Raw genomic sequence first — 121,896 nt, forward strand, 5'->3', positions numbered from 1 at the left:
GTGTGCAGACAGAAGGGGGGGTGAAGGGGAGAAACATGAGCAGCAATTGGGGGAATATTGGGACTGGGCAAACTGGGAGGGGAGGGAGGAGTTTGGGATGAAATGTGAGGGGATGGAAATTGGTAATGGGGCAGGGCATTGGCAGGTGGTCTGGAATTTTTGATGTTGCTGAGCAAGCTCTTTTTGTTGTGCAGAAGAGGACAAAATAGGTAGTGCTAACACAGTAACTTTGCCGGTCCAAGCAGCCCATTGGATTTGGCTGTTGTGCTCCTCTAAGAACAGGGCATCCACTAGTGGAATGGCTGTTGTGATCTGTGGCTACCACAAGTGGATCTCCTCCTATGTGTGTCCAAACTCTCTGATACTTGTAAGCCACTTTGGTTATGTTTTGAGAAGGGATGGATCATGGAAATGACTGAAATAAATGACAATACAAATGTTGCTTCTGAAAACATAACCTGTTCTTGTCTCTTACAGCCAGCAGAACAGCATCCCAACATGTCTCTGCTCCCTTGCATTGCCCTGATGGATCAGAGTTAGCAGAAGGTGTCTTGGATGAGGTAGGTTCATGCGTTAGCTGTCCTGCTGTCTCCCCTCCTCCTGCGGGCTCCTGAATCTTTCTTTGCATCAAAAAGTCTGGTTTTTTTAATTGGGCAGCTTTTTTCTGTCACCTTGCTGCCAAATTCAGAAGGTGCCATCTTTTTCATTTTAGTTTTTTCCTATTGTTGACTGATTTGCCCAAAATGACCATGGAGGTCTGTCCAGCCTAATGAAGCCCATGGGCTATGATTTGCCAATGCTGCACTAACCCATAGGTTGTTCCACTGGCGGAGGCAGAGAGGGGTGGGGGGAGCACGGCTGCCCATCACGGCTGCCCCCCACCTGCGTTGGGCCCCTGGGACGCACACCAGCCACGCCCCTGCCTACTCTCTGCCCCCCAGTGCCGGAGCATGAAGTTCCTCCACTGGGTTGTTCAACAAACCATTGGTTGTCCTGCAAACAACTGGACAAGCAACAGTTTGTTTCTCCAAACTGTGTTTTAAAGTACTGGTGCCACTTCACTAAAAACCTTAGTTTCTATAGGAAGCAGATGCATATGTGATAGTGAGGGACCTAAGGGGCTAGATTTAAGGGATTTAAGTGGCAGGAAGGGAGATTTTGTTTGGACATGAGGAGAAACATTTTGATGGTAAGAATTGCTGGAGATCTTCAATCCGAATCTGGAGAACTCTAGCTCTGAATCTCCTGCACCAAGCAGGAAATTAGACTGGTTGGCTAAGAAGGTATTTTCCAGGTCACATCCATGCCATATATAATGTTCTCTGGCAATCAAGCAGCCTAATAAGCAGCAATGAGTCCCCATCAGTTTTATGTAAGTTTATTTAAAAGAAGAAACATATCCAGAGCCCAGTCTTCCCGCTTGCTCTCATTAACAGTAGTTGCTCAGTCTGTCTCATTGTCCCTTCCCCAACAGGAAGAACCCCAAAATCGAGCTGTTCTTCTCCTTCCCTTCCGTTGTTCTCTGAGCTTCTCCCATCTTCTAGTACGGGGACTGAACGGCTGGCCTGTCTCCTCCCCACTCCCAGAAGACACAGACTCAGACTTTGGCTTATCTGATGGTTGCCTGCCAACGCTCTGGCTGACTTCCAACTCTTCCTCTCCTTGGGAGCTAACAGCTTCTTCCTTGGGAAGGAGTGGGGCTGGGCTGTCCTCTCTAAACTCTGACAAACAGCTGTCACCTGCAGTCGGCCCCTTGTTCCTTTAGTTCAGTTTCTGAGGCTGACTCTTCTGCTGTGCTCGGGGCGGGGGACACATTCCTGACACCATACATTTAAAAGCACCTGCCAAGGAATCCTTGGAACTGCTGCTTATTCCTCATACAGTTACAATTCCCAGCACCCATAACAAACAACAGTGCATCCAGGTTTCTTTGGAGGGAAGGAATTAGCTTTAAATGTATGGCATGAATGTGACCTGTCTACAGTTCTGTATTCAGAGCAGGAAACCCTCTTGCAGTTTCAGGGGACAGTTGATTTGAAGGGTGCAACTGTCTTGTCGGATACAACAGAGAAGGCTGTGCTCAGTCCCATTCAGAGCCCTGTGTACTGGAAAGTTTTGGTGGAGGAGGATGAGACCGTTGCTTTCTCAGGTAAATACCTCAAGCATATGTACACTGCTGTCACACCCCAAAAGCATTGGATATGTCTGGCATCCATATTTCTCCCAGTTGTAAGACAAACTCCTCTTTTCTCCTCATACATCAATTGTGTCTCCAACCTGTAGGAGGACCAGTGGTCTTCCCCAGCCTGGTTGGACAAGAAAAATTAGTATTTCTTCCAAACTCTGAGCATAAAGATACATTCCCAGGTAAGACTCTCTCAGGTAAGGGTAATCACAGAGACTCCATGGTTACATCCTGGTGGTGATGAGTACATAGGCAACAGCCTGAAACCACATCTGTGTCTTGCCCCATCTAATCCAATGCTACCTGCTCTGACTTGCAGCAGCAATTTAGAGTCTAAAACACAGAGAAGGTCCTTTCCCATCCCCCTGCTTCTCGAGATCCTTTATTAGGTTAGAGAGAGCAGAGACTGAGATGGAGATATTGGCTGTGTTTGTACTTCCAGTAATCTTGTTAGGAGGATAGTGGTCCCTATTATTCCCATATCACAAGAGAAGAATGTAAGAAAGAGAGCCCTGCATGATCAAATCCTGCACCCTAGCCCAGCACCTTATTTCCCCCGCTAAGTCCCTTGGAAACCTACAAGCAGGACCATGAGAAGAGCAAACCAGCTCATATGATTCCCAGCAACTGATACCCAGATGCAACACTCCGGCTGATATTGACATTACCATCATGACCAGTTCTGCTAGATTAGGCCTAAGAACCATCTAGTCCAGTATATTTTTCTGGCAGCAGCCAAGCAGATGCCCATGGGAATCCCATGAGCAGGACCTGAGCAACTGATTATCACTGGCATATTTTCTCTGGACAGCAGATATTGAGGCCGGGTGTTCAGGGTTTGCTCAAAGCTCAGTTCTCTTTACAATGCAGAATTGGCTCTTGTATAAAATAGCAATGATCCCCCCTGTGTTTTCTCACCTTCACGACAGGCAGGAGCATGAACAGGAAGGAAACTGAAAATTCTCAGCAAGGAATCCCTGAGCGACAAAGCCCAACTGTGATACGATCAGGAGAACCCCAGGACACTGTTCCCTTGAGTCCTGGTGTTTCCCTGAGTCCTGGACTGATGTGGCCTCAAATGAGTGACCGAGGGATGAAGCAGGGAGAGCCGACTCTGCATGGTATGAGCCAGGAGTTTGCAGAAGGAATCGCAGATCCACCACAAGAGAAAAAACTCCGTCGCGGGTCCAGAACTTGCTCCTCAAACCTCGCTCAGCACAGGCAGATTCACACGCGGGAAGGACTTTACCAGTGCTTTGAGTGCGAGAAAACCTTCCGTGGGATACATGCCCTTTCTGGCCACCTGAGAATCCACAAGACCAAGATGGAACCCAGAGGCAAGAAGCAACTGCTTGCCACGGCATCTGTCACTAAAGGTCAGAGATTACTTTGAGGCTGCAGATATGATCAGACAAATAGACTTGGGGAAACCTGCTTTGTTGGGGGGTTTTGTCCAGCAACTGGAGCTGAGGGCAAAACAGTGCTTCCTCAGAACAGCTGCTGGGGACTTAATTGCAACTTTGATTTCAGATTTGACCACTACTGAGGCAAATCCAGTTGTCCAGTCTTCCTTGTATTATATACATTCATTAAGTTACTCTTTAATTTTATGGAACAGTACACGGAACAGTAAAATGTTTCCCCTATTATGCCCTTTCAGAAGTGGCTCGGTAGGTGGGGCAGAGTTGCTATGCCAGCTTCCCAGCAGGTGGGTTACTGCTGCTTACCAGGCGATAGATGGGTGAGGAGGTTGGCATGGTGCAAACACACCAGCAGAGAGAGCCAGACCAGTGCTCCTGCCAGTGCCTTTGCACCACACTGGCCTTTCCCCTCTCCCTCCTGGTAAGCAACAGCAACCCACCTGCCAGGAAGTTATAATAATCGATTTGCCCCACCCAGCGCAACACCTCTATTTAAGTTTCATTCTCTGTGTTGAAGAATTAATCAAACTGATTGGTTGATTAAACATTGTGTCTCATATCCAGATGGATTAATTCAACTTTCTCTCCATCCCTGTAGGAAATGAGGGGCTAAGTAAGTTCAGGGTGGAGACTCCTCAGCAGGAAAGGAATGAGAGAGAGGGTGTATCTAATGGAAGGATAGCAGAATTTCCTCAAAGTAAGATGACACTGGCTCAAGAACCAGAATGGGAACCTGAAGGGCAGCAGAGAAAGAAGACGGTGAAGACACAAAAGGAGCCCATCAAGCTCTTAGAAGGCCGCAAGTCCCAAAAGGAAACTGTGGAGCACCTGTGGGTGAAAAAATTGTCGTACTCCTCCCAGCCTGGGAATGTGTGCCCCAGCACACCAGGATTTGTAATCCAGGAAACTCCTCCTACAGAGAAGGCACCCTATCAATGTCCCTCGTGTGGCAAAACCTTAATGAACAATGTTTGTCTTGAAGATCATCATAGGCTCCATATAGGAGATGCCTTATGGATGCCCACAGTGTGGGGGAACGTTTCGCTGGAGAAACTGTGTGTTCAAACATTTGTGGATCCAAACGTTCACATGTACTGAGTGTGGCAGAAGCTTTCGTTGGAAAACCGGGTTGAGAACACACCGGGAGACTCATACAAGGAATTGTTCTAAACTAAACTTGATTTAGTTTGAAATTGCACCATGCAGGCAAAGGTACAGGGCTGTGCAAGCACTGACTATCTTTGGTGATGCCTGTGACATTTTTCCTGCCCCAGTGTCTGACCTGATATCATGCATGGTATCGGGTGTAGGGCCTATGGGCATGGCTGTGCCAAAATGGCCCTGTGAGCCAAATTAGGGAGGTCTGATGGGCCTAAATTGGCCCGTGGCCTGGTGGCTCCCTACTCCTGCTTTAGAGAGTGTTTCATTGACCATCAGAGAATCCACACAGGAAAGAAAGCCTATGGATGCTTTGAGTGAGTAAAAAGCTTATAGTGAGAAGTTGTAGATATTAAACCTCTGACTGTAAAATTTGATGGGCGCAGGAGAGATAGAGAGCACCACTTGTTTCCCCAACACCACTCTGTCATTTCCCCCCTACCCGAATCTGACTTCACTTGTTGCAATGGTGAGAGTGATGGGTTGCTTGAGTGTGGAGGCTTGTAATCTGTAAAGCCCGATCTGTACTTCTATATGAAGACACATTGCTTTTCGCCCGTTTTCTCTTTCTTCCTGGTTGTTTCCTTGAAGAATGTTTTGTAGAACCTTCCTGGAACTGTTGATGCACAAATCCAGAGGAACAGTCATGTGAATCACCAGAGAGCAAGGGAGAATGTTGCTTGTTCTGATGTAAAAAGAAGCTTCATGCTATATGATTGCATCTTGTACAAGGGCTACATTCTGGGGGTGGTGCATGTATACGAAAACACGCATACGCAAACCACCCTCTTGAAACTGCCCCTGTGAGACCATCCTTACCTTCCAAGGAAGGGCAGAGAGCTTTTAAGCTCTCCAGCTTGCTTACCAGCCCAGTGAGTAAGCTTGGGGATCCCATGGGTGTGTCTGAGTAGACAACGCTTAAAAGTTTCTTCATGCCAGGAAAGCATGGCACAAAACAAGCTTTTAAGCTCTTCTCTTCACATGCAATCAATTTGTTCAATTTCAACTGGATGGATTTCAACTGCACAAGGCTGAAATCCTCCAATTTAATGGTGAGCAAGATGCATATGGTACTGTAATTGACATTTGAATCTATGCATAGTCAACCTGGCATAATTCAAATAGTGTGGGACTCCAACTCTCATCAGCCACAGCCAACCGACATGGCCAATGGGCAGGGATGATGGAAGTTGTAGTTCAACAAAAAGTGGAAGGCACCACTTTGGCTATCCCTGCTCTAACCAAGTAGGAAATTAGACCTTGTTACACACCCAGAAGAGTCAATAGAGAAACCCTATATACCCTGTTCTGATACATGTGCAGATAGATATGCAAAGTTATGTGTGCCCTGTTAAAATGTGGCAGCTGGGGGGCAAGGAGGAATTGTTGAATTACTTTTTGTCCATTAAAAATGGCTTTGAAGTTTCAAAATCAGTGGAGTGACTTCTTTTACTTAACCTCTTGTACTTACAAGCTAATTCTTAAGCCCCACTGATCTTAATGTGACTTATTTTTCGGTAAATACATGCTTAGGTTTGCAATCCAAGGTCTGGTTTTTACTAGTTAAGCCTTAAAACGTTCTAGCTCTTAGTTAGGATGCCCATGTGAAACTGCCAAATCAATCCCTACAAAACAACAAGTGAGACCAACTTCTATAAGTCAGACTGGTCTCAGCAACAAGCAGGAACTTTTCTGTTTTGGCCCCCAGGATCTGTGGTGCTCTTTGAAAGTTGCTCTGTTTATTCCCCAAAGATTTTGGCAAATTGACTCACCCCCCCCCAACCCAGTTGCACTGCCTTTCTGTTGCTGCTGAAATAGTTTTAAAGCTGCGGTTATCAATTTTTCTACCTGCGGGCCCCTTTTGAGATGGCTGGAAATTACTGAGGGTCACAAGTCGCATTTCCCTGAGAGTATTTCTTCCAAATATTATCATTGATTGATCCTGAAGCAAGCACCTTGCCCAGCTTTCCAAACTCTGGGGATCCTTAGATGTTTGTTGGAGGAGCTGGGATTCTCAGTGACAGAATCAGTCGTGACTTTTTTGACAACTACATATGTACGTCAGAGCCTGGGAGCCTGGAGAGAAGTAGAAGTTGGCAACTCAGGTAGACAGGAAGAAGCCAACCCTGTTTTCCCTTTTGTGTCTCTGGTTAGCCATGCCTCTGCTTCTCCTAAGCTGCCTCTTCTTGGGGTTCTTCCCTCCTTCCCACTAATAACTGCCTCTTTCCCCTCAGCCATTTTCATTCATTTTATGTATTGTATACCTATGCCACTTTTCACTCACACGAGTCACAAAGTGACTCACAAGCAAGAACATAATAAGGTAAAGGGACCCCTGACCATTAGGTCCAGTCATGGCCAACTCTGGGGTTGCGGCGCTCATCTCGCTTTACTGGCCGAGGGAGCCGGTGTACAGCTTCTGGGTCATGTGGCCAGCATGACTAAGCTGCTTCTGGCGAACCAGAGCAGCGCACGGAAATGCCGTTTACCTTCCCGCCGGAGCGGTACCTATTTATCTACTTGCACTTTGACGTGCTTTCAAACTGCTAGGTTGGCAGGAGCTGGGACCAAGCAACTGGAGCTCACCCCGTCCCAGGGATTCGAACCGCCGACCTTCTGATCAGCAAGTCCTAGGCCAGGGGTCTGCAACCTTTAAGACAAAAAGAGCCACTTGGACCCGTTTCAGAAGAAAAAAAAACTGGGAGCCGCAAAACTCGTCATTATAAAAATAACTTTTTTGTCACTTTTTTATTATTTCTTTGTTTAACCCCTCAGAATTAGTCCTCCTCATAGAAATAAACGTTAAATTAACAAGTTACCTTTTTTGTGTGTGTGTTCTTCACTCCCCTTCAAAACAGTGACCAGCGTACATGCCCCCTTTCAATGCAGTGACCAGCGTACATGCCCCTTACAATGTAGCGGGCGGACGGGCAGGTGACTAACGCATGCACCACCCCCATGAGACATCACAGCCAGTACAGCGCCCGCCACAGTGGGGAGTGTCGGGGCGCACAATGCGCCTCCTCCCCTCCCCGGAGCCGCAGCAAAGGTGTAAAAGAGCCACATGCGGCTCCGGAGCTGCAGGTTGCAGACCCCTGTCCTAGGCTCTGTGGTTTAACCTACAGCGCCACCCGCATCCCTAATAACATAATAGAAAATCACAATTATATAATAATTATGAAATCTGTAAAACAACCACCTTATATAAAGCACTATTGTTGGAAGAATTCTACGGTCTCAAATATAGAATAAATATTCATAAATGCACATATTATAATAATGTTTAGGTCTTATATGTATATAAGAAATGTACATAAATGTACCAAGCAAAGGTAAAGGTAAAGGTACCCCTGCCCGTACGGGCCAGTCTTGACAGACTCTGGGGTTGTGCGCCCATCTCACTTAAGAGGCCAGGGGCCAGCGCTGTCCGGAGACACTTCCGGGTCACGTGGCCAGCGTGACATCGCTGCTCTGGCGAGCCAGAGCCGCACACGGAAACGCCGTTTACCTTCCCGCTGGTAAGCGGTCCCTATTTATCTACTTGCACCTGGAGGTGCTTTCGAACTGCTAGGTTGGCAGGCGCTGGGACCGAGCAGCGGGAGCGCACCCCGCCGCAGGGATTCGAACCGCCGACCTTTCGATCGGCAAGCCCTAGGCGCTGAGGCTTTAACCCACAGTGCCACCTGCGTCCCTTCTTACCAAGCAAAGACATATTTAAATATTTAAACCACATGTCTAAAACCCACAGGAAAAGTCCTAAAGCCATTTTGACTCTCAGTAACCTCAAATATTTCTCAACAAGGTTGAAGGAAATGCAGAAACCTCCCCATTGTCTCTGTCCTCACAATTGTGCCTTAAGGGGCACATTTAAGGTGTGAATAGGGTGAGCTGTGACCTGGCTCAGGAAATAAGTATTATCATTACAAAAGAATACCGAGGCTCCCCAGGTAATCCAGTCAAGTGACCATTAACAGGTAACTTGGCGGACAGGGTAAAAACAATGCACTCAGATTTCTGTTGTAGACTGCCTTTTCTGTGATGTATGTATGATGTTTCTGGGGGTGGTCTTGGACTGCATGGCAGGCAATTTAAAATGGATGGGGTCCTCCTCTCTCCTGCGTGTGGGGGAGCACCCTGTTGCAACCGTTAATAAAGATCAGGCTTACTTTGCTTTGCTTTGCTTCTCAATATTCTCTGGTTGGTCTTTGTGATTTTCTCCTACCGACAGAGAACCTACAAAAGAACTCTATATGGTCTCTTGGGTACCCCATAAGGGAAAAGGAGCAGGTTTTTTTTACTTATATCACACACATATCTAAATATATAAACTATGTGTCTAAAATAGTAGAGAACAACCCTGAAGCCAGATGCAGTTTCTCCAGCTGGCCCTGATCCACCTTCTCCTCAGCCTCCTTGTCTTCCCCTTTCTACGGCTTTCTAGGCTATGCATTTAAAGCACAATGTGCCACTTTAAACCCCACAAAATTTTGGGAACTGTAGTTTTGTAAGGCTGCTGAGGGTTGTTAGGAGACCCTACCCCCCTCACAGGGCTACAGTTTCCAGAGTGGCTTAAAAGTCTGTCTTTCTTCCTGGGGAACTGGGAACTGTAGCTCTAGCAGTGAATGGGGAAGGCTCTGCTAACAATTCTCAGCACACTTGAGCTACAGTTCCCAGGATCCTTTGGGGGAAGCCATGACTGTTTAAAGTGGTACGATTCTGCTTTTGATGTACAGCGCAGATGGGGCCTCGGTTACAGAATTCTTACCAGGACCACCTGAAGAGAAAAGAAATTATGCAAACGCGTAGAATAAAAAAGGAGTCAAGAACTGTTTGTTTTTTCTTGTTTTTCTGAAGGCGCAAGACATTATTACTGCAGGATCTGGTGAGGATGAAAATGGAGGTGTGAAAGCTTCGACGGGATGTATGTCTGGGCCATAGGCAAGACCCTCATGTCCTCCAGGCTGGGAGTATTAGGCTGGGAGTATTGGAGAGTGCTTCCAAGAATGCAGCTGGTCAAACAGGAGCCATGCAAGGGTCTGCTTCAGCACTGGGAAACGCAGTGGTAGGAGTTCCTGAGGACGGTGGAATCGCCTCTGTCACACCGGGCAATGGCATAGTTGCTGGAAGAGCCCAGAATAAAGGCCTTCCTGGTGTCCTTCAAGCAAGCGGCTGAAGCCTACTGGTAGCCCAAGCCTTCAAATTCTACAATTCTATCATTCTAAGACAAGCTAGAGGCATTATCAGAGTTCAAGGACACTTGCGAGGGGCAGCAAGACCAGGGAGGGGCCACACACAGAGGGTTTGAGAGATGCATTTTGCCACTGAGACTAAGATTCCACCTATGCAGAGGGAGCTATCTACAAGCAATTTAAGACTGGATTACTCAATGCAGGATTTCCGCTGCACTCGATCCAGAAGCTGCAGTTAGTGCACAATTGCTGACAGAAGCGAGGCCTTGTCAGCATATAGCACCTGCATTTGGAGATCTGCACTGGTTGGGAATTTGCTACTGGGCCAAGTTGAATGTGTCACCGTTAATATATAAAGCCCTTACCTTGGGACTGGTTAACCTACAAGATCGCCTTACCCAATATACACCCACTCTTACCACTTCAATCGGCGGAACGGGCACTTCCAGGTGCCACAAAATACCTGTTCCATCTACACTTTGGAATTCCCTGCCTGTTGAGACCAAGCAGGCATCTTCACTCTGCTCCTTTCAGTGTTTGTTTGTTTTACAATCAAGCAGTATATGAATTTTATGAAATACAGTGGTACCTTGGGTTAAGTACTTAATTAGTTCCGGAGGTCCGTTCTTAACCTGAAACTGTTCTTAACCTGAAGCACTACTTTAGCTAATGGGGCCTCCCGCTGCCGCGCCGCCTCCGGAGCACGATTTCTGTTCTCATCTTGAAGCAAAGTACTTAACCCGAGGTACTATTTCTGGGTTAGCGGAGTCTGTAACCTGAAGCATATGTAACCTGAAGCGTATGTAATCTGAGGTACCACTGTAAATAAGAAAATACTGGTGGAACAGCGGGAAACTCTTAACTTGACTTCCCTTGCCTGCAAGCCTAAAATTGCAAAAACATCTGAGGGGTATTCCAGACTTTACCAGACTCTGATGAAGCAAGAGCAGACAGCAATGGGTCTTGTGGAACCGTTAGGGTGTAACAGCTTAATAATAATAATAATTATAATAATTCATTTTAAGGGCAGAAGCTTCTGTAGACCACATCTTCAAACGCAAATTGCTATTTGCGATGGGGCTGTGTTGTTCAGTGGTCAGAGCATCTGCTTTGCATGCAGAAGGTCTCAGTTTCTGTTCCTGGCATCTCCAGGAGAGGGAGGTCGAGGAGACTCTAGCCTGAAATTCTGGAGAACCTCTGCTGCCGGTCAGTGCGTGCAATAGAGGGCTGGATGGGTCCAATGGATGAAGGCACCTTCCCATCCTGCAATTTAATCAAAAAGACACAGAGAGACATTTGATCAGCTTCATCTGAATCGGCGGTGGGAACGCGATTCCCCCCACTCCCTCCGTTCAAAAGGGGACCGGAAATAGAGCAAGAGGCGCGTGTGTGTTGCAGCCTCCTTCCTCCTTAAAAAGCGTGGCAGCCCGATCCGGCCTTAAATGCACCTTTCCTGGGAATGTAAAGCTTGCAAACGCCAGCCACCCCCCGCTGAGGTTTGGCCTGATCCGGATTGCAACCTCCTCCTGTCCCAGAGTGATGGAGGGAAAGAGAAAGTATTGCTGGAAAGGGTTAAACTCAGATTCCTGAAGGAACTGGGAAATTTGAGAAGGGGGGTGGAACTGGAAGTGGTGTAATAATTCTCTCTCTCTTTCTCTCTTGCTCCCTCCCCTTCTCTTTCCTGCTTTGTTGAGAGGGTCGGATGCCTGCTTTTGAATGGCTGCGAGAGAAAGGTGAGTTTTAAAGGGGCAGATTTGGCCGAAATGTGGTGGGAGCTGGGGCAGATCAGAGAAAATGCAGGAAGGAAGAGGTGCAAAAACGTGTTGCTTGCGGAGCGACTGGGAAAGTTGGGCTTCCAACTAGGTTCGGGGGTGGGTGGGTAGGAAGCCCCCGCTGCAACCCCGCACCTTTTGAGCTTGTGGCAATGGTCGATTTGCAGGTTTGGAAACAACAGCATGCGCCGAGTGGCTGGCCAGGTCTGCTGTGCGAACCCCGTCTTCTGATCTAAGCTGTTACCCCCAAATCATCCTTGAAGTGGGGGCTCTTCTCTCTGCGCTTCAAAAGGCCACACCAGCATTTCTGTCCCACCTTTTCCTGGTGCTGCACATGGTTCTTCCCTCTTCATTTCATCCCCACAGCAACCTTGTGAGGTAGGTTAGGAAGAGAGATTGGCCCAGTGAGCTTCATGACTGAGTGGGGATTCGAACCCTGATCTCCCCAGTCGGACACTCTAAACACTGCTATTCCTAGGGGAAGAGTGTGCAGCTGGAGTGGGGAACCTTTTCCCAGCCCGAGGGCCGCATTCCCATCCAGGCAGCCTTCGGAGGGCCATATGCCAGTTGTAGGAGATGGGAGCAAGGCAAAAACAGGCACTGTTTGAGGGAAAAGGTGGTTGGAATAACCAATGTAAATTGATGGGAGTTGTAGTCCATCAACATCAGGGAGGGGGGATTTGAGTCTGAGACTGGGCAGGCTTCTGTTTCCCCAGCTTCTGGGACTTGAGCGCATGTTGTAAATGGCACTATACATTCAAAGCAGTATGATAATCACTTTAAACTGTCATGGCTTCCCTCCCAGGGAATCATGGGAGCTGTAGTTCGTTGAAGGTACTGGGAGCGGTTCAGAGAGACCCCAATTCCCCTCACAGACCTACAATTCTTAGAGTTCCCTGGAAATAGGGATTGATAGTTCAACCACTATGCCAATTGTGGTGTTTTAAATTTTATAGTGCCACACTTTGCCAAAATGGCTCCTCCTTTATGCCCTTTGGCGTTGTGTTCTTTTTCTTCTCTGCAGGGACCGGTCCCACTTGCCTTTCAGAAAGACACTGTCAGAGAAAGTCTCGGCAAAATGCTGTAGGGTCTCCTCCTTGAACTGAACCTGCTGTATAGCCACAGACCCGAAAGAAAAATTTGACATTACGAGTGTGGGATATTCGTCCCAATCCCTCCCACCCTGAAGCAGAGAGAGGACACCAAGGATCCAAGATGGAGGAGAGGTTAGAACCCGCAGGCCAAGCCCCACCGCATGGCGTCACGATGGCATGCCTGAAGGAGTTACCGGGTGGCCAGGCAGCGCTGCAAAATGGCAAGCAGCAGCTTGAGGATGAGCTGCCCCAGGAATGGGCAACCCAGTGCCAGGAGTTCCTGAAGGCCCTGGACTCCCGTCGCCTAAGATGGGGAAGCCCACCACGGTCCAAGCTTGGGCCGTGGGACGATGCCAAGGCCTTTCTGGCTTCCTTTGAGCAAGTGGCTGAAGCCTGCCAATGGCCTCGAGAAGAGTGGGCGGCGCGTCTCCTGCCGGCTCTCAGCGGAGAAGCCCAGCAGGCCTTTAGCGGCCTTGCAGCTGCCGAGAGGGAGGACTACAGGAAGGTGAAGGCGGCCATCTTGCGAGGGGAAGCCAGCAGAATGGAGGCGCTGCGGCAGCACTTCAGGCAGTTCCGCTACCAAGAAGTCGAGGACCCACGAAGGGTCTATGGGCAGCTCCAGGAGCTCTGCCATCAGTGGCTGAAGCCGGAGAGGCGCAGCAAGGAGCAGATCCTGGAGCTGCTGATCCTGGAGCAGTTCCTGGCCATCTTGCCCCAGGAAATGCAGAGCAGGATCAGGGCCTGGGACCCGGAGACCAGCACCCAGATGGCGGCAGAAGAATTCCTGATGAGTCCCCAAGAGGCCAAGGCTTGGAAATGGCAGGTGAGGTTTTAATGCATGTCGCCGTTTAATTCAGGTGTGGGGAAACTGTTAGCCTTCTAGATGCTTCTGAAGTGCAACTCCCATTGTCCCCGGCCATTGGCCATGATGGAGTCCAATGGCAGCTGAAGGACCGCAGGCTCCCCACCCCTGCGCTACTTGGTTTTAAGATAATTGAATGAGGCCCCATCTGCCCTGTACTTTTAAAGCAGCCTTGTATCACTTTAAGCCGTCATGGCTTCTTCCCCCAGTGAACCTTGGGAACTGTTTATTGAAGGTGCTGACCCTATTCCCCTCATGGAGCCACAATTCCCAGCACTCCATGGGACTGTTAAAGTCACCTGGAAATTGTAGCTGCGTGAGGGGAATAGCGGGTCTTCTCACAACTTTTCCTGCTTCAGTAACATTCAATTGCTAGTCTTCAGCTAAAATTCAAGGGCTAGTCAGGGCCTGCTTTGGCATACAGAAGTCTCTTCTAGTCTTTCACCTCAGGCAGCAAAATACCTTGAGCCTGCACATGGGGCATCCATGACAGGAGAGGGGGAAGTAGCAGGGAGGAGAACAGCCACTTCCACCCCCCAAAACAAACCATAATTCCCAGCTTTCAACTAAAAAGAACAGAGAAAGTTTTTGGCATTTTTGAAAGCTGTGCTATCTATCTATCTATCTATCATCTATCTATCTATCATCTATCTATCTATCTATCTATCTATCTATCTATCTATCTAAATTTTTTATTAAATTTTCTCTTTCACAATTTTGAATACTCATTTAAACATCCATAAATTATCAACGACTTCCCTTCTTCTCTTTCCATGGTTCATTTTGCATACTCTAAATCCCTGCATATTTTATATAAACTAAACCATTCAGTATTCCATTATTACATCCATCACAGCTTATTTACACTGTTGAATTTATCTTAATGCTGCCAACATTTTCAAGTGAACACAATTTCCCCCCATATGTTCAATTAACCTTTTCCAATCTTCTCTAAACATATGCTTGTCTTGCTCTCTTATTTAGGGAGGCTTTTAATGTTTGATGTAGTACAGTATTTTAATATTTTTTTTTTGGAAGCTGCCCAGAGTGGCTGGGGAAGCCCAGCCAGATGGGCGGGGTATAAATAATAAATTATTATTATTATTATTCTGTATGCTAAGTCTGCAAGCTGCACATAATCTGTCAACTTAAGTTGCCATTTTTCTTTGGTTAGGACCTAGCTTGTTTTCAATTTTTGGGCTAACAAAACACGGACCGCAGTAGTGGCATACATAAATAATCTTTTTTGACACCTGGGGATTTCTGTCTAAATTATCCCCAACAAAAAGGACTCTGTTGTTTTTTGGGGAAAGAACTTTTTAAAAAAAAATTCAATTCATTTTGGATTATTTCCCAATGTTCTTTTACCCTTTTACAAGTCCACCACATATGAAGGAACGTTCTCTCAACCTCCTTGCATCTCCAGCACTTATGTGATTCAGTCTTAGACATCTTAACTAGCGTGCTCAGAGTTAAATACCATCTGTAAATCATTTGCGTGTAGTTCTGCTTCAAAGAATAACATGCTGTGAACTTCAAATCGCTTTTCCAATTACAGATAGGTAGCCGTGTTGGTCTGCCATAGTCAAAACAAAATAAAAAAATTCCTTCCAGTAGCACCTTAAAGACCAACTAAGTTCTGAAGAAGTGTGCATGCACACGGAAGCTCATACCAAGAACTAACTTAGTTGGTCTTTAAGGTGCTACTGGAAGGAATTTTTTTATTTTGTTTTCGCTTTTCCAAGGTTTTCCCAGTGATTAAAATCTATATTATGTCCTACAGTATATCTATAACCCAGTGTGTCATAGAGGCTTTGGCAAGCTCATCTTTTGCTTTTTTAATGCCATTTATGAATTGCTTTCCCAAAAAATACCTCAACGATAAAAGTAACTTTAAAACAATTCCACGTGTGAAAGCAATTATGAACAATTCCACACTCCAGTAAGGTGCTGTAACTCTCCATCAGTTTGACTTCACCTACCAAGGCACACTCTTCCATCGTCTTCCAGCAGCAGGAATAAAAAAACTATTTCAAATCCAGTATGGATATAGGCTGAGGTAAAAATCTGCACTTGAAAGGATGGTTGAACAAGGAAGGCCTTCAATATGCGCCAAGCAGACGATAGAGGTGACACAAAATGCCCAGGTGCTTTTCTTACTTGATCCCACCCCTTTTGTAAGAAGCTCCCCTGCTTCGCTTTGTCCACCTCCTGCCCTCCTGCGTCTTCCCCATCCTGAGTGGGACCTGTGTTGTTCTTTTTCAGATGCCGGTGGAGGAAGTGCCCACGAGCCCCTCAGAAGCCAAGGGGGCACCTCGGAGGCAAATCTACATAGAGGCTGATGAGAAAGCAGAAAAAGACCTCTGTTTGCTGGGTGAGGATTCATTGGGCTAGCGCAGCATTTATTCAAACTGGATTCCTGGGATCGCTCCGCGGCTTTTCAGAGGGTCTCGCAATGAGAAAACTAGCAATGGCTTCCCCCAAATATTGAAGGACTACAAGTCCCATTATCCCTCACTGCTGGCCATACTGGCTGTGGATGATGGGAGTTAAGAGTCCAGCAACTTCTGGAGGCCCACCATGTTGGAGAAAGCTGTTTTAGGGGACAAACAAAAATGGCTGGGGTTCCATTTGGCACTCCTATGACATCTGTGCTTGTTATTTCTGGGCTCAGAGTGCAGCAAAGAGGGGCTAGCTTCCATGTGGCCTCCACACCAAGGAACAAAATGTCTGGGGCTGACATAGTTGTTTCTTCCAAGCCCTGGGTATTGTGTGGCATCCTGCCTTGTAAAACAGACGCACTGGTTGCCAGTTTGTTTCAAGGAGCTTGCTCACATGTCACATTAGTGTTTAAAGTCCTACATGACTTAGGCCTCAAATATCTGAGATGACCTCTGTGGCGATCACACAGGGCCCCCAGACGTTTGACGGTCTGTGACCCTGTGCCACCACTGTGATAGCTTTCTTCGCTGCCACCACCCCGTTTCTCACGGGGACACACGGAGTCCAGACAGTTGTTAACATTAACAAATAATCAAGTTTATTTTTAAATGCAGGAACAAGCTTACGGTTCCAGTTAATTTTTCTTGTCAGTTTCTTAATCTTAGTTCTGAACAACTTCAAACTGATTATCCCCAACTATCTATCTGACTCCACCCAACAATTCCTCTCACTCTCTCACGGTACAACTCGACCAACCCGCACCTAATCCTCCCTCTTCCTTCTTCAACTCCCAAACCTCAACGCCTCTCAAAACTTCCCACTCTAACTTTTACTCCCCCCTTGCATTCTCACTGGCCAATCACATCACACTCATTTTAACCCTTTCCTTATGACCCACCTAGGAGGCAAATGCCACAGACCCTCCCGGGTGTTAAGATAAGCAGAGGGGGCCCTCTTGGTAGTTCTGCTCACCCCAGAAGTTCAGGGTGGGGTAGCCCAAGAGAGAGCATTCTCTGGCATCCCCAAGACTGTGGAACTCCTTACTCTCAGAGCTGTTTCTGGCTCCTGCATTATATAGCTTCTGACTGTGATTTATTTTAAACTCAGTGCTGATTTTCTAGAAGAATAGGTGTTGGAACTCACCATGAACGCCTCCCTCGTTCTCTTATAATGGCAATTAATGTTCCGGTGAGTTTCAGCCAAAAAAAGCCCTGTTGAAATTTATTTTCCTAGTGGGTTTTAAATCGCTGCAACCTGCCCAGGACCTTATCGGGAAGGGCGGATAAGAAATGGACTCAATCACTATTATTGGTATCTGAAAGATTCCCCTCATTTACAGCCAGCGGAATAATGTCACCAAGTCATCCCAGTCCGGTGCTTCCTCCCGAAGAACAAGAAATAGTCAACACTGAGCTTTCTGAGGTATGTGAGGTTCTGGGGTGGGAAATAAGTTTTGACCAGAGGGCGACATTTCCTTCTGGGCAACTTTCCAGGAGCCACACAGCAGTAGGGCCAGAGGCAAAAGTGAATGGAGTAACAAGTGTGAATTTTACCACTTGGAGAGTAGGACTATATCTGTACGTTCACACATGCTTATGTGCATGCGTGTGCACCCCCCCCCCCACACACACACCGTTTTTCATCCAGGCAAGCAAGAGTTCAAGGGCACATTCCAAGAAACCAAAAACACTTGAGGAAGGCATGAAGCAGGGCTGGTGAGGGGAAACATCCGAGGGCCAGATAATGTCCTGGGAGCTGCATTTGGCCCTTGAGCTTGACGTTTTGCAGCCATGATCTAATTTGAGGCAGAACAAGGCAAACCAGCTGGGCCTCTATCTCAATGAGCCTACAGTGTTGACAGTGGGGAGAGATAATGGAGAGGAGGAAAGGGCCAGTCTCCAAAATTATACAGCTATTAGAATCATAGAGTGGTAGAGTTGGAAGGGACACTAAGCATTATCTGGTCCAACCCAAGACAATGCAGGAATGAAGGGGATACTTTTATCGTTCCAGGGAAGTGTGAATTTAAACGAGGTGACTGTGGCTTTGGGCAGTGCTGAGTGGGCAGTGCTGAACACCAGTCAAGGAACCATGCATTGGGAAGTCATGCAGGAGGACTCTGAGGACATCAGCTCTCTAGGTAAGGAAGTCCTCGCCCTGTATTAATGGAACGTGGCAGAAGAGAGAATCTGAGTTTTTGGTTTTTTTAATGCATCAAAATATAATAATGAAAAAGAAGGTGGGGGGAGAAGAAATACGTTTTATTTCTTTTCAATTCTTTACGGACCAATTTTCACCATAGATGGTCACTAAGCAGTTTCCACAGCAATCAATAAAACGATCCCTCCATGAAAAGAACAGGGTGTTGTCTTGAACCCCGCAAGGCTGTTGGAAACTGGGCTTGGGTTGGCAGACTCTGACCATAGTTGTCAACCTTCCCTTTTTTTGCGGGAAATTCCCTTATTCCAGCGCTGTTTCCTGCTGCTATCCCGGATTGTTAGATATCCTGTAGACTGGCCCTGGGACAGGTGAGGCTGCTGATCCCTTATTTTCGAGGCTGTTGATCCCTTATTTTCAAATCTGAAAGTTGATAGCTATGACTCTGATGCACCCTCCTCCCTGCCCTCATCCTATATCCTAAAGGCAAGCTCATTGTTTGAGTTGGGATCCTAATGCAACTGAAACAGCCCCATCCATTGCAGAAGAGAGAAGCATCAGTAAACTTGGGGTAACGCCCCAAGATTTGCAAAGCACGAAACTTCTTTGTGGGTGGGGGAGCCCCTCAGAAGAGACCCCCCCCCAAGCCAATCTAATGAAGATTGACCATGTTCATTGGTCATGGAATGCTGGGTGGCTGTTTGTGAGGGAGGAAAACTGGAGGATGAATGAAATGGAGTACAGTGGAGCAGGGTTTGGCTGAGGATCTCATTCTGCGACTGCTTCTGCTTAATCCCCAACCAGCAGGCTAAGTAGAAAGTGTTCTGTGCTTATTTTAAAACTGTATTTTGTTGAATCTCCAAAAATATTCCAAACCATTTATCATCATATACAAAAAAATATTTTTCAACATAAATTTCTTCTTGACTTCCCACTGCTCCTTTCCTGATGTTTGTTTTTTCTTCTTTTTATTAGCTGTTTTGCAATACATCTGTTTTTATTATCTAAACTTCACTACTATTAGTTATTTCAGTAACCCACTGCTTACGTTTCAAATCCTGCCCGCGACTTCCTGCGTAGGTGATATTTTGATAGATAATCCATCAATGGCCTCCATTCTTCTTTAAACACTTCGTCATTATGGCCTCTTGGTCCAGCAGTTAATTTCGCCATTTCATCAGAGTCCCATCAGTTTCATAAACCAGCTTATTTTGAAACTTTTTAGGTTGGAATCCACAAATATTCTTTGCCCCGCAAAACATTCAGTCAATGACTATTTCTCTCAGTGTTCCTTTTCTCTCTGTTTCTCTCCCTATTCTAAGGAGGGTTTGTGATTCCCAAACCAGAGGCTGTATCCCAAATGGAAAAAGGAGACATGGGTTTCATCCAGGACTCTGAGGATGGCGAGGTATTTGCAGAAAGCACCTCAGGTAAAGGGGAGGGATATTAAAGGCAGGGCGGGGCTTAGTTGGGAGGCGGTGGTTACAGAGGGGTGCATCACACACCCTGGGATTGCTTTCATTGTGCCTGTTTTTCCATGTGCCACTTCCTGCTTTTCTTCTCCTGGATGCTGATTGGCTGGGAAAGTTCCACACGGTTGACCACACCCACATGGCTTATTCAGCCAATCCACATGTCAGAATGAGGTGGGAGAATTCTGAGGTGGTTGAACAGACTGTACCACTTCAGACTGCGTGGGGAAATGTCATTTTTGAAACGTCCCATGTAGTAGTAGTAGTAATTATTATTATTGTTGTTGTTGTTATTTATACCCCGCACACCTGGCTGTGTTTCCCCAGCCACTCTGGCCGGTTCCTAGCAGAATAGTAAAAGCACGATAAAACACCAAACCGCTAAAAACTTCCCTGTATAAAATGAGTGAGCCAGCACCTCCCTGCAGGAAGAAATCTAGCACATCAAAGAGGAAAAAACCTCCTTTGCCTGCTGTGCTGGTTTACTATTTGCAAGGATCCTAAACTTACATTTACTATATGTATAGGCAACCCCCCCCCCCGGCTTCCTACCACTTTCTCATTTAATTCTTATGACAACCCTGTGAGGTAGCTTAGACCAAGAGATGTTGGCCGGCCCAAGGTCACCCAGTGAGCTTCATGGCTGAGTAGCGATTCAAACCCTGCTCTCCCAAGTCCTAGTCCAGCATTATGCCATCCTGGCTCATGATGCAAACTGGGGGGAAAGAGGAGTTGCATCCGTTGCCAATAAGTTGATTGGGGACATCTGAAAAGCCCTGTTCACAACAGTTTGCAAGCGGAGACAGTGAGCTGATCGTTGGGATTTCTGCACATCATGCTTGGAAAAAACAGGTTACCTGTGACATCATGCATGAATCTACTGTCTCTGCTCCCTTGTGTGTGGATGGTGGCATTTTAGCTGCATAAGGAATGGCATTCACACTCTGAACGTTGGTAATGACTGGAATTCTGGATTCTTTTTTATATATAATTTTTATTAAATCTCCAAAAATATTCAAAAATATTGTACAAACCCCCCCCATAAAGTTTCCAATTGACTTCCCACCCACCCTTTCCTGATGCTTGTTTTTGACTCCCATTTTCTGAGCTGTTTACAGCACACGTGTTTTTACTATCTAAATTCTAGTTCTTTCATTAATCCACTGCTTATATTTCAAATCCTGCCAGAGATTATGTATGGGTGACACTCTGATAGATCCTATCCTCCTTAAACACTTCATCATTATGTCCTCCTAATTTGGCAGTTAATTTTGCCATTTCAGCATAGTCCTATCAGTTTTGTAAACCATTCCTTCTTCGTTGGTAATCTTTCTTCTTTCCACCCCTGTGCATATGAAATTCTACCTGCTGTTGTCACGTACATAAATTAGTCAGCTTTCTCAGAATCTCCATCCCCATTATTCCTAGCAAAAAGGCACTGGGTTTTTTTTTTAAGGACTCAGTTTGAACAGAATTATTGTCTGCGTTATCTCTCTTTGCAGACGACGAAGAACTTCAAATCAAGAAGGAGAGTCCTCCGCAAGGAGGCAGAGAGCCGGATGAAACATACAGCATGTCGCTGGAAATATCCCAAGGGAAGGCTTCTCTGGTGGCTGAGATTCACGAACAAGGATGCGAATCTGACGAGCGATGGGGGAGAAAGCCGGCGGAGGGATGGGGTGAATTAAACGAGGTGGTAGAAAGTCACGGGGCAGTGAAGGAAACCTCGAGACATGCAAGGGTGAATAAATTTCTGTACTCGAAGGGTGGGAAATGGTACCGATGCAAATCAGTTGCAAACCAGAGTGTCCACTCCGCAGCCCTGCCTTACGAGTGCCTCGCGTGCGGGAAGCGTTTCCAGAAGAAGAATTACCTGGCCAAACACCAGAGGATCCACGCGAGGCCCAAAGTGTACCAGTGCTCCGAGTGCGGGCAGAGCTTCAATGGGCGAGAAGGGTTCGTCCGGCACCGAGGGACGCACACAGGGGAGAAGCCTCACGAGTGCCCTCAGTGCGGGAAGTGCTTCAGCCAGAGGGAGAGCCTGATCAGGCACGAGAAGATCCACACGGGGAAGAAGCCGTACGAGTGTCCCGAGTGTGAGAAGAAGTTCTGCCGGAGGGACTCGCTGGTAAGGCACCAGAAGATCCACACAGGGGAGAAGCCGTACGAGTGTCCCGAGTGCGGGAAGAGCTTCAACCAGAAAGAGGTGCTCCTCAGGCACCAGAGGATCCACACGGGAGAGAAGCCATACGGGTGCCACGCCTGCGGGGAAAGCTTCACCCAGAGAGCCATACTGAACAGACACGAGAAAACCCATCTGGGGGAAAAGGCCTTGTTAATACTCTGAGAATTAATGTGGCTCTCAAAGATGCGCTGGCCATTTGTGTATTTTGTGTGTGTGTGTGTGTGTGTGTGTGTTTTGACAGACACAGACCTTTTTGTAAGCTGCAGATAATGCCTATGTTTTCAGAGCTTTTCGGAGCAATAGCTCAAGAGCTGTGAGCCTGGCGCTGGTTCCTGAATTCTGGATATCCTCAGACAAGAGCCGCCTCATTGGGTACTAGAAGAGGTGGGCAGGGCCAACTGGGAATTCTCTTGCTGGCCACGCCCCTTTTGGGAGAAGCTATTAATGATAGAATCTTAGAATTGTAGACTTGGAAGTAATGCAAAGGGTCACTTAGTCCAGCTTCCTGCAATGCAGGAATCTCAACTGAATCATATGATTCTACAAAGAACTCAACTGAATCATACATGACTCTCCAAGGAAGGAGAGTCCACCACCTCCCAAGGGAGTCCGTTCCACTGTCAATCAGCTCTTACTGCCAGAAAGTTCTTCCTGATCTTTAATTGGAACCTCTTTCTTGTAACTTGAAGCCATTTGTTTGGGTCTTACCCTCTGGAGCAGGAGAAAGCAAGCTTGCTCCATCTTTCATGTGGCAGCCCTTTGCTTTTTCCTGCTTTGGAGGGAAGGACCAGAACCAATGCTTTGGAGGGAAGGACCAGAAGGGACGCAGGTGGCGCTGTGGGTAAAAGCCTCAGCGCCTAGGGCTTGCCGATCGAAAGGTCGGCGGTTCGAATCCCTGCGGCGGGGTGCGCTCCCGCTGCTCGGTCCCAGCGCCTGCCAACCTAGCAGTTCGAAAGCACCTCCGGGTGCAAGTAGATAAATAGGGACCGCTTACCAGCGGGAAGGTAAACGGCGTTTCCGTGTGCGGCTCTGGCTCGCCAGAGCAGCGATGTCACACTGGCCACGTGACCCGGAAGTGTCTCCGGACAGTGCTGGCCCCTGGCCTCTTAAGTGAGATGGGCGCACAACCCCAGAGTCTGTCAAGACTGGCCCGTATGGGCAGGGGTACCTTTACCTTCCAGAACCAATGGCTTCACAAGAAAGGAGATTCTGACTAAACATCAAGAAGAACTTTCTGACAGTAAGAGCTGTTGGACAGTGGAAAGGCCTCCCTTGGGAGGTGGTGGACTCTCCTTCCTTGGAGGTTTTTAAGCAGAGGTTGGACGGCCATCTGTCATGGATGCTTCAGCTGAGATTCTTGCAGTGCAGGGGGTTGGATTAAGTGACCCTTTGTATCCCTTCCAAGTCTACAATTCTAAGAAGATCAATTATTATTATTACTGGGGTTCTCGTAAGCACCTGTTTTCACAAACACGGCTCATCATACTGCCCTTTCTCCAGCAGATGACAACTTTTAATTCATGAAGGCTGCAGTTTTTCTCTCTCTCTCCCTCTCCCCCCCCACCTCTCTCTCACACACAGCAGCACTGTTGAAATCATGAAGTCACACCCTTCGACAGCAATACCACACCATTTCATAGGAAAACATTCTAAAGGCTGCTTCACGTTTGATCAGTTTCTTTCCCGTTTTTGGCAATTTACTAATATTATCGTGCGAGAGTGCGTGTGTATGTTTTCCTTCTTTGGCTTTTCACTTAAAAGGTTTTTAAATTGTTCCTGGTTTTTACACTATTTTCTACGCAACTTGGAGCGGTTTTGAAAACGAAATAAAACAAGAGCTGCCTAAGATTTATATATGTATATTTAAAATATAAATAAATAAGCAAGCATTACTGGCCTGGCTTCTAACCCTTTCTAGGATTGATTAGGGTGCTTTGGATTGTGCTGGCACCACTCTTGACATTCAGAGGACCATCTGGCCTCGCATTTGCAGAAGTATCATGAAATTGGTTACATATTAAAAGTATTAGCCTGTGATGTTACCAGAAGCCAAATCCCATTAGCCCCAGCTTAACAAGCTGTCAACTTAATAATAATAATAATTAATAATTTATTATTTATACCCTGCCCGCCTGGCTAGGTTTCCCCAGCCACTCTGGGTGGCTCCCAACAGAATATTAAAAACACGATAAAACACTAAAAACTTCCCTAAACAGGGCTGCCTTCAGATGTCTTACATGGGGGTGGCTGCTATTGTTATGGAGCAGTTTTTGCAAAAGTTCACAAGCCCTTCTCAACAGGTGGTGCTGGTTGATAGGTTATTTGTTGTGACATGAGTCAAGAGCATGGGTAGGGACATGGCCAGATATTTATCTGAGAGAAACAGGTTTCCCAACTTGCTTCTAGATGTTGCTGATGCGGTTTTGCTCAGAGGCTCCATGAGGTAATCACTGGCTTTCCCCATCGCCAGGGGACCTCGCTTTTCCTCACCAGGTCATCCAGGCTGCCTGATTCCTGGCCTTCACTTGCAACTGTGGTCACTGACCATGCAATACATCTTCACCCTGATCTTTAAATCCCGCTGGGCAGCAACTGGGTTTTAAATGTTGAAACATCCTTACAACTAGTGAGTGGGCCCTGCAACAAAATGTTGCAATGAGTGGTGCTTCTCTGGCGATCCAGACACACTCCTCATTCCCATCACTCCTCCAGATTGTAGTCTAGCTAGCTAAAATTCTATGAACAGCTCACAGATCTGTCCACAGGAACATTTCATAATGGCTTTGCAGTGTGAAACTTGAGTTGATCCATCCAGCAGAGGGCATGGTTTTTATGCCGACACGTTTTTATATCTGTATCTTCCTCTGCCTTGCTTCCCCAAGGTTGCCAAGTTGCCAAGGTTTTCTCTCTCAGTCAAAATGCTACGACCACCGAGTCCTTTCTGGATTGGGTTGGACGGGGTGCACCTTTTATTTAAAAAATTACCTCTGTGAATTTCGGCATTATGTTGAATCTCCATAACATTGTAAGATCACACACGTGAGTGCTATTTTTATAGAAACAGAGATGCCAGAACTCACCATGAAGACGTCCCTTGTTCTCTTATAATGGCAATGGTGCCCATCTGAGAGGTGCCAGAACTTAGTTCTGGCTGAAAAAAACTGTTGGTGTAACCAACAATGTAACACAGAAGAGCAACACAGCAGAACATCTGGAATATTTAAATTACATCAAGATCCCTTCATGTAATTAGGGTGGGTCCTTAAAACCCACATCTCAGGAGCGTGCTGGTCAGTAATCACACAGTTCAAAGTTGAACTCTTTATTAGCAAAAACATGACAAACTTGGTTGAGTGTTAGGCCTAATGAACAGAGTAGCATATTCCCGGTGGCGTTACTCCATAAAAATCAGTTGCCGAGACTGAAAATCCTCGCCTCTGCATAGCCATCTAGGTCCCCTCCTTTCTAGGGCTTTTACCAATCAAGAGGTTGTGTAGCCAACCTCTCCTCCAGCCTTTTCATCTTCTTCTGGTTCGGAGAGACATGGGTGGCAGGGCAGCTTGTCCCAGCCAGACGGGGTGACAACAGCCGGACGCCTCCCTACCTCCTCCTCTACTTCAGCTTCTGTTCAATTCTGGACTCCTCTCTGCCACTCTCTCCCAGCTCACGAAGTCCTGTTACCTCTTCAAGCTTCCGACCCCTTCTCTTCCCAGTCTTCTCCCTCTGACCTCTCGTCGTCGTCCCACCACAAAGGGTTCTATCCAGCTGGTTCCTCCCACCATTCATCTGCATCCAACAAGTCCACTGCAGGTAGAGGCACATCTCAGCACTTACCAACAGCTGTATAGTGAAGGTGTCGGACTTGTCTCTACTGGCAAGGCATTCCACTACTTACGAGATTACCCTCTCCCGGACTGCCACCCCACCCTTCCTTAACTTCTGAGGGATGCAGAACCACCAAGAGTGGCTCCACTGCTGATCATAAAACCCAGGAGGAGGCGGCGGACTTTCTGATGTCCTTAGAGACTACTGTGAGCACCTTAAATTGAGCTCAGAAACTACTGGCAGCCATCAGCCATGGGACATATGCGCATGGCTGGGGGGGGAGGCCTTGTGAGTCTAATTTCATCTGTGGGTCAGAGATGAAGCACACCAAAGTGGCAGGACATATGCCTTGCAGGCATAAGGTCCCAGTTTCAATCTCTGGCATCTCCAGGGACAGGTAGGTACAGGCGTGGGGAAGCTTTGCTGCTCAGAGGCAGTGTGGTGTAGTGGTTAGGAGCGATAGACTCATAATCTGGGGAACTGGGTGTTAGAATTCAGGCTCGGTCAGAGGTATGTGCCTATCTCTCCAGGCACCGGCTGAATTCTTTTGACCTCCCTCCGGCGACTCCCGGCAGGAAATACACACGAGGTCCATTCCTGCGATTTTCCTCAGGCTGTGAGGAAAACACACCAACTGCTTCTCCTCCTCCCTGCTCCCTGCATATCCCCAGGGAGGGGAATCAGACTCAGACAGAAATGTATCTACATTGCTTTTATTCCTGTCTTCAGCAGTCATACAGTAAAAGATGTCTGCTCTCTTCAACAAACAGAGAGAAACTCCAAACTCCACCCATGTACATCCTGTACAGGTCATATGACACACACTGAGCTCACATCCTGTGCTCAATAAGGAGAATGGACTGCCCCTTTGTTTCCATGGCAACAGTCACATACATCCTGTCTGGCTTTGCAGCCACAAGCAGCTGACTGAGCTGCTAGAGCCTTTGCTTGCTGCAGCATTGCTGCTTTAGAATAACACTGGGTTTGCGTCTCTGCTCCTCCACATGCAGCTGCTGGGTGACCTTGGGCCAGTCACACTTCTTTGAAGTCTCTCAGCCCCACTCACCTCACAGAGTGTTTGTTGTGGGGGAGGAAGGGAAAGGAGAATGTTAGCCGCTTTGATAAAGCGGGATATCAAATCCAAACTCTTCTTCTTCAAGGGTTACATTTCTCTCAGGATAACATCCAGGGGCCACCTGTTGGGAATATTTGGTGAGATACCCACACAGCATAAGTTGCCCCCAGCTCCAGTTGAGATCCAAAATGGTTTACTCCTGTAGATTAGGCTTCAGTAATAAAGTTCCAGATGTTTATATATACACAGTTTGTAAGCTTTGTAGATACAGATACAAATAGAAAGTTATGCATCTACACCATGAAGCTCCAACAGGAATAATTCCTTACAACAACTGTTCCAACAGCAGCCCGGTTGTGAGACTCTGCACCATCATCCGCCTCCCTGGAATATGTCAAGGAAAATTTATTGCTTCAACTCGTCTCCTCCACTTGTGTTATCCAGGTTTACTGCCTTCTGACCACTGGTAGCTGGAGAACTGGACCCATAACCTGTTGGGAATCTGAAGTGAGATGCCCACATAGAAGTTGCCCCCAGTTCCAGTCACCAACAGAAGCAGCTTAAGGTCCAAAATAGTTTACTGCCGCGGAAGGTCAGGCTTCAGTAATACTCTTCCAGATGTTGATATATAAATAAAGCTTGTAGACTTTGCAGATACAGACACAAGTAGAAATAATTTGTTATTCCAGCAATTCAAGATGTAACATGGACTGCACTTTCACCTACTGATGAACTGTCATATCCTAATCACTTCTATAATAAGGTTACCAGACGTCCCTGTTTCCCGGGGACAGTTCCCGGATTTACAGCTCAGTTCCCTGACAAAATCCATCTATTTAGTAGAAAGTTGAAAAGTGCCCCCAGATTCATTGAAGAAAATCTGGTAACCTTATTCTGTAAATGACACTGGGCTGTTGCCATAGCAACTGGCTTGGCTGATCTTGCACCTGTTTTTGGTTTTTGTTTTAAATAATATTTATTACTTTTAAACACTACAAAAAAGGAAAGAAAAAAGAAAAAAGGCAAAAAGAAAAAAGACAATACAATACAATATAAAAACATTACACAACACTAACACAATAAGCTAAACAAAACAAAAACAATTTAACAGACATCATACAATTTCAATGTCATATCTTTCATTTACTTGTTTCAACGACCTCCTCACACCTCCCTTTTTGTATTCCACTTCTGTTAATTGTTTCAGCAATTCCTTTCCATCTTTCTCTGTTTTCTGTCCTATATTTATCTTAACATATTCTAACCTTATTTTTCCCCTGATACTCTAATAATCGATCTATACTTAATTCCTTATAACATTTCTACTAAAGCCATATAACTTCATTCCAACATTTTTCCAACATTCGTCAATTTTACAATATTTCTATAAATAGTCTTTAAACTTTTTCCAATCTTCTTCCCTGGTCTCGGATTCTGCCAGTCATTTCCGCCAATTCCATATAGTTCATCAACCTGGTAATCTTCTGTCCGATGCTCTTAACTCTTTTCCAAGTCCCTTCTGCAAGTCTTTGTATTTATACATGCACTTTACTTTGTCTTCTACTGATCTTATTTTTATTTTCCTTCCTTTGAGGCTGAAGAGTAGATCTCGGGGAAATTCCCACCTAGAGATGATTTTGTTCCTTCTCAACAGGGCAACCAAATCTCCATAGTTAAACCCAAAATCCAAAAGATATTTCGGGACGTCTTTCAAAATTTCCACTATTGACTGTTGTTCTTCTAGGTTCTTCTGGTAGTTCCAACAGTCTCTTATTTTTTTCTTCTCTTTTTTCCCTCCTCTTCCAAGTCTGAAGGCCCTCACAATTTTAATCTCTTCTTGACCCAAGTCCAAGTCCCAAAAATCAGCAAATTCCTGCGTGATGAAATCCATCAAACTCTCCTTCTCCAGTTCAAGTAGGGCTCTAATCCTCAAAATCTGATTTTCTTTAAGTTCAGTCGTAGATGGCATCGACTTATGGTCATCAAATTGCATCTGTAAGGCTGGGACTCTCTCTCTCTCCAACTGTGTTACTTTAGGTTCAACGGCAACAACTTTTTCCCTAGCCTTCTCCGCAGTTTGCCATGTCAAAGTAGATTCCTGTATCAATTTCTGAATAGTTTCTGTATTGATGTTCACTTTTTGTCCCAAATTATCAATTTTGGTGGTTACCACATCCACCTTCTTGTTAAGCTGTTCCAGTGTTACTTATCTTACTTAATGCGACCGCTAAGGCCTCTTCTATCGACATTCTTAACCGATTCAAGGTCAGTCCCAGAGTCTCACAGCTTTTTATCTTGCAGCTGGAAATTCCCCCAGATCAGCTCTTGTAACAGTTTCAAAAGCTTCCTCTAGAGGGAAACAGTTTCTATTTGTAATAGTCCTTTTAGACACAGTTCAAAAAATAAAGTTAGTTTCAATTTTCAGTTACTTTTACTCCTTTTTAAACGCAGACGGAGACATTGGAAACAATGTATTTCTCTTATTTAACTAACTGTCAGTGAACGTTCTAGTCACAGTCAATGAGCATCCCAAAAGACTGTTGGTTTCTGCTCTCTTCACTGTGCAGCGAAGTGCTTGTCACAAGACAGGTGTTTACATTCCACAGTCTGTGCTGTTGGGTTTTCTCACGGGAAAGGAGACTGGATGTGACGTACACTGGTTTCCTGTTTTTCACTGCTCACACAGTGTTTCTCTCTGTGCTCCAGAGGAGAGGATGCTTTCTCTGCTCCGGCAGAGGCAAGATGTTTTTCTGTAATCTACCAGCTTTGAAATGTAAATAAAGCAATATAGAGTATGTGCACGTATTCCTCATCATTCCGCTGTGCACGGGACACTGCAAATACAACATTTTTGGTTCCGGGCCCAGAAGAATGCAATCAATCTTGGGAATGGGCTCCAGTAATCGGAACAGCGGCAGAGGGACAGATCGGACGATATCTCTGCGCGTCAAGATGATTGATGAGGTATGTGCTACTGCTCCGGGCAGCCTGCCAGCATCTAATTAATGGCTTTATGGCTGGACTTTGCAATTTTATGTCCGTTTGCCGGGCACAGGCAAAGGATCAAGTTCCTATGCTGGGGAAATCGAAAGTAACTTTTAAAAGTGCTTTTGGGCTAAAGCAGCTGCAGCAGTAACGCAGCATGATTTAAAGCAGCAGAGATGACGCAGAAGGCTAATGCCAGAGTCATGATGGCCCTTCAGGATGCTTGTGGGATTCCTAAGCTCAATAAGAAAAACTATGCGGACTGGGTTCTCTATGCAGAGGCTATTCTGCGGAAAGAGGGTCTGTTTGAAGTTATTACAGACACCCCCCCAGCTCCAATTACAGATGCATGGGAAGCTAAAGATTCCAAAGCAAGGGGAACTCTTACATTGATAGTATCCCCAGAAGAGCTCTGTCTATTGCGTGATAAGACCTCAGCCAGAGAAATTTGGGACGCTTTGAGAGAGGCTCACTTGAGGACAGAAGCCGGATCTACTATGTTTTACTTTAACAAGCTGCATAATATGGCTCTTGCTGAAGGTGGAGATGTGCGTACACATCTGATGGAGATGCAGAATCTGAGACATGAGCTGCAACAGAGAGGACTCAACTTTCCAGAGGCTGTGTATTCCTTCATGATACTACAATCTTTGGGTTCAGGTTGGGGGTCTGTTGCGACTCAGATTGCTGTACAGCCTACTGCTCAGCTGACAGTGGATTATGTTACTGCCGTGATTCTGAATGAAGCAGATCGCCGGGGTGCTGGCTGCATGGGAAAGGGGGAGTCTTCACAGACGTCATCCCAGAGTGCAGTGGAACCACCAGATGGCGCCAAAGCTTTGAAGGCAGTGAAATGCTACTCGTGTGGACGTCTAGGCCATATGAAGAGGGAATGCAAATATCCCAGGGCCAAAACAGAGCAGCGCAGCGAAAGCTCATCGCATGGAAAAGGCCGAGGCAAAGGCAGAGGTCCAGTGTCCAGGACAACGCAGCCCAAAGCAATGGTCTCACGCTTCACTCCAAAAGTTGCAGAGGTCCAGAAGACGTCTAGATCTTTCTTCGTTGTTGATTCGGCTGCAACCCATCACATGTGCAACGATAAGCGACTGTTCGTGTCTTTTACACCGCAGGAAGGTGCGATTCACCAGGCGGATGACCACACAATCCCCAGTAAAGGCTACGGAACTGTTGTTCTTCACAGTTTGGACTTATCGATACAGAATGTACTTTATGTGCCAGATGCCAAACATAATCTGCTCAGCGTTGGACAGCTGAATGAGCGGAAAATTGACGTTTCCTTTAAGAACAAAAGGTGCATCATCTAAAAGAAAAATGATTATGTATTGTATGCTGAATATGTTGATTGTTTATATGTTTTGTATTATGATGATGTTGTGCAGGATGACACTTGTTGCATTGCAGGTTCTAACAAAAGTTTGCATGCAAAATGTATTCACGATTTTCATTGAAAATTTGGTCATTTGAATTTTGAGGCAGTATCTAAAATGCCTGCCTTGGTTGAAGGTATGACTATTAAACCCTGCAGGTACCACATGAAGTGCAAGGCATGCGCAGCAAACAAGGTGAAAATGGCTGCGAAAGGTAAGGTGTCTAGTAGGCAAGCTACAGAACCACACCAAATTGTTCATGCTGATTTGGTTGGACCACTAGCGCCCTCTTTGGGTGGAAATAGGTACTTCATGGTTCTCATTGATGCATTTTCCAGGTATATTTATGTGTACAATCTCAAGCAGAAATCAGAGGCTTTTCCAAGGTTCAAGGAATTCTGTGCTTGGTTGGAAAATGTGCATGGTAAGAAGATAAAAATTCTTTTCACTGATCACGGGGGGGAATTCACTTCTCAGCAGTTTGAAGCTTTTCTGTCTGAGAAAGGAATTCAACACGATTTGTCTAGTCCTCGCTCGCCATGGCAGAATGGACTTTGCGAGAGGGCAAATCAAACATTGCTTCAAGGGTTAAAAACCTTGCTGCATGATGCCAATCTTCCAGAGAGTTATTGGACCGAATCTCTCTCGTGTTTTGTTTACAGTTATAATCGCAGGTTATCTTCAGCGATTGGTTGTACCCCCTATGAGAAGATGTTTGGCAAAAAGCCATACATCAAACACATGAAAATTTTTGGTTCTGACATGTGGGTTCACTCACCACAAAACTCAAGTTAGACAAGTGTGGTTTGCATGGTATCTTTCTAGGTTATGAAAAAGGTTCTTACAGAATAAGGATGACTGACTCTAAGACCATTAAGCTCACAAGAAGTGTTGAGTACAATGCCAAGTGGGGGGAGAATGTGGGAATTTTCCAATGTTACCCTGATGACAGTGATGAGACTGAGGATAGTCAAAAGCAACCACAGCAACCCACACCCACTTTTGAAAGTTCTGATTCTGAGTCTGAAACTGAATCAGGTGATTCAGAGGATTTCAAGAGTGCGAAAGCCTCTATGCGACCCTCTGAAAGCTCTGATCAAGAATTGGAAGAACCATTGTTCACAATAGGTCACTTTTCTCCTAAGAAGGAAGAGGAGAGTGTTGAGGACTTAAGGCTAATTCGCAGGTCACAAAGAGCCACAAAAGTTAGACCTCCAAAGAGATTTGCTGATGAGTTTGCCAAGATAGCAGTAACAGCTGTTAAAAGCTCCAAGAAGGTATTTGAAGCTTCAAGTTTCCAAGAAATCCAGGATTTGGATTCAAAGGAAGCTGAGCCATGGTTAAATGCCATGAAGGCTGAGCTTGATTCCTTGGAAAGGAACAAAACATGGGAACTTGTTTCAGTAGTTCCAGGAATGAAACTGCTTGGAAGCAAATGGGTCTTCAAAGCGAAGACTGATCAAAATGACAAGGTAGTCAGACACAAAGCCAGATTGGTAGCCAGAGGTTTTGCACAGGTACCAGGTGAAGACTATCACGAGACCTATTCACCCACAGTGAGGTATGAGAGCATTAGGCTTATGCTCAAGCTAGCTGCAGAGGAGAATCTACACATTAGTCACCACGATGTGAATACAGCTTTTCTGTACGGATCTCTAGGTGAATCACTTTATATGCTTCCACCTGATGGCGTACAGGTAAAACAGGGATTTGTTTGTGCTCTGAAGAAGTCTCAAACAAAGTGCACGGTGTTGGCACACAAAACTCACTGAAGTATTGTTTTCTCTAGGTTTTCAGCAAGGGAAAGCTGATCCATGTGTATTTGTCAAAGAGGAGGGGCAAAAGAAACTGTATTGTTTGTTTTATGTTGATGATTTATTATTCTTTTGGAAAGATGTCACAATGTACATTAACGCCCTAGCTCAACTGAAAGAGCACCTTGACATGAAAGATCTTGGTGAGGTAAACAACTACCTATCTCTGGAAATAGAAAGAGATCAAGATGGTAACATTCTAGTACACCAGTCACGGAAAATTGCTGATGTGTTAAGCAAACTAAACCTGATGGATGCTAACCCTGTAGACACACCAATGACAACAGGTTATCAGGTAGATGACACTGAAGAAGCATTTTCTGACACTACACTGTACAGAAGTGTGCTAGGCAAGCTAAACTTCATTGCCAGATGTTCAAGACCTGACATTGCTGTTAGCTGTAATTTGCTAAGCAGACAAGTCAACAATCCTACTGTTAAGGATTGGAAAGCTCTGAAACGCGTAGCGCGCTATTTGAAAGGCACTATGCATTACAGAGATTTAACAATCAGAAGCCTGGTGGTCTTGAGATATTTGCAGATGCAAGTTTTGGAAGTGACACAACAGACAGGAAAAGTACGTCTGGAGTTTGCTATATGTACAATCAGGGTCTATTTGATTGGTCATGCAAGAAGCAAACAACAGTTAGCTTAAGTACTTGTGAAGCTGAACTGAATGCACTGTCTTATTCACTTAAGGATTGTGAATGGTTGTTACAATTGTGCAAAGACATGAAAATTCCTGTCAAATGTCCAATCCAGGTTTACCAGGACAACAAAGCATGTTTGGCTTTGCTGAATTCTGAAGGTTGTAAGCAAAGCACGAAGCACTTGCAATTGAAGTTGCAACATGCTAGGGTACGTATTCAGAAGGGACTCGTAACGGTGTCCTATATGCCAGGTAATGAAATTCCTGCTGATGTATTGTCCAAGATTGTATCAAGGGATCAACACTGTACCTATGTGCAGAAGTTGGGTTTGTACTGATATTGTACGAACACGCTGCTCAGTGATGTTCACAGAAAGGGGGAGGATGTTGGTTTCTGCTCTCTTCACTGTGCAGCGAAGTGCTTGTCACAAGACAGGTGTTTACATTCCACAGTCTGTGCTGTTGGGTTTTCTCACGGGAAAGGAGACTGGATGTGACGTACACTGGTTTCCTGTTTTTCACTGTTCACACAGTGTTTCTCTCTGTGCTCCAGAGGAGAGGATGCTTTCTCTGCTCCGGCAGAGGCAAGATGTTTTTCTGTAATCTACCAGCTTTGAAATGTAAATAAAGCAATATAGAGTATGTGCACGTATTCCTCATCATCCCGCTGTGCACGGGACACTGCAAATACAACCAAGACGTCAGTCTTACTAGCAGCCCGTTTCCAGGTTCGGAGCGGTGGTATTTTAACTTCCTTCACTCTTTCCTGCAAGCATATACAATCCAAAACTTCCCCCCTCTTCTCCTGCTTCCAAGGGGGATTTAATATTTTTTACTGATGGAAATTTAGTCCTTCACAGTAGGCTTTCCAAGACTTTAGCTTGCAGCCTCTTTGCTTCAGTCTATTTACAAAAGGGGAAGGCGGACTTCCTGTTTTGAACTTCCCCGTTTCAGTGCCAAATTAAGACGTTTAAAAATCCAATTCTTCACTCTACTCACGGGTAGTTGCTTTAAGATCAAATTGTCCACAGGAAAAAATCAGCGCTCTCCGGCAACAGCTATGTGGCTTCCCTCTGTGGAAAAAGCAATCAATTCAAAGCACCGCGCCGCTCACCCCACGTCACTCCGGATCCCCGAAACCGGGTTTCCCTGCGAGTAGGGGAGGCGCAAAAGGTGCCAGCCGAATCCCACGTTCACAGGCTTCACCCGCCTGTGATTTTTGGTGGGTCTCCGCCTTCGCCGTGGCGGCCAGACCCGGATTTCCATGAAGCAAATTCCTCCCAATCAGAGGAATTCCGCCATTACCAGAGGCGCCAACCCAGAAGTCCTGATCTTGCACCTGTTGACTTATCTCCTACTTAGGGTGATTTGTCCCCATGAAATAAATTAACTCCTTCCTACAAAGGCTAGGTAGGCACATATTCTGACACTTTCAAAAATTCAGCTTCATGTATCTGAAAGACCATCTTCTCTCATGCAATATCTGCACTGATATAATCAATTTGGATGCTTTCACCTCCTAGGAGATAGGAAACGTGGAATCCCAACTGTTGCTGATCTACAGCTGCAACCGCTCCCACCTACTGTGTTGGGGTGTGTGTTCACTCGTTTCCAGAAGTTCCTAAAGACTCCAGAAGCAGCTAAGTGCCGGATGTTTATTCCTACTTAAGGACATTTCTGTGGGAACTGTTCTTTACTCCTCCGCAGTTCCTACAGTGACTGTGAACTGTGTTTAGTCTGTGCCCATCTCCCATGCTGAGAAGATTGAGAGGGGAGAGGCGGCTTTACAGAGAGCAAGGCCTGGAAACTCTTAAGAGAAAACCGTTAAACTGTTGGAACTTGTGTTCAACCGAGCTACTTCTCCGGTCGAGTCCTCCAACGGTGATTAATGACCTGAGCCTTTGATGAGACTCCAGGCATGTTCCCATTACGCAGAGTATCCAAGCAGCAGCAGCAGATGAGAAATATGAGCTACACGCTAAGTGTTTTATTTCTAACTATGCAGACAGAAAAGAAAATATACATCCTCTCTCTGTGAAAGCAGAGAGGCAACTGGTACAAAGAAACAGGAAACCAGTAAACAGGAAACTGTTGGAACAAGCTCCCATGTTTTGTTCCTCTCTAAGGAATCAAGCTCAGCCTTCATGACAGTTAACCATGGCTCAACATCTTTCGAGTCCAAAGCCTGGATCTCTTGGAAGTTTGAAGGTTCAAATACCTTCTTGGAGCTATTAACAGCAGTTACAGCTTTAGCTACTTTAGCAAATTCATCAGCAAATCTCTTTGGGGGTTTACCTCTTGTGGCTCTTTCAGACCTGTGAATTAGACGTAAGTCTTCAATGCTCTCCTCTTCTTTCTTAGGAGAAAAGTGGCCTATAGTGAACAGTGGTTGCTCCAATTCTTGATCAGAGCCTTCTGAGGGTCACAAAGAGGCCTTAGAACTCTTGAAATCTTCTGAATCATCTGAGTCAGTTTCAGATTCAGAATCAGAACCTTCATCAGTGGGTGTGGGGTTTTGCTGCCATTCATCCTCAGTCTCTTCACTGTCATCAGGATAACACTGGAAAATTCCCACATTCTCCCCCCACTTGGCATTGTACTCAACACTTCTAGTGAGTCTTGGTGTCAGTCATCATTACTCTGTAAGAACCTTTCTGATATCCTAGAAAGATACCATGCAAACCACGTTTGCCTAACTTGGAGCTTTGTGGTGTGTGAACCCACATGTCAGAACCAAAAATTCTCAGGTGCTTGATGTATGGTTTCTTGACAAACATCTTTTCATAGGGGGTACAACCAATCAGTGATGACAATATGCGATTATAAGTATAAACAAAACACCTGAGCACTTCTGCCCAATAACTCTCTGGAAGATTGGCATCATGCAGCAAGGTTTTCAAGCCTTGAAGCAATGTCTGATTTACCCATTCACAAAGTCCATTCATCAAAGGAGATCGTGGACTTGAAAGGTCATGTTGAATTCCTTAGGAAAGCTTCAAACTGCCGAGAAGTGAATTCTCCCCCTCGATCTGTAAACAAACATTTCACCTGTTTATCATGCACATTTTGCAACCAAGCACAGAATTCCTTGAACCTAGGAAACGCTTCTGATTTCTGCTTGAGATTGAACACATGAATATATCTGGAAAATGAATCAATGAGAACCATAAAGTACCTGGCTTTAACTCTCTTGCAGGTTTTGTGCATTGGTTTCCCCTCCCCCATTTTTATGACTCCACTTTGATGAACCTAACACTTTTAAAATTCATTCATACCATTGCAGCCGTAAGCCTTTATAAAGGTAAACTGCCAAAATATTCCAACACTGACAGTGGAGGGAAGATTCTGTAAGGCTTTAAAATTGAAAAATTCTTTATTGATTATGAGAATTCATGTCCACAAACTCCTCTGCAGCTGCCACAAATTTATACAAACAACATGACACCACAGCTCTAAAATTTTTTACAACTTTTACTTTGTATTCCCTAATAGATATTACTTTTGTCAGGTAAGTTATACTTCTAAAGTTGTTACTTTCTCATCTCCAGTGCACTTTTGCTTCCCAACAGCACCAAGACAAAATTATACAAAACTTCCCCTTCCCAATCATCACTTATTTCCCAACCACCACTCAATATTTATAAGATACCCTTATTCAGGACTGCCAGCAAGGCAAGTGAAACAGAACCTCAGGAAACCTCTGGATAACAGATGCTAGCAGGGAAATCGCCCTGCTTAAGGGCTTTCTGAAAACAGTGGGTTGGTGCAGGAAACAGAATGCTAAGCTAAAAGGACGCTGATGTTTTCATGTCTAAAGGCTACTGAATTATAGTATCCAAACTAGCCAGGGCTCTTGCCTAATTTTTAAAAATAATTAATTAAAAGATAATAATAAAAAGTCATGAGGCAAGATTCGGAAACTCTGAAAGCGGTAGGAAGAGATGGAGGTATATTACATTACAAGGGCAGAAGTCTGAGTTCAGGTTACAAACAGGTCAAAACATACCCAGCCTGGCTTGATCTTGGGCCGTTAAGCCATCACCATGTGCCAAAAAACAACAACAACCCAGCAGCATGGAAGAGGTCAGATCTGTAACCTGAGAATATCGACAGACATTGAAGGCAGAGGAGCAGGGGCCAGTAAAAAGTTAGTGGTCTCCTTTGAATGCTCAATCACCACCACGCCTGTTCCGCAAAGGGGTGGGGTTGCTGTATAAAGTTGTTGACACCTTCCGTTTCCTGTGCCACTGCCTTTTCAGACTTTGAAAGAGTAACAACTGCAAAACAGACTTCAATGCTTGCAACGGTGTGACCAAGAGATAAGCCCAGTGCAGTACAACGTGAACCATGCACAGGGCTGCACCCTAAGTACACACTTACCAACGGAGACCAGCTCCCAGCGGAACGTGCTTCCGAGTTAAGCCTTCTTTAAGACAGGATAGTTCACAAGTGGGGGACCTGTGTGGCCCTCCAGGTGTTGCTGAACTCCATTTCTCATCAGTCCATGCAGCTGACATGGTCAATGGCAAGGGGTTTGGGAAATCCCTCAACATCTGGAAGGCCACTGCCCCAAACTTGCTGCAACAGTCAGTGGGACAACTCAGGGCAAGTCTATATAACTGTCTGAACTGGGCTGGAGATGGGTCCTAAGTCTTTCCTTTGCGGCTGTGCCGCTATTTCCCATCTCCTCTCCTCAGCTAACAATTCAGCATCATCCTTGATAACCAATCCTGCCCTATGAGGCTTCCTCAAAGCGCTTGCTGCACTCAAAGCCGTGAGTCTTCTCGTGGGCTTCCAAGGAATCTTTCCGAATGAAATCCTGCCCGCACATGGAGCAGAGGTACGGTTTTGCCTCCGTGTGCGTGGCCCGGTGGCAGAGCAGCTTATCCATCGACATGAAGCGCTCCCCACAATCCTCGCACTCATGGGGCCCGTCCCCTGTGTCGGTACTCTGTTGGTCAGCTAAGGCGGCAGGCTCACCCTCAGAGGATTTCTCACTTGCAGAACTTTCAGGAGGCGGTGGCGGTGGCTTCTCTTCCACCGGGGCAGTCTGGTTGGTGTCTGGCTCTGGCGGGCAGGGATTGGTCTCCCCGCCTTTGGAATACGCAAACCTTTCCAGCCTCGCACGGACTTTCGCTTTAATCTCTGCTAGCTCAAGTTCTGCAGCCTCAGCCTCAGCGTCCTTGACCGGGTCACTCTTTGCATCCTCAGCGGAGGCATCCTCAGCGGAATCACCCTCGGCAGTGGAAGCACCTTCAGCGGAAGCACCCTCGGCAGTGGCAACAGGCCCTTCTGTTTGTTCTCCCCTTTCCTGTTTACAAAGGCCCCATCGTCCCCGGAGCTCAGCCAGCTTGGCATCGTCCATGTGGCTCAGTACCGGCACTTTCAGAGGTTTCAGTTCCACTGTCACCATGTTGCCTGCAGGGACAGAGGGAGAAACAATCCAGGCATGAGACCAGCCCATTTCAAGGGAAGAAGGGGAGCGGTGGAGGAGGAGGAGGAGGAGGAGGAAAAAAGAGCCCTCCCAGGCATCAATGCTTGTCAATTATAGCCCTGTTGCACTGAGCTTCAGCAAATGGGGACGTAAGGAAGAGCATGGCCTTGATGACAGCAGTCCCTCCATCCTTTTCATATAAGAATTAAGAGACCCCAGGTGTATATTTTCATTATTTTAATGATGTTTCAATGCTTCAGTTTAATTGCATTTAACCTTTTAGAATGTAGTAGGTGTGATTTTCGTGTGTTCTGCCTTTGTGGAATTCTCTTACGCTGCATTCCATCTCTCCTTATCTATTTTATTTATTGAATTTTATGCCACCCTATACCCAGAGGTCTCAGGGCGGTTCACAGAACAAAATCAAAATATAAAACCACAAAATAAAAACAACAACCGTCTGCCCCAACCTGAAAGTGGTGCAAACGGCAAGATGTTTTACCACCAGAGTGTAAATCAACTATCCTCAAAGCGATCTGAGACCCAGGAAGAGGATTTTATAATGCTCTTCCCTCACTGTAGTTGCCAGGGTAACGTTGGGCATTTGAGACCTAAAATGGTCAAATGGTCTGGGCACATCAGGACCGCTCCAAGGCGATTGTAGGGGTGAAGATACCAGTATGGAGTCATGAGTGTTGTTACAGCCTTTGCAATGAGCAAATGTAAAAGGTGGGATAATAATGAAGTGCAGAGAAAAGAAAGGAGGGAATAATTTGGGCAATGGACCTAGGCAAAAATATTCAATTACAGTGGTGCCCCGCAAGACGAACGCCTCGCAAGACGGAAAACCCGCTAGACGAAAGGGTTTTCCGTTTTGGAGGCGCTTCGCAAAACGAATTTCCCTATGGGCTTGCTTCGCAAGATGAAAATGTCTTGCGAGTTCCTGCGGGTTTTTTTCCTCCCCCCCTTTTCCTAAGCCGCTAAGCCGCTTATCAGCTGATCCGCTGATAAGCCGCTTAACAGCTGATCGCTAAAAGCCGCTAAACCGCTAATAGTGCTAATCCGCTAAGCCGTCAATGGGCTTGCTTCGCAAGACAAAAAAACCGCTAGACGAAGAGAATCGCGGAACGGATTCTTTTCGTCTTGCGAGGCACCACTGTATTTGCGACTCAATAAAGGAAAAATTTCTCAAGATGTTTTTATATGTGGTATATAGCACCTAAAATAACCAAAATGTATAAAACAAAATGTGCTGGAGGTGTAATCAATCAGAGTGGACGCTACTTCATATGTGGTGGAACTGTAATAAAATTAAGAGCTTCTGGGACACGGCGTATGAGGAATTGAAAAAAATATTTAAACAAACTTTTGTAAAAAAAGAAGCAGCATTTCTATTGGGCATAGTAGATTCAGATATCGCAAATGAAAATAAGATAATGTTCCTTTACGCAAGATCCGCAACAAGAATACTAACTGCAAAAAACTGGAAAAGTGAAACAATACCAACAAAAAAAGAGGAGCAAGAAATATTATTTGATTACACTGAGTTGGCAAAAATGATGGATGCAGTTAGGGGACAGTCTAAACAAAAATTTCAAAAAGGGTGGGGGAAGTACAGAGATGATTAAAAAAAAAGTGCCCTCAAATTAAAATCTGAACTTACTTCAAATAATTTTTGCAAAACAAAATACAGTCATACCTCTTGTTGCGTTCGCTTCACATTGCGGCTTTTTGGGTTGCGAACGTGGTAAACCTGGAAGTATATACTTCCAGGTTTTGTTCTGCATGCATGTACAGAAGCGCTCTGCGCGCTCCACACATGTGAAGAAGCGCCGCTCTAGTTGCATACTTTTTGGGGTGCAAATGGCACCCCGGAATGGATTGTGTCCGCAACTAGAGCTACCACTGTTCAAACAGAACATATGGAGAACGGTAGAAATGTCGAAATGAAAAAGAAACAGTTTATCAAGTTTTTAAAAAGACCCACGGTGAGAAGGGAGTCAATTAGAAGAGAATAAGAACTAAAGATTGGATAACATAAGTCTTTTGTAGTTTGTTTTCTAAATGTCATGTTTGTATGTGCTGTAATAGTAACTTAATAAAAAGCATTTACCAAAAAAAAGGGGGGGGGGGATAATTTAACGCAGCACTGAGGCCGTTGTTCTGTGAGTGCAAACATTATTGGACAGATGGAACCATTTGCCCTCTCATCCCCTGGTATGCTGTCATTGAATTTTCCACTGAGCCAATTTTGGGAGCAAAGGAGAAAGGCCCTGTTGCGCTAGCAGGAATGCTTTTGCGATCGTAACTTAGAAGGGCACATTACTTGAATCCCATTACAATGGTACCTTGGTTCCCGAACGGCTTGGCTCCTGAACACCGCAAACCCAGAATTAAGTGTTCCCGTTTGCGAATGTTTTTCGGAAGCCGAACATCCAACATGGCTTCCACTTGACTGCAGGAAGCTCCTGCAGCCAATCAGAAGCCACACCTTGGTTTTCAAACAGTTTCAAGAGTCGAATGGACTTCTGGAATGGATTAAGTTCGAGAACCAAGGTACCACTGTAATACTATCTCCAGGGTGCTTTTACAGACATTGCCATATTTGCAAAAACTAACATGCCACACAGAAACACTGGTTCTCTGGGCAGCTTGCAACAGAACTACTGACAAAGGGACTACTCGTACGCTGGTCCTCCTGAGAAAAGCATCGTTTTACAATTCCCATCAAATTTCCATTTTACTATGAAAAAACATATTGGTACCCATACATGGCAGAACTTGCACATTTGGTTATATCTTCAGGGATGGCAGAGAGCATACAAAGAGAACCAGAATATTCATTTTAAGATGAGGTTTGTTGAATTTTGTCAGGCTACCATTAACCAAACTAGCCACATGAATCGTGCATTGTACACAATGTTAGTCCTACTCAGAGAAGACCCACTGAAGTCAACAGACATTAATATGTTGAGGTTCGTTAATTTTAATCAGTTTAATCTGATAAGAACTTAGTTGGTAATATCCCCATACTCTGGTTTTGAGACTGAAGAGTAAAGATGATATGGGTGGGCAGGGGATGGGATGGGAACAGATTTTATGAGATTCCTTTTTCTTAGGGTACTTTCTTCTGTTAAGCCCACTAAAACATAAACAGAGATAATTAGCAGTTTGTGTTTTTTAAATTAATTTTTAAAAACCCTTCCTGATTCAAATCATACGGCGCTCACCTGTAGCAACTTGCTGGTGTACAGAGACAGAGCTCTTTCTGGCATTGGAGAGATCTTCCTCGTGGGACTTCTTGTGCCGGGAAAGATTCGATTTGTAAGTGAAGTTTAGCCCGCACTTGTCACAGGGAAAAGGTCCGTCACCCACGTGGCTTTTCATATGGATAAGATGGGTTGACAATTTGTAGGTTTCATGCCCACATTTGCCGCACATGTGCTTCTTCTCCTTTTGAAGGCTCCGTGCTCTGTTGACGGGATTCTTCCTGCCGCCAGAACGACTGTTAGGATGGTGGACTGTCTTGTAGTGTTTGCTGCAGGCAGAAGGGTCAGAGAAAGCTCTCCAGCATTCAGGGCACTTGTAGGGCTTCTCGCCTCCATGGCTTTTCTGGTGTCTCATCAGGTCGGAGATATAGTAGGATTTGTGTCCACATTCAGGACACTGGATGTTCTTTTCCATCCATAGATACCTGCTCCTCTTGGCAGCCCTGGTTTCTCGGTTGCGAGTCGATTCTTGCTGACCTCGAGCCTGAGATCCGCCACCCGAAGGTTTTCTGGGGAGTTCCTGCACTTTCACTCCTTTTTTCTGAACTTTCTTCGCCAGGATGTTAATTAACTCCTCCTCATCTGTCAGGATACAGAGATAATTGAGATATAGGGCTGTTGCCGCAAGGGTCGGGGGAGAGGCTATATAACCCCTGGCCCCCTTATTTCGAAAGCCAAGAGCTACAAACATGCTACACTCTCCATGGTTTTTTGTGAAGGACAGTCCCATGGACAAGCAAAGTAACTGGAGCATCTTTCGAGAAACGGCTGCTTTTGTTTTCTACCTGCTCTTACCTCACACTGCTGTAGCCAGGCAAGCCTCTGGGGTGAGGCATGAAAACAAACCAGGAATGAGCTAGGGTTGTGGCTTTGGGGTGCAACATAAAACCACTGTCAGTGTAAGCAGAGTTTAGAACTCCAGCTTTGAAAACATGGTTTCATACTCTGGTTGTTTGGCTGAACATCCGATATCGCTATCGTTGTGCCTGCGCAACCGGAAGCCACGCCTTGGTTTCTGAACGTTTCGGAAGTCGAACACACTTCCGGAACAAATTCTGTTCAAAAACCAAGGTTTGACTGTATGGGTCCTTTTCTCCCTGCCCCATGGAAGTAAACTAGAGAGCTTAATCCCATTTAGGTGCTGGAGTGTATGCAGACACCAATCAATCAATCAATCAATCAAGTTTTTAACATAATAGCACTTTTGATTGCACCTAAAATATTAATCTGCTTTTAAAAATCCATTTGTAAAGAAGGGTGTAAATCAGTGTTTCCCAAAGTGGGCAATACCACACCGTGGGGGACTCTGGAATCATCCAGGGTGGGGGAAGGGAGTAGGCTTGGGTACAATTGGGGCTGTTGGATAAAAACAAGGTGGCAACATAAAGTGGAAACATAAAGAAGGCCCAGAAAGCGGATCATAGCTTGGCTGCTTATTTGTCCAACGGCAGGTGGGCTGCAGTGCCAACTCTGCCCATGGGGCGTACTGAACTGAGCTGACAGGCTTCACTCCAGTCCACCCCATGTTGTTTTTTTTAAATCACGGGGCCTAGTTCACCTCCTTGTCCAGTTTTGAAAAACTGTTCATACCTATTTCATCTGTTGTATAATGATGCTTACTGATGTAATGGGGGGGGTGCCTATTATCATTATTTTCCCGAAAAGGGGGCAGTAGGCCAAATAAGTTTGGGAACCTCTGGTGTACAGGAAAGTGCTCAAAAACATGATCCTGGTACAGGCCTCATGACACCCTACAAGGGGAGGTGATCAATATTCCCATGTTGCTGATGGGAAGCAGAGAAAGGACAAGGACACACACAAACTGTATCTTGCCTAAAAGGGCTGCTTAACAAGTTCATGGCAGAGGCAAGATACTTAGCAAACCAGTATGAGGCAAAAAAATGAGCTTACTTAGAATAGTAAAGTATTCTGCTCCTTGGGGCAGGGGCTTGTTCTCTTATTTATCTGATTTGGTTTATGTCATAAAATTTATACACAGATCGGTTGCCAAAAAAGAAAGAAGTATAACCTCAAAGCCATATTCCCAGCAACTGTTAGGAAAAGAATCTGCACAATCCTCTAATATCTAATGATTCACCGGAGACGAGCACTCACCGCCAAGTGTTACGTCACATTCCGCCACAGGAATCTGGGGAACCCAAGGGGTATTGGAAACAGAGGTGTCAGGAACAGGCTTCTTTGCTGAGCAGGAAATATATGCCATGTGTTTCCTAAGGCTCGTTTTCCATGCAAAGCTTTTTCCACACCGAGGGCACATGTAGGGCTTTTCTCCAGTATGTTTCCTCATATGGGAAACAAGGTCTGTTAAGCTCCTAGCCTTGTATCCACATTGTGGGCAAGTGTGTTGCTTTTTCCGAAAGTTAGCTGAACTTGCCATGGCAGCTAACGCGGACAAACTGCCCTCTCCCTGGTGTTCACTCAAAGCAGGTTCGTGACTCAATGTAAGACCTTCTGGGGATATCTCAAACTCTTCTTCCTCTGTTTTAATTGTGGGCAGAGGGTCCTCAACACCTGCAGGGAAGGCAAATGAATACAAGACAGGGCATATCGGTCTGATTAAGGCGTTAGAGAAATGTGCCCCTACGAGGATGGGTTACAACAACCCATCAGAGACGACATGGTATAGGTGTATATAAAGGCAAATATGCTGTAGAAATATAAAAGTCCCCCCTCCGACCCAATTGTAGTTTGAATTATAAAACGTTGATAGGTCATACTTGCATCCCTTGCACATAAAATATCATACAATTATATCCTTTCTCCTACAGTGGTACCTCGGTTTTCCAACGTCTCTGTTGACGAACATTTTGGTTTTCATACGGGCCTCAGAAGTTAAACATGCCACGCAGCTTCCGTACTGAGTTTTCCATATTGAGTTTTCAGGGTTTGAACGTTTCAGAACTCAAATGGTTTTACATTCAAAAACAGAGGTACTACTGTATTTCAAAAAGATTCCATTTAATAGAATATGCATCAGTTTAAAGCAGAGCTGTCAAAACGTTTCATGTTGATGACATACTTTTTAGACATACATATACATCATTTTGCGACACACTAATTCAGTTTTACTAGCAAACTGGAGGCTAAACTAACCCCTTTCCAGCCCTGGGAGGAGCTCAGGGAGCATTTGTGCAACATACCTACACACTGCAGCCAACATTGTGACAGTTTGGAAAGCTCTGCTTTAAATGGTGTTTTCCACATAGTAGTTCCTTTTCTCCAAAGTGAGTATCTTCTGTGTAATCAGAAGAAACAGCTTCTCCAGCAAGATTTCTCTATTTATTTACAAACTACAATGTGTTTCCTGCCCCTTCTCAACCCTGCCTGTGAGAGAAGCATCTATTTAAATGTGTGCACGAGCATCTTTGCAGTTCATTTAGCACTTCAAAAGGCTACCTGGGGAGCAGGCAGAAAGGGAATGCCCTCAGCTCTCCTGCACAATCAGAGATCAAGGTCACACGGCTTCTGGTTCCACTACCTTAATGGAGACAGCTCCCAGGACTGCGGGAGATTGTCAACAAAGGAAAAACCAAGGATGATCAAGGGTAATTATCCTTGCAAGTTCCCCTGGGGGGGGGGCAGGTGTCTTGGTGACCATATTCCCACATCTTGGCATCTGGCTCTCACTTCAACATGGAATGCAAGAGGCAGAGACACTGAGCGCAAAAGTGCTTCATCTGCCGATAACCCTCCTACATCGCCATTAAGAAGCAGAGGTTCTCCTGTTAATTAGAGTTTAATTGGGACTAATGTACAGGCACATGCTGGAAATGTTGAGATAATAAACTGCATAACGGAAGCAGCTGCAAGGTTGCTAAGGTTTGAACTTGAAAGAAGACTTTATTCGGTGTAAAAGATGGTGTGGGGGAGCCTTCAGTTTCTTGAAATAAAGCTTTTTCCTTTATATTTATGATTTGGCAACCTTCTCTAGAAAGATAAAGCAATTTTTAATGAGCAAGTGAAAAATAAGGAACTGGATTGCAGAGATGCAGATCTGGAATACAATATAAAATAGAACTGTGTGAACAAAAAAAAAGGGGGGGTGACTGCTAATTATCACAGTGGTGTATGGAACCGAGAAGCCTTCTTATCTTCTGTGAAATAGAGGAATTAACGAAGCCTGGAAGCTTGCCAAATGCACTGGCAGGATAATAGACCACTTTTCTTATGTTGGGAGGAAAGATGGTGGAAAAGGGTATTGATGGAGATCGAGTGACTTATGCAGCTATTGTTAAAGATGCATAACAAAGAAGCACAGGACTAAGCATGGGAGAAATCTAATTGGATTGCGTTGAATACCACTTTGCAAGAATGGTATTTGGAAGGCATGCGGAATTTGAGTTAATTGGACTATGCAATTTATCACACCGGAAGTATGTAACCTGGAAGGCTAGTTTATTTTTGGTGTAAAGGGGGGGATGAACGGAATCTGGAAGCTTGCCAAGTACACTAGCAAAATGCCAGATCACTCTCCTCCCGGGGCTGGAAAAAACCCAGCTAAAAACCAGCTACACAGATAGAGTGAATTTTGTAGCCCAGTAATGTTAAAATGATAAAAACAGAGTACAGTGGTTACCTTGGTTCTTGAACTTAATCCATTCCAGAAGTCTGTTTGACTCCCAAAACCGTTTGAAAACCAAGGTGCAGGGAGCTTCCTGCACTCAAGTGGAAGCCGCATCAGATGTTCGGCTTCTAAAAAACATTCAAAAACTGGAACACCTACTCCTGGGTTTTCACCGTTCAGCAGCAGTTTTATTCAACAACTGAGCTGTTTGAGAACCAAGGTACCACTGTATGGGACTGACTGAGGGAGAAATTGTTGGAACAACATTGGGATATCAGCTCTGCTCAAGGCATGACAACTTCCAGCAAAAATCCGGGGGGCGGGCAAGAGACAGACAAGGAAAAGGACTTCCGGTTTGTCACGGATCACCATGGAGCACAGATCTAGCCCTCCGGGAAAGATCTGAGCTTTGCGGGGGGGGGGTATGAGGCCACACAAAGGCACTGTGGACCTCAAAAAACCCCAAAAGGATTTATTTTGGGTGCATGTGATCTGGCTGCACTCTGGGTGATCTCTCCCATCTCCCGGATTGCTCTGTAAGGAGTGGAGAAGAAAAGACGGGATTGAGGTGTGAGTGCTGGGATCCATCGCTATCTCCGCAAAGTGAAGCTTCTGGCTCAGAGTGGACTGAGTGGCAGACTCTTCAGGACAGAAAAAGCCGAAATTTAAACAGAAGATTTAAATTTGGAACAATTTGGACTGATTTGGAAACCATTCGGTGTGAGACGGGATGAAAAAAGGAAGCCCCTCCCGGCTGTGGTGAGACGCAATTTGCACGGTGCTTTTCTATAAGTCCTAAAGTTGCTTTCAAACCTTCCCCGCTAAGTGTAAGTTAATTCCACCCATCCCTGATATAATGGGGGCGGGGGGGCACAGTGGTTTTTTATATTAAGTTTCTCTTTTTACTTTTTGCATAGAAGTGGACTGCCTGATTGGCTGGGGAAGGAAAGCCCCTGCAAGCTTGGCGCGCATTATTACAACGTACTGACATTTTGATAAAACTTGTTCTGGTTTTCGGCCGCTTTTTGGAAGCCGAATGTCCAACACGACTTCTGCTTGACTGCAGTCAATCGGAAGCCTCGCCTTGGTTTTCGAACGTTTTAGGAATTGAACAGACTTCAAGAACAGATTAAGTTCGAGAGCCAAGGTACCACTGTATATGGGACCTCTCCCCACACAACGGATATTTTGCTCGCAAGTATACAAAAGCAGAAAGTGCACATGCAACGATGCTTCCATGAAGGCTTGCAGTTCTGTCTGCTCTTGTGAAACTGACCTCACACCACACCACTTAAACACATTCCACTTATCTAGGCACGTATCATTAACCGAGGATTTAAACCAGAAAAAGGCACCAAAACAGCACGAAAAGAGGAGAACGCTGGAGAGCGGGGGACAGCTTGCACAGCTGTTCCAAGTGTCTTGCCACCCCCACTCACACCCCCTCCTTCACTTTCTTCTTCCTGGCCAGCAGAGCTGTGCTTTGGGGGTGCTTCGTGCCTTGGCTCACCCCTTCCTCGCTTGCACGTGCCAATTTTATTCCTTAGGCAGGATCTGAGTCCCTCTGCTCTCCCTCATCGCCCCACAAGTAGGCAAAGGGGGTGGAGGGAGAGACTAGATAAAAAGAAAACTGTCTCCAGAAACATCCAAGACTAACAGAGCACCAAGAAGCCCCACAGCAGCATAGCTACCCACCCTGCCACGAACCCCCAAGCTCAACTTGCCAATCCCTGGAGGCAGGGAGGCAGGCAGGTGGGATGGATGGCCAGGCTCTCTCAAGAGCGCCCTCCCCACTTTATGCAATTTCAAATACATGTGTGGAGCCAGGGGACATCACAGCAAGTGGAGGGATGCCTATATTTTGCACATTATTGGGGACCAACCAAATTATGCTCACCTTCGTATGACACCTGGCCGTCTTCGAGAGGGACATCTGGAGCAAGGCTGTTTTGCTGGCATGTATTTCTGCTGCAGTGTTTATCGAGGTATGACGATGATTTGAAGCATTTCCCACATTTGTTGCATTTGTGGGGCACCTCCTCCGTGTGGACTCTCCTGTGTTGAATGATGCCCGCTAAGCTTTCAGAGACAAACCCACATTCAGGGCAGGTGTGCTTCCTCCCATTGCAGAGCTTGGCAAACTTGGTCAGCACCACCTTCACTGTTTTTGTCCCATAGCGAGAAAGAGGCACTCCTTCTCCTTCGGATTGGCTCAAGAGCAGCTTTGAAGGGGAGCTAGCGCCATAGGTCTTGGCGCTCGTCAAAGCAGTAGACAGGGGCTGCAGCAGCAGAGGAGAGTTTTCAGCCGTGCTCGGCCCAGGGGTGGCTGCAAAAAGAGAGAGAGGGGACCTCTTACCCCTGGAAGATGTGAACGGAGGTGGCGGCGAGAGGAGACAAACGGTATCACAACACGGAAGACTGTATAACCACAGGGAGCACTGCACACACAAGGCCAAAGGATGAACTACATTAGAAAGTCGGCCCCGCTAGCAGCCCAACTTTCTGTATCACAGGGTGAGAAACTTAGGCCCTTATAGCTGTTTCAAAAGCCCTTTTGCAGGCAATCAACTTGTGTCTCTGGAAAGCGCAATCTGCCCCCACCCTGGGAATCTGCTAGGCAAGGAGGAAGAGAGAGGGAAAAGGTTGGCAGAAAAAGGGTGCTGGCACGCTCCGTCTGACAGGCTTCCCTCAGAGATACTTCAGCCCCTGTTACAAAGCTTCCCCGCTTTTGCTGTAGAACAGCGCTTTCCAAACTTTTCATGCTAGTTGTTACGATATGGATGCAATGCAGCTGCAAAGTGCTAGCTTGAAAAGTAAACATGATGGGAATGTTGGGACTGCCCGTGGGAATCAGAGGGACAGTCAATTCACAGTGCGAAGCACCGGAATTAGCTCAGAGTGTAATATGAGCTCTTCCGTTTGTTCCTGTCCAGGAAGTTTTTGTTACTAGACTGCTGGAGTTCGAAGAGAGCAGTCATGTTTTTTGTAATGCTGCAAAGACAGAAATAAAGGCATGTAAATACGTTTCTGTCTATCTCTTTCCCCTGCCCAGGGGGCAGGAAAGAGGGGTGTGTTCTTCTCACGCTGAGAAGGATCGCCTATTGCGACCTAGCCTGGATCTTGCTGGGAAATGCAGCCAGGGAGGTCAACAGGAGATCAAGCCGGGTGCCTGGGAGAGTTGCCAGTTTCTCATGATATGGGCTTGATTTCCGACATCTGGTAGCACGGAGCCGATGGCATCAATCCATGAAAACAGCTAAAGAGGTTGATGGATCGTATTCATCCTCTGCAAGGAGATAAAGGAGTTTGTGGTAGCGTGCGGATGGAGGCTACAACGAACGGCTGAACACCGAAGCAGACGTTTTTGCTGATAAGCAAGGAGCAACGGAACCCCAAGGTATGCTGATTTATGGGCTAAAAGAGTGAACGCAGATTGAGTCTTCTCTGGTTTACAAAAGCTTTTTTTTTGATAGAAAAACAGCACTGAGAGAGAGTCACATTCTTCGCATTCTTGGGACTGATAACGGTTTGCTGCTCAAACCGGGAATGTCCAGTTGCTAAGCAACGAGTCTTCAGTCTTTTCAGCTACTTCGGAGATAGTTAGCTTGAAAAGAAAGTGGAAAGTTACTAGCCAACACGAAAGTGAGGCTGGGACTGTAAGAGGCTAGAAAAACAACATTTGTTTTGTTTGTTATCTCACTGCTCTTGGAGGGACTTCCAAAGCAGCCTGCGTTTAGCTGCCAGGTGCAAGGCAGTAAACAACCCAATAGACTATTGGATTTTAGAGGCTCAAGAGTGAGAGCTGAGGCTTGGATTCAAAATGGATACCAAGAAGGGGGGAGGCTTACCTTACCCACCTCCACTGACTAATGACAATTATGCCTCATGGTCTGTAAAGATGAAAGCCCCGCTTCAGAATCAGAGGATTTTTGGGGTGATTGATAACCCCATCCCTCCTGCACCAACACCAAGTTGGAATTCACAGAATGTGAGAGCCAGGACGGCCATAATTCTGTGTATCTCAGATGATCAACTTGTGCACATTCAGGATTTGGAATATGCGCGTGAGATTTGGCAAACTCTGCGTAGAATACATCAAAGAGAAGCTGGTTCTTCAGCGTTGCTGCATTTTGAAAAACTGACCAATCTAAGGCTAGTGCCTGATTTGTGATGTACAAGCGCATCTGACAGAGATGAAATTCTTACGCCAGCAGATGGCGCAACGCAACTTTCCTCTATAGGAAGAGATATTCTGCTTCATGATTATTAACAGCCTTAATCGGACTTATAAAACGGTTGCAAGTCAGCTGGGTTCTCTACCTGCCAGAGATCTTACGGCGGAGAGAATTTGTGCCGTGATTCTCAATGAGAGACCGCCTTGCTGCAATAGATGTCAAAGACAGGGGGAGAGAAGCTCGGACTTCTGACACCCCCACTACTACTGCAAGTGAAGAACAGGCTGTTGCTTTGAACGTTGTCTGTTGTTTCAATTGTGGACAGACTGGGCATCTTCAGCTGAATTGTAAGAAGCCATGTCAACAGAAAGGAGCAAAGGGGAGCTCTGCAAAGCCTGAGGCGTCAGGCAAAAGTCATACCAAGTCCCAGATAAAACCTGCAAAGGGATTGCTGTCAACAAAAGCCGCATTTTCAATGGAGAACGCTTTTGCTTTGGACACTGGAGCGACGCAACACATGACGTCGCGCAGACAACTGTTTTCTACATTTAAGAAGCAAAGCTTCGCTGTGAAACAGACCAATGGCCAGGAGCTGGAAGCGACCGGGTTTGGAACTGTGTATCTTGAAAGTCTGAACTTGACTATTAACAATGTGTATTTGGTTCCTGATTTAAAGTTCAATCTGCTGAGTGTTTCGCAGATTGGACTGACTTTGTCCTATGATAGAGAAAGCTGCAAAATCTTCAAAGATGGAGAGCTGTATCTTTCCGCCAGAGAGAAAGATGGACTGTATTTGTTGACTTTTGATCAAAGTGATTGCATAAATTGTAATGCATCTGAATCTGACATGATTTCTCTTGCAGGTATGGCGAAGGACGTCCAGAAGGCGACCAAAATTAACAAAGCATTTCAGCGACTGTATGCTGATGTGATTGGTCCTCTAGCACTATCTAGAGGCAATGCAAGATATTATCTTGTGTGTGTGCATTATTTCACTCATTATGTGTGGATATACATATTGCAGAAACCACAAGAAGCCTTAGAAAGGTTTAAAGAGTTTTGTGACAAGGTTGAAACTGTTCATGATGCTAACATTGATTGTCTTTTCACAGATGAAAAGCCAGTTTTTCTTTTACAGGATTTTCTGGATTTCCTGGATAAGAAAGGGATAAGGCACAAGACTGCCGTTTCTGCAAGAGCATGGAACAAAAGTGTCTGTGTGCAAGTGAACAAAGAATTGCAAAATGGGATGAAGGCGCAATTGCTGAGTTCACATTTGCCACATGAGTATTGCGTGGAATCGTTAATGTGTTTTTGTTACTCTTGGTTGAGAAAGGTTTCAAAAGGTTTGGGATGTTCTCCTTTTGAAAAGCTATTTCATAGAAAACCTTCTGTTGCCCATTTTAAGGTTTTTGGGTCTCATGTCTTGACTGAAGCTCCAGGTGGAGTAAAGAATGCCAGAGGCATTTTTGTGGGTTATGAAAAGGGTCTCTACAGAGTAATTTTGTCTGAATCTGGTCAGGTGATTCTCACAAAATTTCTAGAGTGTGCTCCTGAACAGGAGAGAGTAATTGTTCACCTATTTCCCACTGAGGACAATTCAGATGATGATGATGATTTTACTGATTACAGTGGTACTGAGAGTGACAGTGATAGCTCAAAGAGCTCAGTTGACACAGTCATTGAGAAGAAATCTCACACAATGGCTAGACCTTCACAGCTGAAGGATGAACCACTGTTTACTATTGGAACTGGTTCTCCAAAGAGTCCTGACACTGAACCAGTGAGCAGAGAGGATCAGCACCTCATACGAAGGTCTGAGAGAGTTACAAAGGGCGTACCACCCAAGAGGTATTCAAAAGAGTTTGCTAACTCAGCTGTTGCATGTATTACTATTGTTGACAACTCAAGACAGGTTGAAGCTGTGTCTAAGTCAGAGACAAAGACACAACAGGGAGTTGCTAAGCATAACACTACATTCCCTAGCCAAGGTAATGCAGATGCACTCGTTCCTTGGAAGTCAGACAACCAGAGAGGTACACTGGGGAAACCAGTGGCGGGTAGTTCCAAGGGTGGAACTGAAACAACAGGGGATTGTTATATGTATAACAACTGTTTGTTTTCTTCTCTGGATTAAGCTATGTTCGCAGCACACACTGATTCATATGGGGGAGTATGTTACGATATGGATGCAATGCAGCTGCAAAGTGCTAGCTTGAAAAGTAAACATGATGGGAATGTTGGGACTGCCCGTGGGAATCAGAGGGACAGTCAATTCACAGTGCGAAGCACCGGAATTAGCTCAGAGTGTAATATGAGCTCTTCCGTTTGTTCCTGTCCAGGAAGTTTTTGTTACTAGACTGCTGGAGTTCGAAGAGAGCAGTCATGTTTTTTGTAATGCTGCAAAGACAGAAATAAAGGCATGTAAATACGTTTCTGTCTATCTCTTTCCCCTGCCCAGGGGGGCAGGAAAGAGGGGTGTGTTCATCTCACGCTGAGAAGGATCGCCTATTGCGACCTAGCCTGGATTTTGCTGGGGAATGCAGCCAGGGAGGTCAACAGGAGATCAAGCCGGGTGCCTGGGAGAGTTGCCAGTTTCTCCTGATATGGGCTTGAGACGTAGTTTTAGCATGCACAGTAATTTAGTTTTACTAGCAAACTAGAGGTTCAACTAACCCCTTTCCAGCCCCCTGGGAGGAGTGCAGGTAGCATTCACGACATACCTACACACTGTAGCCAACATATGTGTCACAACACCGTTCGGAAAGCTCTGCTGTAAAGCAATGAAAATGCAGAGGAAAAGCAGCAGCAGAATACTTACAGGATTAAGCAACATCAAAACAGGCACAGGAAGCCTCAGATTGAAATAACAGACCTACCTCTGGGCATCCTGCGGTAATCCGTAACATTTTTTTGCTGAGAGTGTAGCACCTCCTGGTGAAGAGCAAGATGCGACTTATACCGGAAGGTTTTTTCACATTCTGGACACTTGAAAGGCCTTGCCTCCAGGTGGGCTATCATATGCTCAAAGAGACACTCTGGTGTAGCTTCGACCTGTCCACACGTGGGGCACATGTGCTCTTTATGCATCGGGGCACTTGAGGTCATTGCCCCATAACTTTGGCTGCTGCTGGCATCACCTTGGGCCATGTGGACTTGCTGGTGAGCCTCCAGAGATGATTTCTCTTTGTAGGTCATCCCACACTCTAGGCACTTGTAGGCCCCTTTCGTCAAGTGGGTTTTTATGTGTCTAACCATATCCGAAAGGTAATAGGCCATGTGCCCACACTCAGGACAAATGTGCTTTTTCTCCCTGGGGTAATATCTGCCTTTCCTCCTCACACATTTCCTCTTCCGTTTACCGCCTTTCCCCGTCTGCTCATCTTCTTTCCCCTCAGGACTCGGGTCAGAAACCTCGGTATTCGAATCACCCTCTGCAGGTTCATCTGGTAAGCCCTCAAAACTGAATTCCGTCTCCAAATCATCATCAGAATTCTCCATTTTGATCTTGGTCCGAAGTCTATCACCTGGACAGAAAATGAGAAAATATACAGTCACGCCTTGGTTGTCAAACGCCTTGGTACTCGTACGTTTTGGCTCCCGAACGATCGAAACCTGGAAGTGAGTGTTCTGGTTTTCGAATGTTTTTTTGGAATCCGAACATTTGATGCTGTTTCCTCTATTGTTTCCGGCGTGCCTTTGCAACTGGAAGCCAATTGGAAGCCGCGCCTTGGTTTCCAAACATTTCGAAAGTTGAACATTCTGTTTGAAAACCAAGGCATGACTATACAAAGGATCACCTTCTGGTATGAAACAGTGTAGGAGTTCAGTTCGGTTTGAACAAGAAATTGAATTAGATCTGGGAAGTAACCTAATTTGATGGCCCCAGGCAAGCTGATACTCCTTCAGCCTCATGGCACCCAGAGGGTCTGATAAAACCAAGCCAAATGGGTGGAGTATAAATAGTAAAATTATTGTTATTGTTATTGTTATCCTTATTGTAATTATTACCCCAATCTGTACAACGGGAAGAATGGGGGGGCCTCCTTCAAACATACTTCAACCAGGGAACGTTATGAATGAATGTGATATAAATGAAGCTTTTTAAAAATTTGTTTATAAAAGTACTTATACACCCACCCTCTCACAAAATATCAGGGTAGTGTGCAATGGGTTAACTTTTAAACAGATTAAAGCAGCATAAAGCAATTGACAAAATGACTGGCTACTCAAGAACATTTTAACCACCTGAGCAAGCCTGTTGGCATAAAAGTCCTTAAGACTTCAAGGTCAGCAACTGCAGTGGATTCAAAGTGAACCAAATCTAAGCTATAATTAGATCTGGTTCTAATTTCCTCCAATTCAGTTGACTATCAACAAGGTAGCAAACTAGGTATGGTAGCAGAATTCTTCAAACAACACAAAAAAATAGTGTATTTTAACAGTTGTTTTCAGTGCCTCACCTCCCCCATCAATCTTAAAATAATTAAAGGGAAATCTATGTCCTCAGGTTATGTCTGAATCTGCTTGAACATTTAAACCACTGTACCTGCAGGTTATCTGAATCTGCACCCTCCAAATATTTCAGCTATTTTTAGCTATTGGAAAAAAGTTTCAGGTGTATACAACATGTAAAATTAACATGTCAATTAACATACCCCCCCCTTTAAATAGTCATATAAACTTGCTAAATCAGATGTGCGTTGGTTTAGTGGAGAGGGAAATTTTCCAACTGAAAGTTTTTTTCCAGAATTCCCACAACAATGGCACGTCCAACAGGGTAGTGTCTACTCAGACACATGTTGACCTTCCAGAATCTAGGGAGGTGTTCCTAGCCTGCCGCCCTATAGCCTTTTAGAACAGACATGGGGAACATGCAGTCTTGCAAGTAGTTGTTTGATTCACTTCTCTGAGGTGATGCATGAGGGAGGGTTAAATCCTGCTGCCTTGGTTGCTTTGCTGGGAACAGTCAAGCACAGCTAAAGCAGAACTGAATGATTCCTCAGGAAGGGGAAATCTATCATGGGACTACAGTGCCCGTTAGCCCTGTTGCATTGACTTATCTTCACTTCCCATTCTATAGTTCTTTCTCACTTACTCAAGAGACTGCCCAGAATAGTGGCCCCATAGTCCATTTGCTGGGGGAAAATGGATTCCTGATGTTGAGGTAGAGGGTTCATCTCAGGTGCGGGAAACAGGCCTTCTTGGATAAGGAGAGAGAGAGAGAGAGAGAGAGAAAGAAAGAGAACACATAAAGAAAATCAGCATATGGAATCAGGAGCGCTTGGGCTTTTCTAACTCATCTGCATGGCATTCGCTGACTTCTGCTTTCAGAACTTGAGAATTCAAGAAACAGATAACAAGACCACGCCCAAACTGAACCTCTAGGTTTTTCTGTGACACAGCAGTGATGAGCTTGTGGTTTACTCAATATGGAGATAAAAGGAATTTTGTCCTGATACACAGCTCAAAAGGAGGGCCTGTGGAAGTGGTTTGATGCACGTTTGATACCAAAGGACGTCAAAAACGCCAGTGTGATCAGTTCTCATGCTTCATTAAAAGAAAACGTAGGGTTTCTGACCACACCCATGATTCATGGTGCTAGCTCTACTCTGCCCTCCGGGGCGAAGGAGAGGTTCAAGCAGGGGAAAGCCAGGACTTATGAGGTAAAATTCCTGGCAATACTCCACCCTCGGGGGGTTCGGGGGAGTTCACTATATCCTGCTGTGCTGCTTATGCCCACGTCTGCCAAACTGAAAGGCAGAGCAGGCACGACCTGGGAGTTTGTGTCTCCACCGTTGATGAGCCTGTCGGCAACATGATTTGTGCAGGGTTCGTCAATAATTTGGAATATTGGCATTAATTATGGGGAGCTCCTGCAAAATGAAAGAACCATGTGCTGGCATTATGATGTTATCTGATATCGAGGGAGAGAGGGGAGTCAATTATTTATGCTCTGTAAATATATATATATATATATATTCATTCATTCATTCATTCATTCATTCATTCCTCTGGTCTGCACCAGGAGTGGAAAAGAGAGCAATCCCCTGCTGGGATTAGGACTAGCCAGAGTTTGTATATAAATTGTATAAAATTTAATAATTTGGATCAATTTGTTAAAATTTGGAAACTTAATAAAAATTAAATTTTAAAAAAATACAGTTGAACCTTGGTTGCCAAATGCCTTGGAAATCGTATGTTTCGACTCCTAAATTGAAAACCGGAAGTGAGTGTTCCGGTTTCTGAACTATTTCCCAAAGCCGCGCTTTGCTTTCCAAACGTTTTGTAAGTTGAATGGACTTTCGGAACGGATTCCATTCAACTTCCAAGGTACATCTATGGTGGTACCTCTGGATGCAAACGGGATCCGCTCCGGAGCCCCGTTCGCATCCTGAGTAGAAAGTAACACGCGACTGCGTGTCTGTGCGGGTCACATTTTGTTGTTTCCGTGCATGCACGTGACGTCATTTTGAGTGTCTGCGCATGCGACAAAACCCGGAAGTAATGCGCTCCATTACTTCTGGGTTGCCGCAGAGCGTAACCTGAAAACGCTCAACCTGAAGCACATTTATCCTGAGGTATGACTGTACTGCGGATGGTCCTGGGCAGTGTTAGAAACTAGGATAGAAAAGCTATTCACCACATGGCTGCTGGAACTTGGGTTACGGGTACAAAAACAGAAAATCTATTTGCCATTTTGTCCTTTTCACAGGTGATTCGTGCTGCGGTGGAGGAAGTGGCACATCCCCCGACCTGCAGCAATCAAACTTGGCTGCTGGGTGAGGAAGCATTTTTCCTCCCACACCCTCAGAGCCAGCCCAGGGACTCGCGCTGCATCTTTCTGCTGCTGCGCTGCTGCATGAATCGGTTGGCTCACACAGCACCAAAAGAGGCGTTCACTTGGTGCAGCGCTGCCCCGTAGATCAGCTGACCATTGTGGCATCGCAGTAGAGCCAGATGGAGATGTTAGTTGCCAGCCTGGCAACCAGACATCTTCACTTCCTCGCAAAAGGCTGGTTGCCTGTTGCAAAACATGCCTGGCACCCGGCTAATTTCAAATGGTGGTCCTGAAGCTCCTTTTCTGGCTGCACCTATACCTGTGCCTATATGTTTCTATACCTCACATGAACTTGGGGCTTGACTCGTCGTCAGTTCCCACTGGGGGCAGTGAAAATTTGTACCTAGACCGGGCCCTTCATTTCGCAGCAAACACTGACTTTTACAATTGCTGGATCTGCATGCAGATGTCAGTGCACGGAGATGGAGGCGTTCCAGTATTCTGTTCGTTGAATAACATTTTTTATTGTGTTGTGCAAGAGTATTTGAATGCCAAGTTTCATAGACATGTCATAGCATATGCTTGCTTTTCTGGTGTTGATCACGAGTCTGTAAAGGCAACAAGGCTCTGCATGCTGTATTGTAAGTTATGCTTTCTTCTAATAAAGCAGTATAATTGACGACTCTGGCACTTTCAGCTCTTTGGGCTGGGGTGGAGCGCAAATTTCAGTCCTGAGGATAGAGCCCTAGTTAATTCATGAAGGCCTGAAGGCCTATAACCCTTAACCAGAGCCTTAACCCACTCTGCAGATCACCCCATACCCCAAAAGAGTAGAGGGGTCCTCAAACTACGGCCCAAGGGCCGGATCCGGCCCACAAGGTTCCTAAACCCGGCCTGCCGTTTTGCTCAGAGTGGTGCTTACTCCCAAGGAAGCCGGCTTGAGACCAGGTCCTTAAGCGCGCCTGTGGGAGGAAGTAGTGCCAGGGCTGCCTGCTGACCAGGGCTTCGTGGCTCCGGCTTCCTTGCTCGCTGAGGGGAGAAGAGGCAGGTGCGACCTGGCAGGGAGACAAGGCCGACCGCTGGAGAAGCGCCCACTTTCTCCCTGCTCCAGGTCTTTACCTCACAGAGACAAAGTGAGGGCCGCTGGCCTCAATAAGGCGGCAGTGGCAGCAGTACTTGTCAGGCAGAGAAGGGTTAATTGCCACTGCTCTCTTCGCAGCGCTGCTGCTGAGGTTGCTGTTGCCATTGCCGCCGAGCGCGGAGAGATACACAGCAGGAACCTTGAACATGGCGGTGCTGAGGCCCCCGAAGCCCAAAAATGTCTGCCTGGGGGGGAATGCCTCGTAAGTTCCATTGAGACGGGGGTGGGGAGCAAGAAAGGCAGGCCAGCAGGCGGGCATGGGAAGGAGAAGGAAAGGGAGGACATGGGCGACAGAGCGGCTGAGCTCGAAGAGGAGAGGAAGAAGGAAGGAAAAGGAAGGATGGGCTGAGGGAGAGAGTGGCATTCTCGCCCCTCTGCTCCATCCTCCTCCGCTGCTGCTGCTGAAGCTGCTGCTTCTCTCCTGGCTGACTCCGGGGCAGTGGCGATGCTGCTCCTGCCACTGCCGCCTTAGAAGCAGAAAAGCCACTTGGACCCGGGCAGCAGGGCCAGGAAGCGGGTAAAGGCAGGTAGGCATCACGGAGGGAGGGAGGGAAAGGGAGAAGCAGGCAGGGGTGGGTACCGAGGGGAAGAGAGGCCAGCGGCCGGAGGGGGTTTCTTCCCCGCTCGGGAGGAAGGAGGAGTGGGGACACGCATGGCCATCTCCACCGGGGGGGGGGGGGCATGCATGGGTAATATCAAGCCTAGTGCTGAGTGTCTCCAGCACCCTTTTTGGGAGGTGGCCGGGGTCATGGGATGGACGGTCAGGAGAGGGGGCAGGGCTGGTCCTTTCACTCTTTCATGAAGGACGGCGGGATTGAGACTTCCGGGTTGGCGCCTCCGGCGAAGGCGGAGTTCCAATCGGGAGGAATTTGCTCCGTGGAAATCAGGGTCTGACCGCCACGGCGAAGGCGGAGACCCACTAAAATCGCAGGCGGGAGAAGCTTGTGAACGTGGGATTCGGCTGGCACCGAGCAGAAGGGCGGAGAGGTGGGTAAGAGATGTTGATTAAAATCATTCTTCATTTTAAATACTGTATTGTTTTTCCTGGGTTTTTTCTTTTTTTTTTTTTTGGACTACAAAAAAATTTGTGGTGTGCATAGGAATTCGTTCGTATTTTTTCCAAACTATAGTCCGGCCCCCAACAGTGTATAAGGGATGGTGAAAGGGCTCCGTTTAAAAAAATTGAGGACCCCTGGAGTAGAGACTCACCAGAAACACTGGCGTTACTGCCGTTCTCCTGCATTGCTGCTAAGTGCAGAGGATTCTGGAGAGGTAGCACATTCTTCACATCCTCAGGCTCCTGAAACAGGAAAGCAAACTTTTCTCAGATCTCCCGCAGGCCTCAGGCCCAGTCTCAAGAAGTACATATTTATTAGTTGGCGATGGGCCCTCAGTTGCACACAAAACACGAAAGCACTGAAAGAATGAAAAAACTTCTCTTCCAAACTCCTGCAATACTAACAGAAAACACCAGTTATCAAAGGGAAGTGTACTGCCACATATACTTGGAGTTTGGCTTTTTACCAGACGGCAGAATGAACAAGACAGCTGCAGTGTTAGAAAATGTTGGTTCCTTTCCCACTAGATCTACAAAGTAATTTTGTTTTAAAATGCCTGAGAAAATAGAAGCGTCTTAACCTGGCGCCTTAAAAGACAGTAACAATGCAAGTGTCAGAAAAACTTCCCTGGGAATAGAGTCTGTATCTCAGAAGCCACCAAGTAAAAAAGCCCTTTGCCTTGAGTTGCCAGATCTCTGCAGTGACCTCCAGCCTCAAATGAAGACTACAGCTCTGCCTCTAGCCAATGAAACCAATGGTTTTCTCGGCGGGTGGGGTGTTAGAATTCCTGCTCCATGCTTGCAGTCATAGGATTATTATCTTTCACATGACGGTATTTGTTTTGACTCCACAGAGTGGGAAGTGACAGAAACTGGATGTTTGTGTTACTGTGTTCCGTGAAGTGGGACTATTGTCCTTTGTTCTTTTTCTCTTTGCTGTCTGATGCTAGAGAGAGCCATGTTGCAGTGCTCTGTGTGTGTTTATATGTAAATAAAGTAGATTAGCCAAAATGCTGAGTTGCTGAGGTCTGTCACGCAAGATGCGCAAACTCTGCGGATCCCTAAGTGTGCCGGTGTTGGTTGGCATCGGTCGCTGTGATGTTCAGGCTGAAGAAAACTTTTGAAGCTCCCAAAAGACCAGGAGGGAGGGAACATGCCAGTCGGGCATTTGTCTCTGCCAGGGTCCTACTCAAGTGTAGGCTGAACTCCTGACAACGGTTACGGGCCCAGGGATCGGGGCAACAGACCCAGTGCCAGCAGAGGAAGAACCGGAGGCTGTTTATGTCCCAGTTGGGGTCTCCTGGAACCGGCAGCATGAAGCAAGCCTGTGCCTGAAAACAAAAGTAATGTAGGCAGGCTGGAATGTTTTGTGCAGCTGCCAAAGTAGCTCGCACACGAAGAAGGCTTGATTTATAGCCGTCTGATAAGGACAGTAAAGGTTGTTTCAGCTTGGACTAAGCTGCGAAATGGACCTTTTGGAAGGGTAGAATCCCAAGTCCCTGAGTTACATTGCCTGATGCGGCAGGTCTTTGCCGAGAATGTAGCCCTGATTTATGTGCTACGAAGGGAGGAAATACCCCGATGCTTATGAAGCAGATTTGCGCAGCAGCAAACTTTGTCAAAACAATAGCTGGATGTGAAGCATCAGCTATGGGGGAGCGGGAAATTTCCTCGGTGCTGCGTTGAAGTAGCAGGCATGAACTTTGAGAAGATAGAATCTTCTGATGCATTCCCTGTGTTGTTTTGGGAATGTGGAGGAGCAGTGGTTTTGTTCCCGAAGCTGCAAAAGCAGTTTGATGTTGTGTCTGATGCCAACAGCCAGAGTGTGTGCTCGGCAAGAATTTCATCTGCGACACACTTGGACGTTCCAAGATGGCGATGGACTATTGAAGATGCCGGCTGGACTTTGCTGTCTCAGATGCCCACGTGATCTGGGAAGCATTGTTTCCTGAGGCCAAAAGTGTTGGGATTTCAGTTCCCACCAGCTGCGAGCAAGCAGCTACATTGTTGACATCATGTGATGTCCCTGAGTGTGAGACAGGAAGTCTCAGCCAGTTCTCAGTGTTCGCTGTGTAACCGGGTGGTTACTGGGAGTTGGTCTTCCGCTTCTGGATAGAAGCAGTCGAGTCGTAGACTCTTATGCTGTACTGCTCAGGCAAGCAGACATGATTTGTACAGTCTTAATAAAGTAGCAGTCGACTACGGACTGTTTTCTTTCTTCTGTGATGCGGTGCCAGGAGAAAGTGAGTGTGCTTCTCTCACAAGGGAGGAGTCGCTTATTAACAGTCTCTCTGGACTGAGGGAGAATTCCAGCCAGAGAGTGACCACGGGAGAATGGCCTCAGAGTGCGTGGGAAGCTGGCAACCCTCCCGGGTGGGAGTTTTTCCTCCAGTCGTGTTTGGAGGCGTATTGGAGGGAAGTTGCATTGTTTCCTGTTAGGGAGGAGGACTCTCCAGAATGGAAGGAGGACAAGGGGAACTGACTGTGACATCATCCCAACCATCACTGCAACCAGTAGGTGGCGCTGCTGTGGTCGAAGCAGCGGAAAGTTTGTACTGTGAGAAATCTAGACGAGATTCCAAAAGCCCGGGCAGTCTGCAGCATTTGCAGCATGAAACAAGGCCAGAGATGCAGAGCTTCAGGGCAGAGATGGTGACTAGCTGTTCCAGAGCAGAGGTGCAAGAATCTTTTGTGCTAGATTCTGAGGTGGAGGCACACCTTTGTGGAAGATGGAACTGGTTCACCACGTGTACAGAAAGATTTGATCCACCAGTCGAGTGGAGATTCCTTGAAGGCGCATAGCACCTTGACTGTGGAAATGAAAAGCTGTAATGTTGTGATGTCTAACGTGTTTTTCATTCCAGGTCGAGAAGTCCAGCTGATGCAACGCGGCTGATCTTTTTCAGACTGTTTCGCCACCGCACTCACCTGATCTGGGATCGCAGGCTCTACTGTGCAAAATGGGAGCCTCAGCAATTGTCAGCTGGCAGCGGAAACAAACTAGGACTGCTTCAGGAAAATGCACGTGGTGAAAATGAGGACTGCTAGGCCCTGGTGGGCCGCCCCCTTGCCCGCTTGCAATTGGCCGAGTGGAGAGCCAGCCAATAAGGATTAAATAATAATAATACAGTTGTGCCTCAGCTCCCGAATGATCAAAACTAGGAAGTGTTCCGTTTTTTGAATGATTTTCAGAAGCTGAACGTCCAGCACAGCTTCCGATTAGCTGCAGGACGCTCCTGCAGCCAATCAGAAGCCATGCTTTGGTTTTTGAATGGTTCCAGGAGATGAACGGACTCCCAGAATGCATTCTGTTTGAGAACAAAGGTACAACTGTAATAAAATGGATTTTTTTGAGGGGGGGAAAGGTTCCAGAACTCTGCTCCTGAGAGTTCCTGCCAAAAAAAGAGGCCTTGAATGAAACCATTATCAAACTTTCACATACCTCAGTTGGCCTAACACCAGTCATTCCCTGCCCGTCAGGAGTTAATACAGGAGGTACTACCATAGCAGAGTTCCTCACGGATGCCATTTCATTGGCTGCAAAACACAGGAGCGGGGGAAGACGTCAAAAACAAAGAAGCATTAAGAACAGCTTGGCTGAATCAAATCCAAGGCCCATCCGGACCAGTCTCCTATCTCTCACAGTGGCCAACCAGATGCCTCAATGGGAATCACCCAAACAAGACATGATCAATACAGCCCTCTTCTCCCACGGGGCTTGAGTGCTGCACTTCTGATTCCCAGCAACTAACTGGTATAATAATGGGAAGAGGAACAATGGTTTTCCCAGTGTTCTCACTGCCCTCACCCATTTCACAACAAAAACAATGCATTAATATTGTTAAATCAACTCATATTTTCTTCCTGCCATCTGGGTAGTGTGGACCTTTTGCCCTCCCCCCCTGGGTGTTGAACATCTGCAGTGGGGAGCCAGTGGGGTGAAGGTTTCCTTCTGCAGACATTCAGCCTGCAACATGTGGAAGGCGAGAAACAGGCAATGAAAATGTAACTCGAGTGGTGCAGCCCACAGGGTTGTGTTCTTTTCTATTATCATTTCTCAGCAATATTTTCTGTTTTCATTGCAAGTAAAACTTTACAGCCGTAACATACAAACCCCCCACACCCAGGGTGAATGCAGCAGAGAGAAAGACAACAGGAGAGCTCAATAAAGTATCACACTTCCTACTACTGCAAGCGTGGAAAGATGAGTATTAAAATAAATACGTAAATCCAAAGCACAATCCAGTTGCTATAGTTTCAAGGATTGCCATTTATTCCAAACGGAAACATATTGGGGTGGATTATTTAGGACATTCTATACCATACTGCCAGAAAAGGAAGAGCGTCTCCAACTCCTTACCCATTGCAGACATGACATTGGGGCTGACCCCCGCGTAGAGCTGTCTTTGAGCGGCATCTGGCAGAGCCGCCTCTGCCTCCAGGGAGTTTGTGGCTGGCACCTGATCAAAGCAAGAAAGATGAATCATTGGAAGCCTACAGATAAACGGCACCACTGTGGTGCCCTTGCTTCCATTCCCCCCCCCCCCGCCCGTCAAAACTGAAAACGTTTTAATTTATGTGGCTGCCTTGTCTACTCCTTGTCGCTCATCCTCACAAGTAGACCCACTGAAATTAACAGGGAAGGTGACTACTGCAGTCAGTGGGTCTTCTTCAAGTATGACTCGAGTCTGGATTCAACCTGAATTCAGTTAACCTGGACTGTACATTTTAAATCTGCAAATTATTAACTAGTGCACCAAAGACTAATAAACACCTGATTTTAATTAGTGGGGCTGTTTTACCACCACCACCAGGCTATTTTGGCTTACTGTTATTACTGCAAAAAGGAATGAACAGGAAATATTAAACACAGTCTTGATTCTTTCCAAAAGAACGGTAGCTTTTGTTTACTAAACATTGACTACGGCAAGACAGGTCTGGGGCATCACCGGTGCACAGATGACAGGATATACTTAGAAAGTTGGTGAGAGAAATTATTGTTTTTTTCTTAATGATGATCTGTTTGTAAACAGCTTTGAGGCTGTCCTTTTTCTTTAAAACTGAACAGCATATAAATTTCATGAACTAAATAATAAATAAGAACAGGTTCTCCCTCCTGCAAGGGAGAAAAGGGAGCACGGCCCCACAAGAGGATCCTCACCACCATCAAGTTCCTGTCAGTATCAATATTAAAATGTAGCACTGTATCCCACTAAGCCCCTTCTTAAGCCTTTCAGCTGCCACCTCCCTCCACCTCCATTATTTTTTGAATTTGGACATTGTTGGCCAACAGCAGTAAGATCTGGGTAAGTCTCATAGGCAAGACCTTGTTCTTCTGCCACTTAATTTAGGAGGATGGTATCAGTAGAGCCAACGGACTTCACTGGTTCTACTTTCTTAGTCCTCCAGACAAGTGTTGCCACGGGGATGGCGAAACCTGCGAGGGTCTCCGAATGTTGCTGGACTACAAACTCCCATCATCCCCAGCCCATTACCGTGCTGGCTGATGGGAGATGAAGTCCAACATCTGGTGGGTTACAGGTTGTCCATTAGGGCTGAGCAATAGGTGGTTTTCAACATTGCGATTTATCAGCAGCTAAATATTGTGAGGTACTGATATATCACGATGTCTGAAACTGCCTAGTCCTACCCTATAGCGCTCCTGCTTGAGGGAGCTAGAGCAGTACAGGGGCTTGAAAAACTGAGCCACCTGCCCACCCCATAGCTGATCAAGCCCGGGGGGGGGGCGTTAACCTGTTCTGCTGAGGTGCGGGCAGCTGCGCATGTGCCCCTCAGCAGAGTAGTTTAAACAAGCTGCCCCTTGCCTTCGGCTTGCATGAACCGGAGGCAGGGGGCTTGGTCAGCTGTGAAGCAGGCTTCCTTAAACCACCTGTCTCTCAGCTGATCAAGGCCATTTTGAGCTGGCAATGCATTGTGATTCCCTAGGGCGAGGTGCGCTGTGCTGGTGGCGGCCAAGGAGTCGCAATGTATTGACAGCTCAAAAAGCCTGAAACGAGTATCACAGTCTGAATGTCATGGGAACCCTCCTGATGCTACACTCCTATCACCCCTGGCCATCGGCCATATTGGCTACTGCCCCTCCCCCAAAAACAGTGCTATCTACTTCCCACTGCAGTTTAAGGTAGGTGCAAGGAGAGTGAGAGAGAGGCAAGCCAATGACCAGTGATCTGGAGGAAGCCATTTCCCTCCAAGTTGCTTAATACAAATCAAAATCAAACCAAATATTTCTTTATGCAAGCTCTGATTACAGGTTTAAAAATTTGTCTGAAACATATGTAAGTACTGGAGCACCAAGCCTGCTTCAGCTAGCCTGTCTCCTCACTCCCACACAACCATCTACCACAAACAGCCATATTGGGAGGCTTCTGATGTTGCCTGTAAGTCACCTTGAAAAAATCTGCAAATTGACAGGCAGGGGGTTAACAAGTGGTAAATGTGTAGTAGCACAGCACAGGTGATTTTCTTCTGGACACTCCCCACCCGCTGAGCACTCAAGGAATATTAAATACTAATCTCTCACCTGCCTGACCCATTCCCTGGCAGAGCGGCGCCCCATCAGGAAATCCTCTGCCAGAGCCACCATCTCAATACAGTCTTCTGGCCCACACTGCTTCACCCAGCTCTGGACTTCAGGTGGCAACATGGCCAGGAGCTGCTCCTGGATTATCATCTCCAGGATCTGATCCTTCGTGTACTTGTCCGGCTTCAACCATTGGCGACAGAGTTCTTTCAGCTGGTTGTAAATTCTTCGTGGCCCTTCCAGCTCCTGGTAGCGGCACTGTCGGAAGTGCTGGCGCTTAGACTCCCTGCGGATGGCGTCTGCTCGAAGAAGGGCGATCTTCACCTTCAGGAAGTCAGTCCTGTCCCTGGGTTCCAGCTGGCAAAAGAACTGCTCCACGCCACCTCTCAGCGCCGGCAGGAGGCGGCCCACCCACTCTTCTCGTGGCCACTGGCAGGCTTCGGCAACTTGCTCAAAGGCGGAGAGGAATGTCCTGGCGTCGTCCCATGGCACCTGGTCTGTGGGCAATGAATTTGCCCTTCCTGCATGAGGCGGCTGCAGTGCATTCAGGAATTCTTGCCACTGAGCTTCCTGTTGCTGGGGCAGCCCAGTTTCAGGCGGCTGAGAAACAGGCCTTTGGGGCCCTTTAAAGTACATAACCTGTACAATTTGGGGGACTTTGCCCGAGCCGTCCGAAGCTTTCTCCATATCTGCTCTTTGCTTTTAGGAAACCCAAATTTCACAGCTATGTGCCTGCTGATAGCTTGAGATATTGTCCTCGTCTTGGGTTGCCTGCCCCACCTGCGAAGCGATATTAAAAGGTTGGTCCTGCCAATATTTCAATAGCAACTTCCATGGTACTCAACAATTCATCTGTTCTTCAAAACCATCATCTAAAGAAGAGTCCAGAGGGGATGGGGCAGAGTTTCTGGAAGTTAAGTGGAATTCCTCCCTGCATGAAAGAAAAAGGCATTTTAATTTTTATTATTTATTTCAGCAGCACATGTTATGGTGTTGTCTGGATGTTGTTGAAGTACATCTCCCTGCTAAGGAAGGTGAAAAAAGGATTAATTCTACCCAAGTTGGCAGAAATAGTTTCCCCCTCCCATAGTACAGCTGCAGGCATCTGGTTTTGTTTTATGTAGATGACATTGTGTTTTATTCACAAGCCGATCAGAATGCTGAATCTGAAACAGTAAAGATGAAAGCAATGAAAGCTTTTGTCTGAATTAAAAGGCAAGATCCAATCGTTAGAAGCACTGAACGTGACATATTGTAAATTGTTAAAACTCCTATGGTAACTGATTTTCAGAAAAATGTTGAAAGCAAAGCTTTTCAACAGCCTGAAAGGTACATGTCAGGGAACTGCCATCGGAGCCAGAGGGAGAGGGAGGGCTCCAGAGGGATTCCGGAGAGCGTCCCGGGAGGGAGAGAAGCAGCTCATCTGTTGGGGAAGGAAATCAGGGTAGCACCAGTGGAGAAGGGGGGCAGATGGGGGAATCGGCGAGGGGGCTCCATGACTCCTCGCCGGAGACCAGCGGGGAGAGCACGGGTCCTCCGCTGCCCACACCCTCCCTGCACAGAAGACTTCCGCGCAGGGAGAGTAGGCGGAGACTAGGCATCAAAGGGCTTCTTTGCTGGAAGAAGTTCAAGAAACGCCCACTGACGGATTCTGCCAGTGATTGAGACAGCCACGGGTGAGTGGCTGTCCGGACAGAAAGGGTTCACCCAGGTACCCCAGCCAAGCGTGGCGCTGACTTACGCACGAGCAACCCCTAGAACCATTACAGTACAGATGCAAAATTAGTTCACTGTGCATTTTAAGTAATATTTCAAGAACTGATATAAGCAGAGCAGTAGGAATATTTAGAAGATTGCCCTACTGAAAAAGACTGGTGTGCAGTAAAAAATAATAATCAGATACACGAACAGCACAGTCGACCGCAATTTAAAAGTCTCAGCACAAGGTTCTGATGAGCTGGAAGTTTTCACTGATGCAGATTGGGGGTCTGATCTTAGTGACAAAAAGTCCACATCAGGCATAGTGATCACGTGTAATCAATCATAGATTGGTTTAGTAAGAAGCAGAATCTGGCAGAAATCTATAGCACTCAAGTGCATAAGTCTGTCCCCTGCGTGTCATGAGGTAACTTGCTTTAAAAGCCTGTTACCTGACATAGGCATGCAAGTGCAAAATGCTATAAAAGTGTACAATTAGGCATGTATTAGCTTTGCAGAGATGCGCAAGAGAACAAAACATATTGACATTAAGTTTAAACGTGTATATGATTCAGCAAAGTGAAATTGAACTGGTGTACTGTGCTACTGAATAAATGTTTGCAGACATATGGACAAAACCGCTAAAAATAGAAGTTTGTACAAAGCTTTCACAGAAATTAGGACTGTGCTGGAATAAGGTTAAATTTAACATATAATGGTATTTAGCAAACTTATAGATTGCATCTTGTCTTATATGTGCAATATGGATGACTTCCTGTAATGTGTAGAGGCGATAATCAGTCAATAGTTTTAAACCTTCTGTCTCTGTTTGGCTGAGAAGTTTTATTGCCTTTTAAACAGGCAAAGAACAATTCGTCACACCAGGAAAAAGCTTCCCTTGCACAATTCCTCTTTGTTTGCTCTTGGCTTTCACTGGCAATTGTAGGAAGACAAGAGCAGCCATTTTGTTTTCTCTTATTCACTGGCACTGATGCTTTTTACACATTTATTTTTGGTCTAGTGGCTGAAACCTTCACAGCTGCTGAATGTTTGCACCCTCAGCGGCTTTGAAAGCAGATTCAATAATTTACTTTATTTATCTAAAACACATTTATAAGCCACTTAGAATTTTTTTATTAAAAAGAATCCTAAAACACAAGTACAAATAAACCAGAATCATAAAAACAGCATTCTAGAAACAAATAAATGCAGGATGAAGAGAGAAATACAGTAATATGCCAGGGAAAGCCTAAGCAAAAAGATATGTCTTTGCAAGTACAGGGGACCCTCGGGTTACGTTACCTTCGGGTAACATAATCCTTGGGTTGCGAACGTGGCAAACCTGAAAGTGCATACTTCCGGGTTTCGCTGCGCGTGTGCGCGCGGAAGCGCTCAATTGTGCCATGCGTGCACACAGAAGGGCACCTCCAGTTACGAAGCTTTCGGGATGCGGCCAGGCCTCCAGAATGGATCCTGTTCATAACCGGAGGTGCTACTGTAATCTGAAGCAACTGATAGCTGCTGTTTCACATACAACAGAAAAGGGCATTCTACATTGCCAGGGAAAAGGCAAAGAAATGGGTCACTGATTAAAAAAACAGCCTCAGTGCTGTGAGATGGGGAGAATCTGAGGGAGGCTTGTTTTGCCACTGCAGGGACTCCATGTTTGTTGATGTATTGCTTTGGAGTTTAGCTGGTTCTTCAAAAATATTCCACCCCAGCCACAAGATTTCCTTCTGCACTAACAACAAAGGGTGCTATCCCCCTCACCAAACCACAATACCTTTTGCAGTAAGGTAAAAGGTAAAGGTACCCCTGCCCATACGGGCCAGTCTTGACAGACTCTGGGGTTGTGCGCCCATCTCACTTAAGAGGCCAGGGGCCAGCGCTGTCCGGAGACACTTCACGTGGCCAGCGTGACATCGCTGCTCTGGCGAGCCAGAGTCGCACACGGAAACGCCGTTTACCTTCCCGCTGGTAAGCGGTCCCTATTTATCTACTTGCACCCGGAGGTGCTTTCGAACTGCTAGGTTGGCAGGCGCTGGGACCGAGCAGCGGGAGCGCACCCCGCCGCAGGGATTCGAACCCCCGACCTTTCGATCGGCAAGTCCTAGGCGCTGAGGCTTTAACCCACAGCGCCACCTGCGTCCCTGATACCTTTTGCAGTACACCTCCATAATTTACCTCTATCCTATTAAAAGCTTTACCCAAAACACTATTCCTGTTGGGCCAGCTGTTGGCCAAGAATGAAAGAGGGTCATGGAGAACCAGAGCTGAGGAAAGCAAGTCAGTTAGGAAAAACAGGCCTCAATGCCACCATTTCCATTTTGAGATGGAAGTTATTGCAACTTCAAGATCTCCAACAACTATTTATTTCCAAGCCTGCTAGCACACCATAGCCTGAAAAGGTTTGAAATCCAAATGCTCCTAGGTAACAAATTTTAAGTGACACGTATGAACACAACGGGAAACATTTGGAAATCTGTTTATTCTACATATCCCTGTCAGTTATCAGCAAAAAACAAAACAAAACACTTGGAAATAGTCCTAATTCCTTTCTTAAAAACAAGCCCACAACCCCCCTTTTAATTAAAAAAATGAAGTGATGTTTGTGAATTGTGTGAGGTAAATCTATTTCACAGTCGAAGTCTGGGAAAGGGAGGCCTGTTCTGTGGAACAGGACTCCTGTCAAGATGAGACATGCACTCACTATCTGTACTTTCTAGAAAAAATCTGTCAGGAAAATCCGAAGTGTTTCCTCATGGAACACATCCCTCTTGCTTTAAGGTTCCAAGATGTTTAGAGCACAAGTGGGCATAAAAGGGGGGAAGTAAAGAAAAAAAGAAAAAATGTAATGGGGGGAAATGTAGTGGGATTTAAAAAAAAAGTTATGAGATGAATCATTCCCAACAATGTAGCTGCAGGCTTCTTGTGACTGTCTTATCAGTATTGCCCCGCAGAACTGGCTTGTAGATAAGGAGCTCAAGTTACAGCATTCCGTATGGGATAGCACAGAGTATGGAGTAGTGAGGAAAACTGAAGACTTTGTAAAGAGTTGCAGGAAAGCAGCTTTGAAAGCAGCTGATATCAGGACTTGTGGACTCTGTCACGGCAAGGACTTTGAAGCAAGGAACCTGCTCTGGGCTCAGAGAGAGAATATGACTTGTAAGATCTATAAACAGTTTGTTGGCCTTGGCCTAATAAAAACAACCCTGCTAAACAGCTGTTTCCTGTGGAGAGTTTAACCACTGAGCTTTTGTGGCACGCACACCCAACATACTGGAATAGCTGGGCATGAAAAGGAGCTACTGCTTTCCCCCACCGCCAGCCTCAAAGATCCCTGAAGCCTTTGGAGCGCAGTTGCACTCCAAAGGCTTGAGGCTTTGGGGACATCCTTTGTAGCCTCCGCAGAGCGGCGGGGTGCCTTCACCCCACCGCCCTGCGGAGGCTTTGCACAGCCTTCCCGAAGCTGGAACAGCGAGACGGAGGGCTGCGCGGCGCCCCGTCTCACTGTTTTGGCTTCGGGGACAGCCTTTCAAGCCTCCACAGGGCACCGGGGTGAGCGCAGAGTCGTGCGCCCTGGGCTTCGGGCAACTATCCACAAGCCTTCAGAGCCCGGCAGGAGTTCCCGCCAGGCTCCCAAGGCTTGCGGATAGCAGCCTGCTGTCCCCGAAGCCAAAACAGCGAGACGGGGCACTGCGCAGCCACCCTGCCACCCTGCAAAGGCTTTGCGCAGCCACCCCAAAACTGGAACAGCAAGACGGAGGGCTGCGCAGTGCCCCGTCTCGCTATTTTGGCTTCGGGGACAGCAGACTGCTATCCACAAGCCTTGGGAGCCTGGCGGGAACCCCCGCCGGGCTCCGCAGGCTTGTGGACAGCTGCCCAAAGCCTGGAACACGAGAGGGGTCGGTGCGCACCAACCCCTCTTGCTCTCCAGGCTTCAGCAAAAGCCTGCATTCGCTCCATAGGACGCACACACTTTCCCCCTTCATTTTTAGAGGGGGGAAGTGTGTCCTATAGAGCGAAAGATACGGTAATTTCCCAATGAGCGAGGAAATCACTGGTGCAAGGTCAAATGAGCCAGTTTTTGTGGTAATGTCACAGAACTCAAGCTACAACTGTGTGATTAATGTATGTCGGTTGTGCTTTTGGAGTCTTAGAATTAGAGCAATGGTGACACTCTCTCTCTATGTAGCTTTGTCTGAACTAGACTGAAAGCTGGAAATTATTCATTTTACATTGCACAACTTTGTCAAGAGTTGTTTGCTGTATCTGTTACTTTCTCAGCCGTAAAAGCATATGGAGCTTACTGACCCTGCTTTCTGTGTGGCTGTTTTTTGCTGCATGCAAGAGCAAGACCAAGATCCACACTACTGTACTGTGTGTGTGATAGAGATACCAGATTCCCAACAGGTTATGAGCCCAGAGGTTAGTTGTAGGTCAAAAGAGGATTGGAACGCTCTTCAAAAACTGAGTTATTTACAAGGATTGCTATACAGTGGTACCTCAGGTTAAGTACTTTATTCGTTCCGGAGGTCCGTTCTTAACCTGAAACCATTCTTAACCTGAAGCACTGCTTTAGCTAATGGAGCCTCCTGCTGCTGCCACGCCGCCGGAGCACAATTTCTGTTCTCGTCCTGAAGCAAAGTTCTTAACCCGAGGTACTATTTCTGGGTTAGCGGAGTCTGTAACCTGAAGCGTATGTAACCTGAAGCGTATGTAACCCAAGGTACCAGTGTAATTAAAAATGGGACTATCTATAGAGTAAGCAAGGAAATTTCAAACCTCCACTGACGTTGACAGCTTAATGTTGGGAACAGCATTCAAAATTAGCTGGGTGCCAGTCATGTTTTGTGACAGACAACTGGCCTTTTGTGAGGCAGTGATGTCCAGGCGTCCTTGTTTGGCGCCTAACCTCTCCACCTGGCTGGCGTGGCTGCAAGGCCAAACAAGTCAGTTGGTCTGCAGGGCACCAAAAGATATACCAGAGGATTTCCCACAGCCAGTTACCCCCACCCCAACTGGACTTCAATGGATCCGTGGCTGCCTGGGTCCGGTTTTGTTGGGGCCGAGGGAGTGATTCTTGAGCCTACTCTTGAGGCTACAATTCTAAGAGCTTATGTACCAACACTGGATGCTGACAAAGACATTACAGAAAAAAATTACTCTCAGCTGGGGAGCTTAACAATATGCGAGGTGACCCTTCCTAACTTCCAAAATGCTTTTTGACCTTCTAGGGCAGAGGTCGTCCAACTAAGGCCCATGAGCCGGGTATGGGCCACCGGGCTCAGTAATTCAGCTCGCAAACCTTGCGGGCCCCGCTCGGTCAGTCCCCGCGCTAAACAGGCACGACGCAGAGGCCATTCCGCATTGAGACTGACTTCCGCGACGTGACACAGCTTCTGATTGGCTGTAGGAAGCTCTTGCAGCCAGTCAAAAGCCGCGGATGCCTCTGGGCGGGCACTGCCGCTGGCACGGCTTCTGATTGGCTGCAGAAAGCTCCTGCAGCCAATCAGAAGCCACGGATGCCTCTGGGCGCCACCCCTTCCTTCCCGCTGAGGTGGCCGAGCAGGAAGGAAGCGGCAGCAGTGCGGAGGCTGCTTCCGCCACCCAGACCAGTGGCATCTGGGTACCACCTCTTCCTTCCCGCTAAGGTGGCCAAGCAGGAAGAAAGCCGCTGGAGCGTGGAGGTTGCCTCCACCACCCAGGCCAGCGGCATGGGCTCTGTGCCCCGCCAAGACAGAGGACGCCAACGCTGCCAAAGACGAGGCAGCATCAGCGGCGTGAGTGGCATAGGCGGGGAGGCTTTCAGGAGGGGGGATGCTTTCGGGAGGCGATGGGTCCGGCCCCCCACAAGGTCTGAGGTACAGTGGACTGGCCCCCTCCTGAAAAGGTTTGCTGACCCCTGTTCCAGGGGGACAGTGGACATGATTTTCACTGCTCGACCGCAGAAACCCAGCATCGCTTGAGCTCTGCGAGTGCAGCTTTCTCCCAACTGAAGTGTAGAGTGTTTGAGAACCAGGACATTCACAGGGAAATCAAAATGCCTTTTACAAAGCTTTTTTTTACAAAACAGTGGTACCTCAGTTTTTGAACAGCTTAGTTCACGGACTACTTGGAACCCTAACACTTCAAACCCGGAAATGAGTGATTTTTGGAATCCAAAGGTACTCCGTTCGGGGGGTGCACTTGGGTTTTGTTTGCCACACTTCCGTTGCCTGCTCGCTTGCCGCCCGACCTGGGCTTCCCTTACTCAGCGCTGGCTGCATCAGCCACTGGTGACGCCCGGAAGCAGAGAAGGGGGTTGTGGATGCTGCAGCCACGGTGGCAGCAGAGGGACCCAACGCCGGGGAAAGGCAGTAATATCCCTTGTCTGCTCAGCACGGCCTTCCCTCGCTCAACGCCAGCCGCAGCAGAAAATCCGGAAGCAGAGAAGGGGGCCACTATGGCTGCAGCATCCACAACCCCTTTCTCCGCTGCCGTGGCCGGCGCTGAGCGAGGGAAGGCCGTGCCCAGCTGCCACACCCTGGTGCTGGGTCCCTCTGCTGCCGCCGGGACTGCAGCATCCACGACCCCCTTCTCCGCTGACAGATTCCCCTGCTGCGGCTGGAGCTTAGCAAAAAAAGGCTGTGCCAAGCTGCTGCTCCCTGGCACTGGGTCGCTTTGCCGCACCGCGGCTGCAGCATCTACGACCCCCTTCTCCGCTTCTAGGTGTCGTCAGTGGCTGGTGCTGAGCGAGGAAAGGCCTTGCCACTGCAGCAACCACCCCCTCCTCCAGTACCTAACTCCTTGTTCTTTTTCCTCCGGCTCACGCACAGGACGCTCCCGGATTCGGGGGGGGGGGGGTTACACAAAAGCTTCCAAAACTCCTCACTTTCTCTCCAGCACAAAGACTTCTATCAAACTCATGGAAATATTTTTTATCTAACACCAAAAACAGTACTCTCCACCTTAGTCCACCGATCCTTGCTTTAGATCGTTTGTAGATAGGGGGGTGCGGACTTCCCTTTAGCACATCCCCCGGTTGTACCGAATTCAAAGATATAGATTTTAAAGTCCAAATTCCATTCTACTCACGGGTTATTTGTTTCCAGTCCGAATTTTGGGAAAAAAGTCAGCGCTGTCCGGCCATGGCACGCGGCTTCGCTCCACTGAAGTAGCGGTCTACTCTCAGCACCATGCCGCTCCCCGTACCCTCTCCGTAGCCTTTAAAAAGGCTCTTCGTGGGTCAGGGAGGGCGCTTAAAGGTGCCTACCGAGTCACCAAGTCCGCAGGCTTCCGCGCCTGCGGTTTCTGAGGGTCCCCGCGTCGCCGGCGCGGTAGGACCCATCTTCAGCAGAGCCGATTCCCTCCGGAGCTCGGAGGGAATCCGCCATTAGCCGATCGCGCTAACCCGGAAGTTCCCAACAACACTGTTACCCTTTGGAGCTACAGCAGAATAAGCATAAATCACCTGATGGGTGAGGTAATCATTGGTGCTAGGTCAAACGAGCCAGTTGCGGTGGTAACGGTACAGAACTCAAGCTCTATCTGTGTGATTAATGTGTGTGTCAGTTCTGGAGTCTTAGAATTAGGGCAACAGGGAACCTCTAGTAATAATACCTTTATTGTCAATGTACAACCTGTGTACAGTGGTACCTCTGTTTATGAATGGGATCCGTTCCGGAGCCCTGTTCACATCCAGAAGTGAATGCAACCCACGTCTGCGGGTCGTGATTCGCTGCTTCCGCGCGTGACATCATTTTGTGCATGCGCGAGCGGCAAAAACCAGAAGTAACGGAACGCGTTCCGTTACTTCCAGGTCGTCGCGGAGCGCAACCTGAAGCACATTTAACCCGAGGTATGACTGTACAATGGGACACGGGTGGCGTTGTGGGTTAAACCACAGAGCCTAGGACTTGCCGATCAGAAGGTCGGCAGTTCAAATCCCCACGACGGGGTGAGCCCCCGTTGCTCGGTCCCTGCTCCTGTCAACCTAGCAATTCAAAAGCACATCAAAGTGCAAGTAGAGCAATAGGTACCGCTCCGGTGGGAACGTAAACAGCGTTTCCGTGTGCTGCTCTGGTTCGCCAGAAGCGGTTTAGTCATGCTGGCCACATGACCCGGAAGCTGTACGCCAGCTCCCTTGGCCAATAAAGCGAGATGAGCGCCGCAACCCCAGAGTCGGTAACGACTGGACCTAATGGTCAGGGGTCCCTTTACCTTATGACTGTACAATGAAATTAAATGAGCCTTCCCCCTCCCACAAACACTCAATCTCATTGCACTCTGTGTGCTTGTTGCACAACACACCACCTCACAAGTCAGTTTGCGCTATGTTACTTTCCATTCAACAGCCTAACAGCCCACGGATAGAAGCTATTTTTTAGCCTGTTGGTACAGCTGATTATACTTCTATATCTCCTGCTCCAGGGTATAAGATGAAAGAGGTGATGGCCGGGGTGTGAGTCATCCCTGATCCCTCTGTATCACTATGTAAAAAGATAACAGTTAAGGATCCCTGGATGGTTAAGTGCAGTCAAATCCAACTATGGGGTTGCAGCACTCATCTCACTTTCAGGCCAAGGGAGCCAGCACTGGTCTGTAGACAAATTTCCAGGTCATATGGCCAGCATGACTAAACCGCTTCTGGTGCAAGGAAACACCGTGACGGAAGCCAGAGCTCATGGAAACGTTGTTTACCTTCCCACCACAGCGGTACATATTTACCGTATTTTTCGCCCTATAGGACGCACTTTCCCCCCTCCAAAAATGAAGGGGAAATGTGTGTGCGTCCTATGGGGCGAATGCAGGCTTTCGCTGAAGCCTGGAGAACGAGAGGCGTCGGTGCGCACCAACACCTCTCGCACTCCAGGCTCCAGGAAGCTATCCGCAAGCCTTGCGCGCCTGGGGGAAGTTAGCCCAGGTGCGCAAGGCTTGCAGGCGGCAGCCTGCAGCGCAAAGCACGGGCGCCCTCCAGAGGACGCCCCGTGCTTCGCACAGGTGTCGGCAAGCCTTGCGCACCTGGGGGATATCCCCCTGGGAGCGCAAGGCTTGCGGGAGGCAGCCTGCAGCGCGAAGCCCGGGCGCCCTCCAGAGGACGCCCCGTGCTTCGCGCAGGTGTCGGCAAGCCTTGCGCACCCGGGGGATATCCCCCTGGGAGCGCAAGGCTTGCGGGAGGCAGCCTGCAGCGCGGAACACGGGGCGCCCTCCGGGGGACACCCCGTGCTCCGCGCAGGTGTCCGCAAGCCTTGAGCGCCCGAGGGAACTCCCCCCGGGCGCGCAAGGCTTGCGGGCCGCAACCTGCAGGGCAGAGCACGGGGCGCCCTCCGGAGGATGCCCCGTGCTTCACGCAGGTGTCCGCAAGCCTTGCGCGCCCAGGGGAACTCCCCCCGGGTGCGCAAGGCTTGCGGGCGGCAGCGCAGAGCACGGGGCGCCGTCCGGAGGACGCCCCGTGCTTCGCGCAGGTGTCAGCAAGCCTTGCGCACCCAGGGGATCTCCCCCCAGGCGCGGAAAGCTTGCGAGCGGCACCCTGCAGCGCGGAGCGCCCTCCGGAGGACGCCCCATGCAGGTGTCCGCAGTCTGCCACCCGGTGCGTGGGGCGCCCTGAAGCAGAGCGCCCCCCGCGCTGGGCAGACATCCGCAGCGTGGGGAGCCCTGCGGGGGTTCCCACAGGGCTCCCTATGCTGCGGATAGCAGCCTGCCGCCTGGCATGAGTAACGCCCTGAAGCAGAGCGCCCCACGTTTCGGGCAGACATTGGCCAGCCCCACAAGCTCGGGGGACAGCGGGGAGGCGCAGCGCTGCCATCCCGCTGTTCCCTGACCTGGTTTTGGGGGGGAAATAAAGGCAAATTTTTTCCCTTTATTCCCCCCCCCCCAAAAAAAACTAGGTGTGTCCTATGGGACGGAGCGTCCTATGGGACGAAAAATACGGTATCTACTTGCACTGGAGTATTTTCAAACTGCTAGGTTGGCAGGAACTGGGATAGAAGAATGGGAGCTCACCCTGTCGTGGGGATTTGAACCACTAACCTTCTGATTGGCCAGCCCCAGAGACTCAGTGCTTTAGACCACAGCACCACGCACGTCTCTATGTATCCCTATATATTTGTGACAGAACTAGCCTGAAAGCTGGAACTTATTCTTTTTACCTTGGGAAAGACTGCAGAGAAGTCACCAGATTTTCCCGCACCACCCAACACCCCAGGTGTAAAACCGCGCCAAAAACAACAAATCAAACGAGGGGTAAAAGGGGTGAAACCCAATCCATCCCTTGGTACAAATGGGACTTACGAGCACCCACAAACGCTAGGGGTGTGAAGTCACACAACAGCTTGGGGTTCCGACTCCCACGAGGCTGGACAGTGGGAAAGACCTCTGTCCCACACCCATATTCTCTTTGACCCTGAAACACACTGCCCTCTGGCCTGGTATGCCTTGCAGAAGAGTGTGTGTGGAATGGTCTGTGGCAGTTGCCCCGCCGGAGGAGCCAGAGCGGCGGAGGACCCTGTGCCAACGGACCAGTTTTATACATCCTTTTCTTTCTTCCCTTCTTTCCCTCCCCCCCCACTTGCGGCCAGAGAGGTTGGTGGCGGCTGCCCCGCTAGGAAGGCTGAATCTATAGCCACATGCTGTTCGCGTGAGTCTTATTCCCCTCAGTCTATTGTTTTCTTTGGTTTTCCTCTCCCCCCACCCCAATTTCCTTTCCCCGTTTCCCCTTTCTTTTTTCTAAACCCGAGAGGGCTGGGTTTGCAGGTCAAGAAATGCTGTGCACCAGCTAATCAGCCCACTTGCCATCTCTCCCCTCAATGAAGTGCAAGAGTAGCAACCACCACTGACAGGCTCCTTGGCCCCCAGACCAGCTGAGGCCCAACCCGTGACAGCTGATTTGGGTGAAAATCATGCACTTGACCCCACTGCCCAGCCCCAATAGAGGTCCAGATCCTCTAAAAAAAATTATTTTTTAAAAAAATTATTTTAACTTTTTTACACGTGCATACGTGCACCCCCCTTTCCCCCATATATCTATATAGTGCTTTATCATTTTAAAATTATTATTAATACAGTGTACGCTCAGGTTGCGAACGTGATCCGTGCGGGATGCATGTTCGCAACCCGCAGCGCCGCGTCTGCGCACGCGCGGGTTGCAATTCGGCACTTTTGTGCTTCTGCGCATGCGCAACCGCCGAAACCCAGAAGTAACCCGTTCTGGTACTTCCGGGTTTTGGCGGGTCCATAACCCAAAAAAACGTAACCTAAAGCACCTGTAACCCGAGGTATGACTGTATTCTACTGGGAGCCGCCCAGAGTGGCTAGGGAAACCCAGCCAGATGGCCAGGGTATAAATTATTATTGTTGTTGTTGTTATTTTGTGCATGTGTAATTTGCTCCCACCACCCTCTCTGGTCCCACCCCGTCTGTGTCATGTACGATTACCTGTTGATTCCTTTATGTGTCTTGTTTGTCGGTTGGTATGTTTGTTTGCCTGTCCCTCACTTGACTACCATACGTGATGCAGCCACTGCGCCCCAGGCGAAGTCCACGAACCAACCAGTCTACTCCTGGAAAAAGCCACCCAAGAGAAGAAAGAGCAGCATATAGACACACAGAGAAAAAACTATAGTGAACCCTCAGGTTACGTTACCTTCAGTCCTCTGCCTGTGGACTGTCTCGCCAGAGTGGTGCATGCTCTGGTTATCTCCCGCTTGGACTACTGCAATGCGCTCTACGTGGGGCTACCTTTGAAGGTGACTCGGAAACTACAACTAATCCAGAATGCGGCAGCTAGACTGGTGACTGGGAGCGGCCGCCAAGACCATATAACACCGGTCTTGAAAGACCTACATTGGCTCCCAGTATGTTTCCGAGCACAATTCAAAGTGTTGGTGCTGACCTTTAAAGCCCTAAACGGCCTCGGTCCAGTATACCTGAAGGAGCGTCTCCACCCCCATCGTTCTGCCCGGACGCTGAGGTCCAGTGCCAAGGGCCTTCTGGCGGTTCCCTCATTGCGAGAAGCAAAGTTACAGGGAACCAGGCAGAGGGCCTTCTCGGTAGTGGCGCCCGCCCTGTGGAACGCCCTTCCAGCAGATGTCAAAGCGATTAACAACTACCTGACATTCAGAAGACATCTTAAGGCAGCCCTGTTCAGGGAAGTTTTTAACGTGTGATATTTTATTGTATTTTTGCTTTCTATGGAAGCCGCCCAGAGTGGCTGGGGAGGCCCAGCCAGATGGGCGGGGTATAAATAATAAATTATTATTATTATTATTATTCGGGTAACATAAACTTTAGGTTATGAATGCGGCAACACCGGAAGTGTGCTTGCCACTTGCACATGCGCAGAACAGGCACCTCGGTTACAGATTCCGTTCGTAACCGGAGGTACCACTGTACACAAAACCAACACCAGTAATCAAGATGTCTGGGAATCACAGCCCAAACATGACAAAGATATTTGCCTGATCCAGATGCTCTGAGAAAGCCACCAATCAATACAGCAAGGAAACCCTCTGGGACTGTCTCACAGGAGGAAGATTCCCCTTCCATCAGATGAGCCAATACAGGCAACTCCCCATTTTAGGCAATTATGTGTATGCGGGGGGGGGGGGTGTTTGACCCCACATCAATGGGTCTAGAGCCTGCCCGTCCCTGTTCTAGCTGAGGGGTTTGAACCACAAACTTGAAACAACTTCTGGAGATGCTACATCAGTACATGAGGAATGAAGATCAGCTTCAAAGGCCAGCCAGGAAATGCTTACTCTATAAAAGCAAGCAGCTTTTCAAGATATTTATTAACCGTCCAGATCCCAAAATCTTTGAAGAAAGGATCTGCTATCCCTGAAACAAGAGCCAAGATTGTGCCAAACACTGAAAAAACAAAATGATAACTTAAACCTGATTCGTAAGAGGATAGGAAAAACAAATTAAATTCCAGTGTGCTCTGCCTATTAATCAGCCTGGTGTACAGCTGAATACTTGAGATAAGAGGGATTACAAAAGTCCACAATAGGCAGCAATGTTTCTCCCCACCTAGTTTTCTTTTTCCTTAATCAGAGTTATCTCTTGCATTCCTTGCCAGAAAGCAACTTGCTCTGAGTCAGCCAGTCACAAAATGGCCGCTCACTAAGTCAGTTGCAAAATGGCCGCTCACTGATCAAGGCACAATTATGTTCTGAAGCCTTATGAGCCTCTAGCTATCCGCATACAGAACGCAACAAGCTTTCATCAAAGCTACCAAATCCTCAGGGGGTTGAACTGCAAGCTACACATGTTTTAAAATAAACATTTTAAGTAAATTTAACACTGAAAACAAATGCTCCAATGAAACATCAGGAGGAAAAAAAATATTATATAGAGTTTGATGGGAATTGAATTTTGGAGTTTCTACATGCAAAGTGTCTACTCTACCACTGAATGGCCTTTGATTTAGAAAAACCTTCAATTTTCCAGGCAGTTCAATGCTAACCACATTGCTTAAACAACAACCAGTTAATTCAAAAGTACTAAACTTGCCTTTTATAGCACATGCTTAGCTATATTCCCTAAAAAACAAAATGCACACAAAATGCAGCGGCATTACATGGGGGGGGGCTGCGCAGCCCTGGGCACATTTGTTAGAGGGGGCAAATCCAGACACGCACCGCAGGCTCCCTCACTGGGCCTGGCTCCGGCGCGCAACTCGCACCCACCCGCAGCAGCTCCGGTCCTGGGTGAGATCCAGATCTAACCCGAGAGGCGGAAAGAAAAAGGAGAGTCACAGTACTACTTCCACCCCTATCCTCAGCTGTGCAGTGCCATGCGAATATGCTGCGGAGGCAGCATTCTCACACCCAGCCGTATTGGGCACAGCGGGCTTTTTCTGCACCCCTGGGGGGAGTGTATCCGGTGTGCCAGACCCAGACTATCTAAAAGACCGTATTCTCCCTTATAAACCTTATAAGCCCTTCTCCCGGTTCCACCACCCTTACAGACAGGGGCGGCCAGATCCATATTCCCACTTGTGGTGAAACGGGAATTGCCATCTCCTTCGCTTGCCCCACCACTGCACCCCAGCTCTCACTGAATTTGGCAGGAGCCAGAGCACTCATCTGTGTCGCTCAGCTTCTCCGCCGGGGGGGAGGAGCAATGCTGCGCACTGGAACACCTCCCTCTTGGCAACACATGCGCTGCCTGGGGTGGGCACTTCACCTCGTCTCATGAATGGGTGAGCTCTGCTTAACAGCACACTTTGTGTGAACACAGGATGCTTTCAGACTCTGGAGCGCACTTCTTCGAGAAGGTAGACTGGCTCCCTCCTTTTTGTCCTTCCACCCGCAGGCGAGGACTGTTTTATTCCAACAAGCCGTTTGGAATGAACTGTTTTTTTAAGGAAAGGGCTTTTAATAGTGCTGTGCTGTTTTTAGTATCTTTATGTTGCTAGATTCGTTTTTAATAAAGCCATACCTCATGTTGGGTCCGCTTCAGGTTGCTTTTTTTGGGCTGCGGACTGCCAAAACCCGGGAAGTACCGGAACGGGTTACTTCTGGGTTTCGGCAGTCACGCATGCGCCGAATCGCAAAATCGCGCTTTGCACATGTGCCAAATCGCAAAAGCGCGCTTTGCGCATGCGCAGAAGCGCCGAATCGCAACCCACGTATGCGCGGACGTGGGTTGCAAACGCTGCGGGTTGCGAGCATGCATCCCGTACGGATCATGTTTGCAACCCGATCGTCTACTGTACTCTTTTGATTCCATAAGAGACTTAGCCCAAATTAAAACGGCACAGATAAAAGACAAAAAGCTAAAACTCGTAAAAGATCATGATTTACAGTGGTACCTCGGGATGCGAACAGGATCTGTTCTGGAGCCCCGTTCACATACCGAACAGAACATAAGACTCGACGGCGCATTTCGCCCGCCGCTTCCGTGCATGACGTCATTTTGACCGTCTGCGCATGCGCGAGCAGCAAAACCCGGAAGTAACGCGCTCCGTTACTTCCGGGTCGCTGCAGAGCGCAACCCAGAAATACTTATCCTGAAGTGTATTTATCCCGAGGTATGACTGTAGGCCACATGACTCGGAAGCTGTACGCCGGCTCCCTCGGCCAATAAAGCGAGATGAGCGCTGCAACCCCAGAGTCGGTCACGACTGCACCAAATGGTCAGGGGTCCCCTTTACCCTTTACCTATGACTGTAGTTACTTTTTACCTATGATCTTTTACGAGTTTTTAGCTTTTTAAAAAATCTGTGCAAGTATTATATAAGGTAAAGGACCCCTGACCATTAGGTTCAGTCGTGACTTGTCAGGTGGTGTGTTGTGCAACAAGCACACAGAGTGCAATGAGATTGAGTGTTTGTGGGAGGGGGAAGGCTCGTTTAATTTCATTGTACAGTCATAAGGTAAAGGGACCCCTGACCATTAGGTCCAGTCGTTAGCGACTCTGGGGTTGCGGCGCTCATCTCACTTTATTGGCCGAGGGAGCTGGTGTACAGCTTCCGGGTCATGTGGCCAGCATGACTGAGCGGCTTCTGGCGAACCAGAGCAGCGCACGGAAACGCTGTTTACGTTCCCACCGGAGCGGTACCTATTGCTCTACTTGCACTTTGATGTGCTTTTGAATTGCTAGGTTGACAGGAGCAGGGACCGAGCAACGGGGGCTCACCCCGTTGCGGGGATTTGAACTGCCGACCTTCTGATCGGCAAGTCCTAGGCTCTGTGGTTTAACACACAACGCCACCCGCATCCCATTGTACAGTCATACCTTGGGTTAAATGTGCTTCAGGTTGAGCGCTTTCGGGTTGCGCTCTGCGGCGACCCGGAAGTAACGGAATGTGTTACTTCTGGGTTTTGCCACTCGCACATGCGCAAAATGATGTCATGCGTGGAGGCGGCGAATCATGACCCACAGACACAGGTTGCGTTCGCTTTTGGATGTGAACGGGGCTCCAGAACGGATCCCGTTCGCTGGGACCGAGCAATGGGAGCTCACCGCATTGCGGGGATTCGAACCGCCAACCTTCTGATCAGCAAGTCCTAGGCTCTGTGGTTTAACCCACAGCGCCACCTGTGTCCCACTGTATACCGATGATCTTTTACGAGTTTTTCGCTTTTTGTATTTTATCTGTGCCGTTTTAATTTGTGTTATGTCTCCTCGAGTCCCGGGGTGCGGGTAAAAGCGGGATATAAATACAGTATGTTTAACATTCTCCTGTGGGTATGCTTAAGATTGCAAATTTAGCTATGGATATGCATTGCCATCTTTTACTTGTTTACTCAGAAGTAAGTCTTAAGAGCCCTGGCTCACCTAGTCCAACATCTTGGTTCTCAAGCTCCTGATATTTAGGAGGAAACTCGGTTGGTTAGAGCACGGTGTTGATGACGCCAATGTTGCAGGTTTGATCCCTCACATAACCGAGCCCCTCAGATGCAAGCTTGCAAAGAAAAGCCTTCAAGATCCTATTCAAGTGTTTAATTTGATGATCACTACTAATAAGAGTTGTAGTTGTAGTAGTAGTAATAATAATGTTTATTACCTGCCCTTCGCCAGATAGTCCCAGGGCGGCTTACAGCAAATATGAATTACAGCATTGCGAAGGTTCCAGAAAATTAGGTCAGCCTTCGCACGGCAGTGTCACGTGGGTGGGAGTTTCCTTCCTAAAAAAAAATAAATCCGCACCCCGCGCGCGCCATCTTATGTGCTCCCAAAGCTCCTGGGAACGTTTTCTACTCCTTTAGCGTAGCTGTTTCTAAAAAGTAAATCGCGAGAAACAAATTAGTGTGGCAAGTGACCGCCTTTCCTTCCGCAAAGGAAAATCCTCTGGGGTTTTTCCGCAAAGGAAAAAACCAAAGCAAAATAAAATCTTATTTTTACCCGCCCTGCCGCGCCTTCTCCGAGAGAGACACACACAAAGAAACAAGGGGACCGATGCAGCCACATAAAAAGAAAAAGGCTTGTCGGTTCCAGCGGCAAAGATCTGAGCGCCTTCAAATCGTTTTCGCGTTAAAATCGATGGGATGCTAAAGCCCGTTTGGCCCAACCTCCCTCCCTCCCTCCTTCCTCGCATCTCAAAACTACTGGCGATCTTGCATTTTTCCGGGAGGGGTAGCGCCCTGTTAAATCTATTTTTATTTTTTAAAATAGCATTTTATTTTATTTTATTTTATTTTAAATAAAGTCTGCGCAAAATAAAGAGGGGCAAATGCTCCATGAAACCAGGCTGAAGCCGCTCGAGTCTTGCATTGTTAAGTCTCCCCAGCCGTTTCCCCGCAGCCCGCCTAAAAAAAATGACCCCCCAAAAGTCTTACTTGATCGCCTCCGGAGGAGATTCCCAGGCTCGCGATTTCCCCAGGTTTCTAGCCCGACAGCGTCTTGCAAACTCGCGCCTTTATGGAGGGGGAAAAAACCCGACTTCTCGCCTAGCTAGTAGGAATTAAAAAGACCCTCCCATCTCGCATCTCGAAATACATAATATGTAAAGGACTCGGCGACGTTCCCAGGCACGCCGGTCTTGCTTCGCCCGGAGCATGTTGGGAATTGTAGTGCCGCCCAGCGCCAACTACGGGACGGCGAAGGGGCCAAACTTCCGGAGCCCAAGGAGGAGAAGATGACATAATCATAGAATTGGAGCGCTGAAAGGGAGCGCGATCTAGTGACATCTGCTGAACAGGTACAGAAATCGAAACCATGTGGAAACCATGCTCTTTTAATATTTTATTTATGCGCAAGTACACAAACACATGGGTGTTTGTTTGTTTTTGGAACCCAATAAAACAGCATGTGGCAAATATGAAATAAGCCATATTCCAGATTTATTTCAAAGCAGAACACAAGTGCTGCCAGGATAATAGAAAGCCATTGGTGGAAGTAACTGTGTGGGGTGATGGTTCATATTGGGCTAGGGTGGACTGAGTCAGCTGTTGTGACGTGGGGTTTGTGATTTCAGCTCTCTTGACATAATATGCTGGAGACAGTTCTCTAGTAACACTTCTTTATTAAAGCAACAAGACTGGGACCTGAGGAGGGGAGAGCTACATTTATAGGGACAGGGAACTAGCTAGAAAGGATACATTTTGGAGGGAACAATATCAGGCAATCACAGTCCTGCCTTTTGGAGGAAACCAATAAGACAGAGGATCCAAATACAGCAGCTTAAATGAACCAATAGTAGCTGTACCCTCTGGAACCAAAAGGCAGTTACTTTAGGTAAAGGTAAAGGTACCCCTGCCCGTACGGGCCAGTCTTGACAGACTCTGGGGTTGTGCGCCCATCTCACTTAAGAGGCCAGGGGCCAGCGCTGTCCGGAGACACTTCCGGGTCACGTGGCCAGCGTGACATCGCTGCTCTGGCCAGAGCCAGAGCCGCACACGGAAACGCTGTTTACCTTCCCACTGGTAAGTGGTCCCTATTTATCTACTTGCACCCGGAGGTGCTTTCGAACTGCTAGGTTGGCAGGCGCTGGGACCGAGCAGCGGGAGTGCACCCCGCCGCAGGGATTCGAACCACCGACCTTTCAATCGGCAAGCCCTAGGCGCTGAGGCTTTGACTCAATACACAACATCAGCAATAAACTGAAACCCACCCACCCACCACAATATCCCAAACGCACACTTTTAGGCTGGGAAAATTCTTGATAGAAAATGATGAGAAGTGTTATAAAACTGGGAGTATGGTGATAATATCGGGAGCTCCATAGAAAATATAGGAATGTTACAAAAGAAGGCAAGGTTTGTCAGATTTGCCACCAATTCCTATCTTCCCACTTTATGGTGGTGGTGGTGGTCTTCTTATAGAATTCCCTCTGAGCTCAGGCAGACTTCAAGAGGGATGACATTTCAGCATCTATTCAAACATATTACTGTAATTATCCAGTTCGTTTGCTGGTGTTGCTGGAGATTGTTATGATCTGAACTCTGGGTTATTATCTGCATCTTTTCATTTTTGTTGATTTTTCACATTAATGTTACATTGTTAAAGTACTTCTTCACCACAGTGCATTGAGGGATGGCCCCCAACTTGGACAGCTTTAAAATATTAGACAAATTCACTGAGGTAAAAGGCTGTCATTGGCTACCAGCCATGGTGGTTATGCTCTGCCTCTGCTGTTGGAGGCAGTGATGCTTCTGAATATTATTATTATTATTATTATTATTATTATTATTATTATACCAGCTAGAAACAGCAGGAAGGGAGAGGGCTCTTCAGAGGATCTGTGATCGTAAGCCCTTGAGGATTTTATAACATAGTACAGTGGTACCTCTAGATGCGAACGGGATCCGTTTCGGAGCTCCGTTCGCATCTAGAAGCAAATGTAACCTGTGTCTGCGCGTGCGTGGGTCACGTTTCGGCGCTTCTACGCATGCACATGACGTCATTTTGAGCGTCTGCGTATGCGCAAGTGGCGAAACCCGGAAGTAACGCGCTCCGTTACTTCCGGGTTGCCGCGGAACGCAACTCGAACACACTCATCTTGAAGCACATTCAACCCAAGGTATGAGTGTAAAAGTGATCGTAGTAAAAGTAAAAGTCTTCTCATGAGAAGAGAAGACTCCCTTGAAAAGACCCTGATGTTGGGAAAGATGGAGAGCACAAGGAGAAGGGGATGACAGAGGACGCAATGGTTGGACAGTGTTCTCAAAGCCACCAGCATGAGTTTGACCAAGCTGTGGGAAGCAGTGGGAGACAGGAGTGCCTGGCGTGCTCTGGTCCTTGGAGTCACGAAGAGTCGGACATGACTAAACGACTAAACAACAACAAAAAGTGATTGATTTACCTATGCATTGCTTCCCATAAAATTTAACAGTAACATTACGCATTTTTTAGGGGTGGGCTGCATGCCTGAGCCCCCTTTTAAATCCTGGGTCCACCATGGATTCAATTCCTGGAATAGCCAGGCTAGTTTCCTGGTGAGGTGTTGTTGTTTAGTCGTTTCCCAACATCAGGGTCATTTCCAGGGAGTCTTCTCTTCTCATGAGGTGGCCAAAGTACTGGAGCCTCAGCTTCACGATCTGTCTTTCCAGTGAGCACTCAGGGCTGATTTCCTTAAGAATAGATACGTTTGATCTTCTTGCAGTCCATGGGACTCTCAAGAGTCTCCTCCAGCACCATAATTCAAAAGCATCAATTCTTCGGCAATCAGCCTTCTTTATGGTCCAGCTCTCACTTCCATACATCACTACTGGGGAAACCATGGCTTTAACTATACGGACCTTTGTTGGCAAGGTGATGTCTCTGCTTTTTAATCCTGGTGAGGTAATGGCCCTCTAAACATGGGCCTTTAAGGTAACAAAGGAAATGGCTCTGTGCTAGATTGCAAACGGGTGTGGTCTGTGTTATGTACTGAAGTTCTCACCCTGAGCCAGCAAGGGGATACCGTAGATAGTTTTCACTCAGGTCCAAGTCAGTTATTTTAGGCGGGAAACCCTGGGTTGTTGTTGCTACAATGTTGACAGCCGGCTGCCTATAAAGCAGGCCGGCTGAGCTGTTTGCTGTCAGTTCTGTCCAGCTTACAAATAAAGAGCTGCTCTGGATAAATCGCTGTGTCGTCTGCTATGTTCGCCCACAACTTAACACTGGCGACGAGGATGGGATCGATGAACATCAGAGCACAGCCAGATGCAGCCACCTCTGAGCAGAGCTGAATCACTGACCTGAATCACTGAGCGAAATCACTGAACAGAACCAATTCAGAGCTGACTGTTCTGGCTAGAGCACGGTGTTCCATCCATCGCTCTTCACGCCGGCATCGGAATCATGGCTTCACTTGTGCCTCTACCGCCGTTTGCGCCAGCCTCTGAATCATGGGACTCCTACCTCGCTCGGTTCGACTGCTACTTCCAAGCCAACGAACTGACGCAAGTATCACAGGAGCGTAAGCGGGGCCTATTCCTCAGCCTCTGTGGGCCTGAGGTGTTTGAGACGGCCCGAGCATTGGTTGCGCCTGAAGCAGTCCAGGCAACACCATGGGACACGATCCAAGAGAAGCTCCGCAACCACTATGCACCAAAGCCATCCAAGATTGCTGCCCGCCATGTGTTCTACCACCGGAACCAGGCAGAGGGGGAGTCAATCAACAACTACACCACCGCCCTGCGACAGGTTGCAATGCACTGCGAGTTCCGAGACTTAGACGATGCCCTGATGGATCGAATCGTCTGCGGGGTCCGGGACATCCATCTGCAACGGCGTCTCCTCGCCAAGCCAGACCTCACGCTACAGAAAGCCATTGAGGAGGCTGTGGCCTCAGAAGCTGCTGAACGCTCCGCCCAGGAGATCCGCAAGGCCAGCAGCCCGCGTCTTGCTAGAAAGCCAGTTCCAGTGCATCATGAAGAGGCCAGCAGTGATGAGGCATCCTCCAGTGAAGACGATGACGTGCACCAGACAAAGCGGGAGCGCAGGAAGTTCCAACAGAAGTCCAAGGGCCAACCGGAATGTGCCGGCTGCGGAGGGAACCATTCCCGTGCCAAGTGTCGATTCAGAGACGCCATCTGTAGGAAGTGTTCCAGAAGGGGCCACATCGCTAAGGTCTGCCGATCGGCTCCGTCTGACACCCCCCATTCACCGACTCACAAGTCCAAGTCTTCACTCCAGTCTGCCAAGGAAAGCTGTTTCGCTCTCACCAACTGCCACTGCCCGTCTGGAACCACGATTGGCCAAACCAACTCACCTACGCGACGCAAGCTGAATGTCACGGTGCTCATTGAAGGAGCTCCATGTGACATGGAGATCGACACCGGGTCTGCCCTGTCCATCGTGTCTTGGAGCACCATCAAAAGACTGGTACCCAGAGTGTCCAAAAGGCAACTCGACTCTCACCACGTACACCTGAGAGACTACCAGGGAAACGACATTCCTGTGGTAGGCGTTGGCCGGTTCCAGATCGCCTTCAAGGATTTTTCAGGCCTGCTCCGGTTGGTGGTGGTTGAAGGTCAGCGGCCAAGCCTCCTAGGGCTAGACTGGTTTGATGCCCTCAGCCTGGAAGTCACCGGCATCAACTGCATCTCTAACGCAGAGACTGAGGGTCTGGTCAAAGACTTTGCTGAGGTTTTTGACGGCACTTTGAGGCAATATACAGGTACGCCCATCTCCTTTAGCCTTGATCCACAAGTCGTCCCCATCAAGCTAAAGCCACGCCGGGTTCCCTTTGCTCTCAAGGCTAAGGTGGACGAACAACTGGACAAGCTGATCGCCCAAGGAGTTTTGGAGCCAGTTGACCATGCCAAGTGGGAAACCCCCATCGTCACGCCTGTCAAGCCAGACGGGTCGGTGAGAATCTGCGCTGACTACAAGTGCATGATCAACAAGGCACTTATCCGGTTCCTGTTGTCCAACACCTGCTGCATTCCCTGGGTGAGGGTAAGGTCTTCGCTAAGCTGGACCTTGCCCAAGCCTATCAACAACTGCCCGTCGATGATGCCACTGCTGAAGCCCAGACGATCGTCACCCACCGAGGGGCATTCCGTTGCCGCCGGTTGCAGTTCGGGGTGAGTGTGGCTCCTGGCATCTTCCAAAGCCTTATGGAGCATCTCCTGCAAGGGCTTCCGGGCGTGGTACCATATTTTGATGATGTCTTGGTGTCCGCAGACTCACACCAGCAGCTGTTCAAGCGCCTCCGTGCAGTGCTGACCAGGTTCCAAGAGGCTGGGCTCAAGGTAAAGAGGGAGAAGTGCAAGATCGCTGTTCCACAGGTAGAGTTCCTGGGCTATCTTATCGACGCCTCCGCCCTTCACCCAACCACATCCAAGATCCGCGCTATCCAGCAGGCCCCCATCCCAAAGAACAAGACGGAGTTGCAGGCGTTCCTAGGGCTGCTGAACTTTTATAACATGTTCCTGCCCCACAAAGCCACGGTGGCTGAGCCTCTTCACCGACTCCTCAGCACAAAGACACCTTGGTCCTGGGGTCATCGGGAGACGGCGGCCTTCAACACAGTCAAAGCTCTACTTTCATCGGACCGTGTGCTGGTACAGTACAGTGAATCCAGGCCGTTGGTCCTTGCCTGCGACGCCTCACCTTTTGGCATCGGTGCTATCCTTAGTCACCGTTTTCCAGACGGAAGAGAAGCACCGCTCGCCTACTTTTCCAGGACGCTATCTCCGACGGAACGGAATTACAGCCAGCTCGACAAGGAGGCACTGGCACTTGTGGCTGGAGTGAAGAGGTTCCATGAATACCTCTATGGCAGGACTTTTGACCTCATCACTGACCACAAGCCACTCCTGGGCCTCCTCGCTGGTGATCGTCCAACTCCACCAGTCCTCTCGCCACGCATGCTGCGATGGACTGTTTTCCTGGCTGCCTACCACTACCCGGGGAAATCGATGGGCCATGCCGACGCCCTCAGCCGTTGCCCTCTTCCAGCGTTTGTGGAAGACCCGGCTCCAGCTTCATCGCTCCTCCTGATTGAGGATCTTCCAGCAGCGCCTGTATCGGCTGCCACTGTGGCCTCCGCATCTGCCCAGGATCGCACCATCAGCCGGGTGCTCAACTGGGTGTGGAGGGGGTGGCCACAAGGGCCTTTTGCATCGGAGTTCCAGCCCTTCGCAACTAGACAACATGAACTCTCGGCTCATCGTGGCTGTCTGCTGTGGGGAGACCGCGTCGTGATTCCCCAGGGACTCCGTCAGCGTGTCCTGGAGGCTCTGCACATTGGCCACCCGGGAATTGTCAAAATGAAGGCGTTGGCTCGGTGTTACGTCTGGTGGCCTAACATGGACGATGCCATCACTGCCTGGGTGTCCGCCTGTCAAGCGTGCCAAGAGTCGAGGCCTGCACCACCGGCAAGTAAGGGACACACCTGGGAGACGCCAAAGACACCCTGGTCGAGGGTGCAGATCGATCTGGCTGGCCCCTTTCATGGCCGGACCTTTATGGTAGTGGTGGACGCCTATTCCAAATGGCTGGAGGTCGCCCTGATGCCCTCCACCACTACCGAGGCCGTCATCCGGGTGCTGTGAGGCCTGTTTGCGACGCATGGGTGTCCTGATGTCCTTGTCTCCGACAACGGACCGCAGTTCACGTCAGGCACTTTTGAGCGGTATCTTTTGGGACTGGGCATCCGCCATGCCCTAACGGCACCCTTTCATCCATCCAGCAACGGGCAAGCGGAGAGAATGGTGCACTCGGCAAAAGAGGCACTGGCGCGCCTGGACCGGGGAGACTGGCACGAGCGGGTCGCCGAATACTTGTTCGTGCAACACATCACCCCTCATGCGGCCACAGGGCGGAGTCCTGCTGAACTGCTTATGGGCCGCAGCCTCAGGTCACCGCTCGACTGGCTGCACCCGGACTTTGCCATGGCCGAACCCCCAGGCTGTGCCAACGCGCCACGGTCATTTATTCCAGGAAACCAGGTCTTTGCCCGGAACTATGTGGGGGACATTCCTTGGGTGCCAGCCACAGTAGTGGGAGTCACTGGACCTCGCTCGTACCAGGTGGCACTCGAAGACGGACGCTTGTGGCGCCGGCACATAGACCAGCTTAGGCGCAGGGTTGGGGACTTGGACACTACCGTGGTGCCCCCAACTGCGCTTGTGGCTCCAGAAGAGACACTTACAGATGGCGAGGCTCCCTCGCAAACTGCCAGCGTGGAGCCGAACCAAGCCGCTTCAGAGGGTCTGCCAGACTTACCACAGACTCAGATCACTCCACTTGCAGAGGCTCCACCCACAGCAGCGGATCCAGGGGATTTGGTTTCAACGCCACCTAGGGTCGCACCACAGCCTCAGCAAGAATTGTGTGGCCCCCCGGACTTGGCTACCAGTCCCCGGCGGTCTGGCAGAGTTTCCAAGCGCCCAACTTATTTAAAGGACTATGTTGTTGGACATGTATCACTGTTGGTCTAAGTATGGGAAATGTAATGCTTTTGTGCCTAATTGAACCATTACGTGTAGTGCTGTATATAAGGAAACCATTACGATTGTAACTAACGCCTTATCTCGGTGGGGAGGGGTGTTATGTACTGAAGTTCTCACCCTGGGCCAGCAGGGGGATACTGTAGATAGTTTTCACTCAGGTCCACGTCAGTTATTTTAGGCGGGAAACCCTGGGTTGTTGTTGCTACAATGTTGACAGCCGGCTGCCTATAAAAGCAGGCCGGCTGAGCTGTTTGCTGTCAGTTCTGTCCAGCTTACAAATAAAGAGCTGCTCTGGAGAAATCGCTGTGTCGTCTGCTATGTTCGCTCACAACTTAACAGTCTGCTCCCTTACCTGGTTGATGGTGCAAAAGACAAAGGCCAGAGCTGAGTGTGACAGCTGGGCTAGAAGCAGGCAGAAGCCTGATATTGAGATCTATGCATCCTATAGAGCGAAAAATACGGTATATATTTTGTGGTTTTGATTTTGTTCTGAGAGCCCCCTGAGACCTCCAGGTATAGGGTGGTATATAAATTCAAATAATAATAATAATACAGTGGTGCCTCGCAAGACGAAATTAATCCGTTCCGTGAGGCTCTTCGTATAGCGATTTTTTCGTCTTGCAAAGCAAGCCCATTGACAGTTTAGCGGATTAGCGCTATTAGCGGTTTAGCGGCTTTTAGCGGATCAGCTGATAAGCGGCTTAGGGCTCAGGAAAAGGGGGGGGAGGAAAAAACCCCCACAGGAACTCGCAAGACATTTTCGTCTTGCGAAGCAAGTCCATAGGGAAATTCGTTTTGCGAAGCGCCTCCAAAACGGAAAACCCTTTTGTCTAGCGGGTTTTCCGTCTTGCGAGGCGTTCGTCTTGCGGGGCACCACTGTAATGTGTTTGATGCCAGGGCTTTGACTATAGGAGAAGCAAGACTTTCTGGGGTGTTCATACTGTGAGCTCCTCCACCAAAAACCATAGATCATAAAGAAACCACAGTGTCTACTGCCCCCTCATTCTAGGTATGTTCCTGGAAAACCTAGGATCTATAACCACTCAGAGATTTGGGTCCATTCACAGCCGAGTCCCTTTACGCACCAGCAACAATGAGTGACACCCAGCTAGAGATGGCAAGGCCTGGAAAAAACCCCAGAGAAATTGGGGGGGACCAGGTTATTTCCATTTCCCCCCCCAAGCTGATTTTCCGGGGGGGGGGGGAAATAGTTTGATATAGTTTGAATATTCCACACACTATTTCACCCCTCAATTTTTTCTTAAAAATGGCTTTAGAAAAAAATTGAAAAAACGCGCCCCCCCATTTTTCCATTTTTTGCACACACACTTTGGAGCTCCCTGCAGACTGACACCAGTCAGGTGCTCTCAGTGTACTCTTTCTGGCAACTGCTCAAAACATTTTCGTTAGGGCCAGCCCATCTGAACACGTAGAAGCTGCATGCAATTTACATCTTTTTAACCACTGCTGACTTTTAAATACCTGCTTTTAACTGTGTTTTATCAATCATTTTAATATTCTGTTGTATATTTTTGTAAACTGTTTAGAAAGCTCTCTTACCATCATGCAGTTTATCATATATAATAACAAATTCAATAAAAAAAACACACACACTCCTTTTCCTTTCAGACTTTGAGTCTTAGTGCAACATACTATTCAGTACAGTGGATGCTCAGGATGCAAACGTGATCCGTGTGGGATGCACGTTCGCAACCCGCAGCGGCACGTCTGCGCATGCGCGAGTTGCAGTTTCACTCTTCTGCACATGCGCAACCCCCGAAACCCGGAAGTAACCTGTTCCGGTACTTCCTGGTTTTGGCAGGTCCGTAACCTGAAAAAACGCAACCTGAAGGGTCTGTAACCTGAGGTATTACTATAACTGCATGTTGGTTACTTCTGAGCCTGGCATGCAAAAAAATTACCTTATGATTTGCCCTGGCTGTCCTCAAGTAGAGATGGAAAGGCCGAGGGGGGGAACAGGTCCCCCCCTCGCCCCCTTTTCCCCCAAAGCCATTTTTTATAAGTTCTTGAGGGAAAATGACAAAGAGGAAGAGCAAGAAGAAATTGAAAATGATAGCAGTAGTTCAGAAAATGAGATAGAATAAATTGCATGGGACTTCCGGGTTAGCGCCATCGGCAATGGCGGCGTTCTTCTGACTGAGAGGAACCCGCTCCGTGGAATTCGGGTCGTGCCGCGGCGGCGAAGGCAGAGACCCTTTAGAAATCCCAGGCGGAGGAAGCCTGGGAACGTGGGATTCGGCTGACACCAGGAGCGCCCCCCCACCCGCCAGGAAACCCCTTTTTTGGGGTTCCGAAGTGACGTGGGGTGAGCGGCGCGGTGTTTTGAATCGACCGCTATTTTTACGGAGTGAAGCCGCGTAGCCGTTGCTGGAGAGCGCTGACTTTTTCTTGTGGACAATTGGATTTCAAACAACAACCCGTGAGTAGAACGGAAATTGGACTTTTAAAGTATTTTTAAATTGGCACCGATCGGGGAAGGTCTAAACAGGAAGTTCACCTCTCCTTTCTGTAAATATACTGAAGCAAAGAATTTGTTAACTAAGGTCGTGGAGAGTCTTACTTAAAGGATTTAAATTCCACTGATTGAAACTACTATCAATATTTTTTTTTTTTGGAAGCAGGGGAGCCTGCAAGAGAAGGTTAAAATTCGGGAATTGAAGCGCCACTTCCCTAAACCCGGGAGTGGTCTGCGAGAGCCCGTTGATGGTGAATAGATAAATCTGACAGCTGTCAAGCAAGCTGTCAAGATACAAAAGAAGGACTTTGTTTCTACTGTCCGTTTTTGTGTTTAAAAAGAAGGAAGGAAGTGTTACAATATTACGTTTAAAAAGAAGGAAGGAACTGTTACAAATTTTACGTATGGGACCTTTGGGTCTGTGCTGGAAGGAGTGATAAAAGGAACTTGTGTCCCTCTAGAGGGAGCTTTGGGATATTGTCGTAAGGATGCAGCTGGGAAATTGCTTTTAAAGATAAAAGCTCTGAGAAACTAGTTTTTGACCTTGGACTGTTTAAGGATGGCGGTCGGGAAGGAAGTCGAGTGTGAACTGAACAGGACATTTTATCTGTTGGGAAAGCTGCAAGACCAGATAAATGTTATGGCTACCAATGTTGTAATCTTGGGAACAAAAGTGGGCATTAGTAAAGAAGCTGACAAGAACTCGGCACAGGAACCTCTTCCAACTGAACAAATCGAAGAATTTGAGAAGGAGAAACTTCTTGTGATTAAAGTGATGAAAGGGGGAGCCGTAACCCTACAGAGGCAAATGGTGGATTATAATTCGAGGCCCTACATGATGGCAACCAGGAGGAGCCAGTTTTTGGAGATGGAAGCCTGGCTTGGTTTGGAAAATGAAAGATGGGGAGATCACCTTATGTGGAGATCAAATGACTTTTGGGATATAAATCTGAGCCAGGTGGAGGTTGGATTTTGGGGCCTTTGGATTTGAAAGGAGTGTGAAACAAGATTTGGAATATCCTATAGGCCCTACTTTTAACTACGGAAGTCTGGCATACCTGCTAAGAAGGAAAATGACTACCGATGGGTTGGAGCTTCCCCGAGATCTGTTCTTTAGCACCAAAGACTACCAAAAAGACCGGCAGAGGGGACATGAAAGAGATTTAAGAGCCTCTGACTTAAGATCTCCGGGTTGATGGTTTTCCGAGATTGATGGAACTATTGCTAGGGGCCGAAACCGGGGAGGGGAGTTGGTGAAAGAAAATTGGGAATTTAAAATGTATATATTATAATTAGTCTTTTTTCTTTTTCTTTTAATGGGAGATGGGAAAATCATGGAATGGAATTTTCTTTTTTGACCCTAGGGGAAACGTTTCAAGAATAAGTTCATATATATAAGTTTTAATGATAAATAAGATTAAATAAAGTAAAAGTGGATGGTTAATTGGTGAAAGAAAGAATGGAAAATTACAGTATAATAAGATAAGATATAAGGATAAAAATAAGGTGAAGGATTTGCTGAAATATCTATATGAATTAGAATACAAAGAGGGGAGATGTGAGGAGGCCAAGGAGATAAGTTAAGAAAGGGAGTTATATTAAGGTTTAATTTGTTCTTTTGCTTTTTTCTTTTTGTTTTTTGGATTTGTATTCTTTTTTCCTTTTTAGCTGTTTTTGCTTTTTTATTTTCCTATTTTTATTTTTCTCTTGGATATGTTTTGTTTTTATATATTGTGTTTTTCTTTGTAACCTTTTAAAACTTGAATAAATATTATTGGGGAAAAAAGAATAAACTGCATGTATATGTTGTGTCTTCTGGGTTTGTTGTTGTTGTTGTTTAAAAAAAAAACACTACTCAAAGGGTAGACTTTCTATGGAGCTTAAATACTGAGATGGACCTTAACTTTATTTGCTGTTGGTGCTAAGGGGCAAATCTGATTATTTTTTATGTTGATGGTTTCTTCCTTTTTTTTGTTGCTTTTGAGGGAAAGGGAGTAGTTACCTGTTTTATTGAAAGCATAGTGCAGTCATACCTCATGTTACGTCAGTTTAATGTTACATTCTTTCAGGTTACATCCCGCGGCGACCTGGAAGTACCGGAAAGGGTTACTTCCGGGTTTTGCCACTCGTGCATGCACAGACACACAAAATGACGTCACGCGCATGCACAGAAGTGACGAGTCACAACCCGCACATGCACAGACACGGCGCTGCGGGTTGCGTTCTTTTCATGTTGCAAATGGGCCTACGGAACGGATCCTGTTCGCAACCAGAGGTACCATTGTACTTTTATCTACCCTGTGTTTCATGCGATTGGTAAAACTACTCCAGACTGATTTTTTTTTCCAATTTTCCCAAAATTTCCATTTTTTCCAGAAAAAAGCGAGGGGGGGGGGGAACGGGGACGTTTGTTTCTCATGGCTTCAAAATTCCAGGAAATTTTACATCTCTACACCCGAAAATTCAATAACAATCAATGTTTTAGTTTTCTCAAGCAGGAAAACTTACTGCAAGAAATCAAGGAAACTGATCAGAGGTTGAAGTTTGATCTTTGTTTACCCAGATTATATAGCAATACAGGTCAGACATGCGAGGAACTCAGTGGTATGATCCAACTGTTACCCGAACCGCAAAAGATAGGTGTTTTCAAACCTGAGCTATGTTGGAGTAACTGGACATGGGAAGGGGTTAATTTCCTTCATGTGCATAAATCACTCTGTGGATAAGAATCAGAGGCACAAGAATAGTCAAGTCAGTTACTATGGTAACAGCCCAGGGCCCTGGCTGTATAAAGTGATTAATGTATGTCAGCTCAGTAGTGTCTGCTGTTTCGTCTTGAATTGCTGAATGTAAGAGCAACGGAGATACTTTGTACTGGTATGTATCACTACATATTTGTATCTGCAAAACCCTATGAATATATTTCTACGTCCATAACTGTTTTACTGATCTTTATCTTCTGCAGCAGTAAACCATCAGAATGTTTTTCAGCTTCTGTGTGGTGACTGGTACCGTAAGCAACTTTCACTGCATGGGTATCTCACCCGAGACTCCCAACAAGCTAGCTAGCTTCAAAAACAAACGACTCAAATCTCAAAAGGCGAACATGGGAAGATAGCTCATCTAGGACAGACATATCTAACCCGTCGATCATGGGCCCAGCTCTTTTCCATGGCAACCCAAAAGAGAACAGCATGCTTCTCACCAGCCAGAAAGGTGACGGCTCCAAAATTGGTTAAGAAAGATGCACGTGCGCAACAAAGGATAAGGAGAAGCAAGCAGGCGGGAGTGGGGAGGAGGAGGAGGGGAGGTGTACGCAGACAGAAAGGCCAGGCGAGAGAGAGAGAGAGAGAGAGAGAGAGAGAGAGAAGCCCAGGCAGCTTGCTCCGACTGGCTCCTCAGAGAGAGGAGCTAGTTTAGGAAGAGAGAGAGAAAAGGCCAGCGCAGAGAGAGAAAGGGCTGGTTTAGGGAAAGAGAGAGAGAGAGAAGCCCAGTGTGCTCTGACTGGCTCCTCGGAAAAAGAACTTTTGCCTCTGCCCCCCCCCTTAAACTCCCCTTCCCGCATCCAGTTGTCCACCTCCTTCCACACATGCACCCCGCATGTGCGCCTTGTCCCCCCAATTTGAGTGTTAATTGGGCCTGTATTTGGCTGGTTTGGACGATGCTGCTGCTGCCCTGAGCAGACCACGCAGACGCCACTGGCCCACTTCAGAACTGCTTTCTTTAGCCTGGCTGCCACCCAGAGGAGAAACAGCACTGGCAAGAGGTCCACAGTGCAGCCACCCTCTACTAGCCCAGCCAGTAATAGGAAGTGTTCTTTTGGGGCGGTGTCAGGAATGAGCCAGCTCCAAGCGAAGGTTTGCAGCCAACTGCAGAAAGCAGCTAGGAACTGAGAGGCATAGGTGTTTGTCATGCAGGGGAGAACTGGCAGCTGTAGACTTTGGCTCTTCCTTTAAAATATATGTATATATATTAGCAGTTTCAACATAACAAATTATCAAATTATCAAACCATATAGTCGCTTACATTAATTTTTCCCGTTTCCCTCCTCCCTCCCTCCCTTCCATCCTTCCCTCCCCCACCACCAAGGACTTCCCTCAGCTCCTCTCTCTGATTTCTCAGCACATATTATTCTCTGCATGTTATAAAGTTGTACATATCCTTACATTATCTATCTAACATGTTATCCCAATAAATTAGTGTATGTTTATTCAAAACCTGCCAAGGAGTCTTCATTTTGTTGTCTTTTTAGATAATTTGTAAAAAGCTCCCCTTCTTCCTTAAAGTCATAGTTGTCCTTGTCCCACAATTTGTATGTCAATTTCGCCAACTCTGCATAGCTCATCAGTTTTTCTTGCCACTGTTCTTTCATTAGGATTTTCTCATTCTTCCATCCTTCTGCTATCAAGACTCTTGCCGCTTTTGTAGCATACATAAATGAATTCTTTGTTTTTCTTGGCAGGTCTTGTCCTGCAATCCCTAACAAAAATGCTTCTTAAAGACCAACTAAGTTAGTTCTTGGTATGAGCTTTCGTGTGCATGTGTGCATGCACACTTCTTCAGATACCTGGTATCTGAAGAAGTGTGCATGCACACGAAAGCTCATACCAAGAACTAACTTAGTTGGTCTTTAAGGTGCTACTGGAAGGAAAAAAATTTTTATTAAAAAAAAAAAAATTATTTTGTTTTGACTATGACAGACCAACACGGCTACCTATCTGTAACTAAAAATGCTTCTGTTTTTTTTTTTTTTACAAATGTCATTTTAAACATTTTTTTCAATTCATTATATATCATTTCCCAAAATTTTTAAATTTCTCTACATTCCCATCACATATATGATAAAAGCCCCCTCTTTTTCTTTACATTTCCAACATATATTTGACTCGGTTTTATACATTTTTGTAATCTGTACTGGTGTAATATACCATATATACATAATTTTCATATAATTTTATTTCAAGAGAGATTTCAAGTTTACTTTCCACAGTTTTTCCCATGTTTTTCCTCAAATTGTATATTATTGTATATTATGTCCTATATCCTGTGCCCATTTGATCATAACTGATTTGACTTCCTCATCTTTTGTTTCCCATTCTAGCAAAATACTATATGCTTTCTTCAGCAGCTTCCCTTCTTCTATAACTTCCTATTGAAATATATAAATTGTATAACTAAACCCCTTCTTATTATCTTCCTTGTACATCTCATGTAATTGTCTGTAGTGTAACCAACTCTGAAAATGGTCTTTAATTTCTTCATAGTCTTTTAGCTTCCATTTCCCTTCTTGATCCTTCAACAATTCTCTATATGTAGGCCACTTCCTTTTTTTGCCAAGCGGTTTGAGTAAGAAAGTGTCAGGGAACTGACATCGGAGCGAGAGGTGGAGGCAAGGCTCCCGAGCGATGCAGGAGAGGGGACCAGCAGAGGGGAAGGAATTCAGCGCAACACCAGTAGAGAAGGGAGGGAGATGGAGGATTCCGAGAGGGGTCTCCAAGACTCTTCGCCCGAAACTAGTGGAGAGAGCACGGGCACGCCTCTGCCCACTCCTTCCTTGCGCAGAAGAGTTCCGCGCAGGGAGAGTAGGCGGAGACTTGGCGTCAAACAACTTTTATGCTGGAAGAGGTTCAAGAAACGCCCACTGACGGATTCTGCAAGCGACTGAACGGCCACGGAGTGAAGGGCTGTCAGCCGAGGCATGGTTAGCCAGGCAATCTAGCCGAAAGTAACGGCAACTTCCGCACAAGTAACCCCTTATAACCATTACACAAAGCTTCAATTGGTGATACCCACTGGGGTGTTTTTTGTTCTATTAAGTCTTTGTATCTCTCCCACACCCTCATTAGAATCATTTTTTTGTCTGCAAATTCAAGTAATTCTGTTTCCAATTTTTAAAAATATATGTTTTTTTCTCATTGGGGGCATAAATTCCCACCAACATCACCTTCTCTCCTTGGATTTTTATTTGTATTATTAAGATTCTGCCTTTCTCATCTTTTTGAATCAATTTGCCTTATGGTGCAGGATTAATATAACAAACTACTCCTCTCTTTTTTGCATTATCTGCTGAGATGAAATCCAATCCTAATTTTTTATTAATTAATACTCTTTTATGCTATCTTGCAATATGTGCTTCCTGAAAACAAATTATATCCAACTTTTGTTTTAAAATTACATGTTGAATCCTGTTACATTTAGCTTTGTTATTCAAACCATTAACATCCCAACTTAATATTTTAAGATTGGCCATTGTCAGAGTCACTTACAATATCTGTTTTTCCACCTGTTCCTCCTTCCAGTGATAGCCGCTCCAAAGCAGCTATTTGTTCTGCTACTGGGTCTTCATGTCCAGAGTTTAGGTCTCTCCTATGTTTTTCAAAAAATTATTTGGCCTGGTATTCTGTTGTCAACCTATATCTCTTTTTCATAAATGTAAATGACATCCCCTCTGGGTATTCCCATTTATATTTAATGTGCGCTTTTCTCAGCGCTGTTGTCAAGAACCGGTATTTTTGTCTTCTGAGTCTCAATTTAAATGGAATCTCCCGAAAAATATTGACCTTCTGTCCAGCAACCACAAGATTGTCCACAAAACTTTTCTGAAGTTTTGCATCCTTCATTTTTTTGTTGTTGTTACAAATGTTAATAGGACATCTCCTGGCTGCTTTCTCTGCCGACTTTCTATCGTGCGTATCCGAAAACAGCTCTCCGTCATTTCTGCCACCCACTCTTGCCTCTCCCCCATCCATTCTGCAATTGTCTTTGTAACATATGTTTCTAAGTTCTGTTCTGATTCTGGTAGGCCTCTTATTCTCACTGTTTTTTCCCCCTTTATCTCAACTGCAAGAGGAGTATTTTATCTTCCAAATCATTTTGTTTCTCTTGTAGACCTCCCACCATCCCTATAACAGCTTTCTGTTCTTCCTTCAAATGTCCTAACTCCTCACTAGTTTTTTCTAGCTTATCAACTTTAGTTTCTAATTTGTTAACCTTCTCACCTAATTTTCCATAATGTTCTGTCAATAATTTATTCGATTTTTCCGTATCCAAATGCACTTGTTCAGCAAAACTTTTCACTGACTACACCATCTCCTGTCTAAATTCCATAAGTTGCTGTGTGGGAAGGTCAGTGGTATTCTGTTTTCCCTGCTCTTTCCATCTCTTCTTGCATGCTTGCCCGTCTCCTGTCCATTGCAGATTTCCTTGTTATGGCTCCTGCATTCTGTTTACCTGCCATTTCTGACCCAGAAAGTTTTCCCGCCACTAAATAATTTTATTTTGATCTGTTCAAGGTCACACCTGCGTTTCTTAGTTCATCCCAGAAGTGAAAGTATTTTCCCACTCCCAAGCTGAACCGTAAATTTTCCCTTTACCATTTAATCGTTCCCTCCCCTCCTACCGATGGAACTTAAGTTAGTAAAACTGTAAAATCCTTGCAAAACAGAGCCAAAAGAGAACAGACAAAGGAAAAAGCATAAAAAACAAAAGATGACTATTTTCACTCCCAGGCCCCTTACCTCCCAACCAGATCTAAATTACATGTCCTATATCAAACAGGACAGTTCCCCAAGACAAACTGGCACAAACTGTTAATATAAAGTTAATATAAAAGAAGTATACTTCTCTTCAATAGTTTTTATAAAAGGTGGTGACAAATGAGAGTTAGTCCAACTTTATATTTGTAATCCAAAGTATAAATCCAAAATATAAATCCAAATGGACTGTTCTTCACTATGTTGTGATCCAAATCTTCCAGCCTTTAGGCTTCAGATATGTACATCCAAAATGTCGAAGAATATTAAGGTTATTTATTGGCGAGTAAAATTGCGTAGGTCCCCTGGTCTTCAGTAAGCACTAAATATTAATTCCAAAACTATTCCAGGATGTCCTTCCTTCTTGGGGAATTTCTCCCCCAATATGTTGGAGGCGTGTAAGCAGCTCCTCTCCCACTTTCCTGCTTCAAAGTGGAGGGAATCTGCTGCAGTTGCGAGCAGAGGATCCATGGCTCTGCTTCCTTCCCTCCTCCGTGGCTTGCTTTGAAGCAGGGTGCGGGGGTGCAGGGGGAAAAGAGGGCAGGAAATAGGTGCTGGGCAGGAAGACACAGCCACACTTTGACCACTGGAAAGTCCACCTCAGCCTCCCCAGATTTCCACTGAGACGGCCAGGCTAATCTCGATGGCCATAAGAGCTGGAAACTTGTATGGGCTGTTTATTTAAAGACGAAAACATGCACACACGTGAAAGAAATCCTCCCAGGTTCCTGGACACAACCCACGCTTGATATTCACACAGGTTACATGGATGGCATTGGCAACTGGAGGAGCAGCATGGTGAAAGAGCAAGTCCTGATTTCAAGCTGAAGATCAGCTCTTTCGTGGTGGCCTCAAACAATCCTTTGGCTGCAAGGGGAATCCCTCCCTCCCTTAATTCAGGATGCTACAGTCTACAGATTCTGTGGCTGCCTGCCCTTTCCCCTGAGCTGTAAAAGCACCTTCAAGAGGGTGATGGGAGGTGACACAGTCATCTTCCAGATGTGCAAAGAATCACCCGCTTGACACTAAACGTGACAGCAAGCCTCACACTCAGATCTGAAGCATAAATGGGAACCTAGGAAGCTGCCTTATAAGGAGTCGGACCCACTACTCCATCTAGCTTAGTAATGTCAACACTGACTGGCAGCAGTTTGCCAGAGTTTCAGGCCTGGAGAAGCCGGGGATTGAATGTGTGGTGTTCTGCATGCAAAGCTACTGAGGTTATAGCTGTTCCCTTTAAAAACAAACTAAGATTGTAGTCCTCATGGTTCTGAAGAAAGGGCTAATTTAAACAGGAACAGAGGGACCTTCCCTGTCCCACGTCAGGACCCCTGAGCCCATTTAGCTCAGTTTTGTCTTCACTGATAGGCAGAGGTTCACCAGGGTTTCAGGAGACACACCCTCAGCCCTACCCAGAGAAGCTTTCAAGGACTGAACTTGGGATCTTCTCCATGCTCTCCCCATTGAGCTATGATGGCTCCATCCCTTCTCCTCCCCTCCTCCTCAGCAGGAGGCCTATCTCGGCTTGTCATTATAATGTATATATGTCAAGGGCTTTGAGATGCATATAAAGTCAGGCTCAGCATTATTAATTGGACTTAGATAAGCCATGGTTCCCCTTCCTACCCTCCTCTGAGGCTCGCTTTAAAGCAGCAAAGCAGACAGGAGCTGCCCACTTTGCTGCTTTAAATAGTTTAGTACAACATTTGATTCAGAATATACTTTTTCGTGTTTTCCTACTCTAAAAACTAGGTGCGCCTTGTGGTCAGGTGTGCCCTATAGAGCGAAAAATACGGTATTTGTTTGTTTTTGCAATAAATCCTCCTTTTAATTACCTATGCTTAGACACTTGGATGGCGTTATGTACGCCTCCTTCTGGCAACTCCTGCAACCAAGCTGGTGCCAGATGTATTGCTCTGCTTTCCTTTGGACCACATCAGTGAGGCTGAGACAGGGGTCTTGTCATCTGGGCTGCCTAGGACCTCCATACAAACTGCCCAGGCTTGCCCACAGAGAGGTCACTTTGGTTCTGCTAACGCAGCAAAAACAACACAGGAGGCAGCAGTACCAGTCTCTGCAGCCAAAGCAGGTGCTGTGATTCTCCAGTGGTTCACTGCACTGTCTCTTGAGGCAGATGCCAAAAACAGGGGATAATAATAATAATAATAATAATAATAATAATAATTTATACCCTGCCCATCTGCTTGGGTTTCCCCAGCCACTCTGGGCGGCTCCCAACAGAATATTAAAAACTTCCCTAAACAGGGCTGTCTTCAGATGTCTTCTAAAAGTTAGATAGTTGTTTATTTCCTTGACATCTGATGCAAGGGTGTGCCACAGGGTGGGCGCCACTACCGAGAAGGCCCTCTGCCTGTTGGTATATGTATTAAATTGTGTATTTTACAGAGAATAAAACAGAGGTCCCGTGACAGAGGCGCAAGCCTGGACCCAGTTGCTGCCGCAGCGCCACCATGACATCATAAGGTTCATATGACGTCACGTCACAACATCATGAAGTCATGGTGCAGCGCACTGGGCACTCGCAATCTGGGGCTGGAAGCAGTGTTTCTGGATAACAGCAAGGAATAGATGAGCATATTGATTTCATATTTCAAGTCCTAAAGGAGTTTGAGGAGTCTCTGGACTCATAACCCCCAATGTGGTGGGAATGGGTGATGCCAATCTCTTCCCAGATTGGCAGAAGTGGTTGAAAAGTCTTGTAGTGTTTTCGTTTTTTTCATTCATTTTTGCTGAATCAAATTTTGCAAAAGAAAGTGGATTTCATCAAGTCCCGTGAGTTGGCTGCTTTTTGAATGGTTAATATAGTTGAAAATGGATGTGTGGGGGCAAGAGAAAAGGAGGGGTAAAGAGTTAGGGGTGAGGTTAGCATCATATGATGCTCAGTTGAGTACCAGAAGGGTGAGTGCAGGGATTGAAATGGTTAAAACCTTTTAGTTAAGTTGTCTTGAAGAGATACTGCTAGACGGAAAGAAAAGGAGGCCATATATGAAGGTAGGAAGAAAGCTATTGTTACAGATAAGAAGACATTTGGAGACATCAAGTGATGGAGAATGCCTACAAATCATGCTGTAGAAGCTTCAAAGGGAATTGCAGATTAAGCACTTTGATGGTGTAAAATAGGGTTGCTGCAAAGGGAATGAACTGCACATGTCAAAAGATGTGAACTGCTAATTGGTTCCTGTCCCGGGAATGATGCTTTATGACTAGCATAATGAAGGGGTGGGTTTAATGATTTTACGAATCCATATGTAAATGGCATTTGTGTGCGCTCTGGTTTCCGTCACGGTGTTCTGTTGTGCCAGAAGCCGTTTAGTCATGCTGGCCACGTGACCCAGAAAGCTGTCTGTGGACAAACGGCCTGAAAGCAAGATGAGTGCCACAACCCCATAGTCGCCATAGTCGCTGGAGGCATGGGAGATAAGGGCCTATTTGGGAGTAAGCCTTTAGAAGTCCAGCTGAGTCAAGAGCAACTCGCCCCTTGTCTATGTAAGCATAAATCAGGCTACCACTCCCCTTTGGTATGTAGGTTTTCAGTTTTTTAATCTATGTAGGCTTCAGAACTTGAGTAAGAAGCAAGGGGCCCTGACACATCAAGGTGCAGGCCGGGCATAACAAAGAGTTGTATCCAATGGGTTTCTGCCAGCTATGCAGATGCTTAGAAGCTTCTGACTAGAATTTATATGATTTCTTTGTGTGTAAACCCTATAAAAAGGGCTTTGATGTGCAGGCATACAGCAGCGACACCCAGGGCAGGAAGAAAGGGGGAGCAGAGTGGAATGCAAGGAGTGTTTATTTTTAACCAAAATGCTATGTGCACCCGCATCTAATCTTGCCCTTTTCAAAAAACTATTTCTTGGTGTGTGTTTTTCTTTTTGTAAATCTACCAAAGAATAAGATTAGATAAATTTGGGGGGTTGAGGAGGGTCAGTTGCAGGGGGGAGAGAAATATCCCTATTTTCATCAGGAATGTTGGAGGGGGTGAGGGAACCTAAGATTCCCGTACAACCTTTTTGCTTGAGCAATTGCTTGTTAGAGAATTATCAGGTGTCACTCACTGTGGCCGGTGGGTGATAAAGAGACTTGGCTGTGCACCAGATCTCAAGTGGAGCTTTCTCCCATCTGCACACCTGTCAGAGCTGCCTCTAGGTCCCAGCTCACAGAGGACCAACGCTAGGCTGTAGTAATGTACAAAAGTCTTTATTGAAGTTCAGTTTCCATTTCAAAGCCACAGCGTGCAGCCCTACGTCTTAAACCCTAGATCGGCGAAGTCCCGTCTGAGTCCCCTCCCCTATGACACCAGTTTAAGATCCTAGCCCTGCTCCACCTTTTACGCTGCTCTCTCCTCCTCTGGGTCCTCCTGCCCGCTGGGGCATTGCCCTTTCTGGACTCTTCCGACGCTGAGTCGCTTAGCTCCTCCCCCTCCCTCCGGCGGGCTTTAGGACCCGGTTCCCAATCCTCATTCTCTGCTGTCCCGCGCTCCTGTACATTTGAACTTGCCTCTCACGCCAGCCCAGTGACCTTTCTCCTAACCGTTACACTACTTCGGTCACTGCTTCCCTCTTCCGGGACACTGGCCGGATCTGACCTCTCCTCCGTTGTCCGACTTTCTGATGGAGGCGTGGTCAGCCCTGCCTTATCTTCTCTCCCTGGTGGGGAATGCACTGGCCCCGATCCTTGGGACTCTTCCCCCCCACTCTGCTCTGGTGGGGAAGCTGGTCCTGATTTCCAGCTACTGCTCTGGGAGTCCCTGCTGCCCCCTTGCTCCTGGGGCGTTCCCCTTGGGAACCCCCTACCCCTGGCCACTGGCGCCCCCTTCTGTGAATCTTCCGATTCGCTGGATAGGCTCATGGAATCCCTCGGTCCACTGTCCTCTTCTCCTACGCTCCCCTCGGATTCTTCCCCTTCGCTCTCCATCTCCTCTCTTCCCTGTGCCTCTGCTCCTGAGCCCCTGACAACACCCAACAAACTACTGCTCCCAGGATTCTCTAGGGAAGCCATCATTGTTGAAAGTAGTGCAGTAGTGCTTTAAACGTGTGGTGGCTGGAGTGTAGTGTCGGGGCTAGAGTCAGACCTGGGAGATCAGGGTTCAAATTCTCACTCAACCATGAGTTGGGCCAGTCACTGCCTCTTGGCCTAACCTACTTTGCAGGGTTGTTGTGGAGGCAGGGGTTCTTCCTTGGAGAAAAAAGTGGGATATAAATGCAATTAATAAATAAGATGTGTAAATGTGTGGTGCAGACATAGCCTAAAGAGAGGGAGGTGTCAAATAGTAATGCTCATGGAGAAAGAGGGGGATATTGTTAGGGTGGCCCTGGTTCTACAGACCCTCCAAGTGTCCCTATTTTTCAGGGACATTCCAGGATTTACAGAAGCCATCCTGGTATCTGATTTGATCCCGGAATGTCCCACTTTTCCTTAGGACGCCCCTATTTTAATTGGAGAAATGTTAAAAGGGTATGGTGTTATGTCACTCCCAAGTCAAGGAGATAAGTACTGTACTTTTCCATGTATAAGACTAGGGTTTTTTTATTTAAAAATTATGTTCAAAATTGTGGATCATCTTATACACAGATACAATCTCCCCCCATTTTCTTAAACTGGAGTCCCCCAAAATAGGGGGCATCTTATACATGGGGGTGTTTTATAGATGGAAAAATACAGTAACTATCCACCCTTTAGAAGACATCTGAAGGCAGCTTGTATGGGGAAACTGTTTAATGCTTAATGATTTATTATGTTTTTATAGGTTGGAAGCTGCCCAGAAGTGGCTGGGGCAACCCATTCAGATGGGCAGGATATTATTATTATTAATAATAATCAGTGCTTTTTTCTAGGGGGACGCAGGAGTACACATACCCCTAAACATTTTGTGAATCTTTGTACTTTTGTTCATTTACTGTATTTATTTCCCCTCATTTGAAATGGTGATTTTCTTGAGTCAAAATGTTAGTACAGTGGTACCTCGGGTTACAGACGCTTCAGGTTACAGACTCTGTTTACCCAGAAATAGTACCTCGGGTTAAGAACTTTGCTTCAGGATGAGAACAGAAATTGCACTGCTGCAGCGGGAGGCCCCATTAGCTAAAGTGATACCTCAGGTTAAGAACAGTTTCAGGTTAAGAACAGACCTCCAGAACGAATTAAGTTCTTAAACCAAGGTACCACTGTACCCCTAAACATTTTTTTTAGAAAAAAAGCAATAATAAAAATAAATCTTTCATTGGAGAAATGTTGGAGGGTATGCTTATATAGGATGGCCTTATTTAAATTTAACTTTCGTATATTAAAAACTGGAGAGCATGTGCAATTGTGCCTTTCTTTAGAAACAAAATCAGTCCAAATACCTAAGAGTTAAATAGATAAAGTACTTTCTCCCAGAGCGACAAAAGAATGTGAGAAAGTGGGGGAAGGAAAGAGTGTCTTTCCTTTCTCTTCCTGATCTTTCTTACTCTCTGTCTCTCTCTGTGTGTTATGGAGATGGGAGGAGAGCTGGCTCTTTCATTCCTGCAGGGAGAAAAAATAGGTGAGTTGCCAATGAGTCTTTGAACAATGGGAAAATGGAGTCCACAGGAATGCTGGAAGTTGCTGACTGGAAGGGAGCCCACAGTAGAAAATGTGAGGGGGGGGAGTGTAACTCAAGGTCTTTCTCTCCCCCCACCCCCCAAAAAGCAAAAATTACTTAAGCACAAGGCAGCAGTGTCTTTTATAATTCCTCCTCCGCATTGCCAGCTAGCAAGAACGAACCACCTGTCCCTGTTGATATATTTATATAAAACCATTATTAAATTTTATAACCACTGTTACTGTTTGGCGGTTGGAGATTAAACGTGATTGTTTGCTCCCGTATAAAGCAAGCGATTGCTGTTAAAGGGGCAGCTAGGCAGACCGGCCCAGAAGCTGGCCAAGCTGTGTTTACAATCTGAATTGCAAGCAGCGGCAGGAGGGCAAGTCTTTTAAGGCGGTTGTGGGAAACCTGCAGTTGTTCAGAGTTTTCCCTGGGCATCGTTCATCCCTAGCCAGCACAGGAGACGGTGTCAGGCGTGGCTGGTAGGCATTTGGAGTATAAGAATAGCCAGAGGGTCACTGTTTCCTTCCTTGTCCCATTAAGAAAATAAGAAGAGCTTGCTGGATGAGGCCAGTGGCCTATCTAGTCCTGCATCCTGTTTTCACACTGAGTGACCTGATGCATTTGTAGGAAAACTGGCAAGTAGGAGCCGAGAACAAGCCTATGCTTCCGTCCTGTGGCTTCCAGCAACTGGAATTTGTGAGAAATTAGAATGTTGCTTTATCACATAAGCCACAATGCTGCAACTACAGATAGCCCAGACTTGCTCACACTCATCGTTAGAACAGTTTATGGTTAGGATTAGGGGCGTAGGAAGAGGGGGCGGTGGTGGTGGTCCGCCCTGGGTGTCATCCCAGAGGGGGGTGACAAACCCCTCCCACCCGCCCGGGAGGCTCGCTGTCACTCCATTCAGCCCCCCCGGCTGAATCGCCCCGCCCCCGGGTGTATTGCCCTACCCCCAGGTGCACCGCTCTGGGTGCCCGAGCGGCTAGCTCTGCCACTGGTTAGGATGCTTGTAAATAAGGCACCTTGCGGTTGGAATATGGTTTATTCATAGGCTTCAGCAGGTATAGAACTGGCTTACACCTGTAACTGGGACAACTAGTGGTCAGGATGTGGCTCTGTCACTTGCGTCAATAGGTAAATGCATAAGAATCAGGAAAATATGGGGGTTGGTCATTGAGATCAAGAGTACAGTGGTACTTTGGGTTAAAAATTTAATTCGTTCCGGAGGTCCGTTCTTAACCTGAAACTGTTCTTAACCTGAAGCACCACTTTAGCTAATGGAGCCTCCTGCTGCTGCCGTGCCGCCAGAGCACGATTTCTGTTCTCATCCTGAAGCAAAGTTCTTAACCCAAGGTACTATTTCTGGGTTAGCGGAGTCTGTAACCTGAAGCGTCTGTAACCTGAAGCATATGTAAGTCAAGGTACCACTGTAATGGGAGATTTAAACATGGGTGGGAATGTTGGTAGGGTAATTAGGCAGTCGTGATAGGCTGTAAACCTTGTAGTACCCAGCCAATGGGAAGACAAGGGAGGGAAGCTGTGCTTTGGGTATAGGGAATACAGTGGTACCTCTGGTTGCGAACGGGATCCATTCTGGAGGCCCGTTTGCAACATAAAAAGAGCGCAACCCGCAGCGCCGTGTCTGTGCACGCACGGGTTGTGATTTGCTGCTTCTGTGCATGCCCGTGACGTCATTTTCGCTTCTGCGCATGCGCAAGCAGCAAAACGCGGAAGTAACCCTTTCTGGTACTTCCAGGTCGCCGCAGGATGTAACCTGAAGGAACGTAACATGAAGCGAACGTAACATGAGGTATGACTGTATAAGCTCATGCTTTGCCAAAACCGGGTGTGCCTACTTTGGACCCCTGCTCTTGCAATAACATTTTGTAATCAATAAATCTTCGCTGCTTCATCAATTTTGTTCAGATTTTAATTTGCAGGTCTCAAGACCCACTTCTAACAGTATTCAGAAGCATTTGCAGCCTTCAGTGGTGGAGGCAGAGAAGAGCCATCCTGGCTAGTAGGTATATATATCACAATATATTGCCAGGTCAAAAATTATGAAACCAAAACCACAATATGGACTTCAAACTGGTTTTAGACAATATATCAATATACAGTCGTACCTTGGTTCTCGAACGGAATCCGTTCCGGAAGTCTGTTCGACTTCTGAAAATGTTCGAATACCAAAGCGTGGCTTCTGATTGGCTGCAGGAGCTTCCTGCACTCAGTTGGAATATGCGTAAGCAGTGTTGGACTTTCAGGTTCCAAAGAACATTTGCAAACAGGAACACTCACTTCCAGGTTTGCAGTGTTTGTGAGCCAAATCATAGAATCATAGAGTTGGAAGAGACCACAAGGGCCATCGAGTCCAACCCCCTGCCAAGCAGGAAACACCATCAGAGCACTCCTGACATATGGTTGTCAAGCCTCTGCTTAAAGACCTCCAAAGAAGGAGACTCCACCACCCTCCTTGGCAGCAAATTCCACTGTCGAACAGCTCTTACTGTCAGGAAGTTCTTCCTAATGTTTAGGTGGAATCTTCTTTCTTCTAGTTTGGATCCATTGCTCCGTGTCCGCTTCTCTGGAGTAGCAGAAAACAACCTTTCTCCCTCCTCTATGTGACATCCTTTTATATATTTGAACATGGCTATCATATCACCCCTTAACCTCCTCTTCTCCAGGCTAAATCATTTGTGTACCAAGGTACAACTGTATCACCTGCCTCTGGTAGATATTGATAGCACAGATAGTGCCATATAATCTCATTAGTAATGCCGTCTTCTGTTTTGCCACTCACCAGGTGACAGCACTGTGTATAAGATCATAGAGGAGGTGTCCCTGCCCTGCTCCTTTCCCCCACCCTGATAAAGGAGGTCGTGAGCTTGTGTGCTTTCCCCAAAAGGTCCAGGGCAAAGTTTCCTTGAGGCCTACAACCTGTGGGAATGGGCAGACCTCAGGGATGAGTCTACAGGAACATACACGGAAAACCCACGCTGGAGAAGAGGATGGTCTCTTTGACCCTGCAGCGCTTAAAAACGAGGGCAAGCTCTTGAACTTTGGCCAAATGGAAGAGGAGCAAGGTAAGAGAGAAATCCCACAGTTGCCACTTAAATTAGGGAACTGATGGTTTTGAAACCTTTGGCCCTTCAGGAAATATTTATTGCATCTTCTTAATAGTTGCAGTTCTTGTGACATTTATTTCACCTAAAAGTTTCCAGGCACTGTCCAAGGATTAAGCAATCATATAGGGCAGGGTTTCCTGCAATGCGCTCTACGTGGGGCTACCTTTGAAGGTGACTCGGAAACTACAACTAATCCAGAATGCGGCAGCTAGACTGGTGACTGGGGGCGGCCACCGAGACCATATAACACCGGTCTTGAAAGACCTACATTGGCTCCCAGTACGTTTCCGAGCACAATTCAAAGTGCTGGTGTTGACCTTTAAAGCCCTAAACGGCCTCGGCCCAGTATACCTGAAGGAGCATCTCCACCCCCATCATTCTGCCCGGACGCTGAGGTCCAGCGCCGAGGGCCTTCTGGCGGTTCCTTCATTGCAAGAAGCAAAGCTACAGGGAACCAGGCAGAGGGCCTTCTCGGTCGTGGTGCCTGCCCTGTGGAACGCCCTCCCATCAGATGTCAAAGCGATAAATAACTACCTGACATTCAGAAGACATCTTAAGGCAGCCCTGTTCAGGGAAGTTTTTAATCTGTGATATTTTAGTGTATTTTTGGTTTTTATGGAAGCCGCCCAGAGTGGCTGGGGAAACCCTCTTTTTATTTTATTTTATTTTAATAATATTTATTGAGATTTTCAAAATATTACAAAATAAAATAAAAACAAAGAAAAATACAAAAATAATTAACAAGTTAAAAAAAGAAGAAAGACAAACCCCTCCCACCATATAGATAAGAAAAAAGAAAAAATTCAACAATACAACACGAACAATTAAAACAATTAAAAACAATTACAAAAAGGGGAAAAAAAGAAAACAGATTCATTATTTCCAAATCCTCAACTGTCGTCACCTTCTTTCTTAGACCTCCTCCTCCTCCCTTTCTTTGTATCCTAGCTATTAATTATCCCAGCAAATCCTTTCCATATTATAAAAAATTCTGTCATTGCATTACCCTAAACAATTTTAATCTTACCTTTCTATAATAAGATAAATCTTAAGTCTTAAAACTTAAATCTTGTCCATACCAGTTTATAACATTCTTTCATAATTCTTTGAACATTTTTACTAAAACCAAGTAATTTCATTCCAGCATTTTTCTAATGCTCATCAATTATTATAAAACACTTCTAATAAAAAGAGAGAGAAAAAACAAAAAAGAAAAATACAAATAAGTCCGATCTTCCGGGTTTTGTCAGTCCTCATTATCACAACAATCTAGCTCATTAACCTGGCAACCTTATATCTGAGGCCCTCAAATCTCTTCCTTGCCCCTTCCGCAACTCTTCTTCATGTTCGTAGCTATATTTTCCCATGTCTCCTGCTCGTGATAACTCCAGCTTAACAGTATTTTCAGCCCTTCTCGACGTATCAGCCCCTTTTCCATATTCAACCTTAAATTCCATGTGGTATTTAAAAGCATATTTCAGAAGCCCTCCAAGGTTAAGATCCCACACAGTCCCAAACATCTTACGGCTCATTGCCATATTTGAAAAGTCCAGACATCCCAGCATTGGGGGATCCATCCAACCCCCCATTTCCAAACCAAACCAAACATTTTCTTTCCAAATCTGGCTTTTCCCAGGATCATTTGTCAAATCCGAAAACTCATATTCCTGTTGGGCCTGATCTGTCAAAACACACTCTTGATGTAATTCCTGAGTGGGCTCCACATATTTTCCCACTGCCTGTTCAAAGTTTCCCACTGCTTGTTCCAAATTTCTGACTGAAGTCTTCATCCAGTTCACTTTTTCATGTAACTGTTCCAGTAGGGCATTTGTTTTGTAAAGGGCACACAACAAAGTTTCTGAATACATTGTTCTGCAAGGTCAAATGCCTGTTCCCACGATTGTAATCTATAACAGCTGCTGTCTCCCTGGAGTTAGTTACAGTTTCACAGTCTCCCTCTAGGGGGAAAGCTTCTATTTGTTCTCGCAACAAAGTTTCCCCTTTTAAGATACTTTGTCAAAATTTGTTCCTTTCAAATGCGAAGAGGGGCAATGGAGTCACTATGTTTCTCTTCTTTTCACTATCTGTCAAAACCACTTGTTTCTGGTCAATGAACTTCAAACGTCGGTCCTGACACCCCTGCTCCAATATCAGGACGGAGGAAAATTACTTTGCTTAAACTCACTTTGAACAGTCTAGAGATAGTCCTCCCCCTTCTTCTGTCAAAAAGGGGGGTTGCACAATTATAAATGATGGAATCCAGTCCTTTAAAGACGATTTTCTTAGCTCTAGTTTAGATTGTCTTTGCTTTGTTCTGTTTACAAAGGAACCGAAGGCTGACTTCCTGTTTAGACCTTCCCACTCCGTACCAAATAGAAAAAAATATTTTAAAATCCAATTCTTTTCTGCTCGTGAATCCTTATTTAATGTCAAATTGTTCAAGATTCTAATTACTCACGGGTGCTTATTTTAGAGTCCAGATTGTCCTAGGAAAAAGGCAGCGCTCCTCCGGCAACAGCTATGCGGCTTCACTCCACGGAAATAGCAGTTGACTCACAGCACCGCGCCACTTCCCCCTCTTCACTTCGGAGCCCGTTCGTGGGTTCCTTCACGAGTTGGGGGGGCGCTAAAGGTGCCCGCCGAGTCCCATGGTCACAGGCTTCTTCCGCCTGTAATTTCTGAAAGGGTCCCCGCTTCGCCGTAGCGGAGAAGACCCATTTCCCGCAGAGCTTCCCCTCCAGTTCAGAGGGAGACCGCCATTGCCGGTGGCGCCAGCCCGGAAGTCGGGTCTTCAGCTCTTTTTAGACTACAATTCTCATCATCCCTGTCCACTGGTGCAGCGGGTTAGGGGTGATGGGAGTTGTAGTTCAAAAACAGCTAGAGACCCAAGTCTGGGAAGCCCTGGGTTAGAGTGTTGGGGAACGAAGGTTCAAATCCCTATTCAGCCGTAAAGCTGGGCCAGTCACTTACTCTCAGCTTCACCTACCTCACAGGGTTGTGAGGGATAAAATGGGCGAGGAGGAGAACTATGTTTATCCCCTTCGCTCCTTGGAGGAAATGCAATAAATAAATCAGTGTTGTTACCCCCATTTTACAGATCTGGGGCATGGGTGTGGTGAGGGCCGGGTCATGGATTTGTGACAGAGGCAAAGTCTGAAGTGGTGTTCCCTGAATTGTAAACTTAGTCCCTTAGTTACTATGCTGTAATCTTGTTTTCTCTGACTTGTGAGCAGTCATGGAGCCAAATAAGTCTTTAAACTTGGCTAGCGCATCCTGGTGTCAGATGTGGCTCCACTTCTCTCATTTATTTACATGATTTATATGGCACCCTTGCACAGGGCAGCTCACAGGCAGGGGCATAACTAGCTGCTTCAGCACCCGGAGCGGTGGGTCAATCCGCCCACAGGGGCGCCACGGCGACCCGTCCAGGGGGGGCACTGCGCTAAGCTGCCCATGGAGTCCACCTGGCAGACACAAGCCACACGCTGCCATTTCAGGCAGCGCAGGGCCCCAAGCCACCACGTCACTCCCAGGAGAGACGCGTGGCTCGGGCACGCTGCAGGCCCCGCGGTGAGTGCCGCCCACCATTTTGTCACCCCCCTCAGTGGGGACACCTGGGGCGGACCGCACCCACCCCACCCCGCTTGCTACGCCCCTGCTAACAGGAAAAGCAAGTAAATAAGAGCTCATAAAATCCATTAAAAAGCAAGTCCATTAAAAAAACATACACTACAGTGGTACCTTGGATTACAAATGCCTCGGGTTACAGACTCCGCTAACCTGGAAGTAGTACCTCAGGTTAAGAACTTTACCTCAGGATGAGAACAGAAATTGTACAGTGGCAGCGCAGCAGCAGTGGGAGGCCCCATTAGCTAAAGTGGTACCTCAGGTTAAGAACGGACCTCCGGAAAGAATTAAGTACGTAACCAGAGGTACCACTGTAGAACAAATCACTGAATAATCATTACTAATTGTAGCAGCAGCAGATAAATCAGCAATAACTGAGTTAGGACACTCATGAACCAATGAACTAGGCAACGAAGAGAGCGAAAGTTGGGCTGCATATACACCATGAGTTTAAAGCAGATAAAAGGTAAAGGTACCCCTGCCCGTACGGGCCAGTCTTGACAGACTCTGGGGTTGTGCGCCCATCTCACTTAAGAGGCCAGGGGCCAGCGCTGTCCGGAGACACTTCCGGGTCACGTGGCCAGCGTGACATCGCTGCTCTGGCGAGCCAGAGCCGCACACGGAAACGCCGTTTACCTTCCCGCTGGTAAGCGGTCCCTATTTATCTACTTGCACCCGGAGGTGCTTTCAAACTGCTAGGTTGGCAGGCGCTGGGACCGAGCAGCGGGAGCGCACCCCGCCGCAGGGATTCGAACCGCCGACCTTTCGATCGGCAAGCCCTAGGCGCTGAGGCTTTAACCCACAGCGCCACCTGCGTCCCCCTTAAAGCAGATAGGCTCCCAGCAAAGAATCCTAGGAAGCTTAGCATACCCCTCTCAGGGCTACAATTCCCAGCACCCATAACAAACTACAGCTCCCAGGGGGCAGTAACATGCATTAAATGCATGGTGTGTACACAGCTTTAAGTCCATAGGTAGCAGAGTCTTCTTGCTTTGTTTAAGTGCTGATTTGGGAGCTTTTATAGGGACCATCAGAAAACCTGAACACCTGAACATCTCTGGACTATTGGTGTACAGAGGATAATCTGGCTGGTGCATATCTCCTCTCTGAGCTAGAGCTGGGTGGTGGTGCACAGGCTAAGTCCCTGCCTGATATCTGTTGAAACTTAAGCCTGTAGCTGGTCTTGAAAGAACAGCTCCCTTTCTCAGGAAATCCCTTCAATTCTTCACGGTTTGTATGTTTAAATCCATATGCCCCCTAGTGGCAAAACAGCTGCATAGCTAGGGAAACAACTTATTGTTGTTGTTTAGTCGTTTAGTCGTGTCCGACTCTTCGTGACCCCATGGACCAGAGAACGCCAGGCACTCCTGTCCTCAACAACTTATTAATCTATATTTAATTTCTATTTTATCCTGCTTTTCAGCCAGAAACCTAACAGCATTGAAACCCATTGCAAATAGCGATTATAATAGCGTAGAAAGAAAATATGCTGTTCAGAGCGGGTTCTTAACAGACATGAACCAGGCATTATTTATTTATTGCATATCCCACCTTTCCCTCCAAGCTTAAGGTGGTTCTCCCTTTCTTCAGTTAATCCCCATGACAACCCCGTGAAGTAGAGCTTAGGCTGAGAGAGGCAGAGTCTGAGCCAGGGTCACCCAGTGAGCTTCATGGCCAAGTAAGGATTTAAACCCTGGTCTTCAAGGTCCTAGTCTAACACTATAACCGCTAACACCACACAGGCTCTTCAAACCTGCTGCTTCCTGGCCCTCTGATGGTCTCATGGTGGCAATTGGTAGCTCCATGGCTAGAGCTCACAGAGAAGGGTCTCTGATACAGGCTGGTTCATATTGGGAGGGGTTTATGGCTTTATAGTTCAAAACCAGCACTTTGAATTGAACCCAGAAACTATGGGAAAGCCAGTCGGGCCAGAATCTGTGCAATACGTTCAGCCCTTCAGGTCCCTGTCATTGATCTGGCAGCACTAGCTGTAGTTTCCAAACTGTCTTTATTTTTCAAATTATTTTTTTATTTTTTTATTCGGTTTCCAAATTATTACAAATCAAACCAAATTGCTTTAATTTAATACAATTTCTTAAAATATCAGGTTTCCTGCTCCTGTTGCAAACATATGTCAATCATTTCCTCCTGTATCCACATCATCTTTTATTTAGTGTCCAACTGATCCTTCACTTCACTTGTTGTTAGTTCATTCTTGCAGCTGATGACATCCCCCCCTTAAAAAAAAAGTGCCTCTGTTACATCGTATAATTATAAAATCCATTTCACTTGTGTAGACCTTCATATGCATTGTTGTTTCAGACCCAGTGTGCTGGGAGAGTTCATTACTCTCTTCCATTGTTCAGTCTTTGCAGTGCTTGTCTGGATATTACAAGGTCACATTCCATTCCTTCTGCTGATCACCAGCTAGCATACAGTGGATGCTCAGGTTGCGAACATGATCCATGCGGGATGCACATTTGCAACCCACAGTGTTCGCAACCTGCAGCAACGGCATGTCTGTGCATGCACGACCACCGAAACCCAGAAGTAATCCGTTTCGGCAGGTCCATAACCCGAAAAAACGCAAACGGAAGCGTCTGTAACCCGAGGTATGACTGTACTGGCTGCGACCACAAATAATTCACAAACTGTCTTTAAAAGCACATAGAACACATTGGAGTAATCTAACCTAGACCAGTGGCTAGACTGTATACAAAGTGTGTTCACTTAGTAGTCTCTTTCTTCTCCCTTCAGGTGAGGGGAGCGCAATTGAGAGTATAGATCATCCATGGCAAGCCTCTGAACAAGGGGAACTCAGTGCACCCGAGAGAATCCCTGAAGGAAATGTTTCTGAACCTGCAGAAGCTGTTGAAAGTCCCCAAGGACCGTGGAGGCAACAGGAAAACTGCTTGGAGAAGATCAGAGGTAAATCTTGGCAAAGTGAAATCGGAGACCACGAGGGAAGCCATGAAGGTCAGGGGCAAGAGACACTGACTGAATTGGGGAACAGCTCAGGCAGAACCCTAGAAGAGAAGATATACCAGTGCTTATACTGTGGGAAATCCTTCAACGCATACTTCAAACTTGTGAGACATCACAGAATCCACACGGGAGAGAAACCATACAAGTGCTTGGATTGCGGCAAAAGTTTTGATCAGAAAGGAAACCTTATTGCTCACGCGAGGATCCACACAGGAGAAAAGCCATATGTATGCTCCGATTGTGGGAAAAGCTTCAGCCACAAAGGCAGTCTTGTTTTGCATGTGAGAATCCACACCGGGGAGAAACCCTACAAATGCCCTGATTGCGGGAAATGCTTCAGCCGTTTAGGGTCCCTGAAAGAGCACGAGAAGACTCACACAGGAGAAAGACCATACGCCTGCCTAGACTGTGGGAGGAGCTTCAGAAAAATATCTGAGCTCACAACCCACCACAGGTTCCATACGGGAGAGAAGCCGTACAAATGCTTGGGCTGTGAGAGATCCTTCAGCACGAGCTCCAATCTCATTGCCCATCAGAGGACCCACACAGGAGAGAAACCTTATAAATGCTCAGATTGCGGGAAAAGGTTCAGCCAGGCTGGGAACCTTAAAGAACACGAGAGAACCCACACGGGAGAGAAACCATATAAATGCCCAAACTGTGGGAAAAGCTTCAGGCAAATATCTTACTTTATTAAGCACCACCAAACCCACCTTGCAGATGAGGGGATGCATGTGGAAGAGAAACCATATAAATGCTCTGATTGTGGGAAAGGTTTTGGTGAGAAAGCGAGCCTCAGCAGACACCAGAGAATCCACACTGGAGAGAAGCCCTTTAAATGCTCGGACTGTGGGAAAAGCTTCTGCCTGAAATCGAATCTTGTCGTCCACTTGAGAATCCACACCGGTGAGAAGCCATATAAATGCTCCGAGTGTGGGAAGAGCTTCAATCAGACGTCAAGTCTTCATAATCATGAGAGAACCCACAAAGGGGAGGAACCATATAAATGCTTAGAGTGTGGGAAAAGCTTCAACAGACCTTCACAACTTAAAGCACACGAGAGAATCCACACTGGAGAGAAACCATATTGGTGTTCACTGTGTGGGAAAGGCTTTATTTACAACCACCACCTTGTGAGACACCAGAGAAATCACACAGGAGAGAAACCATATAAATGCCCAGGTTGTGGGAAAGAATTCAGCCTCAGATCGACCCTTATTAAACATCAAAGAATCCACATGGAAGGGACACAAATTAAAAATACGCAAGGCAGGCTTTGAGCCTACTAAACAGTTGAGAATCCATTAAGGTGTCAGAAATCCCATTTGCAGCAGGCCTTGAAAGTGGGCCTGAGGGGGGTCAGGATGGGAATGTTCAACCTGTATAGCAACATCACACTCTGGTCAAAGGACTGGACCAGAAAGGCATTTACTCAGATGACACTTCTTATGCTCTGAATAAATTGGTCGTATAGACAAAGGTGGGCTGGGACAAGCCTTTAATTCTGTGGTGCATGAAGATATTTTAATTATTTTAAGGTTTTTTGTTTGGCTCTTTGAGCAATATTCATCCTTTTGGATGCACTTGGATCCTTTTTTTTTTTAAAAGTGTTATCCATATTGTGTATTAAGTAAACTCGAAAATTATTCTAATGTATTGATGGAAATTGCTGTGGCCTGGCCCTAGCCTAATGTGTAAAGTCAGTGAAATGAACTTTGAGCATAGGAGATTGCCTTTTACTGAGGCCTTTTCATTCTTCTTTATTTATTCATCTTCTTACATTTATAGACTGCTTTTCCACCATAGCCTTTGGCAAGGTGGCAGTTTAGGACACGGTGGGTGGGGGGAGTCCAGTAAGTGGGGAATATGGTAAAGGTTTATAAACTTGTGCATGATGTGAAGAAAGTAGATGGAAAGAAATTATTCTCCCTTTGTTGTGATACTACTGTGAGTTTTTCATTTGCCACTGAAATGAAAGTGCAGCAACTTTCCTTCATGTATCCCTTGCTACTCTTTTCCTGCTTTCCTGATCCCCTTTCTTCTCTTCTGTCTTACATTCTCAATGTTTAGTTTGTAAGCTCCTCAGGGCACAGATCTTTCCTCCCCCCCCCACCCTGCCCATGACACATATGCATATACCCTGCTTACATTGCTCTGTAAAGTGCTTTGCATAGAAGGGGCACAGCTCAGTGGCAGAGCATCTCTTTTGCACACAGAAGGTTCCAGGTTCAGTCCCTGTGTCAGAAGTGAGCCAGCAGTAAATCACACTGTGCAAGTTAGAGTTAACTCTTTATTAGCAAAAACACGATCTGCACAGGAGTGTCAGGCCCAATGGGCACATTAATTCATCTCTGGTTGGTCTAGCCTCCATGAAGTACTTGCTGAGATTGAAG

The 121,896-nt window shown here is 46.9% G+C and overlaps 4 protein-coding genes and 1 long non-coding RNA gene across 10 annotated transcripts in view; 3 read left to right on the forward strand and 2 right to left on the reverse strand.

Moving 5' to 3' along the window:
• Positions 1 to 6,195, forward strand: part of LOC307208170 (uncharacterized protein) — an 11,393-nt gene extending 5,198 nt beyond the window's left edge. The window contains exons 4-8 of one of the 2 annotated variants that reach the window (XM_079962612.1): positions 478 to 560; positions 2,017 to 2,149; positions 2,284 to 2,367; positions 3,115 to 3,561; positions 4,205 to 6,195. In XM_079962612.1, the coding sequence (XP_079818738.1) occupies positions 478 to 560; positions 2,017 to 2,149; positions 2,284 to 2,367; positions 3,115 to 3,561; positions 4,205 to 4,704 (1,247 nt within the window). In that variant the 3' untranslated portion in view covers positions 4,705 to 6,195. The remainder of the gene's footprint in view (positions 1 to 477; positions 561 to 2,016; positions 2,150 to 2,283; positions 2,368 to 3,114; positions 3,562 to 4,204) is intronic. The other variant, XM_079962613.1, reaches the window with a different exon arrangement.
• Positions 6,196 to 11,022: 4,827 nt separating this feature from the next.
• On the forward strand, positions 11,023 to 23,845 carry LOC307208457 (uncharacterized protein). 2 transcript variants are annotated; one of them, XM_079963038.1, is made up of 8 exons: positions 11,023 to 11,686; positions 11,893 to 12,103; positions 12,750 to 13,642; positions 15,947 to 16,055; positions 17,463 to 17,545; positions 18,137 to 18,263; positions 19,603 to 19,710; positions 21,255 to 23,845. In XM_079963038.1, exons 3-8 carry the CDS (start codon positions 12,941 to 12,943, stop codon positions 22,097 to 22,099), a joined length of 1,974 nt encoding a protein of 657 aa, XP_079819164.1. In that variant the 5' UTR covers positions 11,023 to 11,686; positions 11,893 to 12,103; positions 12,750 to 12,940; the 3' UTR covers positions 22,100 to 23,845. The 2 variants fall into 2 exon arrangements, with proteins under 2 accessions (XP_079819164.1, XP_079819163.1); XM_079963037.1 differs by lacking the exon at positions 11,893 to 12,103.
• Positions 23,846 to 25,253: 1,408 nt separating this feature from the next.
• On the reverse strand, positions 25,254 to 35,489 carry LOC307209196. The gene is made up of 3 exons (XR_013835409.1): positions 35,013 to 35,489; positions 26,909 to 27,784; positions 25,254 to 26,180 (listed from the first exon to the last, which is right to left on the reverse strand). It is a non-coding gene; the product is annotated as an uncharacterized lncRNA (long non-coding RNA).
• Positions 35,490 to 37,027: 1,538 nt separating this feature from the next.
• Positions 37,028 to 85,789, reverse strand: LOC307205613 (uncharacterized protein). 3 transcript variants are annotated; one of them, XM_079958227.1, is made up of 11 exons: positions 85,619 to 85,789; positions 66,657 to 67,587; positions 64,476 to 64,575; positions 63,558 to 63,652; positions 60,268 to 60,358; positions 56,235 to 56,339; positions 54,016 to 54,663; positions 48,859 to 49,287; positions 44,492 to 44,908; positions 42,338 to 42,958; positions 37,028 to 39,091 (listed from the first exon to the last, which is right to left on the reverse strand). In XM_079958227.1, exons 2-11 carry the CDS (start codon positions 67,341 to 67,343, stop codon positions 38,409 to 38,411), a joined length of 3,876 nt encoding a protein of 1,291 aa, XP_079814353.1. In that variant the 5' UTR covers positions 67,344 to 67,587; positions 85,619 to 85,789; the 3' UTR covers positions 37,028 to 38,408. The 3 variants fall into 3 exon arrangements, with proteins under 3 accessions (XP_079814353.1, XP_079814354.1, XP_079814355.1); XM_079958228.1 differs by lacking the exon at positions 85,619 to 85,789 and adding an exon at positions 84,847 to 84,970; XM_079958229.1 differs by lacking the exon at positions 56,235 to 56,339.
• Positions 85,790 to 85,893: 104 nt separating this feature from the next.
• LOC307208605 (uncharacterized protein) lies at positions 85,894 to 121,098 on the forward strand. Of its 2 annotated transcripts, none has more exons than XM_079963390.1 (3): positions 85,894 to 85,980; positions 112,570 to 112,849; positions 119,276 to 121,098. In XM_079963390.1, exons 2-3 carry the CDS (start codon positions 112,729 to 112,731, stop codon positions 120,781 to 120,783), a joined length of 1,629 nt encoding a protein of 542 aa, XP_079819516.1. In that variant the 5' UTR covers positions 85,894 to 85,980; positions 112,570 to 112,728; the 3' UTR covers positions 120,784 to 121,098. The 2 variants fall into 2 exon arrangements, with proteins under 2 accessions (XP_079819516.1, XP_079819515.1); XM_079963389.1 differs by lacking the exon at positions 85,894 to 85,980 and adding an exon at positions 109,604 to 109,718.
• The last annotated feature ends 798 nt before the right edge of the window (positions 121,099 to 121,896 follow it).

Source organism: Podarcis cretensis (genome assembly GCF_951804945.1).
Source record: "Podarcis cretensis genome assembly, chromosome: 2".
Lineage (NCBI taxonomy): Eukaryota > Metazoa > Chordata > Lepidosauria > Squamata > Lacertidae > Podarcis > Podarcis cretensis.

Bases quoted from the DNA above. Each gene is read 5' to 3' on its own strand.
- LOC307205613 (XM_079958227.1), bottom strand. From the start codon at position 67,343: ATGGAGAAAGCTTCGGACGGCTCGGGCAAAGTCCCCCAAATTGTACAG. The intron at 64,576-66,656 runs GTGAGAGATTAG...TGCTTTGATCAG, and splicing joins CCAGGGAATGGGTCAGGCAG to GTGCCAGCCACAAACTCCCT. The intron at 42,959-44,491 runs GTGAGTGCTCGT...GTATCCTGACAG, and splicing joins ATGTGACGTAACACTTGGCG to ATGAGGAGGAGTTAATTAAC.
- LOC307208605 (XM_079963390.1), top strand. From the start codon at position 112,729: ATGAGTCTACAGGAACATACACGGAAAACCCACGCTGGAGAAGAGGAT. The intron at 112,850-119,275 runs GTAAGAGAGAAA...TTCTCCCTTCAG, and splicing joins CCAAATGGAAGAGGAGCAAG to GTGAGGGGAGCGCAATTGAG.
- LOC307208457 (XM_079963038.1), top strand. From the start codon at position 12,941: ATGGAGGAGAGGTTAGAACCCGCAGGCCAAGCCCCACCGCATGGCGTC. The intron at 17,546-18,136 runs GTATGTGAGGTT...TTATCGTTCCAG, and splicing joins TCAACACTGAGCTTTCTGAG to GGAAGTGTGAATTTAAACGA. The intron at 18,264-19,602 runs GTAAGGAAGTCC...CCCTATTCTAAG, and splicing joins TGAGGACATCAGCTCTCTAG to GAGGGTTTGTGATTCCCAAA.